At 37.8% G+C, this 144,179-nt stretch overlaps 1 protein-coding gene and 1 pseudogene across 6 annotated transcripts; one reads left to right on the top strand and one right to left on the bottom strand.

Moving 5' to 3' along the window:
* Nucleotides 1-8,472: 8,472 nt before the first annotated feature.
* LOC139363884 (S-adenosylmethionine decarboxylase proenzyme pseudogene) lies at nucleotides 8,473-15,188 on the bottom strand (annotated as a pseudogene).
* Nucleotides 15,189-38,546: 23,358 nt separating this feature from the next.
* Nucleotides 38,547-139,686, top strand: LOC105487487 (nicotinamide nucleotide transhydrogenase). Of its 6 annotated transcripts, none has more exons than XM_011750952.3 (22): nucleotides 38,547-38,644; nucleotides 44,699-44,902; nucleotides 48,675-48,904; nucleotides 51,248-51,465; nucleotides 54,330-54,417; nucleotides 59,056-59,144; nucleotides 63,029-63,216; nucleotides 79,130-79,263; nucleotides 79,555-79,746; nucleotides 80,305-80,458; nucleotides 84,184-84,345; nucleotides 85,521-85,631; nucleotides 86,775-86,920; nucleotides 90,587-90,782; nucleotides 93,401-93,634; nucleotides 94,973-95,133; nucleotides 97,445-97,624; nucleotides 105,152-105,311; nucleotides 107,348-107,429; nucleotides 134,569-134,687; nucleotides 137,062-137,177; nucleotides 138,700-139,686. In XM_011750952.3, the coding sequence occupies exons 2-22, from the start codon at nucleotides 44,752-44,754 to the stop codon at nucleotides 138,847-138,849; spliced, it is 3,261 nt and encodes a 1,086-aa protein (XP_011749254.2). In that variant the 5' UTR covers nucleotides 38,547-38,644; nucleotides 44,699-44,751; the 3' UTR covers nucleotides 138,850-139,686. The 6 variants fall into 6 exon arrangements, with proteins under 6 accessions (XP_011749254.2, XP_011749253.2, XP_011749252.2 ...); XM_011750951.3 differs by having other exon boundaries at nucleotides 38,558-38,648; XM_011750950.2 differs by lacking the exon at nucleotides 38,547-38,644 and adding an exon at nucleotides 38,663-38,785.
* The last annotated feature ends 4,493 nt before the right edge of the window (nucleotides 139,687-144,179 follow it).

Here is a 144,179-nt window from a genome sequence, read left to right as displayed (position 1 = left end):
GAAACAGCTAAACTCCACCCCAACTTTAGGTTATACTGTACATGATGGACTTAGGCAGATGACAGCTGTTCAAGTACTGGTATTAGGCAAAGGATCTCTATGTTTTGAAAGGTGCAATAATAGTCACCACCACACTGGAACACATGATATCGGATGGTTGCTGCCTCAACAATGTAATCAGACCCTTCTTTTAACAGACCATATTTGGTTGGGATGGCAACATAATTCACCAAAAATGGGTGCCTACCCTTCCCCTTGGGGATGGTTATGGGCTTGTGGAACCCATGGCTGGCCATACTTTTACCTTATAATTGGACTGGACAGTGTATGTGGGGTCATCCTTATCTCCCAGGACATATCCTCACCAAATTGAACTCTCTCTCATCTAACTGGGAAATTGTAAAGGCTCGGCATACATGACAAAAATGGGCATTTTTGTGATTCTACCTGTAGGCTATATTTTCCTCACAGGCGCCATGATGGATATCGAGCTGCAAGTCGAAGCCCTAGCCAAGCACATGGCTGCAACTTTCAATAATACTTACCATGCCTTACCTTCCTAACTTAGGAAACTTCTCAGATTAGGCAGGTGACCTTACAAAATTATATGAGTTTGGAATTTTAACAGCAGCCTGAGGGGAAACTTGTGCTTTGTTCAAAACCGAATGTTGTGTGTATGTTCTGGACAGTATACTTAATATTACCCAGTCTATGAAAGCTTTAGACACTCATATCTCTGTCATTGATGCGCTATCAGACGACCCTATATCAGCTTGGTTCCAAAAACTTCCCAGTTCTCGGCAAGCCTTCCTGTTTAGTTTACTTGGGATGATTTCACTATTTTGCCTTGCTGTTGTGAATATACTGCTGTTGTACTTTTTGTGTAGGAATGCAAGATAAGCTTACTCAACGCTTTCTTAAATTGAACACTTGTTAATCTTCCAGATATCCCTTTTGCTGGGACTCAGAGTTACAAATGGCCCTCACCATACTGATGCTTTCTGACTGAGCTCCTCCCTACCGTCCTTTCTACCTGAATATGAGACCCTAATAGGTAGGTAGGAATATCATTGCCCCTGTTCAGCATGAAGTTACAGAAGATGGATCTTCATTCTTCTGCAACCCCGATTACGGGTCCTCTTGTAAAAGGGATGGGGGAAATATGTCAGAAGCATTCGAACCAGAGTGATTCCATCTTGAATTGACTCCATCTAGAAGAATAAGGCTGGGACTTGCTGGGCTGCATTCCCATGGGGTTAGGTATTCCTAGCCTCTAGATATTTAAGGTTAAGGGAACAGATTAAAAATGTTTACTAAACAGACCCAGGCCCAGGAATGACCAATATCCTGACATCTTGAGAACAAAGACATTCCTAATTTTGCTTTAAACAGAATAATATCAATTCTTGCAAAATATAGTATTTGAGAAAATTAGTCCTTTATCACAAACCCTTGTAATAGAGCACATCTCCCTGTGATTTTTGTTGTTGTTGTTGTTGTTGTTGTTATCCTATATATAAACAAGCTCTGTACTTACGGTGGGTGCATTCCTCCTCTTACTTTTGGGAATGATCTACTCTGTCTATGGACTATTTCACTCCTTCACTTTCTTAACAACCTTACTTTCACTTTGCACTGTGGACTCATCTCGAACTTTTTCTTGCGCAAGATCCAAGAATCCTCTCTTGGGGTCTGGATCAGGACCCTTTTTTGGTTACAGAAACAGACAGACAAAGGAGTGGAAAAACAAAAGGGATAAGCAGAAAATAGCAAATTTGAATATATCATTTTATATCTTTTTTATCAGTCTCTTAGTCCCGAGAATAGATCAGTTCAGTTAAACAGCTATGTCCCATTCCAGGAGGTGGCATTACAGATGGGTTAGGACTCTATATATGAAGCAGGCAAACAGATTTTTAATAAAAGGTGTTTCTACGAAAACAGAAGAGAAACAAAGGTTAATATCTACTGTAGACTATACACTAGTTTTTTGAGAGTCTCTGTAGTTCTTCAGATTGTAGTGTTAATCTGACAGAGTCTCCTGGTTGTAGTTTAAATCAGGTCTTGCAGTGAACTTTCTGAGTATTCCATACATCAACAAACAAAAAGGCTGTTTATATATAAGTTGCTATAGTGATTTTTCCCATAGTTTATTTAAGTTGTCTTGCTGCAGTCTGCAGGGCTTCAAGAAAAGCATAGTTTTAACTTCTACTTATTCCAAGTCAGGAAAACAGGAGAAAAAAATTTAAATGTTAGCTTGGAGACTTGTAGCCAGGAAAGAATTCAAGATTTAGTTCAAATGTAGGCAAATAATTAAAACTTAAAAACAATGGACAAAGCTAGAATCTAACAACAGGTACGCTATCATTTTCTTCTGAAACATAATTTTCTCTCTCCAGTCCCCCTTTTCTACTAATGGCAAATCATAGTAGGACCAATTTATTTGCAAATAAGTTTTAGTTTTATTATATTTGGCCTGATTATTTGCATAAAGTACAGCAAAAATAGTGTTCACCACATAGAGACTCTTTTTAAGTTTGGCTTTGTTGGAACTTTTTCATAAGGAATTTCACATTCAACTTTTTAAAACTCTCAACACTAAGAAGCCAAGACAAGGATTCACCATCAGACTGTACTTGTAATTCCTGTGTAAGTTGGATACACTCCTCTCTTGTCAAGGTCCCCAAAATATCCTGAGGCTCCTGGGCCTGCCAGAGAGTGACATTCTTTACTACCGCAAGGTCAGGAACCTTGTAAGGAAACTGTGTAGACAAGGTACCAGGCTAATTTTTACAACAGGCTTTTTATAGGCTCTATAAAGTCAACTTGAAATCCTCAAAGCAGTCTGGTCATTAAAAAATTATGCCATTTCAATGAAAGCCTTGGCAAAATAATTAGTGTATCTAACTGTGTTCTGTTACAAAAGAAAACAGATCCTTATTGAATTTGTACAAATAACTATATTGCCAAAAGTGAAGAATACTCACAAATACTTTCCAAATTCTGGAGACATCAGGTAGACAGAAAGGTTAGTGTTTCAATTGTTCTCACAAAAGTGTAATTTATCCAATTACTGTAAGCTATGAACAGCTCAAAAGAAAAAAATAATTTTCTTGAATCTGGAAAACAAAACATAAAAACTATCAGCAATGTTTGAAACCAAAAAAAGGTTACGAAAATATTATTTTGGCATTGTATCAGTTCAGCCCCATGTAATTAACTTTTATTCTGCTTGATGTTGGATTAGCAATCTTCATTAATTTATTAGCTTTTACAAAATTATTTTAGAAGTTTTTAACTAGTCCAATGGTGTGAATTCCAAAGTTATCAGAAAACTGTGTTTAAGAGTACTTGCCAGGGCCCTTTCCATGTTTTTTTTTTTTTTTTTTTTTTTTGAACAAGTAAATTTTAGACTGTAGGCAATTACAAACCAGTTTTGAAAAGAATCCAAGTAAAACAATAATCATCTGTGAATGACAAAAGACTTAGAAGAGCCATGATTACTGATGCAACTGACAAGGAAATTTCATTATTTCTGTGGTATACAATAATTTAACAGGATAACAATTATTACTAATAACATATAACAAGATCTATCAACATTTTAGCAATATGATACAATTTTGGGATGCATATTAATAACAGATTTATACAAATATAACTCAGAGAAAATAAGCAACATTTTTTATTTGATCAGCTTCCTGTATGATTTTAATATACCAAATTAGCCTAATATGTTTCTCTTGGACTTCCAGGGGTCTTATTTGGACTTCCAAAGGTTTTAAGTCCCAAAAGTTAGCTTGAGGTCAAAAACATTTAATTTAGAATTTTAAATTTGATTTTGGAAAGTTTGTCAAATATCAGAGGTTTAAAACACTTGATCAAAATAAGATTACAGGTCACTGTAAGATAATAGTTATTCATTTAGCCAAAGTGATAATTCAAAAATTTCAAAAAGCAAAAACTTTACTCTTTGACAGAGAGGAGACTCAGTTTTCTAAACTTCAAAAGACATAATAAAAACAGCATTAGGGAAATTATCTCCTCTTATTAGTAGTATTTTTGCAGTTTACTCAAAAGGTAAACAAAAATCTTTTACTATGTCTTATTAATATATACAAAAATCTTGTTCAAAAGAGAAATACAAATTCTAAGTTTGTGCCAGTGTATTATAAATGCTAAAGCTAATTTTAATAAAGCCTTATAAACAGATCAATCCAACCGCAATTGTTTTCTTTTCCTTTTTTTGTTTTTGTTTTTTTGAGACAGGGTCTTACTTTGTCACCCAGGCTAGAGTGCAGTGGTGCAATCTTGGCTTACTGCAACCTTTGACCCCCGGGCTCAAGCGATTGTCCCATCTCAGCCCCCCAAGTAGCTGGGACTACAAGTGTGTACTACCATGCCAAGCTAATTCCTTTTGTATTTTTGGTAGTGAGAGAGTTTCACTATGTTGCCCAGGATGGTCTCAAACTCCTGAGCTCAAGTGATCTGCCCATCTCAGCCTCCCAAAGTGCTGGGATTACAGATGTTAGCCACTGCATCCAGCCTGCAATTGGTTTTGACTGCACAAGAAAAAACGTAAAAGGGTTCCATGAACCTTTTATAACCTCTTATAATTGTTACCGTTTTATTTCTTTCCTCAATTTTCTATGTCCATTCACTTTCAGGTCCTTAAAAAAAATAGCAGAGATAGTGTAAACCTGTCTGACAAACAGACCCAGAAAAAAATATCTAAATTAAATTCAGAAGATGTTTCCATTTTATTTTACCCCAAATTTTAAACTATCTTCATTTACCACAGATTACTAATGCTTTGTGAACTTGAAAAGCATTTGGGCTTATTTACTTAATTTATGAGTACTCATTTATTTATGTCAAGTTGCTACCATACAGGCAATATATAAACATAGACACATATCCATAAATTATAAATTCAAATACTTTATATTATTTTTTATTTTTTTGAGACAGAGTTTCACTCTTACTGCCCAGGCTGGAGTGCAATGGTGCAATCTCGGCTTACTGCAACCTCCGTCTCCTGGGTTCAAGCTATTCTCCCGCCTCAGCCTCCCGAGTAGCTGGGATTACAGGTGTGTGTCATCATGCCTGGCTAATTTTTGTATTTTTAGTAGAGATGCATTTTTAGTACAGACATTTTTAGTTTCCCCATGTTGGCCAGGCTGGTCTTGAACTCCTGACCTCAGGTGATCTGCCCCCCTTGGTCTCCAAAAGTGATAGGATTACAGGCATGAGCCACCGCACCTGGCCTATGTCTTTAAAATTTTAGCCACGAGACCAGTAAAACTTGTTAGTTCAAAAGGACAGTTGAATTCAAATGCAGCTTTGTAAATGGAAAGGTTACAGTTTGTCTGTCTTTCATGGCTGAAGATCTTACCAAGTTTTAAGAAAAACAGCATAGCAAATTTACATCTCAAAACAGAGAAAATTAATTTAAGCATTTTCAAGAAGAAGTTTGGGTGTGTTAGAGAAAGATTAAAAATGGACAAGTGATATAGTTTGAGTATTTGTCCCCTTCAAATCTCATGTTGAAATGTTATCCCCAGTGTTGGAGGTTGGGTCAAGAAGGAGGTTTTTGGGTCATGGTGGCAGGTCCCTCACGAATGGCTTGGTGCTGTCCTTGTGGTAATGAGTGAATTCTTGTTCCATTAGCTCATGTGAGAGCTGGTTTTAAAAAGAGTCTAGTGTCTTTCCCACCTTTCTCTTGCTCCTTTTTTGGCCATGTGATATGCCTGCTCCTCCTCTTCGCCTTTCACTGTGATTGTAAGCTTATTTTTATTTTCTTTCTTTCCATTTCTTTTCTTTTCTTTTCTTTTCTTTTGAGATGAAGTGTCACTCTATTGCCCAGGCTAGAGTACAGTGGTGTGATCTCAGCTCACTGCAACCTCTGCCTCCCAAGTTCAAACGATCCTCCTGCCTCAGCCTCCTGAGTGGCAGGGATTACAGACACATACCACCATGCCCAGCTAATTTTTGTATTTTTAGTAGAGTAGGGGTTTCACCATGTTGGCCAGGCTGGTCTCGAACTCCTGACCTCAAATGATCCATCCATCTCTGCCTCCCAAAGTGCTGTGATTACAGGCATGAGCCTCTGCACCCGGCCAATTGTAAACTTCTTGAGGTCGTCACCAGAAGTAGATGCTGGCATCATGCTTCTTGTACAGCCTGCAAAATAGTGAGTCAAATAAACTTCCTTCCTTTAAAAATTACCAAGCCTCAGGTATTCCTTGATAGCAACACAAAACAGACAAACACACCAATGTAACATAAAATTATAGAAATTCCCATAGGATGTTAAAAAGAAAGATACAAATGAGCATAGAGGAAATTCAGAAGCCTTTTAAAAATAACTAGCTAAGCCTGTGCAACATGGTATAAAACTTTGTCTCTACAAAAGCAACAAAATTAGCCAGCCTTGGTGGGTGTGCCTGTAATAGCAGCTACCTGAGAGACTGAGGTAGGAGGATGAGGACATTGCTTGAGCCCAGGAAGTTGAGGCTGCAGTGAGCTGTGATTGTGTGACTGCATTCCAGCCTGGACAACAGAGTAAGACCCAATCTGATATGGTCTGGATATTTGTCCCCACCCAAATCTCATGTTGAAATGTAATAACTGGTGGGAGGTATTTGGATCATGGGGGCAGGTCCCTCACGAATGGCTGGTGCCATCCCCTTGGTGCCAAGTGAGTTTTTGCAAGATCTGGTCATTTTAAAGTATGTGGCACCTCCCCACACACTCTCTTTCTCTTATTTCTGCTTTTGCCGTAAGATGTACCTTTGCCTTTCACCATGATTGTAAGCTTCCTAAGGACTCCTCAGAAGCAAATGCTGGCACTATGCTTCTTGTACAGCCTGCAGCACTGTGAACCAACTAAACCTCTTATAAATTACCCAGTCTCAGATATTTCTTTATAGCAACTGAAGAATGGCCTAATACACCGTCGGGGGGCGGAGGGAAACAAAAACCCAAACCAAAACCAAAAACAAACACCTAAATGTCAGAAAGTCATATTTTGGAGACCAATCTAGTCATATTGGTGGCTTCTAATTTAGTCTCTGTTTTCTACTTAGACCACTGGGCTCAGGGCAGAGGCCATTAAGGAACAGGGCAAACAAAGCATTTGCAGTTTTTAGGGCCTAATATTTGTATATGTAAAAAGTAGGCACAGCTGGAAGATAGAGCAGAGCATCTAGAGTTTTAAATATCAAGGATTCCACTTTTACACTGAACCCTGGGCCCCCCACAAAAGAGAGAAACACCAAAGGACTGGGCTGCACAGTGTTTCCAGAGTACACTTCACTACAAATATGTCACCCTGAGGCTGGTGTGTGTGTGTGAGGCATTAGTGAGAGTGACATATTGTGCGTGAGGCATTAGTGGGTGGGGGACCCATACCAATCAGCCCATTCTGTGATCAGCCCATCCACCATGGAAGAGTTATTCCTTGGTTGTGAGTATTCCCACAGTCTCCATGTGTTCAACTATGCCTTTTTTATAGAATAGAGCAAAGAAACAAGTAGCCTATATACAGTAGTAACTATTAATTACAACCACTGTCAGCTACCTCCAGAACTGCAGCCCTCACTAGTGACCCATCAGCCATTGCACACACAAGGTCAAATTCTCTAATAGGTCAAAGTAATTCCTTGAACCCCCAAAGCCAAAGAGACCAGGTAATGCAATGCAAAGGAGAGTGGAGCTTTAGACCTGATAAGAACTTGCCCGTGACTCTTCAAACTCTACAGGAAGACAGAAGACCATCTCCCCAAAGTGGGTGAGTGGCAGCTTTTTCTGTTTCTTTCAGGGTCTTTAGACATCCCCACAAGATCCTTTTATGTGATATTCAAGACAGCAAAGAGAAAGGAGGAACAAAAAGTCAATGAAGTTTTACACTTTTCTCAACAAAAATCATACCACAAGAAATGAAGCAAACAAAAATACCAAATATATAATGAAAAGGAATTTCAGTAAACTAGAAAAATCCTCAGAAACAGGATCCCAAAGAAAAAAGGCAGGAAGGCCTTTAAATATATTTATTTATATAAATATATTTTTGCAGATTTATATACATATATTTATCTAAATATATTTTGCATATTTATATATATTTATATATTATAATAATACATTTATATATTATACAATATAAAAATATTTAACTTATATATTTTATAATATTTATATATTATGTTACATATAAGCATATAATATGTTACATTAATAGAATATATAAAGAGAATGTAATATATAAATATAAAACTATATATTTATAATGTAATATAAATTAAATTAAATACAAATTAAATATATTTATGTAAATATATAGGTATGTAATATATTTATATAAATATATAAATATATATTAAATATATACCTATATATTTAATGTAATTATAATATAAATATATGTATATAACTATATATTCAACATATACGTTGAATATTAGCTTTTAATTAAGCTGACTTCTGATCATAGAGCTTTTTAAAAATATATTTTCAGATCTTTTATTATCAGATTTTAGCTGGGACAAATAGCTGATACTCCTGACTTTTAAACTTTTTTACCAAAGGTAACTTTGCAAGTGACTCAACAATTTAACTAAGGACACATGAGGTGTCTCCAAAGAGGTACAAAGCAGTCTTCACAAGATACAGATGCATTCAAAGACAGCTCAAAGAAAATAAAGTTTCAGTAGCCGCAAACGGGATTCAACCCACATCTGTCCAGCCATATTCTCTAGTGTCTCAACTTCTCAGCTGACTGTCCACACACGAAGGCCCAAAAGCCTCATACGCCCCCACAGATGGAAGGAGGCAGAAAATCAAAAGCTGTCCATGAAAGGGAAAAGGATCAACAACAAATGGGTACCCCAAAAAGCCAAAAGTCACACAAATATCAAACCAAAAGGTATTGGTTCCCTGACTGGTAATCAAACCCAGACCACAGTAGTGAAAGCACAGAATTTTAACTACTGGACTGAAAGGTGGAGCAGCTTTATTGTGAATCCTATAGACAGTTTGAGCATATATATTATGATTTTCACTTTGTGTTAGGTTAGATTTTCACTTTGTAATTTTGTCAAGAGAATTTCTAAGGTTAGCCATGACACTATTATATGTCTTTATTTTAATTTGTTCTGTCTATAAACACAAAGAAGGCAATTGTTTAGAACCAAGCAACAAGGGTTGAGATGACAAAAGCCCACAGAGATGGGACTTTTTAAGACAAACTCCCCTGACAGCTTGACACATTCATAACAAAAAGTATGCTAGTTAAAATCTTACATGTCTCACGTCCCAGCCATTTTCAGACTGGTCACCTTACATGACCTGAAAATCATGCCTCATAGATGGTGGAGACCAAGAGAGAGTGCTCTCACTTGGTCACCAGCCACACTTTCAAGGACATAAAACAAGATGAAAGGGGAATCTCATATGGTTTTTATTTTTGGGGCCCACAACAAAGTTTTTAAGCTGTTCTGGTCAGAACTATAATACTAACAAGTCCACAAGGCTGGCTGGAACAATGGGCTTATAAAGGTTTTAGGCCTATGTTCTATCTCATGCTTGGTACCCTTCTTTATGACATAACAACACAGAAAGACAAAGAAAGAAAAAGTTGATTTCTGGGACTAAAAGGATCAAATAATATGAATACTTAAACCAAAAATTACACCAGAGTCACAACACCCAAGACTAGTCACACAAATCCTTTTCTCCCATTAATCAAGATTTTGCAGAGAAAAAAGAGACAAACAGGGATTTTAACTGTCAACTTGATCAGATTCCACAGAAAGAGAGGCCAGAAGCTTGGCTGGTAAGAAATTCTTGTTCTTCTGGCAGCTAGTCAGGTCCTGGGTTCCCTTCACTGTGGCTTGTAGAAGAGCAGAACAGTTTTGGTATCCTGCTCACAGCACCAAAACCGTAGGAGCCAAGCAAAAACTTCCCCTTTGCCCTCTGAAGGTCCACTGAAAAATCAACTGATAAAAGGCAGCTTAATAGGAGAAATGGCACAGAAATTTATTAACATACCCACAAAGGAGAACCACAGAGTAATTATTCCTCATGTCATTTCTTCTTTTAATTAGTTTTTCTCAGCTGACGTTTCAACAAAATTTCAGAGGGCAAAGGGGAAGATTTTCCTTGGCCTCTACAATACGAATTCATTCATTTGCTTGTTCATTCAACAAATATTGATTTTGTGTCTACTTTGTGCCAGACACTGTTCCAGGTGCTGAGGATATGCAGGGGTGTGAGATTGGTAGGTTGGAGGAATATGAGACATGAAGCAGGAAAACAAGTTCAGTGGCTACTGTAGAAATTCTGGTGAGAAATGATGGTGTCTAGTAATGTAGTGGTAGTGGGGTTGGAGAGAAGGGCCACATTGAAGAAATATTTAGGAAGAAGTTGACAGATTGTGTGTGAGGCATTGGTGAGAGGCCAGAGATCAGGATGACTTCCAGGATTCTGGCTTTGGTGCCTCAGCCTGTAAGATTCGGAATACCAGAAGGAAGCAGATGAGGGGACTCTCATTTCTTCCATTTTGGATATTTCATTCGGTACCTGGAGCATCCAAGTGGAGTTCTTCAGAGGAGAGTTAAATTTATGGTGTTGGCACTCAGAGCAATGTTACTTGAGTTAGAGATTTGATAGCTGAAGCCACAGGAAGAAATGAGATTATTTAGGAAAAGTGAGACAGAAAAGAAGAGAAAATTATCAAATTTAATTGCTGGATTGAAGAAGAGAAATCTGTTTTCTTCATTTACATAGGAATAAAATGACAGAAGCCAGTGGAGAATAGAAGGTTAAAGAGGAAGAGCTTACGAGTGCCCAATGTTGGTTAGGGGCCATGGGAAATCTTTCCCTTTGCCTTCTGAAGTTTTGCTGAAAATCACTGACAAAAGGTAGATTACTAGGAGAAAAGGCATACACATTTATTTGGTTAGAGTTATACCTGACACAGGAGCCTTTAGAATGCGGACCCAAAGATATAGAGGAAACTGCCCATTTTTATCGTTAGGTTTAACAAAGTATGGGCAGCTATGTAGAAGTATGATTGGACAAAAAGGGTATGATCTAATGCTAAAGACTGAGTGGGGAAACACAGAAAGGCCTGTCTGTCTAGATTCTTCTTGGCATCTCTGAGAATGGATTTCTTCATTCTGGGTATGGGGCAGGATGCTCTCTGGAATGAGGGTGTTTAGACCTACAATCAAATAAGGTAGGTCAAATAATTTTTTTTATGACTGATTTTTACACAAAAACGTTGGAGGAACGTTAGGATAATACTTTCAGGTTTTATGGCTGGTGTTGGGGAAATGGGGTTCTGGTTTCTATGACCTGCCTTGAGGAAGAAAAATTCTAGTTTCTAAGGCTAGCCTTGGGAGAATGAGGGGCCAGAGGCAGGAGGATAGAGGGTCAGAGAGATTTGCTTCTGAAGCCTTTGTGTTGGAATATTGTTTTTCTGGGATCCTACAGTTGCAGAGATGTGAAATAATAGTAGGATTCTGAAGAGTCCATGAAAGTGCACCCTTTCCTGAGATTCAGCACTCTAGATGCTGCAGTGGGTGTATCCTGCCCGAGGCCATTAAACTAACGAATAAACAACCACTTCTGGGAATCCAGTGCTAAGCAATCATCTCGTTATAATTTTATTATCCATCTAAATTTGCATATTGGGAGGAAAATAATAATAATAATAATTGCTAATATTTAGCACTTACTATGCTCCAAATAAACACTTTACATGGATTATCTAATTTAATTATCTCATATTGAGGTAGATCAGCAGGACTTGTTTTCCAAACACTGGTCACAACCTTGCTAATCAAAACAGGAGGCATTAAAGAAATCAGCCAAATCAGCTAAAACCAAGAGGGCAATGAACGTGACCTCTAATTGCCATTGATCTTTGTTATACACTAATTATAATACATTAGCATGCTAAAATACTCACACTGGTGCCATAACAGTTTATAAATGCCATGGCAATGTCCAGAAGTTACCTTATATGGTTTAAAAGAGGAGGAACCCTTGGTTTTGAGAACTCCTCATCCTTTTCTAGAAAATTTATGAATAACCTGCCCCTTATTTAGCATATTAAGGAGTAGCTATAAATATAGTTAGTCAGCAATCCATGGGTCCTACTCTGCCTATGGGGTAGCCCTGCCCTATCTATGGAACAGCCATTTTCCTGTATTCTGTTGCACTTAATAAACTCGGTTTGCTTTCACTTTACTCTGTCGCCTCACCCTTGAATTCCTTCCTGCATGAAGCCAAGAACTCTCCTGGGCTGAGGCCCAGTTTTGGGATTCACCTGCATCATCTTTCCTGGAGGGAAAATTAATCCCATGTTGTTAATCCCATGAAGGGATTAACAAGCTGAGGGGACCTGCGGGAGACCTTCACTGGACCCCCACCCCCACCCCCACTAACATCAATCAGCACCATTTGCCCTCCATGGATAGGTGAGTGTCTTCTTCATTCCCCTTGCTATTTGGGCAATTGTTTCTATTTTATGTAAGGTAGGACAGTTTCATTGTTTGTTTTGCATTTTTTCTTTCTTTCCTTTTTTTCTCCCAAGATATAGTCTTGCTCTGTCACCCAGGCTGGAGTGTAATGGCGCGATCTTGGCTTACTGCAAACTCCGCCTCCCAGGTTCAAGTGATTCTCCTGCCTCAGCCTCTTGAGTAGCTGGGATTACAGGCGTACGCCACCATGCCCGGCTAATTTTTGTATTTTTAGTAGACACGGGGTTTCCCCATGTTGGCAAGCTGGTCTCAAACTTCTGACCTCATGATCCACCCGCCTCAGCCTCCCAAAGTGGTGGGATTACAGGCATGAGCCACCGTGCAGGCTGCATTTTTTCTTTTGTTATTATGAGTCATCCCCCATTGTGCTGACTTAGGGATGTTGGAGTCATGTTGTTCTGTGTCCCCAGTTGTGTTGGAATTGTCCCCATAGGATTGTGGTTGAGAATCCCACCACTGAGGACCTTGGGCTTGTACCTTTGGGGTTCATTGTTGTCTGCCTCTGGGTTGTTCTGGGATATGTAGCATTTGGTGTGGGGGACCCTCATTTGTTGATGCCTGGAGGCCCCAGGTTTTTCAACATTAACTGGTTTTGTCTCTCTAAGATTGTGGGTTAGAGTCCCACTCTAGAGGGATCTAGGTATCCCCTCTAGGATTGTGGGTTAGAGTCCCATCCTTGGGAGATCTTGGTCTCTGTCATCATTTTTTCTTGTTGTCTTTGTCATCCCACTTTTTCTCCAAACCAAAATGCTTTCTTCACTTTTTGTGGAATTCAGACTATAAGAATCCTGTTTCCTTATTTTAATCTCTCCTTCAATAATTTGCTTATTAAAACACCTCTTTTGTTGCATTCCATTTGCTAGTGGATGCAGTCATCACTCTACTGTCCACTCATATCTCATAATTCATTTTTGTCATGCCAAGCTAACTGTACTTATGCCTTCTTTGCAGAAATTGGTGGCGATTGCCCTACTGACCTTTCTTGAGGGAAAAGGGAGGTAGGCATTTGAAAGAAAAATTAACTAGGCTCTTGCTAGATTTAGAAAAACTTCTGTGTCTAGTGGAGATCCTTGTTAGACATGGGGATATGGCAAGCATCTCAAAAGACTTGCTGCTAGGGTGTCAAAAGCAATAGGGATCAAATTCAAATTAAATGGCTTAAAGAGAAAGAGACCCATTTTCTTTTTTTTTTTTTTCCTCATGGAAGAAAAACTTTAATTGCTGTTTCAAAAAACATCTGTATGAAGTAGAAATTGGTTTCAATAACATTAGTAAAGAATATGTTCTAGAAAGTGGAGGTAACTGGATGTAAAATTATGGCAGCAATTTAATAGAACGGTCCCAGACAGTTAGGCTGAGGCCAACACTTAATGAGGATGAAAGCTTTGTCTGTGGGGAATTTTGGATTATATTTGGAGAAATATTATATTGCGCATAAACCAAATTGAATTGCTCTCACAAGTGTTATAAAGTTTCATACAGTAAAAGGTTTTCTCTACATGCACTTCAATTTCACAGCAAGGGTGGCAGAGAATACCTAAACACGGAAGAGAGCATTTATGCGAGATATCTAATTCCTTGATATAATAATGCATACAATTCAAAATGATTACACTATCATTACATATAGGGCTTTCTGCAACTACTCAGTGGTGGTTATGGAAAGCACTGCCCCCAGCATCAACATCTAGAAAGCATCCACCACCTTCTTATGTGTGTTCTCTCTCTGCATTTTTTTCTTCATTTTTCTTAATCAACTATGCTGTTATTGCTGCTTCTTAGCAAAACTGGTAAAAACAAAATTGTAATCATTGAACATAGCACTCTGGCAATCAAGACGCTTTAAACCTTCAATCTTTGAGGTGAAGAAAACATGGTGTGACATTTAGAACTCTGATTAACAAAGTGGTCACAAATTTTCCTGGCTTGAAGACTTCCACAGCTTTCCTGATCAGGTCACCATAGGAGGTGACTTAAGTTTGTTTTAAAGCTAACATAAGAAGATTCTGGTTCTGGAGTGATGTGAATAATCCAATAAGTTCCATCTGATTTCATTCCATTCATCGAATACCCATAAGGATTGAACATTGTGGCATTAATGACAGAACCTGGTATCAGGTCACGAATTCCACTCTTACAAGTGACATCCTTTGCAGTAACGCCATCTTTCATGTAGAACTGGTCCATAACTGCAGGGTCAAGCTCACTCATCAGAATTTCCAGGGTTTCATCTGGCTGACTGATTACCTTTCTGGGAAATGCAGAGTACATAAGTACCAACAGTCAGAATTCATACATCCCATACAATATGCTGCTCCATTTGGGAAAATTGCATTAAGAAACTCTATTTCTTCCTGGAAATTCTGGTGTGGGTACCCTTAGGGAGAAGGCTTCATGAAATTCTCAAAAGAATAAAAGAAGCTTTGTATTGAGTCAAACCCACTGTAGTGCCTAGCAAGCTTCCACAGGTGAACCAGTGCTTTCAGCAAGAGAGTGGTATCACTTGTCTTCAAAATGAAATGTTTCTAGGAGACAAACATGCTACTCTCACTGAGTACATAAGCTTCCTGCTTGTCGGTTTTTGTCACACTTAACGATTGAATGTTGCACATCCCTCAAAAGTATGTCCCACTTGGCTGGGCGCGGTGGCTCAGGCCTGTAATCCTAGCACTTTGGGAGGCCGAGGCGGGCTGATCATGAGGTCAGGAGATCGAGACCATGCTGGGTAACACGGTGAAACCCCGTTTCTACTAAAAATACAAAAAATGAGCCGAGCTTGGTGGCGGGCGCCTGTAATGCCAGTTACTCGGGAGGTTGAGGCAGGAGAACGGTGTGAGCCTTGGAGGCGGAGCTTGCAGTGAGCCGAGATCGCGCCACTGCACTGCAGCCTGGGGGACACAGCGAGACTCCGTCTCAAAAACAAAACAAAACAAAACAAAAACAAAAACAAAATTATGTCCCAATCAGATCTTGGGATAGTGCGAAAATCTCCAGATCCTTGGTTTGCGTTGGGCTGCTGCCAGGAGAACCAAACCTCCAGCAGCTTGTCGGTCCCTTTGGAAAAATGTACAGCTTCCACCACCATGAGACTGGCGAACAATCAACCACCACAGAAAATCAACTAAATTAAACCTTTTCTTCCGCCTCTGCGGCTGCCGCTGCCGCTGTGAATTGTTCCAGCTGTGTTACAAAAGTTCAGGTTCCTTTTTTTTTTTTTTAAAAAAAAAAAGACTAATAAAACAGTCGGACGTGGTGGCTCAAGCCTGTAATCCCATCACTTTGGGAGGCCAAGGCGGGCGAATCACGTGGTCAGGAGATCCAGACCATCCTGACCAACATGGTGAAACCCCGTCTCTACTAAAAATACAAAAATTAGCTGGGCATGGTGGCAGGCGCCTGTAATCCCAGCTACTTGGGAGACTGAACCAGGAGAATCGCTTGAACCCGGGAGGCGGAGGTTGCAGTGAGCCAAGATCAGGCCACTGCACTCCAGCCTGGCGACAGAGCCAGACTTTGTCTTAAAAAAAAAAAAAAAAAAAAAAAAAGACTAGTAAAATTTTCCCGGCTTTGTGTGAGTGAAAGTTGAACATGAATCTTTTGGAAACAGAGGCAGATACAGTTCAGTCTCTTTTATATCGCTGCTTCCCTGTCAGAGAGACTAGAGCGAATGCTAGTGTCCCAGCCATACTGTATAAGGCGAGACTCATTTTCTACTGCAACACAGTTTGGGTCCAATACAAATTAAGAGAACAAGAAATTTGGCCTAAAAATGGTATGTTACATTATATTACTATTTTGCAATTCAACTTATTCTGTAAAAAGGAAGGAGAATGAAGAGAAATCCCTTATGTATAGGCTCTTATTGCTCTCTACTAGGATCCTGACTTAAGGGACACCTGTAGGATTTGCCTTGCTCGTGTTACATCCAGACACCAAAAAGCCATACTAGATACCCTAGATAATCTCCTCCTAGCTACTCCCCATAGAAGGCCCATGTGCCCCCCAGCCTGAAGTCTCTTCAGTGCCCCAGTTCTGAGGAGGGTAATCTCACCAGTTCCACAGCACAGGATTCCACCTCCCCTTCCCCTTGTTAAACTATCGCAAGCCTACATCTCACCCTGCCCAAGGAAGTAAGCCCAACCAGTATCATCAGGAGTGGGGTCTCATATCAGCCCCTAAAATTGAACCTGTGTTCATTGTGAGACGTAGCTGATAGAGATTAGTGGACAATCAGAATACATGTGTATGGTTTTTTTTTTCCTCTACATCTGATTTGGCTTTATGCGTGGAGAAATTTGGCTGGTTTTTAGAGGATGCAGGGAAGTTTGTAGAGAAGTTTGTGAAGTTGACCATGTCCTTTGACTTAACTTGGCATGATAGGCAAATATTGTCCACCTGCTCTATCATAGAGGATAAACAAATGATTCTGGGTACTGCCCATAAAAATGCAGGTAGAATGCTTATAACAAAGGCCATGCCATTTATCATATGGGGGGAGATGCAGTTCCAGATCTGGAGCCTCAAAGAGATTACCAGAGGAGTTGCCAAGATTTTGAATGAAGAAATCATATGGTAACTTGTTTAATAGAAGGCATGAAAAAGTGTGTGGTTAAGCCAGTTAATTATGACAAGGTTAGAGATGTAACTTTGAAAAGGATGGAAATCCTGCTTTATTTCAGAGCTGTTTGGTTGAGGCATTCAGGAATTATACTAATACAGACCCAGACTCCCTGGAAAGGTATGCTTTCCTGGATATGCATTTTATTACTCAGTCTTTCCTTGAGATTAGAAGGAAGCTACATAAGGCAGAAACAAAACCTCAAACCCGCATGGGCCAACTTTTTTTTTTGTTTTTGTGAGACAGAGTCTCACTCTGTTGCCCAGGCTGCAGTGCAGTGGCATGATCTTGGCTCACTGCAACCTCTGCTTCCTGGGTTCAAACGATTCTCCTGCCTCAGCCTCCTGAGTAGCTGGGACTATAGGCATACACCACCATGCCGGGCTAATTTTTTTGTATTTTTAGTAGAGATAGGGTTTCACCATATTGGCCGGGCTGGTCTCGAACTCCTGACCTCAAGTGATCCACCTGCTTCGGCCTCCCAAAGAGCTGAGATTACAGGTGTAAGCCACCACACCCAGCCAGGTCAACTCTTAAACATGGCCTTTGGAGTTTACAACAGTAGGATCTGGGCAGAGGAGGCAGAGAAAACCAAAATAAATACTCAAAACACACAGTTCCTGGTGGCTGTCTTGAGCTCCCTACCACCTCAGAGTTACACATCCTGAGGAAGTGCCATGAGATTGGCATCTGGGATGCATAAATGAGAGCCTGACTCAGTGGCCCCCTGAGCCAAAGTCAGTGTGCCCTCTGTAAGCAAGAAGACCACTGGAAAAGGGCTGCCCCAGGCTCTGAAGGGGTCAACCAAACCCATAATAGCCAAGAGAGCAGAGGACTCATGGGGCCTGAGGTCCCCCACAGCTCCCACTGGACATTTACTATCTCCACAGAGGAGCTTCCGGTAACCCTTGACATAGCAGGTAACAATACTGAGTCCTTGTTGGATATGAGTCAGCCTCTCAGTTCTGACCCATTTCTCAGGGGCATTATCTTCTTTTACATCTTGAGCACTTTACTGCTTAAAAATATGTCCCTTATATGGTTTAAAAGGGGGAGGAACCCTTGGTTCTAGGAACTCCCCATCCCTTTCATAGAAAATTTGTGAATAATCCACCCTTTATTTAGCATATAATTAAGGAGTAGCTATAAATATAGTTAGTCAGCAATCCATGAGTGCTACTCTGCCTATCGGGTAGCCCTGCTCTGTCTATGGAGCAGCAATTTTCTTGTTCTCTGTTGTTCTAATAAACTTGCTTTGCTTTTACTTTACTCTGTCACCACCCTTGAATTCTTTCCTTCCTACCTGAAGCCAAGAGCCCCAATTTTTGGGTTTGCCTGCATCAATTTCATCTTCAAAACAACCCTATAAACTAGGCATTATTGCTTACCTATTTTATACATATAAAAATACTGGGGCTCAGAAAGGTAAATTAACTTGCCTAAGATCACATAGTGAGCAACTCAGTTCTAAATACCTAGTCTACAAGCTTAAACAACATGCCACACTTTGTCTCCAGAATAAATGGATCATATTGATGCAAACATTCCATTCTCCTTGAATTATATTTCTCACTATAAATGAACAAATAGGCCTCCCAATCATACTTGCAATTGGAATAATATAAGTTTGTGAATGATTTGGAAACCAGCAACTGTCAGTACTAGGAAACATAGATAGTGAGTATAGATAGCTTTGTCTAAGCTTGATTGTGAAGTAAATGAAAGAGATATGGAACTAGTTTGCAATGCAAGTGTATTAAAGAAGTTTCTGTTGCTCTTAGAGTTTTTAAAAAAAATTATGTAAACATAAATATGTCAGCTAAAGACAATGAGGCAAAGGACTACATCAGGGAAAAGAGGGGAAATCAAGGGAGCAAAGGACTGGAGGAGGTGGCAGCTCGCAAATTCAAAGTACAGGCAGCAGGAATAACTTTGATGGGAGAAACCCTGTTTCACTAAGAAATGGAAACAGATGCAGATATTGCAGGAGAAGAGAATGCTGGAAAAAAGATGCTCTCCATGTTCTCAGTGAAAAAGAAGGAAATGTCTTTGCTGAGAGTGAAGGTGGGGATGTAAAAAAAGAGGACTTGAGGAAAGTGACAACAGTTGCAAAAGCTGCTCTGGGAGAGGAGTGTGATCCTAGGAAAACTTTTGGGTGGTACAGAGGCCCAGTTGAGGTTGGAAAGTAGAGATCTGCAGGGGCAACACTCTGGACCATTTTGTGATTTCTCTCCAGCAACTCTCCAATTTTTTTTTTTTTTTTTTGAGACAGAGTCTTGCTTGGTGGCCCAGGCTGGAGTGCAATGGCATGATGTCGGCTCACTGCAAACTCTGCCTGCTGGGTTCAAACAATTCTTTATCTTCCGCCTCCCAAGAGACTGCAATTATAGGCATGCACCACCATGCTTGGCTATTTTTTTTTTTTTTTTAGTAGAGAAGGGGTTTTGTCATATTGCCCAGGCTGCTCTCAAACTCCTGGCTGCAAGCAATCCACCCGCCTCGGCCTCCCAGTGTTGGTATTACAAGCATGAGCCACCGCACCTGGCTTCTCTCTAGCAACTCTTGACAACCTGATATAGGCATTGTTCCCAATGCCTGTTAGTGGCAATATAATTGTGTTATGTAGTTTAAGGCAGAAGGATAAAGACAGAAGGGGTTGAGAGGCTGTTCATGGCTTAGACTAGATAGAGAAAGGGTTGAAATGAAAGATTATAGATCGGAAGGAAAAAGGAATCAAGACACAGAAATAAGGGAGCTGAAAAGAAAGTCGTGGTCAGACCATGAGATGTAGGTGTTGAAAAGTTTGGAGGAAGTTGTGAATTAATAATTAGAATATGCAATATACTACTAATAGCATAATTCAACTAACTGAACTGAGTGCTTGCTGACCAGCAGCAAGGTAATGTAATATCTGGAAATGCTCATTAATCAGATGATGTATAGAGTCCAAGCAATGTACAGATTCCAAATTTGGCACTTAAAAAGACAGGAACATCAATGTTTAATGTATAAATGTCAGCAAGCAGGCTTTTGCCACTGGCACATTGTGTTTCCCTATTTCTCTCGCGCAGTCTATTAACTGCTCTTTTTGTTGGCATGTGGTCAAAACTCAGTATCTTTTTTCTATTTCAACTCCTACAGAATATTCACAATGCTTTCCTTCCATTTAACAAGTATATTCCGACTGCCTAAGAAAGCCAGACACTCTGTTAGGTGTGGATGACATACCAATGAATAAGATAAAATATCCATCTTCAAGCAGCTTGCACTTCAGTGCAGGAATTATACAAATAGGAAATAATATGGAATGCAGTGAACCCAATGTTTATGTCCCTGCAAAATTAATATATTAAAATCCTAACCCCAAGGTGATGGTATTAGGGGGTAATACCTATACCCAATACCTTGGGTATTGGGAGGTGATCATCAGGTCGTGAGGGGAGAGTCCTCATGAATGGGATTAGTATCCTTATAAAAGGAGACTCAGAGAGATACCTTGCTTCTTCCCCATGTGAGGTTTTAGCTGTCTTTGAGGACACAGTCCCTCACCAGATAACAAATCTGCTGCTACCTTGATCTTGGATTTCCCAGCCTCGAGAACTGTGAGACATAAATTTCTGTTGTTTATAGATGACCCAGTTTATAGCATTTTGGTATAGCAGCCCAAACAGACTAAGACACAGAGTGATAAACACTATAATAATGTTAAAACTTGAGTCTTATGGAAGGGCACTTAACCTTGGATGGTCTGGAAAGGCTTCTGTGAAAAGGTCTCATCTCAAATAAAATTAAGGATTAGTAGGATAATCCAGGAAAACGAATGGGGAGGGAAAAATGAGAGGGACTTGATGCTCACAGAGGACTCCCTCTTTGTCTCTATAAATGGGCTTCTGTTTTCCTTGCTTCTCTTGGTACCTTCATTCCCACAAGGAAGTCATTTTAGCATCCCCTCCCAGAGGATACTCTTTCCCACCAGAATCATTGAACTTAGAACCAAAAGACCTACAGTTAAGTCTCAGCTCTAATTCTTGTTGTTGTGACTTCAGATGTATCAGTTAACCCTAAGCCATTGTTTCTTCACCTTAAAACAGGAATAGGCCAGGTGCAGTGGCTCATGCCTGTAATCCCAGCACTTTGGGAGACCAAGGTGGGTGGATGATGAAGTCAGGAGTTCGAGACCAGCCTGGCCAATATGATGAAACCCCATATCTACTAAAAAATACAAAAATTAGCTGGGCGTGGTGGCGTGTGCCTGTGGTCCCAGCTACTCCGGAGGCTGAGGCAGGAGAATTGCTTGAACCTGGGAGGTGGAGGTTGCAGTGAGCCGGGATAGCACCAGTGCACTCCAGCCTGGGCAACAGAGTGAGACTCCATCTCATAAAACAAAGCAAACAAACAAACAAAACCCCAGGAATAACAGAACCTTCTTCTGAGTTATTAAAGTGATTAAATCAGGAAATACATGTCAAGGTGGTATATAAACTGAAATATTACACAGAAAGTAACTATTCTTACTGTCCTAAGGTGGCATGATTTATGCTTTTGGACTCTTGAGCCCATTGTGGAGATGAAGAAACAAAGAATCCATAACCATCAATATGAATTTATAGTTACTTTTCAGGTCTGACAAATGTAAACCCTGAAGTTAATTGTTCCCTGAGGCTTTCTAGAATTTTTGAGTTAATGCTATAAATTCCTACGATTTGTCCTCTACTCAAAAGCCACTACAGAGGGATGTAGTGCCTAAACTACCTAACAGTAGAGTGTGCCAGCAGTGCAATCCTAGAGTACCTTGGCCACTCTATCAGAAAAAAAGATCACTTGAAAGGGGAATTTGACAATTAGCATGCCAAATAAATGTTGAAAACACTGAAGAAAGATGAGGTGTGGGGTAAGGGAGATGAAAAACCTCTTTATCCCAAATTCAGGATGGCATCCTGAACCTTGAATGTTTGTTTCCACTAATAAAAAACTATTTCATGAAACTGCTTTCTTAATCTATGGGCAATTCACTTGACAAATTTATGCTACAGGAAAAGAGGCGCTAATGAATATTTTCAGTAAGCTGAATGTACCGAATGTACCTTACTTTTATTGTTTAGATTGTGTCAGTGTGGGACTTAGTCTCAGAATAATTACAATACTTAACATTTTTTTTTCTAATTTTACAAAGAAACATTTAAAAAAATAGCAAATTTGAAAGAATGTTATATACTTACCTGTGTATCTACCACCTAGATTCTACCATTACTATTTTACTACACCTGTCAGGCTTAGTTTTTTAATTAAACATTTTATTTTGAGATAATTGGAGATTCACATGCAGTTGTATGAAATAATACAGAGAGATCCCCTGTAGACTCTACCCAGTTTCCCCCAATGGTAATATTTTGCAAAACTATATACAATATCATAACCAGGGTATTGACATTGATGTAATCAAGATACAGAACATTTCTATCACCACAAGGATTTCTCGGGTTGGCCTTTTATAGCCACAGCTACATCTCTTTTACCTCGTCCCCTCCTCAAACTCTGGCAACCACCAATCTGTTCTTTATTTCGATAATTTCATTTTTTCAAGAATATTATATAGGGGGCCAGGTATGGTGGCTCATGCCTGTAGTCCCAGCACTTTGGGAGGCCGAGGCAGGTGGATCGCTTGAGGCCAGGAGTTGAAGACTACCCTGGCCAACATGGTGAAACCCTGTCTCTATTAAAAATACAAAAATTAGCTGGGCATGGTGGCATATGTCTATAGTCCCAGCTACTCGGGAGCCTGAAGTGGGAGAATTGCTTGAACCCAGGAGGTGGAGGTTGCTGTAAGCTGAGATTGAACCACTGCACTCCAGCCTGGGCGACATAGGGAGATTCGGTCTCAATATCAACAACTATATATATACACATTATAAATATATATACTAACATATATACACATTATATATTAAATATAATGTATATATAGATATATAATCTATAATTATAGATTATAGCACTTTGGGAGACTGAGGCAGGAGGATCACCAGAGGCCAGTAATTTGAGACCAGCCTGGACAACATAATGGGACCTTTATTTCTACAAATAAAAGAGAATGTTACGTAAATGGAATAGTAAGTATGTAATCTTTGAAGACTGGCTTTTCCCTCTCAGCATAATTCTCTGGGGAGAGATCCAAGTTGTTGAGTGTTTCAGTAGTTCACTCATTTTCATTGCTGAGTAGTCTTCCATGGTAAGCATGTATGACAGTCTGTTTAACCATTCACCTGTTGAAGGACCTATGGGCTGTTTCCAGTTTTTGGCTCTTATGAATAAAGCTACTATGAACAATTATGTACAGGTTTTTGTGTGAACATACATTTTTATTTCTCTGTGATAAATGCCTAGGAATATAAATGGTATAACCATATGGTAGTTACAGGTTTTTTAAAGAAACCATCAAACTGTTTTCCAGTGTGACTGTATCATTTTATACTCTCAGCAGCAATGTGTGAATAATACAGTTTCTCCCCACCCTTGCCAGATTTTGATATTATCGCTATTTTTCGTTTTAGGCATTTTTTTTTTTTGGACAAGATCTGGCTCTATCGCCCAGGCTGGAGTGTAGTGGTACAATCCTGGATCCTAGCTCACTACAACCTCTGCCTCTCAGTCTCAAGCCATCCTTCCACCTCAGCCTCCCGAGTAGCTGAAACTACACGCACATGCCACCATGCCCAGCTAATTTTTGCATTTTTTGTAGAGATGGGGTTTCGCCATATTGCCCACGCTGGTCTCGAACTTGTGAGCTCAAGCAATCTGCCCGCCTCGGCCTCCTAAAGTGCTGGGATTACAGGCATGAGCTACTGTGCTTAGCCCTGTTTAAGCATTCTTATAGATATGTAGTGTTGTCTCATTGCAGTTTTAATTTCCCTTCCTTAATGGTGAATGATGATGATCATCTTTTCATGTGCTTATATTCCTCTTCTGTGAAATGTCTCTTTATACCTTTTGCCCATTTTCTATTTGAATTTTGTTTTACTGTTAGGTTTTAAGAGTTTTTAAGAAATATATATATCTATTTCTTTAAAGCATATATATATATTTCTTAAATATGTATATTTACATATTTCTTAAATATATATATAAATTTATATATATATATATAAAAAACTGACTCTTCTGCAGAGCTAAAATTTTTTTTGCTTTTGTTTTGTTTTGTTTCTTGTTTTGAGACAGAGTCTCATTCTTTCGCCCAGGCTGGAGTGCAGTGGCCCAATCTTGGCTCACTGCAACCTCTGCCTCCCGGGTTCAAGTGATTCTCCTGCCTCAGCCTCTCAAGTAGCTGAGATTATAGGCGCCTGCCACCATGCCCAGCTAATTTTTGTATTTTTAGTAGAGACGGGGTTTCACCATGTTGGCCAGGATGGTCTCAAACTCCTGACTTCAAGTGATCCACACATCTTGGCCTCCCAAAGTGCTGGGATTACAGGAGTGAGCCACAGCACCAGCCTTTTTTTTCTTTTCTTGACAAGGTTTAATTTTTTAGTTTTCCCTTTATAAATATTGCTTTTGTAGTCCTTCAACATAAACAAGGTAAAAAAATAACGCTTTTAGTGTTAAGACTAGTCCTAGATCCTGGAGAGTTTATCCTATTTTTTTCCTGAAAGTTTTATGGTTTCACGTGTAACTGTGCACTCCATCCTGACTTTACTGTAAAAATCTGTGAGACTTAGGTTGAGGTTCATTTTTGTTTGACTACAGATGTCCAACTGCATTAGTACCATTTGTTGAAAAGACTATCTTTCCTTCATTGAATTGCTTTTGCACCCTTGCCAAAAGTCAGACATATTTTTTAAAACCTATGATGGGCTAGACTCTGGGCTATATTCTTTACATAGATTCTCTTCTCCTCTTCACAATAGCCTGTGAAATAGTTATTGTCTCCATATTGTTTATAGTTGAACTTTCCCAAGGGTACTCAGCCAGACTCAGGATTCAATCCAATCTTCTTCCATAGTGGTTGCTTCTTATTGATCTAGCTAACTTTTATTTAGCGTTTGTTATGTGCCAACACTGTGCTAAGCTTGAGGAAATAAGAGTCGAACAAGGCTTCCTAGAATACTTCACAGAGGAAGAGACAAAAGCTACACCTTAAAGGATGAGCACAAGCTTGCAAAGAAAAGGTAGAGTAGGGAGAGCATTCTAGACTGAAGGAAAAGCATGCGAAAGTCAAGGAAGTGTGGAATTGCTCCATTCATTCAAGAAACATCAAGTGTTTTGCTATAGCTAAAAGGAGGGGAGTAGGGAATTTTCTCATGTTTGGCTGGAAATATTTGTGGATATCTCAATGGTAATGACCAGCAGGCAGTTGGCTGCAAGAGTCTGGAGCTTAGGAAAGAGGTCTGGGCTAGAGACTGAGCTTTGGGAGTGGTCCTAGCACAAGTAACATTGTACACAGAGAAAGTATTAGAGTTAATAGGACAGAGGGCCAAGGGAACATTAGAAACATGTATACAATTTAAGTGGTAAAATAATTGAGAATGAGCTGGGCATGGTGGCGCACACTTGTAATCCCAGCTACTTTGGGAGTCTGAGGTGGGCAGATCACTTGAGGCCAGGAGTTCAAGACCAGCTTGGCCACCATGGTGAAATCCCATCTATCAAAAATACAAAGTTAGCCAGGCGTGGTGGTGGTCGCCTGTAATCCCAGCTACTTGGGAGGCTGAGGTAGGAGAATCACTTGAACCCACGAGGCAGAGGTTGCAGTGAGCTGAAGTCACCCCACTGCACTGCAGCCTGGGCTACAGAGTGAGAGTGTTTCAAAAAAAAAAAAAAAAAAAAAGAAAGAGAAAGAAAAGAATTGATAACAAATGGTAGGAGGAGAGGAGATAGGAGACTATAACAAAAACCAGTGGAGGTGAGATATTCTGGTTTTTATTTTTCTGTTATGGGTAACATGTAGCATAAAAAAGATCTTCAAAGAGATGATGCTTTGTAAAACTTATATTAAAATTAGAATTTTTAATCAAATGCAGTATTTACAAAGTGAAATATTATAAAAATGTTGAGCGTGTTAAAACAAACTAAATATGGCCTGAGAAAGACTCCGTACTTCTATATTTGAGTCTTTGTGGAGGAACTGTAATCTAACTTAATAGGCAAAATTGAAAACCTAACTTAATAAGTATGTACTTGTAACAATAGCTGAGTGGTGGCCAATCCCAGCGGCTGTACTTCAACCACTCATAGACTACTGAATGTTCAAACTGCATTCAAATAAGGCAAACACTGAGCTGTAACCAATGTCACTGTTTCTGTACCTCATTTCCAATTCCTGTACATCACTTTACCTTTTTTGTCTATAAATTTGTTCTGACAACAAGGCAGCCCTGGAGTCTGTGAATCTGCTGTGATTCTGGGGGCTGCCCAATTCATGAATGGTTCATTGCTCAATTAAACTCTTTTAAATTTAATTTGGCTGAAGTTCTTTTATCAAACACTATTATGGAGTTTTATAATCAAGTAGTTTGATAATGGTGATAAATATATGATATGGTGATAAATATATGATATATAAAAATTGCAGGAAAGTTTCAATTAGGTTGAGTGTTTATTAAACCAGTAAACCAGGTATATAACTAAGGAAAATTTTCCCCAATTATTAATATAAAATGACTTTCAACTGAATTTCCCTCAAATAATTTGGATTTTCACTTTAAATTCAAGAACTGGCAAATCCATCCCTCTTCAAAAAACAAACTCCCCCCCTCAAAAAAAACCCCAAAACCCTCTTTACAGTGTGTTACCCTTAAACACACAGAATGCCCATGTAGTAGGCTGCAGGGGCCTTTGAAAACAGTATGCTGAGAATTGATAGGGCTCAAGGACAGTATCTCCAATTGAACTTTTAATGAACTCCCGTAGGCACCAAGAAGGCGGGCAGATAAGGAAGAGCATAGAAACAAAGAACTGACTAGAAGGTTACATCTGGGAAAAGAAAGTTTGTTTTGCATTGCATTCTTTCTGCTGACGTGGGGTTTATGGAGTATAAATAAAGTGAGGCGGAGGCTCTGAGTGCGGCCGCCATGTTCTCTGTGTGTCTTTGTCTTTTGTGTGTTCTTTCATTCTCCACCACCCCCGGCACGGACCCCAACAAGTGGTGCAGCGAGCGGGGTCAGCACTGGTGAGTAGGGGAGAACAAGAAGGGGAACCCCCTAGGAGCGGGTAAGGCTCGGATATTGTTAAGGGGAACCTCCTTTTTTTTTTTTTTTTTTTTTTGAGACGGAGTCTCGCTCTGTCGCCCAGGCTGGAGTGCAGTGGCCGGATCTCAGCTCACTGCAAGCTCCGCCTCCCGGGTTCCCACCATTCTCCTGCCTCAGCCTCCCAAGTAGCTGGGACTACAGGCGCCCGCCACCGCGCCCGGCTAATTTTTTTTTTGTGTGTGTGTTTTTATTAGAGACAGGGTTTCGCCGTGTTAGCCAGGATGGTCTCGATCTCCTGACCTTGTGATTCGCCCGTCTTGGCCTCCCAAAGTGCTGGGATTACAGGCTTGAGCCACCGCGCCTGGCCAAGGGGAACCTTCTTAAGCTTTCATTATGGGAATTCCATCTCTCTGGCCTCAGAATATTTATGGCTGTTTCAAGGACTGTTGCTGTCTATGGGAGTAGAAGTGAAAGAAAAAGACTTTGAAGCGATTGTTTGCCCATGTTGAACAACATTGTTACTGGTTCCAGTATCAGACTAAAGTGCAGCTGAATCGGAAAAAATGGTTACAGGTAGTAAAAGCTCTGCTTAGAGCTCTCCAGTTAGGGGATATTATGCCTCTAAAATTGTGGACCTTGTGTAACTCTATCACTCAGACATTAGAGTTACTTGAGACTGATCCAGAGTGTGGTAATGTAGCCACAGGAGGAAAGGTATCTGAGGATTTGGAAAAATAAAATAAAATAAAATAAATCTGAAATGGAGCCCATTTGTGCCAGGGTAGCAAAAGGGGGAGAAGAGAAAAAGCCAGCTCTTCCTTCTTCTAAGGGAAATTCTGACATGCAGTGTATTATGGAAATGCTTCAACAAATATTACAGATACATTCTTCTAATTCACCTTTGTGAGCTTTCCCTGTTTCTTTTCCTTCTGCCCTGTTAAAAGAGGATTTTCCAGTGCCTCCAACCCCCTGGCTTCCTTATCTTTACCTTTGTTTGGCAAAGTTTTCTCAGTGCCTTGCCTGCCATTGGGGGAGGGAGAAAAGGAAAGATTAAAAAAAAAAAAAAAATTTAAGGAGCTGGATCTGTTTCCAATTATTTGTGCTTCTTTTGCTCCTAATGCTCAGTTTTCAAATGGTGGCAATAATGTCCAATTTAATGCCTTACAAATTAAATTTTTAAAAGAAATGAAAGCTGCCATTTCTAACTATGAACCCCTATCCTTGGTCTTCTTGATATTTTTTCATCAGAAAATTTGATAATTCCTATAGACTGGAAGACTTTGGGGAAGGCTTTTCTTGACCGTTCTCAGTGGTTACAATTGCACAGCTGGTAAATGAACAAGGCGCATGTACAGGCTAGAAAAAATGTTATGTGTGATCCCCCAGGAGCCACTGAGGAACAAGTCACAGGCACGGGCCAATATGCTACTCTTAATGCTCAGGCTGGTCTAGATGATGTTGCCCTTACTCAAATCAAGACTTTGTTTTTAAGGGCCTAAAATAAGGTAGAGATAACAGGAAAATCTTCCCTTTCCTCTGTGAAGATTTTACAGGGCACAAATGAACAATATTCAGATTTCGTAGCCCGTCTTCAGGATGCTGTCTTGAAAATTGTGGGTGCTGACCTTGCTTCAAAAATTTTGTTACAAACGTTGTCTTTTAAAAATGCTTATGCTGACTGTCAAAAATTGTTAAAATCGTTAAAGGCCAATGGGGCCAATTTAGATAAATATATTAAAACTTGTGTTAGTGTTGGAGGGGCTATTTATAATGCTCAATTATTTGCTGGAGCTTTGTCTAAAGCCTTAAAAGGAAATAACAAACAAGGTGTTTGCTTTCAGTGTGGTAAACCTAGACATTTCAAAAAAGAATGTCATAAAAATTGAACACTTTTATCCCTCAAGGCAGAAAGCTGCCTTCAGAGGTGTACAAATGTGGTAAAGGTCAACATTGGACAAATAAATGTTGTTTCAAAACTGATAAAAGTGGAAATTTACTGTCTCCTCTCCTGGGAAATGGGAGCCGGGGCCCACAGGCTTGGGGCCCCAACAATTTATGTCACCAGGTCTGAAAGTGTAGTTGGTTTATCAGTCTTTACAAATGAGAAATATAAGAAAGGAAAAGAATGCACAAACTAACTAGGTTTCTTGTAATAAATCACTAAACTAGTCAGAGGACCAAAAAATACAAGATCAGCGTGACTCTGAAGGATGTGAGATTATGGTTCTGCACTTGTTACATTAAACAGCTAAAATAAATAGACGTAATATTAACAATAATAACAGTAATAATAGCCATAGTATACTGAGTACTTACTATGTGTCCACTACTGTGAAAAAATCTTCACTTGCATTTAGTTCTTCCAACATCCCTTTAAGACTGACAAATTTTATAATTATTACCATTTTGTAGACAGGAAAACAGAGTTAAGACAGTTTTATAAATGTATCCAAGGTCATATAGCTATTATATTTTGAAAATATGACTTTCTGTCCCCAGAGCTTACATGCTTAACCCTTTCCTCTAGACTGCTCTATAAAGTACAAAAATGGTAGTCACCCTCCTTGGAATAATCGGAGGAAAGAAAAATCAATAACTAAGTAAAAGTTGTATCTCAGCACCAGATCCAATCCCAATTTCAAGTATCCATTTAGCCTTGGATAGCATCACTGTGTTTTGAAAACCAAAATCCGTTGAGTATTTTGTGGTCCACCATCTTTTACAAAGCAGATACTCTATTGAATAGTAAGCTACGAACTGAATTTCTGTACCTGTAATCACCTTATTTGTTTACAAATATTTGTTATTGACTGAATCTGCATACAATACCCAGTGAGCAATGGCCTACAACATCAAGGAATAAATTCAAGTCCTCCTTAAGGATCCCACACCTTACCCCAGTTTCTCAGCCTTATGCGGCAACTAAGCAGAGCGCCGCTGCTGACTTAGCTATTACTCAGCCTTATACTTTGTCTCCTAATAGAGGAGTATATAAATTGGCTATTAGAGTGTGTGGCCCTTTGCCAAAAGGACATGATGTTACTAATAAAATTCTTATTATGGTTCAAGTCTCACAATTTATATGCATAGAGGCAGGGGAACGTATTCTCAATAGGGAGGGTTTGGTAGCACAGAAAAAACTGTTTTTTGGGAAACTTTAGTTTCTAATCAAAAGCCCTTATGTTCATTGCACATTAATGAAATAGTTTTTAAAGGGTTAATTGATACGGGGGTGAATATGTCTATTATTTGTTTAAATTAGTGGCCTATACAATAGGAAAAAAGACAAGTTTCAGTTATACTCACTGGCTTGGGTGCTGCGTCTGTGGTTTATCAAGACGTAGAACCTTTAACCTGGTCGGTCCTAAAGGTCAACAAGGTCAAGGGTTTTTTTTAAATTTTTATATTGTTCCTATCAATATTAATTTTTGGGAACAAGATCTTTCACAACAATTTGCTGCTTTTTTAAACATTCCTCATATTTCCTCAGCTGCCAAAAATATGATGTTCAAAATGGGCTACAATCCTTTAAACTCATAGCCACCACTCCTATTTAGGTGAAACAGTGACCACTATTTAAAGAAATACTTAGGACTCTAAAAGAGTAAGTCAAAAAACAAATGGCCGAGAGGAATATAAAGCCACGTATTTCTGCATGGAATTCCCGTCTTTGTCTTGTCTTAAAACTATAAATGTTTACATTAAACCTAGGGAAAGTTTACAGCCTGGTCTTCTTAATCCTGCCCTTATCCCACAAAGTTAAAAATTAATGGTCATAGATCTCAAAAATTGTTTTTTCTCTATTCAGTTACAACCTCAAGATTGTAAAAAGTTTGTCTTTATTATTCCTAAATATAATAATGGACAACCCATTCAAAAATATCAGCAGAAGCTTCTTCCTCAGGGTATACTTAATAGCCCTACTATATGTCAAAAATTCGTACATAGGACTTTAAATCCTGTAAAAAATCAGTTTCCAACTGTGTTACTTTATCATTGTATGGATCTTCTCTGTCCCTGTTTTTAATAATTCTCAGCCACTTTCTCGATATCAATGGAAAGTTTTACCTCAAGGTATGTTAAACAGCCCTGCCTTGTGTCAAGAACTTGTCCTTTTGCATCATTACAAACTCAGCTTTCTTTCTATTCACTTAATATTGCCCCAGAAAAAATTCAACTGGATTTTCCTATTCAATATTTAGGTTATACCTTAGGAGCACAAAATATTCGACCCCAGAAAATTCAAAGTCAACGTGATCATTTCAAAATATTAAGTGACTTTCAAACGATGCGTCCTGTTTTAGGAATATAACATCTTTTTTCTATTCTAGAAGGAGACAGTCACTTGGACAACTCACGCCATTTAACTACTTTGGCTTTACAGGAACTCCAGCTTGTAGAAGAGCAACTTTAAAAGGCCCCTTCCTGATGTTCCCCTTTCCTTTTGTTTATTTCATACTTTACATTCTCCTACAGGAATGATTCATCAGACCAATCGGCCACTAGAATGGATCTTTTTGTCCAATAAAACATCTAAACTCTTGGCTACTTATATCGATCGTTTAGCTGAACTGATCATCAAAGGACGGCATCACTGTCGACAACTTTGGGGAGGAGATCCTTCCTTAATTATCTCTCAATTCACTCATAGTCAGATCACTTATCTTCTTGCAACTTCTGATTCTTGGCAAGAAGCTTCATCAATCTTGAGTTACAGTTTATCCTTATCCCTCGGTGCAACAGGGAGAATTGTTTGCTATTCTCATGGTCTTACTTGATTTCCCTACTACTGGTTGTAACATTGTTAGTGATTCTCAATACGCCGTTTATGTTACTACTTATATTTCTCAGGCCACTTTACCTCTTTGTGCTACTTCTTCTCTTCAGAAATTCTTTTCTTTGTTATCCTTTACTTTGAGCCAACGTCGAGCTCCTTTATTCATCACTCATCTTCGTTCTCATTCTCAACTTTCTGGACCATTAGTTCATGGTAATACTCAGATTGATTTGCTTTTAATCAGCCACCTACATGCTGCAGAACAAAAATATACTCTACATCACACTAATAGTTCTGGCCTTCAACGACGGTTTCATTTAACTCATAAACAAGCTCGTTCTCTTATTCAAGCTTGTCCTTCTTGTGCTCCTTTGAGCATTCCATCCTTCCATCCTGGGGTTAATCCACGAGATGTCCCTTCTTTTGGACGATTAAAATGTTCATCATACCATTGATACCTTTTCTCATTTCTGTTATTACTCATCTCTTAGTTTCTTTCACCATCATGGGCATTCCTCTTATACTTAAAACTGATAATGCCCCTGCTTATGTCTCTCATAAATTACAAGTTTTCTTACAGCAATACAATATTCAACATATCACCGGTATCCCGGGCAACAGTCAAGGTCAAGCCATCATTAAGTGCGCAAATTTAACCTTAAAAACTCAACTGCTAAAACAAAAAGGGGGAAATAAGCCCCCCAAAAAACCAGATTTTTCTGAAGGTTAACCTTTCTACCTTAATTTTTTTGATTTTGAAGGTTCTTTTTACCTTAATTATTTTTTGAATCAATGGAGACAATTGCAAGACTCTGCTGTCGTAACCCATCTTTCCTCACCTCCCTCGGTGATAGTCCCCGCTGACAATTTAAAGATTTGGTATCCTAATGAAGAAGGTAAGTATGTTCAAGGGCAAGTTCTAAAACAGGGACGGGGCTATGCTCTTGTCCTTACAGGGAGCGGACCTGAGTGGTTTCCTACAAGATGATTGAAACCCTATTGAAAAGAAAACTGGATTCAGCATGCATTTCTTCCTTTGTTGGATGTGCCTCGGTGGGGGACTTATTTCCTTTAGTGAGGCTTTGTATGAATATTGCACTTATATTCCCTTTCCACCCTTGTATCAGGGAGTCGCCTGGGGAGAGGCGGAAATTAAGGTTTTCACCAATGACACTAGTTGGATGCCATCCCCCTATATAGACAAGGACAATATAGAACGGGAAACGGGAATTATAAACAACACATACCAATTTGGAGTGGAAGAACTTCCAATATGCATGGGAAATAGTTCTCATTGTCTCCGAAAATCTCATGAAGCCTGGGTTGTTCGCTATAATCATAGTCATGTGGCTGCTAATACTGTTATTATAATCATACTGTATATAGTAATGAAACTATTCCTAGTTTTTTACCTTTTTGTCCTATTCCAGAAGTTTCTCCTAATATTGAGGTGCTGGAGTGGCAACAATGTCGGGGAAATAAACCCCGGATTTTATTAGAATACAATGGGATGCAAATAACTGATTGAAGTGTGCACGGTGATTTTCAAACAAAATTTAGTCACATACCTTTGAAATGGCACCAGGTAAATAAAAGTATTGCTGCTAACAATAATGAAACCTTAGTATGGCGTGAAGGAGGCCTAAGTACAGAGTCATCTTTGGAAGTTGTTAGCTGCAGGCGATGCCATTAGCATTTTTGTGGGGAATATGCCCCTTAATCTTTCTAACCCGAATAACTCCTTTCATATTCAGTTATATCGAAATACCTCCTGATATATTATTGCTTGTGTCTGTAAGCCCTACCTGTTATTAGCAGGGAATTTGACATGGGATAATGATATGGGGATTGTTAATTGTACAGATACGTGTACATTTTTGTCTTGCCTCAATCATTCCTGGTGGCTCAACTTTACTGAGGATATTTATATCCTCAGGGCTCGTAAGGAAATTTGGCTACCTGTTAACCTTACGCAACCATGGGGGGCATCACCTCTTGAGACTTATATTTGGACTTCTCTCCAGCGAGCCCTCCGTGCCCTTGGACTTATAATTGCCTCGGTGATGAGCCTTGTCGCCATCGTCTCCACTGCGGCCGTAGCAGGGCTCGCTCTTCATCAAAGCATACAAAATGCTGAATTTGTGCAGCAATGGCACGAACAATCTCACCGGTTATAGCTTCAACAACGAAACATTGATTCTCAACTTGCTGAAAGATTGGACAACATGGAACAAGCCTTGACATGGCTTGGAGATCAGCTCACTGTCCTCAGTACTCGGATAACATTACAATGTGATTGGAACTCCACTCAATTTTGTGTAACGCCTGTGCTTTTTAACATCTCTCAAAATTGGTCCGTAATCCGAAAATTATTAATAGGCCATAAAAATATTAGTTTGGACATCCAAGAGCTCACTCAGAACATTTCTGAAGCATTTCGACAACAATTACATGTGTTGTCCGGAACTGTAACCCTTCAGGAGCTGGGTCAGCGCCTTGCTGCCTTTAACCCATGGACCCAGATGAAGACATGGATTTCTACAATCTCTGGAAGTATATTGCTTTGGACACTTGGATTGGGTCTACTTCTTTTGGTGATTTGATGCTCCCTCCATCGCCTCCAAAAACAAAAGAAAACACAAGAACAAATATGGGCTACCTTTTTAGGATTGAGGCAAAACAAAAAAAAAAGGGGGGAAATGCAGGGGCCTTTGAAAACAGTATGCTGAGAATAGATAGGGCTCAAGGACAGTATCTCCAATTGAACTTTTAATGAACTCTCGTAGGCGCCAAGAAGGCGGGCAGATAAGGAAGAGCATAGAAACAAAGAACTGAGTAGAAGGTTACATCTGGGAAAAGAAAGTTTGTTTTGCATTGCATTCTTTCTGCTGACGTGGGGTTTATGGAGTATAAATAAAGTGAGGCAGAGGCTCTGAGCGCGGCCGCCATGTTCTCTGTGTGTCTTTGTCTTTTGTGTGTTCTTTCATTCTCCACCACCCCCGGCATGGACCCCAACAGTAGGCTGAATACTGTCCCCCATCAAACTATTTGTATCCACCTTTATTTGGAAATACAGGTTTTGTAGATGTAATTAGTTAAGGATCTCAAGACAGAAACCATTCTGGATTTAGGGTGGTCCTCAAGACCACTGACTGGTATCTTTATAAGAGAGAGGAGAGGGAGGTTTGGACACAGGCACGTAGAGAAGAAGGCAATGTGAAGATGGAGGCAGAGACTGGCTGCATTTATAAGCCAAGGAACACCAAGGACTGCTGACAACCAACAGAAGCTCTGGCAGAGGCATGGGATGGTTTCTCCCTCAATACTTCCAGAAGGAATCCTCCCTGCCAACCCCTTCATTTTGGGCTTCTGACCTCCAGAACTGTGATAGAAAAGATTTCTGTTGTTTTCAGCCATCCAGTTTGTGGTAATTTCTCACAGCAGCCCTAGGAAACTAACATAGTTTCTACTCCTCACCAGCTTCCCAGACCCCCTACACTATGATTACACAGATAATTTTCTATTTTTTTTTCTTTTTTTTTTGAGATGGAGTTGTGCTCTTGTCACTCAGGCTAGAGTGCAATGGCATGATCTTGGCTCACTTGCAACCTCCGCCTCCCGGATTCAAGCAATTCTCCTGCTTCAGGTTCCCAAGTAGCTGGGGTTACAGGTGCCTGCCACCATGCTCAGCTAATTTCTGTATTTGTAGTAGATATGGGGTTTCACCATATTGGCCAGGCTGGTCTTGAACTCCTGACCTCAGGCAATCTGCCTGCCTCAGCCACCCAAAGTCCTGGGATTATGGGTGTGAGCCACGGTGCCTGGCCAATTTTTTATATTGATTTAAAACTCCATAGGTTTCCTGTAATCCCAGCACTTTGGGAGGCCGAGACGGGTGGATCACGAGGTCAGGAGATCAAGACCATCCTGGCTAACATGGTGAAACCCCGTCTCTACTAAAATATACAAAAACTAGCCGGGCGAGGTGGCGGGTGCCTGTAGTCCCAGGTACTTGGGAGGCTGAGGCAGGAGAATGGCGTGAACCTGGGAGGCGGAGCTTGCAGTGAGCTGAGATCCAGCCACTGCACTCCAGCCTGGGCGACAGAGTAAGACTCCGTCTCAAAAAAAAAAAAAAAAATTCCATAGGTTTTTGTAATTCGTACTTATTATATGCAAAGGACAATATTCACAGTAGTATGCTATGAGCTAGTTTTTTAGATGCTCACAAAAATTTCAAATGCAAACTGGTTTTACTTATGTAGCTTAAACAAATGCCAATTATTGAACTTTGTGCTGGCTCTTTAATATTGGTTCTCTTTTTTCTTCCAGTTAATGTTGATTAACATCAGCTCATTTAGTCAGTTAACATTTGTTTCCTAAAATCAAACACTCTTGATTGGTCAGCCTGGGAGAAGAGGGCTAAGATTAAGGTTAGTGACGGTTCCTTTAAAACCTGTTGAGTGTCTGCATTGTTAGACACACTGAAATTAAAGAGTCCTATCTCTCTGGGGTTGTTCACTTTACTAATAATTATTTATAAAAGGGAAGCTGAGACAATAAATTGTCAATAACCATTTAACATAATAACCACAACGAGAAGACATTAAAGCTACCTTTTCTTTAGCCTGATTTTACCTAGATGCTGGGTTTTCGTAACAAGCCATCACTAGAGGTCAGTTTTTGATTACATGTCTTCTCAGGTTCAGCCTATGTTTTGATTTTTGGCTATTGGGCACCTCTCTGGTTTTTAGGCTTTAAAGCAGATCCAAATGGTATATTATAGTATTGTAAATATTTCATTCTTTTGGCTTCTGGTAGATTAGAACTCTAATTATTAAAAACTATTCTTAAGCATTTGTGACTACAAAAACTCCTAAACTACAAAGGGTTTAAATTTTGATGTTAATCCTAATTTTAAAATATTTTAAAAATTATTCAATAATAGAACAATCTGTAATGAAAACTTACACATATGTGAGAGGTAATATTTTAAAATAAGAGTTTGCAGGTCAAGGTAGTCAGGGAGGAAAGAGTAGATGTCAGAGTGGGAAAGGCCCTTACAACTTAATAGGGAATATCAAATCTCTACAAAAATTTTATTCAAGACAGTGTCTAAGACTTAGAAGCAACTAACTTAAAAGCAAACTTTTGTAACTTAATCCTATTTTCACTGGGGACTCCCTTTATGAATAACATGCTGTAATTACATGTAGAAGCTTAAGGACTGAAACAGAGCATTTCAAATGACAAATGTTTTCACCCGAAGGAATAGCACCCAAATTATGTTGTACAAGTAAGCAGAATAAAATAATCACATGCTTGTTATTGAAAGTATCATATGCCTACCATTCACTGTTTTCAAAAGTGAAAAAATAGTATGTTATCTTTGAGTTTGTTTTCATGTGGTATAGACTTATAAGCAAGTTAAATTAAATAATGTACTGAGCATTAATTTAAGCCAGGATTTTCCAGCCTCGGCACTATTGACATTTGGGGCTGGATAATGCTTTGTTGTGAGGGGCTGTGCAGTGAGAGGTGTTCAGTAATATCCCTGGCCCCAACCCATTAGATATGTCCCCTCTCCAGTTGTGACAACCGAAATGTCTCTAGACATTGCCAAATATCCCTTGGAAGTAAATTGTGCCCAGTTGGGAACCACGAATTATTAATCCCTAAAAGACAAAGCAGCAACTTCAGACCCCTACAAAAAGTTTTAAATCAATAGTTGAAAATCCTTATCCATTACTAATCCCACTTCATTGTACCTTTAGTATCTGGTAACCCTCCCTATGGTCACACTTAACTCGGCTCATTATTATTTTAAAACATGGGGCTGTGTCATTTCCTGTCTGTGAGTTTGGACTGCAGTGGGAATCCATTAGTTGAATGACCTTCTGTGTAGGTTAATCACAAGACAAGTTTTCAAACTAAGGGTTTCCCTGCGGCTCCTTTCTTTTTAAAGATATGGAATACCTGTTCTGCTTATGCCTTTTAGAGTCATAATTATTTTACTTGTATCAAAATTTCAATTAATAGAAAGAAATGACGTTACTGACACTTCATGATGATTAAGTTGTGGGCAAGTGAACCATTTTACACTCTGTTTTTTTATTCCTCCCACTTTTAGTCAGAATACACCTGCAGAATAAGTAACAGAACTGTGTGAAAAGAACGACTAGGTCATTACGGTTAATAGTTTTACAAAAACAGCCAAGGCCTGGACTGGAAAGCTCACAACATCCACCCGGGGTGCTTTCCAGCCTCGGGGATATTCGTACTAGCAGTGACACTAGCCAGCTTCCTCTAGGCTGGCTCTGGTGCTGGAAGACAAGCACGCAGATGTGTGTTACTTTTCAAGCCTGGACATTGTTTCTTAGGAATTTAACTCCACCTCTCCTGCCAGAATGGAAAATCAACGCCCCCATTCCCGCCCTTCACCAACCCTTCTCCGCCTGCCCCTTTCCCTTGCGTCCTCTCCTGTTACAGAAGTTCTGATTTTTCCTAGAGAGCTGGAGGAAAGGCAGGTACCCAGAGTGGAGTTATATTACCTGTTTCTTTGTTCTGATGGGACCCCAGAGAGGAATTCACGCTTTGTAACTGGTTCTTCAGGGGGAGAAGCAAATGTGTCCCTGAGAACTTCAGCTGCCGCGTTTGGTTCCAGGTTTGATTGACAAGGACTGGCGGAGGGAAAGAGCGGAGGGGGGGCGGGGGGCCGCGGGCCGAGGCAGAGACAAAGAGGTTTTGGCTGTCCCCGAGAGTGGAAGGGCCCCTGGGGGCACCTAGCCTTTGAACTCAAAGGGGGCATTTGGTGAGGTCGCCTTTTGGTCCGGAGAGCGCGCGGCGATCGGGTGGAGGGGGCCTGGCGGGAAGAAAGCCGGGACCGGGAAGGGGCGCGGGCCGAGGTGGGAGCAGAGCTGCCGTCACGTGGCCGCCGGCAGCCGCGGAGTTGGGGCTGTTCTTCCGGGTTGGAGGCTCAGCGCCGCGGGGCCCAAGCCCGGGTCTGCCAGCGCAACGTCCCCTCGCGGCCCGCAGGGCACAGCCCAAGGCTGTCAGCCTCCCGGCCCAGGTGAGCGCGGCGGCACTGGCGGGTGCGGGCAGCTGGGGCGCGCGCCTAGGGCGCAGCTGGGAAAGGGGCTCCGGCCTTCCCTGAAGACCACAGCCCTCGCCTGGAGAGAGACCTGTCAAAGAGCAAAGGGGGAGCGGGGTCGGCGGTGTACTGGGCACAGGGTGCACTGGGGTGTCCGCAGGCCGCAGGCTTAAATAGGGAAGAAGAACCGTGCCTCTTGGGGTCCCTTTCTCGTCTCCTGCTAGGGAGATGTCGCAGGGAGTGGGCGGGTGGATTTGGGAACTGGGCCCCCGCAGAGGGGCAGGGAATGAGGCGGCAGCTGTGCAGGTGCAGATATTTGTAGCTTTGGGGGACAGCGAGAGTCGTACGGCGTCATTTCGGCCTGCAAGATGGGGGCTGGTGGAGAGGGAGGTCATAGAGGACTTTCGATGGGCGGTTCACCCAGAGAGGTGGCAGCTGGATGCACCTGAGGTATCCTTGACCCTTGAGGGAGTTCGGAGAGGGTGTCCAGCTGGGGACATAGGAGATTGCGAGCACAAATTGTGAGTGTAAGTCGGGGCGGTCTGGCGGTGGTGGTTGCAAGTTTCTGGGGCCTAGGCTGGTGAGGAGGAAGAGACAGCGGAGAGGGCGACCTGGGCAGAGCTAGTTCAAACTCAACAGCCGGAATGACTATTTGCAGCCCTGGCCAATCGGCTTCCTAGGGAGGTTATAAATAGCGGTCTCGTGCAGATGCCGGTGGGTGGCAGTTAGTTGCTGAGCAAGGGGCGGCACCGGTGGCAGTAGCCGTGACACCGGTGGCTTTGGGTAAGGTCACGGCGCCTGCTAGCCGAAGCTGGCTCAGTAGGGTATTGTGTCCTTGCTGGTATGTCTCGCTTTTAAAAGCGTGACTTGTTTATGGTTGCCGGTGTCCTTTATTCACCCTGCGGTGCTGGCCAGTCCTTAGGTGGTCTGTTTGTCAGGAGTCTTGTAGGACAGACTTATTCGGAACAGCGCGTGGGGCTTAGGTGCCTACCTACTCTTCTTATTTAAAGTGTGCCCCTCATCTCCATTGTACCCCTTTTATTTGCAAACCTTGACTTTTTATTAACAGACAGTTTAGGATCACCTTCTTTCCAGCAGGTGCGCTCAGGCTGCTTACCTTTGCTGATAGAATCAGTTTTCCACAAGGCTACACAAACATTTCCTTTTGAAAGGAAATTTTCTGAAAATCTTTGGAAAATGTGCTCAATAGGTACTTAGGCTTAAGGTTACCTAGCCCTATTCATTCATTCAGTCAAAGATACTGACTTCCTCTGTGTTGTGCAAAGCACTGGGGGAGAAGTAATACCAAAGTGAATATAACAGCTCATAAGGATATTCTCAATCCTGGCAACAATCCTGAGAGGTAGGTGCTGTTATTTTATTTTTTCAAGTCTTGCTCTTTTGTCCAAGCTGGAGTACAGTGGCACAATCATGGCTCACTAGAGCCTGGAACTCCTGGGCTCAAGCGATTCTCCCACCTCAGATTCCCAAGTAGCTGGGACTTCAGGCTTGTACCACGATGCCCTGCTAATTAATTTTTTTTTTTCAGCAATGGGGGTCTCACTATGTTGCCCAGGCTAGTCTTGAACTCTTGGCCTCAAGCAGTCCTCCCCACTAGCCTCCCAAAGAGATGGCATTATAGGCAAGCCACCTTCCTGGCTGGGTGCTGTTATTCCCCATTTTAAAGATAAGGAAATTAAGTACAGAGAAGTTAAGTGACTTCCCAAGGTCACACAGCCAATAAGTTGTAGAGTGGGGGTTTCCAATCAACAGATCCGGAGCTGACTCTCTTAAATATCTGTAGTATCCTCCCTCTGTAGGTTGGGTGCTTGCCCTCAAGGATTTTAATATCTAATAGGGGAAATAGCCCATATAAGTTACATTAAACATACATATGAAAGCAATGCTAAAAAAGTTGTGTTTTCTTTCCCCCCTAATTTTGACTTATAAAGTTTTTTTCTTATTGCTTCAAAGCCACAGGAGCACATGGATAAATGAGAGCTTTACAGTGAAGATGGAGGAAAATGTGATGATTAAGATGGAGTATTATCTTTCATATAAACCTGTACAGGCCAATGATAAGATAGCTTAAATATTCTCTATCTTTCAGGGCCATTTGTATTTGGTTTAGACTTAGTGATATGTACTGCTCTTGCCAAGAAATGACCTCCTGATCTCTGCCATGTATGTTCATAGTTGAATCAAGTGGAATTTTTCACAGAAATTGGCCTATGAAGGCTTTTCAGCCAGGGATCTGCTGAACATCAAATTACCATTTTCCAAGTCATAGGAACACATTTTCCAGATTTCAGGCCATGAAATAGGACTTCAGTTTTATAACATTACAAAGTCTCATCTAATCGTAAAATTTCTAGAGCCTAAAATGGCCTTTGAAACCTGTGCTCTTTTTATAGTTGAGCTAACTGAGGCACGGGGAGGTTCAGGTTGAACAGTAAGTGAGTGGCAGATTCGGGCAATACAGGACTCTATAAAGCTCACTTCACTCTTTTGCTGATGAGGTCTGGGAACTCTTGGTCAGCCCTATAAAAATGGTGGTTGTTGGGGAGTTGGGATGATCCAAGAAGAGAAACTTGGGTAAGCAGGGAGGTTGGGATAGGAGTAGGTCACTCAGTAACGGTAGGGGGAAAAAATCTCACTCAAGACAAGAATAATCTTTTACACATCTTTGCATCTCCCTTAGTTCTTGGTGTAGATTCGGTAGAGGTTTTGAATATGTAGCTGAATTTTGAACTAATTTTCTCTTTATTCTCAGCCATGATAACTCTATATGTGACCCATGAATGAATGAGTAGGGTATTTTTGGGACTTGAGAATACTTTAGGACTGAAATAAAATGACATGATGTGTGGAAACACTTTGAATATGTAAAACTGTCTGTCCAAATGCAAAGAATTATTCATACATATTTTTAATTGCATGCCAAAACACATCTTGCATTCTTTCTTCCTTAGCTATTTTTCATTTGATTCTCTTCATCTCAAATGGCTTTCCCTTCCTTTTCTGAGCTCTCAAAGAGGACACAATCTCATTCTTTGATCCTTCAAAGGACTCTGAGCTTGTGTTACTCTACTTTGTAGTATTATTATTTGTTGACTTCTTATCTCTAGGAAAATTTCAGTTTGATTCTACAAGTGCTTCTTAATGGCAAAACTCCATCCTTGGTATATATTTGTTGAATTAAGGGGCATCTTATGAATAAATACTCTCTGGATTAAAAATTTCCATTACCAATGATGCTTTCTGGTATTTTAAAGATGTTTCTTCAGGGAGTTGTGGCAGCAGGTTTTTTTTTTTTTTTTCTTTTGAGACAGAGTCTTGCTCTGTTGCCCAGGCTGGCAGGCTGGAGTGTAGTGGCATGTTCTCGGCTCACTGCAACCTTTGCCTGGCAAGTTCAAGGGATTCTCGTGCCTCAGCCTCGTGAGTAGCTGTGACTACAGGTGTACACCATCACTTCTGTCAGGCCTCTGAGCCCAAACTAAGCCATCATAACCCCTGTGACCTGCACGTATTTATCCAGATGGCCTGAAGCAACTGAAGAACCACAAAAGAAGTGAAAATGGCCAGTTCCTGCCTTAACTGATGACATTCCACCATTGTGATTTGTTCGTGCCCCACCCTAACTGATCAATTGACCTTGTGACATTCCTTCTTCTGGGCAATGAGTCTCAGGAGCTCTCCACTGAGCACCTTGTGACCCCCACCACTGCCTACAAGAGAAAACCTCCTTTAACTGTAACTTTCCACCACCTACCCAAATTCTATAAAACTGCCTCACCCCTGTCTCCCTTTGTTGACTCTCTTTTTGGACTCAGCCCACTTGCACCCAAGTGAAAATAAACAACCTTTTTGCTCACCCAAAGCCTGTTTGGTGGTCTCTTCACATGGATGGATGCGCGTTACAATGTCCGGCTAATTCTTTGTATTTTTAGTAGAGATGAGGTTTTGCCATGTTGACCAGGCTGGTCTTGAACTGCTGAGCTCAGGCAATCCACCTGCCAACACCTCTCAAAGTGCTAAGATTACAGGCATGAGCCACCATGCTTGGCCAGTGGCAGCAGTTCTGAAATTAAAAATGAGCTAAGTCTTTCTCCCTCTGGAGTCTGGAAGAAGGTTTACGGAGCCTACTAGGATCAGGTGCTCAGTCCCGTGAGGGTCCACATGATGCAGCAGAACTTACAGGCAGAGTTAGCAGTGTTAGCTGAGTTAGCTGATAAAGTTCTAAGTCCTTGGCTTCTTTCCATTCCTTTTTGTTTTTTTTTTGAGACGGAGTCTCGCTCTGTCACCCAGGCTGGAGTGCAGTGGCGCAATCTCGGCTCACTGCAACCTCTACCTCCTGGGTTCAACCGATTCTCCTGCCTCAGCCTCCCGAGTAGCCAGGATTACAGGTGCCAGCCACTATGGCTGGCTAATTTTTGTATTTTTAGAAGAAACGGGGTTTCACCATGTTGGTCAGGCTGGTCTTGAACTCCTGACCTCGTGATCTGCCCACCTTGGCCTCTCAAAGTGCTGGGATTACAGGCATAAGCCACGGTGCCTGGCTTCTTTCCATTCTTGAAAGAAAGAAGAGAAAGGTATGGAGGACCGTTGGGAATTATGGGGACAGCGGGAGTGCCTTTCATGCATCCCTGGGGATCTACTGAGGAATGTGGTGGAGGTGGAGGTAGTTCCTGAAGCCTTAGTAACAACAAAATCCAGTGACACTTCACCCAGCCTGGTTAGAACTGGCAAAAAGTGGCCATTTGTGAGAACCACTGACAAAAGTGTTCATAGTTACGGCCACATCTGCAAGCACAAGCCTATTTGATAAAGATACTATGGAATTTTTCTTTCTTTCTTCTTTTCTTAGAGTCATATGTCATGCGTGTTTAATTTTCTTGAGAGGTACACTTGGCAAACATGAATCTTGTGTTCACTCACTCAGTCAGCCTCAGTTCAGAGGTCTCAGTGGATAAGCATCCTGCTGCACTGAATAGGATGTCAGAGTATTCGGTATGACCTGGTGGCTAAATATAAGTCACCATTGTACTGTACAGTATTTTAGGTAATTTAAGGGAAATTCAAAGGTAACTGAAGTACATGCACTTTTTGCTGGACATGCTGACTTAGAAGATAACTTTCATGTAAAATATGACTTGATTCTGTAGCAATATGTGTGTGTATTTAAGCTTTCCAGCTACATTAAGGATCACATAGATTATATGACCTAGGTTTGGAATTGAATAGTGAGTTTAGAACTCCAATTTTAGTGGGAAAATGGATTCCAAGTTTTAAATGCCTGAACTGGAAAACGAATTTTGAGCATCTTCTGTAAATAACAAACTTGGCAAATAAAATTCTTTGTACATGTCTACATACAACTGTTATATTTCAAACTCTTTAGATTAGCATTTTAAAAATGTTTTTCATGTTTAAAAGACAGATAGTTTTTTTCTTGGCATATAAACATCCTATTTTCTTTTTTCTTAGTGATTTGCCTTGAAGGAAACTGGGGAGTCAGAAAATTGGGAACTCATATCAGCATGGCAAGCCTACTGAAAACACTGGTGACTGGCTGCTCGTGTCCTTTACTTAGCAATTTGGGGTCCTGTAAGGGTCTACATGTGAAGAAAGATTTTTTACGAACATTTCATACTCACCAAGAACTGTGGTGTAAAGCGCCTGTAAAACCAGGTAAAGTCTCACTTCAGTGATTGTAAATGAAACCTTCAAGTCATAGGAACTAATAGATCTGATGATCGATAAAAGGAAAAGCCATGTAGTGTTTTTTTGTTTTTTGTTTTTTTTTCTGAGACAGAGTTTCGCTCTGTCTCCCAGGCTGGAGTGCAGTGGCGCGATCTCGGCTCACTGCAGACTCCACTTCCCAGGTTCACATCATTCTCCTGCCTCACTCTCCCAAGTGGCTGGGACTACAGGTGCCCGCCACCACACCCGGCTAATTTTTTGTATTTTTAGTAGAGATGGGGTTTCACCATGTTAGCCAAGATGGTCTCGATCTCCTGACCTCGTGATCCGCCCGTCTTGGCCTCCCAAAGTGCTGCGATTACAGGCGTGGGCCACCGCATCCAGCCAAAGCCATGTAATTTTATGGCCTGGTGCTTGTGAGTGATCATTTTAAACAAAAAATAAGTAAGTGCTATCTTGTGTTTTCCATATACTGTAGACGTTCCTGATTTCCAGCGCTAACAGAGAAGAAAAGGTAATAGAAAAAACAAACGAAAAGGATAAACCAGTTGACTTGTCCCTGGAGCCTATTGCTCATAGTAACCATTTCTCCTAGAAGCCCTTTCTAATTCCTTGTTGGTATTTGAGAATTGTACCATATACAGGTCAACTTTGCTCAGGAATTAGGAATTAAGTATGTTAATTGGTCTACATTAATGCTTTCCAATTTAGTAAGTAGCAATTTGATTGCAGTTGCTCAGGTCAGAAACCCTGGAGTCATTCTACATTCTCCTAGTAGGTATGGGTCAGCTCTATCTCATATCTACAATCTGTCCTCTTCTTGCCATTGCTACTTTTATCATCTTGGTCCAAGCCATCATCATCTGTCACCTGTACTGATGCACCAGTCTTCTACACGGTCTGCTTTTTACCTCTGCCCCCTACAGTCTGTTCTGCACAGGACAGTGAGAATAATCTTTTAAAAATGTACAGTCAGGTCACTCCTTAACTCAAAATTTGCCACTTGCTTCCTAACTCTTACAGAGGAAGATCTGAAGTCTTCCAGTGGCCTACAAGGCCTTCCCTGATAGGATGTCTACTTGCTTCTGTTCTGGGGTACAGGCCAGAAGGAGGAGAGGCTAAAAGGGGCCCTTCTAAACCAAGTCAACTCTTTTTCATCAGTCTTGCCCAAAGACCATCCCAGTACTTCTGTCACTTCACTTCACTGTCCAGAACTCAGACGTGTAGCTATTTATAGCTGTAAGGGAGACTTGGACATTTTGTCTTTTATTCTAGATGGCAGTGTACCCAGCTAAAAATGGCATTTTCTTATTAAGGTGGAGGAACAGGATGGATATTTGGGGGGCAACCTTTGTCACATAGAATAATGCCCTCTTTTGTTTTTTAAGTTTGTAGGACCGTTTGTTTATTCATTAAGGACCCCTAAACTGCTAGGTGTTTTGAGATCTTATGTCTGCCTTGAATAGATTTTATAGCCTCTTTTCTTGTTCTCAGATGACAAGTCACAATTGGCAGGGTATCTGTCTCTATAAGCCTCCAACTTTATCTTCAGATGCTTTCTTTTAAACTGCTCTGGAAAGCCAGATTATCCTGTGTGATAAAATTGTGTATAAAATAAAGGTAAATAACTGTGTTGAAGACATGAATACTGTCCTTGTGAGTAAATCCATGGACATCAAGATCTCTGTATTGATTATGTATAAGACACTTTTGTTTAATTTCTGGTTCCTCACTATTTCCCAATTATTTTTATCTCTGAAAGATAAGGAGTCTATTTTTTCCTTAATATAACCATAAGTTCATTACCATACTGAAAAGTGTAGTAAGTAATTCCATCTATAGTCAGTATTCATATTTTTTCAATTGCTTTTTCCTCCCTCCCTTCCTTCCTTCCTTCCTTCCTTCCTTCCTTCCTTCCTTCCTTCCTTCCTTCCTTCCTTCCTTCCTTCCTTCCTTCCTTCCTTCCTTCCTTCCTTCTTTCCTCTTTTTCTTTACAGTTGGCTTGCTCAAAGAGTGATCCACACAGGGTCCACACACATTTGATATGTCTCTTTTGTCTATAAGTTCCTCTCTTCTTTTTTCCTTTTAATATACTGAAGAATTTCATTGTTGCTGTGTAGAATTTACAACATTCTAGGTTTGGCTGATTGAATTATCTTGGTATTGTTTAGCCAGTTTCTATGTCCCTTGTATGTGCTCAAATTATCTCTTATTTGGTCAGTGGAAGCCCTTTCACATTGGCTTCTAAATCCTTTTGACATGGCTTCAGTCATCTTTGGTAGCTTCCTTGCTTTTGCCATGTAGAGCCTGACAATTTGAAGTTGTCAGATAAGTGAACTTGAGATAAGTGTATGTGATTGAGCTTTGTGTGTCAATCCAAATATTTGCCAGCTTTCTATTATTTTCCTCCCTCTCCTTCAAGTAAGGAGTAGGATTCAGCATTATTTGCCTTTTGTGTACTGTAAATTATTACTGTATAGGTAGTGTGGAATCTAAGACAGTGTTCAAATTCAGGTCTAGGTTGACTTAATTTCTCTAAGGTCTTAATAAGTTACTCTGTAGGGATAATTTCAATCATTTTGAAATTGTACATATTCAGATCTTAGGTTGCAAGAATGGGTTTCCTAAGCTTTAATAAACCTTAGATAGAAACAGATACTCTTCATTAAAAAACGTTTATGCTGCATATTAAGTAAAACATCAGGAGAAACTGATATCCTATAGCTAAAGATGGTCTGAACCATATCTAAATATTAGATTGTACTACATAGGCTTTTTTGGGTTGCAAGAAACGGAATCACATCAAATTATATTTTGTGATGAGGGTTTGCTATGTGGATTCTTGGCAAGTGTGAGGGCCCAGAAACCCCCCATCTACTCCTTGGATAAGCAGAATGTTATTTGTGGAATTCATGGCTGTGACCCATCTTCTCTCTTTAAATATCTACTACTGATGTTTCTGCCACTGTTACTGCTGACCTCCCTTTGATTACCTCATAGCTGTGCTTACAAATAACATTTGCACTGATCTACTCTCCTTGTCCCTTTCTCTGGGTCTCCCATTCAAACTCCTTGAGAGAGAACCCAGTGGGTTGAGTAGTCACTGGCCAACATATAGTGTCCTTGGACAGAGTTCCTGTCTAAGTCATCTCATAAGGTGCAGCTGCTAGTTTTCCTCATCTGCCCTGTAGGTGATTGTCCTTGACACAGTTGCTGATCCCTCGTCTAAGTGGCTGAGTGTGTAAAATCTTAAAATACAACACTTAGAAATTTATGAGGCATTGTCTGTGGCCAAATTGCCTGGAAGGGAACTTTGAGTGTGGCAGGCCATCAAAATGTCTAGGATACAGTTGTTCTTCAAAATAGCTAGTTACTTCCATTTTTGTTAAAAGTAAGGACAAGGAGACCATAACCAGAGGGGCTTAGTTTGAAGAGTGGAATCAGCATGTGGAGGGATCTCTAAACCCACTTTTTTCTGCCTACAAATCAGCTAAGTTTGTTATATTCCTTGAAGAAAGCCGATTGATTAAATAAAATATTCAGAAGTTTCAGAAGACTAGGCATAAAAGTTTCTTATCCTCTATCAAAAAAGTCAAAGAATTATAAGTATGAATCAGGAACATCATTCTGAACAGCAGGTTGCATGTGTGGTGTATTTTGAAGAAAAGATTGCCCCTTTCAGTTTTCTGAAAACTGTTTTTAAACATTTTTTGTTTGTTTTTTACCAAATGTTTTTTTTTTTCCCTTTGCTTGTTTGTAGGAATTCCATATAAGCAACTGACTGTTGGAGTCCCCAAAGAGATATTCCAAAATGAAAAGCGAGTGGCATTGTCTCCTGCTGGCGTTCAGACCTTGGTCAAGCAGGGTTTTAATGTTGTCGTGGAATCTGGTGCGGGCGAAGCTTCCAAGTTCTCAGATGATCACTATAGAGCGGCAGGTGCCCAAATCCAAGGGGCAAAGGAAGCGCTGGCTTCTGATTTGGTGGTCAAAGTAATTATTCCTTTTTCCTCTCCCATTTATAGCATGCTAACTTTTTAAAATCTTTTCGTAGAAAAATTAAATTACTTTCTCCGGAGTTATACCTTTTCCTATTTTCAAATAGTGTATTTTTCTCAAAGAAATGATTGCATGTTGTCATATTCTTCATACTCCAGTAAAACTTTTATCAGACAATATGATCTATGTTTAACCATGAGGAAAGAAAAAGTGATCTTCATTTTTACATTTGCTATATGAAAATTTGCTATAAGAAAATTCTTTTAATTGGCTAGGAAAAATTTGTTCTACATGGTCCATATATATCCAGAATACCCACACGTGAACATTTACTGCTAGAATGGAAAGAAAGTGTGGAACTTAGTCTGGGACTGAATGTTCAGTGATCTTCTGACACCTGAAGGCACAATGATTTACACTGACATAAGTGCTATTTCTAGAGAGGGCATGACTATTTTGGAGAAAGCAGCTTTGGGCTGAGTGGCAAGTAGCTTTACCTACTTTAAAATAAGTTCTTAAGGTAATATATAACAGAAATCTATATACTAAAGGACTTGAGAATTAAAATATGAAATAAAAAATCCTTTAGAGTAAGGGGAAGAGACTGTATCAAGGGTTTAGCACAGATGATAACTAGAGTTGAGCATTAAATTAAATGCTAAGCCTCCTGCAGCCAAGGGAAACAGGAAAGTAACTCACTTTTTTCACGAAATACAAGCTTTTTTTCTACATTAGTTTCTATGAGGTATCAATCACATAGTTTTTTTATTTCCTTAAAATCCTAACACTTGACAGGTGGTTTTTGCTAATGTTACAAAACCAATTTTTGATATTGAAAGTTAATAGTAAAATTTGTGGTATGGGGATTAACTGCAACTCAGCTAAAGCTTTTTAAAGGTTTAAGTTTACAAATACTTGGTAATATAACTAGATATATAGTAAAATTACTTAGAGAAAAGAGAAGTATAATTCATTCTCATATATATTCTAGAGATCATCTTTTGAGATGTCTTGAAAAAGCCCTATAAGGGTGTGTTTACATTTTGGAAATGCTATGTGTTCCTTTTAGGGATTCACAATGTATATAAGCAGTTAATGGTGTGCTCAGAAATACTGTAACATAGAATACTATATGACCTTGTACAGTACTAGCATTAATGAACTTCTTGATCTTGGGGGCCTCTCGTTTGAGCCAAGTCTGTTAATATCCTGAGGAGCGCATTCAGGAAAACATTCTATTGGCTTGAGTTACTCAGATGACAACGGTCTCAGCTGAGCATTTGATAGGGGCCAGTAGAATCAATTCAGAGTTGTTTTCTAACTTTTACTAAATCTATGTTATAGATTTTCTTGGAGGAAAAGTAGACCTTGTCAGAGAGCCTTAATTAAAGTCCAGAACCTAGAAACATATGCATCACCAGATCAACAACTGAAATGGGAATAGCAGACAAAGGTGTCTCATAGGTAAATTGAGGTGAAATGCTGTGAGATAAACTTATTGACCCAATGTTTGTGTTTGTATTTAAAACATAAGTCCCAGAGGCTGTGTTTTCTGTGTTTACTTGCCTAAAAGCACTATTGCTAACTGGGAACTAATGAAATGGGATATTTTATTTGAAGGTTGATTTTAAACTTGGATATAAAACATATTTTAAAATATATTTAAAATGCAATTTAAAAAATTTGGCTTTAAAAAGTGGATATTGGAAACTTTCAAGCATATGGAGTGTGTATTCATTGACTTAGTTGATACTTCTTAACGTAACAAAATATATTGTAGCTTTTGACTTAAACCCAATTCAGCAAGGTTACTAGTGTGAGTTGTGTTCATCTATAAATAGTCACCTGGAATTTTAAAGTGACATAAATCTATACTTAGTTTACAATGTTCTTAATGTCTCATCACTCCAAATATTTATGCTTACCAAAATTAGAAAGGATTTAATCTTGCTTGAAGGATTGAACACACAACGAAACTTCCTGTCTGTTTATTCTAATATCTGTTAATATTACCAGGGTAATAAGTTTTGGGGAATGCAGGTTTGCTGGAGAGCTTCCATATATTTTTTCACCTCTCTGCAGTTAATTGTCAAACCAGTCTCAGTATTTTGTATTTCCCAGGTGTGTGTACCCTTTACTCAGACCAGTCCACAGGTCATTAGGGAGGGGATAGATGGTATATGTCTGTGTGTGCTTTTTCAGTCAGAAATTTATTGATGGCAGATTTATTTCTGGAGTATTATTTAAGTCATAGCATATTATCTAAGTTTTCCTGTTTAGTTAAAAATATGATTAAGGTATTTATATTTTTAATCTGTGACTTGATTTTTTTCCCAGGTGCGAGCCCCTATGGTTAATCCAACATTAGGTGTTCATGAAGCTGACCTTTTAAAGACATCGGGAACACTGATTAGTTTTATTTACCCAGCCCAAAATCCAGAGTTGCTAAATAAACTTTCCCAAAGAAAAACTACAGTTCTGGCAATGGACCAGGTTCCAAGAGTTACAATTGCTCAGGGATATGATGCACTAAGCTCCATGGCCAACATTGCAGGGTAGGTTCTTTTCCATTTCAAATGAGCAAAAGCACAATGGTGCTACAGAAACCTTCACACTGTAGCTTTTCTTTTACGATGATTTTACTTGTAATTATTGTTGTAGATTGCAGCCTTTTGAGAGTACATTTAAATTATATTTGACTCTTTTTACGGTTTTACAGTAATTAGATAGGAAATGAACTCTATTATATATTCCTTTTTAATCTTAGTGAGTAGAAGAGTAGTAATGTTTCCATCCACCAAAGCAAATAGCTGTCAGATTATTTGTATGAGGAACATACTATATTTCATATGTGTGTGTATACATGTATATATTAGGTTGAAGTTACTGTTTTTATGGGTCAAAAATGGTTGAATAGTGACAATTTCATGTGGTTAAATTAATATGCATATATTAGTGGATTTGCCATCTTAATTAGGTTTTGCTTAGGTAAATTTATAAAATATTTAAAGAATAGGAAAAAGGTCTGGACTAGAGGAAGTTTCATCTGATGTCAAAACCCATATTGATAACTGAGGGCTATGTCTTCTACCTTTAAGGTCAAGATGGTAATACGCTTCATTTGCCCAATAGCACCAATACATTCTCTGTTGATTGCCTGGAGTACTATGTTGAGAAGGATTCTAAGGCCCATTCTGCTTGGAGGAATGTGGCTATGATTGAGTAATCATGCCTGCCATGGGTGAGGGACAGGAATAGCTGCATGAACGCAGTGTACTGCTGACTTTGCCTTAAAGGGTGGGAACAATCTGGAAATGGGATAATGCTTATGAAGCAACTTCTCTAAGAAACTAATTAAATAAGATTTTAAGCATGAAAACTATTAGTAGTTGACAATTTGCTAATATTAATGAGTCACAAAGAACATCTTTTTAAAAAAACAGTGCATAAAAGACACTAACATGACTAACACGAATAAAGCCTTTTATAGCCTGACACATAAGCAAAAGTTTTCTTAGGTTTTATATTTTAGCATAGGAAATATGTCATAGATTCTACTTTGTGTTTTTAGCTGCACGCTTTTAAATTTATTTAGCCTAATGTGACTTAAAATTTTATCTAGAAAATGTATAATGTTAAGTTTTAAGGGTGCCGTTGATTCTGAAATGCACATATGTGAAAGAATATCAAAACCAGTCACTCTAGATCAAGTGGTTTTAGCTGTTGAATCTTTTGAGCAAATGAAATATTATGAGACAATATAAATAAATCCAATAAGAGCTGAGTAGTTTTGGGTACACTGAGTATGGCAAGATTGTGTAGAAACATTCCTACTCTCCATCTCATCCACTATGGCCCCAGATTTGTCTGAAGTTTAAACCTGCAGGGACCCAGGGATCACAATTTGAGGAATCACTGTTTTATGTCCTGAGCTGATATGTGCAGAGAGCATAGTGTAAAAGGAATCATCTAGTATACATATCCATACAATGTATGATAAATCATTATCTGTCTCATTCATACACACAGCCATATTACAGTGAAGATGTGCTGCTTCCACTTCATTACTGTTCAGTCTGAACTTTTTTGCTGTCATGAAGAAAAAGTCCAATTTATTAACTTTTTTCACTATAAATGTTTTCTTGTACATTTCCTGTGTAATCAACCTCCTTTTGTGATTTATTTTTCAGAATAGCAACTGAATCTTTTAGAGCATTAATTCTACAATTAATTTCTTACAGTGGCCTTTGAATCTTTGTCATATTTGCCCATTAAAAAATGCTGTCACTTGAATTCAGAAGAGCAACAGATAATATAATCTCTAAAGTATTATTTTTTGCTCCAGTATGATTAAGTTAATAGTGACTTTATATGTTTTTGCATCACTTATTGTATCAAATATTATTATGTAAAAATATGATCAGGGAGAAGATTTTCTTGTCACCTAGCAGGGGAGTTTTAATAGTTGCTTTATAATATTGAGCCAGTGTATATATTACCAAGTAAGAATGCAAAAGTGCCTTTTACATATAAAATAGTATGAAAATTATTTGATTTATTAAATAGTTTGTTTCTTTGGCTAAAACACTTAATATTCACTGAGCATTTTCTATGTGACAGGCTTTATGCCAAGTGTTTCACCTGCATTATCTCATTTAGTCCTCACGACCCTAAAAGATAGATGCTTTTTGTCCTCACTTTATAGATGAGGAAACCAAGGTTTAGAAAATTTTAAAAATTTGCCCAAGATCACAAAGGTAATCAGTCAGTATGTCTGAAAATCCCATACTTTGAAACATTAGAGATCAAGGGAAGTGTTTCTTCTGTTCTCCGAGGTTGGAATCTTATTATGTACAAGCCTATGGATGACCTAATTTTTTTATTTTAAAGATTTTCCCCCCATTACCTAAGCACTACCTAGTCATCAAAGAAGATTTGGACAATATAGTAAAGTAAGTGTGAAGGATGTATAGTCCTAGCACCCAAAGAAAACCATTGTTAGTATTTTCCTATCTTTCGTTCATTACATTTTCTATTATGTTCTACAGTACTTGTTATGAAGAGGGTGGGTGCATAATGGATAAGAGAGTGCTTCTGTAGGCAGGCTACCTATGTTAGACTTCTGGCTCTACAATTTCCTAGCTGAGTGACCTTGGGCAAGTCTCTCAATCTGTATCTCAGTTTTCTCACCTATGGGATGAAGATACTATTGTACCTATCCATAGGCTTGTTGTGAAAATTAAAGGAGCAAGTATATATACAACACTTAGAACTGTTTTTGACATATAGTACACACTATATAAATATTAGTGATTATTCTTTGACAAAACTTCATTGATTACTTATGATGATATATGAGTCTGAGATCTCTCCTTTTATGGAATTGTTTATTTATTTATTTATTTATTTATTTTTAAAGTTATAAGGCTGTTGTCCTAGCAGCAAATCATTTTGGACGTTTTTTTACTGGTCAAATCACAGCTGCTGGAAAAGTTCCTCCAGCTAAGGTAGGTACAACTTTTAATGTTTCTTTATAATATGCATTGATTAAAGGAAAGGGGATGTATAGTCTCAAAATATAGTTATATAAAAATTTTTATATGTTAACCTCACATTGATGACTTTTTGGTGTGTATAAATATTTCATGAAGCCTCAAAGCTTAACATTTAAGATTGCTATAAAAAAATGAACTTTGACTTTCTGAAAGTTCTAGTCTTTTCTGTTTTTTAACTTACTAATTTGAATTTTTAAAAGAATTTTGGATAACTTGTCCTCTGTAGCCTATATATTATTAATTTTTTAAAACAAATCTTCAAGATACCATTCTGAAGATTCTGGGTTTCTTAATTTTTGCAACATTTTGGCACATATACAAGGTATTTTTGGTTTCTTTACTTCTTGTCAATTTTTGGATCAAGAAGACAGGAAATGGGAGGTGGTGTAATCAGGGTATTTGGCAGAGAGAAAGGGTGCCAGTTTCTTTAATCCACACTGAGAGCAGAAAGGAGCAGTTAACGATGAGAGGTGACAATGGCTTGCTGAAAGAATAGGAGGTCATATTGTGATCCTTCAATCCTATGTACACTCAGTAACAATGGAAATCCTGAGGCTAGGTGTCTTAGTCCATTTTGTGTAACTAAAAGAGAATACCTGAGACTGGGTAATTTATTTAAAAAAAGAGGTTTATTTGGCTCATAATTCTGGTAGCTGGAAAGTTCAAGATTTGGCAGCTGCATCTGGTGAGGGCCTCAAGGCTGCTTCAACTCATGGTGGACAGTGTAAAGGGAGCAGCCATGTGCAGAAAAGATCACATGGTGAGAGAGGAATCAAGAGAGAGAAACCGAGGGAACTTGGCCCTTCTATCAACCCACAGAATGAGAACTCTGCCCCCCACTCCCAGGGAGGGCATTAATCTGTTCATGAGAGATCCACTCCCGTGACCCAAACACCTCCCACTAGGTCCCACCTCCTAATATTGCCACATTTGGGATCAAATGTCAACATGAGTTTTCACTTGAACAAAGCACATCCAAACCATAGCATTAGGTACAGGAAACTTGACTTTAAACGTGGTCATTTACCTACCTGTAGGGTACAGGTTTACTGGTGCTTCCTGCTCTTAAGTACTTTGTTATATAAGCCCAGAGTTCTCACACAAAATAAATCTGGAAAACAATTAAAACAAAAGCTGATAGCAGCTTTGAGAAATTATATTGTTTTGAAAAACAGGCCAGGTGAAAAAAATGCGGTTTAAGTGGAGGCCAGAATACTTAGCAAGAAAGTGTGAGCAAACAACGCAGATGTGAGATGTACAATGATTAAATTTTGACTTCTTTCTCAGGATCATAAAAAAATATCTGGCACGCATAGTGGCCAGAAGTTCGATGCTGTTCTTAAATTGACTGAATGCTTTGATGCACGAGTCTACTTTGGTTATAATCTTTCTAGATATATGTGGAAGTTGAGAGAAAAGCTGTGAATAAAAGATATTAAAAAGTGAAACAAAAGACAAGACGCTTAAAGAAAAGAGAATCAGCCTTTAAAAGGTGGAAAAGTGACTATCTTTACTGAAAATTTAAATTGCAGCTTAAGGGACTTTGGCTACATGACAGAAATAATTTTCTGAAATTGAAGGCACTGGTACAGCTCATTAAGGTGGATTGCATAATACAGTCTTTTATTTGGATTTCCTTTAAACATGAAGGGTTCTTACCTGCTAAAACAAGTTTGTTCAAGCCACAGCCTGTGGGCCACATGTGGCCCAGGATGGTTTTGAGTGCGGCCCAAAACAAATTTGTAAACTTTCTTAAAACATTATGTGATTTTTGTTGCCATTTTATTTTTTTGGCTCATCAGCAATTGTTGGTGTTAGCTAGTGTATTTTATATGTGGCCCAAGACAATGATATGTGAGGCATTGTTCTAGGAGCTGGGGATATGGCGTGAACAAGACAAAATCCCTGCTGCACAAAACTTACACTCCAGTGGGGGTCACAGTGAGGAGACAAAAGATCAAATAAATACCTGAGGGAATTTTATTTTATTATTATTATTATTTTTGACTTGGTTTTTTTTTTGGAGGCAGGTTCTCACTCTGCATGGAGTTTTCACTCCAGGCTGATCTGGAACTCCTGAGCTCAAACAATCTTCCTGTCTTGGCCTCCCAAAATTTTGGGATTACAGGCATGAGCCACTGCACCTGGCCATGAGATAATTTCACACAGGAAAAAATGAACCGTATGATATGACAGTAATGGGCACAGGTCACTTTAGCAGAGGTATGGGGAAGCTTCGTCTGACCTTTGAGCTGAGATTTGAAGCATGGAAGAAGGAAACAAGAGTTTAAGGATTCCAAGCATTTAGGATTCCAGTATTTAGGTTCTGGAAAAATAAAGAAGACCGTTGGTCTTGGAGTGTGGTGAACAAGATGAGTGATCTGAGATGATGTCGGAAAGGAAGGTCTAGGCTGGATCATGTGGGGCCTCTCTTCTAGGTCATGTTATAGACTTTGGGTTCTCCTGCAGATGAGGGAAATGTTTGGTTTAGTATTTAAAAAAAATCATGTGGCTGTTCTGTGGGGGAATGGATAGTAGGGTGAAGGCAAGATCTGTCAGCAATTGGTTGTACCTGGGAAGATGACAGCACCAGAAATGTAGAGAAAGGTGAAGGATTTTATCTGGATTAGGGGAGATCTTTGGGAGTTAAAACCAGTAGTACTTGTTGATGAATTGGAAATGGAAATATGTGCAAAGGGAGGAGTTGACAAATTCCCCATTTTGGCTTAAACTATTGTGCATAGTTACTGCCTTTACTCAGATGGGGAAGGCCAGAGGAGGAGCAAGTTATATGAGTGAACACAAACAGTGTTCCTAAAGTTATTTCCTTTCTCCTGCCCTTTCCCATACTATTTCTTTTTTTTCTTTTTAGGTTTTTATTTCTTGTTTTTTAATAGAGACAGGATTCACTATGTTGCTCAGGCTGGTCTTGAACTCCAAAGCTCAAGGGATCCTCCTGTCTCGGCCTCCCAAAGCGCTGGGATCACAGGCCTGAGCCACCTGCCTGGCCCCGTACTATTTCTTGAGCATATGCCTACAGTGTAACAGTTAGCAGTAAGTGCTTTGGTTAGATTCCATTGTTTAATGTAACAACAGTCTGAGAAGGCACTTTGATTGCTGTATTGCAGATGATAAGCAGCTTGCCCAAGATCACCCAGAACAAGTTAGTAACAGAGTTAGGATTTTGACCTAAGCTTTCTGACCCTTATTTTCTGTGTCTTTTTCTTTACTCCATGCTTTAGAAAGAAAAAGTAAATTTCTATAGTAAGATCTGCTCTTTTTGTGTAATTCTGTTTTTTAAAGTATGGGTTTTTGTTGTTGTTGTTGTTGTTGTTGTTGTTATGTCTTGATTCAGGATAACTTGGCCAAGTCATGTGACTTTTACTTATTTTTATTTACTCTTTCTTTCTTGCTTTCTCGCTTTCTTGCTTTCTCTCTTACTCTTTCTTTCTCTTTCTCTCTCTCCTGTCTTTCTCTCTTTCTCTTTCTCTCTTCTCTCTTTCTCTCTTCTCTCTTTCTCTCTTTCTCTCTTTCTTTCAGTGGTGATGGAGCTCCTGTGTGGAAGAGGTTGGTGCTTTGGAGCCTAGAGCCTGCTTATTCCCTCTGGTCACTTTTTGCCCCCTTTCCTATAGACTTCCCCTTGTCCCCAAACACAGCATCATTATCAAGATCAATTCATGTGACCTTTGAGACACTGCCCAGAGCTCACTGGCGCACAGTCTGACTAGCCTTGTCTTTGTAAAGGCAGAAGGACATGTGGGCATGATGGGTGGGTGTCAATTTATAAGCTTCACTGATTCTGTGGGTGGCATTTTTTCTACAGGAACAAAGTGTTGCTTTCAATTGACTGTTTATGGGATATATAACAGGACTTTACTCTGGAAGGCCCATTCCAGACTGGAGACAATATTGTTCTTACTTTGTTTCTTAGAAGGCGGGGGAGACTCTTGTTTCTGAGGAATTCTTTTGTTCTCTTGTTGCTGATCCTTCATGATTAGGGACATTAGTTTCATTGCTTCAGACTTAGGGAGAGTTGCTCAAAATGGTTCAGAATTGTGGTTGCTCATCAGCTGTTCCTTTCAGAAGCATTTTGGCTCAAAATAGAGGTTGGGGTAGATGTTTCACCAATGTTGTACCCATCTTTGAAATATATTTTGATGTTTGATGAACAAAGAAAAACCTTATAATTTGGTAGGGTAAAGGTAGTTAGATTGCCACACTGGGACTTTTAGTAGAAGGAACTTTTAGATAGTGGAAAAGAATCTGTTAATCTTCAACATATGTAATGCTGATCATGCTTAGGTCGCTTTTACATGGATATGCTGAGTATTAGGCTATTTTTAGTGAATTGTTGTTGGCCTTTGCTAGCAGTTGTTTCTTTCATAAAATTTTAAGATCAGTGGTGGTTCAGTTAAAGAATAGTCTATGTGCTCCATACAGTTACTAAGGGCTGATCATCATCATCACCATCAGCACCGCCATTTATTGATGCTAAACTTATACTAGGCACCAATAATTGTTAGCTGATGATTTTTCATTATTAGTTGATAATGAGCCTTAATACATAACTGGGTCTATCTTCTTTTCTAGATTCTGATAGTTGGTGGTGGTGTTGCTGGGCTTGCTTCTGCAGGCGCAGCAAAGTCGATGGGTGCAATCGTTCGAGGGTTTGACACAAGGTGAGTGCTTTACTAGTGACTGATGTTAAGGTAAAAACGTTTTGTTTCAGGGGCATGTTACACTTTCCTTAAAACTTATAAACTGAAGTAGCACATTGCAACTGGTCTATAAGCTCTTTCCATTTAAAAACGTTTCCACTTTTTAAAAGTTAATGCAAAGTGAAAATGTATTCCTTAAATTAACAACTCACAACTCTGTTTTCTTTGGTGGATTGACAGTGGGACCAGAATTCTTTCTATCCTGAGTTTCTAACATGTTGCTTTACCTATTTCTGTTCAGAATGCTTTTAGGCACTAGTTAGGGCATGAACAAAGATGCCCTGGCTGAGTGGGGGCATGCCCTACCTTGAATGGATAGAAGCAAATAAAGCTGATTGGCACTTCACTTGACTAGCACCATGTGAATTATTATTACTGCATTATTTATGCTTCCTGCGTTTTATGTTAAGATAGAGCTGCATATATTTTTCTGATAATTTTTGAGCCCCTGGGTGAAAGTACTTGATTTATAAAGAAATATACTCTATTTCTTTAACGCAGACATATACACATTTTCCTAGATTGTTTTTAAAGAGAAGTTTGATTAAAATTCTTCTTCATTTCAGAAGACACTAGACACTGGATTTTATTAAATGTCAGTTGAGTACTGTTAATATGTGTTTTAATAATTTTTGAGGTTGAAAAATGTAGTTATTTATTATCAGCTGAGGGTACTGGAGGAATAATACTACTGTTAATCCTGAATATAGAATGATCAAAAAAGAAAAGAAAGCAACCATTCAAAGTTGGAAGAATGTCACTTTTCAGAGTAAACAATGTTCCATAGAATATGGTTAATAGTCTTTATCTAGAGTTAAAGTGATATACTGATAAAAAGCTGTCCTGCTGAAATGAGAAAATAAGTCATTTCCAAAGTAACCAGGACACAAACCAAGCACAGCTAGAGTTAAACATGCCATTGATCCTGTCATTTTATTTTTACTGTTTGTTGATGTGAAGTTTTCTCAAGACCTCCAAGCCAGTAGAAAGCAGGTTAAGTTTTCATTGTAGTGGACAGTAGTATTAAAATAGAAATGTATGTATTTGACCTAAAGATGATTTGAAACTTGGTGGTGGGTGAACTACTGAGAATTTAGTATATTGATGTCATTTTTTAGATTGTGTACAGAATCAACGGCTAGAATATGGCTGTTGCTTATATTATAAAAATACAAAAACTCAATCTTTCTTTATAATTTATTAAGTTCATTATACAGGTATCTCAAGTATACAATGAAGAAAGATGTGACTGAACTGATTGAATACTTTTCTAAGAATTATAGCTCATTAGTTACTCTAGTCACTATTTTGAGATGGGGTTGGTTTCATATTATAAATATGAAATCCAAAGCATACTTGATTTTAAATTCTTGTTGGAAGATTGAGTGGTATGTATTTTCAGTTAAATATCCTAAAAACTTACAGACAGCTCATTGCCCAATGGTATTTAAATGGTCTGACTTTTGAATTCTTTCAAACAATAATTAGAAGATACTCCTCTTAGCAATAGTGATTATCTTGCCTAATGCCTTTATCACAAAGTTTAAATATATAAAAACCTTGCTTTCTTTCCTGTCATAAAATAGTACATGATTATTCTTCCAATTCAGAAAAATATGAAAAAGCACAAGAACAGAAAATAAAATACCGTAAAGTCTCACTGCCTAGTGGTAATTTTTTTCATGTGTTCCCTCTTCTACACATTAATTAAAAATGTAATTTTACTGTTCCATTTACCTTTTTTCAATTAACAGTAGATCATGAAGATCTTTCCTTACATATTAATGTTTTTAATGACTGCAGAAGATTCCATTGTATAGAAGTACAGCAATTTATTTAACTAGGCCTCTATAAATGGACATTTTTTGCTATATTTACACAGTACTCTGTAGTTCAATATACACTTACATGTACATACAGTAAGCCCTGTATCCATGTTCTATTATCTGTGGGTTCAACCAGATCAAAAATATTCAGAAAACATGTTTGTGTTTGTACTGAGCTAGTACCAATTTCATTTTTCTTGTCATTATTCTCTAAATAATATGATATAACAACTATTTATATAACATTTACATTTATTAGGCATTATAAATAATCTAGAGATGATTTAAGCTATTTGGGAAGATGTATGTAGGCTATGGGAAGATGTATGTAGGCTATGTGCAAATACTACACTGTCTTTTATAAGGGGCTTGATCATCCGTGGATTTTGATATCTGAGTGGGGTCATGGAACCAATTCCCCAGATAAATTCCTTAGATAAATTCTAAGGAAATATTGGAGTCAAAAGATATACACATTTTAAATGCTAATATGTTATAATATTTTTGAATGATGAGATTATTTTATGGGCAAAGGTATAACAACAAAGATTTAAAAATAACATATTTCTAATGATGTGAATTCATTATTGAAAAATACAGAGAAATATAAGGATGAATGTGAAAATACTTTTTATAGTTCTATCAGCCAGATATAATTGCTAGTGATATTTTGGTATAATTTCTGATAGAGTTATATATATATATATATATATATATATATATATGACTTTTGAACAAAATTTGGATTATTTTATATACATATATATGTGTGCATATATATATAGATGTGTATATATATGTGTGTGTACATACACACATATTGGCTTAAAACATAAGAAAATGTATTATTTCTTCTAACTGAGAATCCAGGGGAATGACTTCCTTTTCACATTAGAGTGAGATGCTCCTTGGTGCTATCAAGGACCAGTTTCTGTCACTCCTCTCTGCTGTCCTTGGCTTTGGCTTCCTCCTAAGGCTGATTCCACTTGTGGTTGCAACTTTACCTCCAGGGGAAAATCTGGGCTACCAGATTCCTTGCTCAAGCCAGCAGAGGGAGAACCTCTAGTGCTCAACTGTGGACTGTATGTCCTACCCTTTATGCATACTCTTGAACATGATGGTTGCTAGGGATTTATTGGCTCAGATCATGGTTTCCCAAACTTCCGCGATGACAAGGATGAACTGCAGCTCTTGCTAAAAATAATATAGCGTCTGGCCTGCTTGCTGGAGATTATAATTCAGTGGGTCTGGGAAGGGACCTGGGAATTTGAACTTTTAACAAGTACCCTGATTGATTATTGTCATTAGGTGGGTTTGGGATTTACCACAGTGGAATGGATATTGACGAGTTACACGTATGTCCACCACAGAGCTGAGGTCTTTGTTGGCTCTGGTTTTCCAACCAGGAGACAGTACTTGGTTAGCATTTATTTATTTATTTAAAACTGAATTTATTTTTATAAAATTTAAATGTGTTGGCTTTTCACATTTTACCCTTTACTACTATTTATAGGTTATTTTTTGCAAATACAATTTAATGAGGACAGGGTGGGGGGCAAAAAAGTCACTTTATTAGAATAATTTTACATGTAAGAGTTATTTTTGTGGGAAAAGTCTCTAATAAGAACAAATTCAGAATATTTTCAAGTGAAAAAACCTCATCTTGAATGATATGAATGATATCAAATCCTGATATATATCAGATATCACATCATCATCCACACCGGGGTCATAAGGAACACAATTGATTACTGGAGTTGGCAATTGTGTAATTGCTTTTGCAACTTAACTAAGTAGAAGTTGGAATTCTCAGTAGTTTTTTTTCTTTCAGAAAAGAATATTCTCTTAAATATGTTACTTGCCTTTAGAAAAATATTTGAAACAAGTATGACATCAAAGGGACTGTTGATTTTTGAATATATAGTTTGTTGTTCTTAAAAAGGTAGATGTAAATGATGATCTTGACTTCTTTATTAGGGCCTGAAATAACTACTGTTTCCACTTTAACAATCACCCTAGAGCTGCAGCTTTGGAACAGTTCAAGTCTCTTGGTGCTGAGCCCTTGGAGGTGGACTTGAAGGAATCTGGTGAGGGACAAGGAGGATATGCAAAAGAGATGTCCAAAGAGTTCATTGAAGCTGAAATGAAACTCTTTGCTCAACAATGCAAGGAGGTAGACATCCTTATCAGCACAGCACTTATTCCAGGTATGCCATTAAGTAAATGGTTATTTTAAAAGCACTTTTACTTTTTTTTTTTTTAATAGCAAGAGTGAATGATTGCTTAACATTTGAATTTCTTTAAGGAAGGATCTAGTGCTTTCTATTATAAAAGTACTAGAAAATGAGAAAACATATGACAAAATTCATAGTCATTAATAATTTTCTTCAAGTATTTTTTCTGTGAAAAATTTTTTTTTTTTTTTTTGAAATGGAGTCTCGTTCTTATTGCCCAGGCTGGAGTGCAGTGGCATGGTCTCGGCTCACTGCAACCTCCGTCTCCTGGGTTCAAGCGATTCTCTTACCTCAGCCTCCCAAGTAGCTGGGATTACAGGCATCCACCACCACGTCTGGTTAATTTTTGTGTTTTTAGTAGAGTTGGGGTTTTGCCATGTTGGCCAGGCTGGTCTCGAGCTCTTGACCTCAGGTGATCCGCCTGCCTTGGTCTTCGAAAGTGCTGTGATTACAGGCGTGAACCACCGCGCCTAGCCCTTTTGTGAGTTTTTGTGTAAGTTCATAGATTATACTGTATGTACAATTTTTTTTTTTCCGGAGAATAAAACACTATTTATTTAGAAAAGATTATTATTACTATTATTTTCTCTGCAACTTAAAAAACTTCAATAGCTTTTGGGGAGCAAGTGGTGTTTGGTTGCATGGAAAAGTTCTTTAGTGGTGATTTCTGAGATTTTGGTGCACCTGTCGCCTAAGCGGTGTACACTGTACACAATGTTTAGTCTTTTATCCCTCAACCCCCTCCCACTCTTAACCCCTGAGTCCCCAAAGCCCATTATATCATTCTTATGTCTTTGTGTCCTCATAACTTAGCTTCCACTTTTAACAGTATTTAGTTTTTAATTCCTGAGTTACTTCACTTAGAATAATGGTCTCCACCTCCATCCAAGTTGCTGTGAATGCCATTATTTTGTTCCTTTTTATGGCTGAGTGCTATTCCATGGTGTGTGTATATATGTATATGTATGTTTATCTACTCGTTGGTTGATGGGCATTTAGGCGAGTTTCATATTTTTGCAACTGCGAATTGTGCTGCTATAAACATGAGTATGCAAGTGTCTTTTCTATATAATGACTTCTTTTCCTTTGGGTAGATACCCAGTAGTGAGACTGCTGAATCAAATGGTAGTTCTACTTTAGTTCTTTAAGGAATCTCCATGCTGCTTTCCACAGTGGTTGTACTAGTTTACATTCCCGCCAGCAGTGTAAAAGTGTTCCCTTTTCACTACATCCATGACAATATCTGTTATTTTTTGATTTTTAAATTATGGCCATTTTTGCAGGAGTAAGGTGGTATCTCGTAGTTTTGATTTGCATTTCCATGATCATTAGTGATGTTGAGCATTTTTTTCATATGTTTGTTGGCCATTTGTATATCTTCTTTTGAGAATTGTCTATTCATGTCCTTTGTCCACTTTTTGATGGGATTATTTATTTTTTTTATTGCTGATTTGTTTGAGTTCCTTTTAGATTCAGGATATTAGTGATTTGTCAGATAAATAGTTTGTGAAAATTTTCTCCCATCATGGGTTGTATGTTTACTCTGACTATTTCTTTTGCGGTGCAGAAGCTTTTTAGTTAAACTAAGTGCCATGTATTTATCTTGGTTTTTGTTACATTTGCTTTTGGGGTCTCGTTCATGAACTCTTTACCCAAGTCAGTGTCTAGAAGAGTTTTTCCGATGTTATGTTCTAGAATTTTTATGGTTTCAGGTCTTAGATTTAAGTCTTTGATCCATCTTTGAGTTGATTTTTGTATAAGATGAGGGATGAGGATCCAGCCTCATTCTTCTGCATGTGGCTTGCCAATTATCCCAGCACCATTTGTTGATGTATGTACAGTATTATATTCATAAGCAGGTTCCTCTGCTCAAACCCTTGATAAATTGATTGTTAATTTATTTACATTTTCTTTGGTAAGATACTACCTTCTCCTTGTAGGAAATTCAAACAGTAGTGATAAATAAGAAAAAAAATCCAGATCATTTGAAATTCTACCAGAGAGATAACTGTTATGAATATTTTGATCTTTTTTTTTCCATATATGTGTGAGAGAGAGATAGGGGACTTTGTATGTATATGTATTTATGGAATTTTCAGTGTATATTTTTACTTATGGAAATGACCCTATGTCAGTTTTAAATTATTTCATTTGACATGTTTTCAGCCAAATTGTGAGCTTTTTGATTGAAGGAATTACTTTCTAGTCCCTTTACAAATCTCCTTCTAAAGAGTATTTTGTACTCAGTACATGACTGATGTCAAACCAATAAGTGTTTATTAATCAGTAAGCAGTAGCTTGATCTAGCAAGATTTGGGCATGAGCAAACTGTCCACATTTTATAGTCTCACCTCTTCTCTTCACCTATCCTTTCCTTTTGTTATTGAATAATGAATACCATGCTGATTCTAATTTTTTCCTTTCTGAAAGAAAGTGGACCACATAATGAGAGCTTAAAGGGTTCCTGGTTGCTTATGTTAGATCCTAGTGAAGGAGCCTCACTTTCTCTGAGGTACTGTGGATTATTAGAATTTGCTTTGTCATTAGGCTATGAAAGAGGAGAAACTCTCCTCCAGTACCTTCCCCTACAACAAAAAACCTGGTTAATATAAACCTAAGGACAAAGAATTGATTGGCATCAGATCTGTGAGCTTGTGGGGGAAAACAAGCCTCCCAAATGTGTTTTTCTTTCTGTCCTCTGTTAACCCAGGTGATAGGTGAGCTGGTCTCTCCAGATACCCGCGTCCCCGCAGAGCGGCTAGATGAAGCAGACAGGCAGGGGGCTGATATGGGGTCTCGGCAGGGCTCAGGCAAGGGGAGCATCTGTAATTGTAGAAATGAGGCCTGTGGTTGGTTCCGGGAGGTGCATGCAGATCGAACCCTGGACCCAGGGTAGTTGTGAAATCTGTCAGTGAAGACATAACTCATGCACAAGCAGTGTCAGGAGAGCACTTCAGGATTCATCCTTTTCGTGTGTGGCAGTGGCTCCTGGCTCAGCTGTTTCACAGGTGGTTCTGAGGAAGGAATGGGGTGACATGCTGCAGCCACCATCTGCCCTCTGAGAAGCAGCTGCGCATTGTGGGGGAAGTTATGAGAGGATTAGATGTAACAAGCGGCCAGTAGAGGGTGCTAAAACATTTGCTCATGGAGTAAGCCATGTGGCTAGGAAGCTAGTTTTATTTAGTCAACTCATACTTTAAAGAACTAGGGATAATTCAAATAGAGTATTTAGATTTATTATTGATTACAGAGCTAGATGTCAGTGATAGTACTGAAGATTTATTTTATAAACACATACTGACTTTCAGGGCCTTCCCCACTCCCCATAATATTTTATTTTTTATAAGTAGCTTATAGTTAGTATACTTTAGTAAAAGGTCAGACTGTATGACAATCTTACAGTCTAGTTGAAGAAGTTTTATTAATCTGTTCCACTAAGCCTTTCTTGTTCTCTGAAGCCACGATCTTCACATTAAACTTGCAGAAAGTCCTTGATCAGTACCTCAGTTCAGAGCTCACCCTCAAAAGGCCGGCTGAAAAGGGCCTTTACTTTCTTTTGAAAAAAAAAAAAGAAGAAAGAAAAAAGTGAATTGGAATATTATATGGGAAAAGGTGATTTTTCTAAAGATCTTTCCTATCTGTGGGACACTGAAAACAGAAAACATGAGCATTTAACAAAAATGACTGAAAGAGTACATGAAGGTACAAATGCCCTTTGGAAAACAGTGTCCTTGGCATTATACCTTTACTGCTTTATGTCCTGAGCCTTTGCCTGGGTGCCCTGATGGTGTAGCTGACTCTTGAATGACCCTCAGAGCAGAAATTGTTCTGAAGTTTTCCTTGAGTGGATTCAAAGGGGATTAAGTCAAATGTCAGAAATTCTCTAAGCTAAGATTTATAGATTGAGATCCCTGGAAGGCTGGACCGAAGACCTGGCATGGATAAGAATGTTGAGAGGCAGACACAGGTAAGTAACTAGTTTCAGGGAGCAACTTTACGGAGTTAGTACATTTTTATTGTCCTAGGTATATGTCACTTGGTGGTCTTGAAAAAACAATGAACTTGTACTTACATAGATTGTGTGTGGAATGAGATAGTTCTGTAGCTAGCTAGTTGTTATGCTGCCTGATATCTTATACCATCATCTCACCCCCCTATTGGGTTGAGTGATGGATTAAAGGTGAGAATTTCACTTAATGCAGGTAGCTTGAGGATGGGGCCAAGCTGACAGCCCCACTTTGTGGTGCTGTGCACATAAAGAAAAGCTCTCTACTTTCCTGTACAGCTCATTGACCTTTGGGGCAGCCCAAAGTAAGGCAGCCCTGCTCTCTGGTAATGTTCAGGCTGTGCTCATAATCTTTTCTGCTAAGCCTTTTGAGACACAAGATTTTTTAGCATCCCTAATGATCTGAAACCCTTTTAGAGAGACTTGTCGTAGACATAGAAGAGTTAATCAGGAAGGGACTGAATCAGGTTGAAAATCCGATAAGTACGTTGGGGAGGGGAGTATGGTATGGCGTGAGAAGGAATCATGGTGATTTTGCACTAACTGTGTCTTGGGCAAATTTCACCTAAGTTCCAATGAGAATGAAGAGAACTATGGAGCACATGCTAAGTTTAACCTGACAGAAACCAACTTTTCCATTTAAAATCTTTCTGATGACCACTTAATTAAAAAATCATGAGCATCTTAAAGTCCTATAGCTTCCCAGCTATAGGTCTAGTCCTTATTAATTTAGGGGAACCATAGCTATTCTAAGGCCTGGATTTTTAGCAATGATGACAGTAGCTTGGGCGACTTGGGTTCCCAGCATCATTATATGAAGCAAACCATCTAAACTGAACAGAGTTGGATCATAGTCTCCCACTCCCCGATTACCTGTGGTATAAAGTTTGCATTCCTTGAAGGTATTTCTTGACTTTCATTATCTGGTCCTGATTTAGCTTTTGGGTCTCGTGTTAAACTAATATCTTATTCTCTGGGCCTGATTTCAGCCATATTGACTGCTATTATCTCCTCAAATGGGCCAAGATACTTTTTTGCCTTTGCACATATTGCTGCTTCTCTTTGGAATACTATCCTTGCCCTTGCCTGCTTTTTGAAATCCTACTCAACTCAATTACGACATCCTCCACAGTTTCTATTGCCTCCTGCTCAGCAGTAGTGTTGTTTTTTCCTTTTCCTGCACTCAAAGCACTTTGCTTGTTCTTCCTATTACAGCAGTGCTTAGTCCCATCATTCCTTAGTTATCTTGTCTCCCTTTGAGTGCAGCAGGAGTCTTTGATTTATGCCAGTGCTTGGCATAGTGCTTTGTACACAATGGTGGCTTAGCAAAGGTTGCTGAACTAATAATTCTGGATACCTTCTTTAGGTCTTGGTTGGTACAGTTCCTTTCATTTTTTTCAGTGGTATCTACAAATTCTGATAGAACACTCTGTTGGTTCACTTTTGGACAGGAATATTGCAGAAGCTAATTTAAGCCTGGGAACTTAACTTCCTTAAATTATTCAAAACTGGGACACATGCCCATTCTGCAGTTTGAGGTGGTTGGCTAGCTAGACCTCTCAGGAGATAGAATTAGGAAGTAGTGGAAGAGCTGTTTGGGAATTAGAAAGTGTCCTGTCAGAGAGGAAGGAACATATTCATTGCTCGATTGTTGATTAAAATACTTTACGCCATATGTACTTGTGTCTCTTTTTAGGCACAATCCAGATTAGAGTGGCCATACTTTTTGTTTTTATCTATACTTGTTAGGATCTATAAAATATACCCCTCAAAGGGTGTGGACTTTTGTGGTAATTTTCCATGTCTCTGGAGAATTGGGTGGGAGGTGTTTTCCTCTAATATACAAGTTCCTTACATGTATGAACCTGAGATGTTGCAGTCTCCTGGAAAATCAACATTTGTTTTCCATCTGTCTTGTTGAATTTATCTTTCATATGGAGTGGAAATATAGTGCAAAAGAATGACTTTCCATGGTAATTGTTGAAACTTGTGCTTTCAGGCAAGAGAATCATTGATACAAGAATAACTGATACTCTCTAGTTGTGTAATTCTACAAAGAAATATTGTTTTTGATGACTAAAGTTTTTGCCAAAAGTAAGGATTTATTATTCATTCTCTTATTAAACTGTATGCATTGTGATCACAAAGGACAAAACTATAAGATCGGTGATTCCCAACTCTTTTGGAATTATATTACTTTTTTTATTATCTGATTCATGTTCTGTAATTCCCTCCCTTCAATGTATTTTATGATTATATAGACTTTTGTAATATTGTTATATAAAGTTTCATTTGTTTTGAGGATATTGAAGACATTTTGAAGAACAGAGAGAAACTTAAGTATTGCAACATCAAGGGTTGGTAACCACAGGCTGTCTACACACCTCTTCATAGCTTTCAATGCAGATAGAGCAACTTGTCCTCAAGTGGAGGATGCCAAAACTGTGGCTTTTCCATTGCTATTTATCAGTCTTGTTCTTAGGGTGTATTTGAGCACATTTTGTGAGTGACTGGGCTACATTTAGCAAATGTTCTGTTAGGAATAATTTATGGCATAGTTATACTTTGGTTTGGTTTGTTATTTCTCCCAAAGCATGTTGCAATATTGGTATGCATTATGCTTCCTTCCTGGCTTTCCCTGGTTTGTAAAGGATTGGGAGGCTGAGGCTGTCTTTGGCAAAGCAACACAAATAGCATTACTGCTAATGTATTAGTACTTCCCTACCATGTGCGTTTCTGTATCTCCTTCCTTACATTTTCCCTATACTTTCTTGTGCTTCAGTATTAGTTAGGGTGGTCTAGCCCTAAATCTATGAGTTTTGCTGTAACAGATTAATCCAACAATGCATAATGGCGCCGATGTTACAGAAATTTACATCTTGCTTAGTAATAGGTAGGTTCACACATTGGTGGGCAGCTCTTTTTCATATGGTCATTTGGGGATTCAGGTTATGACAGTGTTGCCATCATCATTATGAGGCTATGAAGGTTGCTCTGGGACTGTCTCTATTTCAGCCAGCCAGAGGGAAAGTGGGATGGAGGAGTGTGCATGGAAGGCCAGGAAATGGCACACATCACTCCTGCTTTGCATTCTTTTGCTAAGACTTAGTTGCGTGGCCAAACCTAACTGTGAAGGAAGCTGGGAATTGTCTAGCTCTGTGCCCAGGAATAAGAGAACATTGTATTTGTGTGCTAGGGCTGCCATGACAAAATACCACAGACTTAGTGGCTTAACCAACAGAAATTTATTTTCCCAGAGTTCCGGAGGATGGATATATAAGGTCAATGTGTCAGTGGGATTAGTTTCTTCTGAGCCTGTCTCCTTGGCTTGTGAATGGCTGCCCTCTTGCTGTGTCCTCACATGGTCTTTCCTCTGTGTGTGTGCATTCCTGGTTTCTCTTTTTATGCTTCAATTTCCTCTTCTTTTAAGGACACCAGTCAGGTTGTCCTAGGGCCCACCCTAATAGACTCATTTTAATGTAATCACCTCTTTAAAAGCCCTGTCTTTAAATACAGCCATATTCTGAGGTACTGGGGGTTAGGGTGTCAACATAAGAATTTTGCAGTGGCCACAATTCAGCCCATAACAAATGTAGATTTTTGTGCACAGCTAACAGCCTCTTTCCTCTTCCCTGCTTTGTAATTTAATGTGTTAGTGTTTGATCTGTTCATTGGAAATCAGGGGAAGGGTCATAGATTTAGAGCCAGATAGAGTAGATTCAAATTCTAGTTCTACTACTTAACAGCTGATTTGTCTCTCTGAATATCAGATTCCTTATCTCTGAAATGTGAATAAAAATTTCTACCTTGCAAAGTTGTTTTGAGGAATGAAGAAAAAACCCTGTGTAGGGCTGGGCATAGAGAACATTATTGTAATTCTTTCTTCCATTGGTGATGCCTCGTCTTCTGGATGGGACTCAGGATTACAAATCTTACTGACTTTTGCAATAAAAATCCAGACATTCTCAAGGATTATGTGGAACGTTGAAGATGGTCCCTCATGAATCCACCCATGAAGTTACATAACCAGTATTTATTAGATGGCAATGTGGCATGGGTTTCCCTGCGGAGAAACATGACTTAATTGTTTTTTATCTGAATTTGCTGAAGATATCCATTTTATTAAGGCTGTTTTCCCAGTTAACCTCATTCTGACCTAAGTTGAAAGACATAAGAAAGAAAATAAGCAGCACTGTTTCTATTTTTAAAAACACTTTTAAATTCTTTCATGTTAACAAAATAATAAAATCAGAATGTGTAATACCATTTTATTGCTTCAATTTTTAAAGGATTTTGGTAGCTAATGTACATCTATACTTATGTTGGAGGGAATTCAAAGAATGCTATAGTTTCTATGAGAATATATATTTCCTTATTTGTGCTACCATTTAAGTTTGGAGAATTTTTGTAACCCATGAAACCATGGTAAAATCTTGACTAATTTTGCTTTTTATTTATACAAAATTTTGCAGCTCTGAGAGGTGAATTATTCAGTTAATCCTTTCAAAATTTTTATAAACATGTTCTTTAATTATGAGGTAAAAGCTTGTTTTTAGGTTTCTTCTTTAAATAGATCTTTAGGGATTTTTCTAATCTGCTAAAATATGCTGTTGACTAATCATATTTCATAAGTATTACATTTAGAAAAATTCAAGGGATCCAATTTGTAAAAGCCAATTATTTGCCAGCCTGACTTTCTGTCTGGTTCTTTATACAAATAATTATGCAGGCAAAGTTTTCCTGTAGTTCCAGGGATAAAGCTCACATATAAAGTACTCTGCTTGACTATTTAAACTTGGGCCAGAATCTCTTTAGGCTCATGAACACAGCTTTCATATCTATGATAAACAGAGTAGAGGGGTTGCTCTATGTACTGTGGGGCTGGCTAAATCAGAGACTCATTAGAAAATGGATTAGTGAATTAGATGTTCAGTACTTTCTTGCCATATTCTATATTTTACATAATCTATTATTTTTTATTCTCATATGCATACATATATGTATAAAAACCCTTTTGTTATCATTGGTAACATTTTAAAAGCTTAAGACTCAGTACTTTAACCCCATCAGTGATTTTGAAATGCTAAAAGAGCTTTTGGTATGGATCCGTTAGGATGCCTTTAGCTGCCAGAAACAGAAATTCTAACACAACCTGCCTTAAAGTAGGCGATTTCTTGGGTTCTGTTAACAGAACGAAGTCCAGTTATAGCTGTGGATAAGTGTGGGCTGGGACACCCTGACTGTGCTCCTTCATGCTCTCGTCTCTGAGTTGGCTTCATCCTCAGTGCTGTGCAAAAGGCAGCAACAATTTCAGGCTCCAGTATGTACAACACAATATTTAGAGGAGGAGGTAGTCCTGTGCTGATGGCACCCTCTTGAAGAGCAAAAAGAAGGAAACTTCTTTTTCAGAAATCCTTAGCAAATTTTCCCTCATTTATGCTAACCTCGATTGGTTTATGACCATTTCTGAACCAATCCTTGTAGGTAGGGCAATGAGATGTACCTCAACTTACACCTGGATATCTGAACCAGTCACTAATAAGGTGATAAGATTACCCTTAGACCTTCCAGGCCTGCCTCTGGAGTGGTGATATGATTTGGTTGTGCCCCCACCCAAATCTCATCTTGAATTGTTGTTCCCATAATCCCCGCATATCACGGGAAGTACCAGGTGGAGAGAATTGAACCAAGGGGGCAGTTTCCTCCATCCTGTTCTCATGATAGTGAGCTAGTTCTCATGAGAGCTGATGGTTTTGTAAGGGGCTTCCCCCTTCACTGGGCACTCATTTCTTTCTCCTTCCACCATGTGAAGAAGAACATGTTTGCTTCCTTTTCTGCCATGATTGTAAGTTTCCTGAAGTCTCCCCAGCCTTGCGGAACTGTGAGTCAATTAAACCCCTTTCATTTATAAATTACCCAGTCTCGGGCAGCTCTCTCTCTCTCCCTCTCTCTGTCTCTCTCTCTCTCTCTCTATATATATATATATATGTATATATAAAAGAATATATGAGATCAGACTAATACAAGTGGTTTCTGAGGTCATGTCTCGTGGGCTGGTTGGAAAAATGAAAATCAGCATAGTGACAAAAGGAGAAAATGGATACTGAGTAGATACTAGCAATACTCAGTGCAACATTGTGTTGTTATAATGAAGCTTCTTACCATGTAAATGATAAAGTTCAGCCTATCTTTCTTTACCTGCTCTATTTTACATTTAGTCAATGTAGAGACTACATTACATTAAAAATTGTCCTTGTCTGCCTAGTACTTGTTCATGAGAAATCTATTTTGGTTTGGATTAATAGATTCTATGATTCGTATTATTTATTTGCTACTGTGGAGCTAAATATCTCATGTACTTGTTAAAGCAGAAAGTTTTGTTTTTTTTTTAGACCCTCTAATTTGATGCCTTACAGACCAGGAAGTTAGGAATTTCCCCATCTGATTACATGCTGTTGAATAATTCCAGTAAATAATGCTGAATGCTCCTTGGAATCATTATAAAATGTTGTGGTAAACCCATTTCATCTTCATGGCTTGTTGTTTTTAATATTTTTAGTGGTTTCTTCTTAATTAATTAATTTATTTTTTCTTTTTGGTATGATTAAAGTGTGGGGGTTTGGTTCTTTTCCTGTTAAGATAGAATCTGTGAATTTATTGATTTCAGATTATCATGTTAGGCCTGATTCATTCAAAAAGATATAATATCTTACAGAATTTTCTGGTAAATCTTTAGCCTTTGGTGTTTAGTTTAAGCTGTGTGACTCTTTTTGAATTTAGTGCTGTAAAGAAGCTAATGATATATTCTTTTGCTACATAGCAATGAGTTGTTAAAGCTATTTTTAGAAATTAGTAATTTTTCTCAAGTCACAGATGAGAAAAAACAAAAAACAAAGCAGAAGTTAGTTTTTCTAGCAGTTTCTCATTTTACTACTTTTAAAACTGCATCTTAGTATTCATTTATTGAGAAAATACATGGTTGAGAAAAGATGCTATGAATTCAATAACATTTAAAAATGATTTTACGTGAATCACAGCCATATGTGCATATATCAAGAAATAGTACACTTGTGTGAGGCAGTTTTTCAGTCTACAGTCAATTCATGGTGCACATGGAGATTCAAGGATGACTTACACTAACCTGTGGTACCTTTATTCACTCCAAATAACTACCAACCAATTGGGAAACTATAATTCAAATTTTTACATGAGTGCTTTAAATACCCAACTCTTCTAGTAATAAAATTGTTAACCAACCTTTGAATGCAGCCACTTTTATTTGTAAAATATTAGACCCTAGAGCCTAAGTAAAATTTTTCTTCCTCCATCCACCCTGCACATGGGAGGCACTAAGTAAGTATTAGTTATGTCAATGAATGAATGAATATTTGAATGATGACTGTGAGAGCTTGACGTCCTACAGTTTTCTTGGCAAAAGTATGGAAATAAGTCCCTCTGAGAGGGAACTGAGAAACCCTTCCAGGGGAACTTAACGTCCACAAACCAGAAGGGAGCAAGAAATATTTCATAAAGTTGGATATCATGCCAAATCCTTCACCCACAGTTGGTATTGTGTCAGAAAATATTTCTTAAAATTTTCTCTCTTTGTTAATTTTATTCTGTCACAGTGATTGATTTTTTTTTAAGGGGGCTGGTTTAGGAAATATAATGATCTTTTTGTGTATCTCATCTTTTGCAGATAAATGATAAAATTAATAGAAATGAACTTCAAAAGGGGGAAAAGCCCAACTGGGCTTTAAAAATGCCTCTCATCTGCCTTCTTTTATTAATTTTCCTGTTTCTTTTGCAGTTCTGTCTCAAAATACCTGATGTGTTTATTATTATTTTCTTTTTTATAAGCCTTTGTCAGAATGATGTGCTTATTTTGTCTTTTATATCTAGGTCTTTCACCAAGCTGTCTCTGGGGTGTAGAGGGCATCTCTTTATATTTGAAGAATTTGTAAACATTGGATATATTCATTTCCATGTTATACATGTAAAAAACTTGACACATCTTCCTGTTTGTATTCCATGTATAGTTATGCCCGTGTCTCCCTTTATTGTGTTTTGGTACAGTCCTTGAAAGACTGCCCTAACTGCATAGCGTCATTTGTTGTAGAAGGGAGGGAGGGCAGGTGATTTTGAGTCAGGCTTTTCAATTGGTAAGTAAGTAGGTTGGGGTTTTTCTAAGTTCTTCTAGTTCTCATAGTACCAACTCTTAAACCGCCACTTCTCCTTGACTTAAAGGAGAAACTGGTTGTGATTATCCAGGAGTACTTTATTTTATTTTTAAAATAAAAATGATATGTGGCTTTTATTGGAGATGCTGTAAAGTACAAAGTAGAAAATAAAGATCACCTGTGATCTCTCCATATCATACTGAGTGAACTTTTATTTGTTTTTACTGTTTTTATTGAATTTGCCATTTGTATTTATTGTTCACCTGTCTATAGGATTATAGTGTTTTGTTTTTATTGAAATTTCTGTGGGCTTTTCATCAATTGTTGTCTGTTTCTTGAGAATTGTAATATATACATTTTTCATATTTAAATCTATTGATGTTTTCTTTTGTAATTTTCTTCATTGCTTTAAATTTAGGAAGTGCTTTTTTTAGCCACAGACTGGAGAGATATTCACCAAGGTTTCCTTTTTCCTCTTTTCTTTCACTTCATGAATTGATTCTCTTCTTTTACAATTAATTCTTATATTTCTAGAGTTTAATGTATGGTATTAGGTTTGGGTAGATATTTTTTACCCAGATACCTAACTAATCATCATATTACTTTTGTTCTTCATTGTGTAATGCTGCATTTATTATGCATTAAACTTTATTATATTAGGCTACCAGGGTAAGATAGTATTTTGAAATTGTCTTCTCAGTGTTTCTGTCTCTGGACCTATTCTTTTGAGGTTTTGCTCATCTGGAGCTTTTATTTACTATTTTGCTTCTTTTTTGGATTTATTTTTTTCCCTTCTGTTTTCAATTTTTATTTCTGCACTTTCCAGAATTTTCAAAAAATTAGTCCACATGTGAGTGCCTGAAGGCAGCTGCACTGTTACATTCATGATTGTATTCCCTGTAGCCCTTATTAAAGATATTTTAATTTTAAAATTAAAACATTTGGGAGATAAGGAAAAACACAGCGAAGAAAATAGCCTCACCACTCAAATATACCCTGGTTTTGTTAAATGTTATATGATATAGAATTTATTACAAACTGTATAATATGTGTAATGTATTGTATTATATAATATTTATGTATATATAAATAGAAACATTCATGTATATAAATATATATCTAAACTTACATACTATTTGGTTATGTGCTTTTTATTTATAATAATTCCATGTCTTTAAATTTTCTTGTGTGACTTAAGTAACATTTTAAACTTGTTATAGTGATACCCTTCAGTCTGTGCACCAAATAAGTTAACCTATGTGAAATAATATGCTATTGTTTTAAAAGTGATTGAATTTCTGAGCAATAATAGGGACAAAACACCCAACTTATCATTATTAAGATGCAAACATGTACGTGTGTTTTTCAAAGTTGTGTTAGCCACTGTACAGTTGTTTTGTGGGGTTGAATGAGTAAAATCAGAGGAGATAAATGGGTTGTATATTTTGATGTTTCTAGGGAGACTAAAATGGTTTTGGCCACTTGATGTCTCGCAAAGTGGTAGCATACAGTCCAAGGACTGATCCTTAGCTATGGATGTCTCAGGAGAAAGAAGGAATCACAAATATCTAGGGCAGAGGAAATTAGTTAGATGCCAAATCAAATATGTGCAATCATTGGCCAAAGCTGGGTACAAATAAGGTGGGAGGAAAAGCTGTGGTAAACAATGGCTGGTAGATAGAGAAGAGGCTCTGGCCCCAGGGGGTGGGGATGGTGATGACAGTAAATACCTAGAAAGTACAGGTAGCCCTTTAAATGTGCCCCTGTATGTAGAGGTAGCCATATGATCCATAACTTTAAATCACTGGAGAGCCAAGCAGCATGACCTTTATTTTGGGAAGAGTCCTCAGATAGATGTGGTTTGCTTCCTCAAATTCTCATGGTCGAGTAAAGTTTAGTTAAATATTCAAGGTGCCTTTGTTAGATTATAGTGTGGAGGGTAGAGGAAAGGAATACTTTTGGAGAATTTTGAGAAGTGGTGAAACTACCAGAACTTCAGGGTATTGTCTCTGGGCAAAATGTCTCTTGATTCTTGCTCTTTCTTGGAAACTCAAAAGAAAGGACAAGAGATCTTCTAACAAATCATGTGGCAGTGAGCCCAGTGTGGCTGGAATAGAAGAAGATCCAATGGTGCAGTTTTGAGAGGGCATGTTAGAAAAAGCACTTCACCCAGGGTGAGAGGCATTCAGTCCCAGGAGCCTTAGGATTTGTACTTTATCTCGAAACTATACAGTTTGTAGCAAAAGAAGGAAGTACTACATAAACACCTCACTTGTATCTTCACAACCTTTTAATTCCACATGTACTACAAACGTTATTTTTCCTTTTCGAATCAAATTCTGTAAATACAGAATTGAAAGCTTTCAAAAGAAGAGCTAAAGATAATCAGGCTACTAATGCTCTGCTTTCTTTTTATAAAAGATATGTATATTTTTAAGAGATGGGGTCTCACTGTGTTGTCCAGGCTGGAGTGCAGTGGTGCAAAAATAGCTCACTGCATCCTCGAGTTCCTGGGCTCAAGTGATCCTCCTTTCTCAGCCTCCTGGGTGGTTAGGACTATAGGCATATGCCACCACGTCCAGCTAAGTTTTTTATTTTTGTAGAGATGAGGTCTTGCTATGTGACCCCAGCTGGTTTGGAACTCCTAGGGTCAAGTGATCCTCCCCACCTCAGCCTCCCAAATTGTTACAGTCATGAGCCACTGCACCCGGCTATGCTCTACTTCCATACTACTAATCTCACAAGTTTATTTCCTTTATCTTTTGATTTAGGTATTTCTATTGTTTTATGGAAATGCGAACACGATAGTATGCTGACAGTATAAGCCCCTGTTGAACATACTGATGTATATTAGCTCGAAAAGTCCTAAGGTCTGGGTTTTCATCTTTTATTTAAGAATTAGTGAACGTCTTAAAAACACATTGCAAATTTAAAAGGTGAACTATTAAATAAGGAAAATGTACACCATGAGAACAAGGACTTTTTTTTTTGTTTGTTTATTTACCACTGTATTCCCAGCACCAGGCATAGATAGGGCTTGACTCACTATAGACACCAATACATAATTGTTGAGTGGGAATAAAAGTGTATGAGGGAACTCCTAAACCTTTTGGAGTTGTAGGATTCCACTGTTTTGATCTCTTGGCATTTTCCTGTCTCTTCTCAGAATTTTCTGTGTTAAATTAAGGTAGGTTAATATGATGTGTCAGAAAATCTGGTGACATATGTTAAGATAATTGGCAATATTCTGTTTTGTAATTCATAAATTAGCATTAACTGTACTCTTGACATTGGTGACCTTTACGAATTGTTCAATTTGGGTGCATATAGTTTCCATAGTGGTTTATTATTATGCATTTTTTAAAAAACAGTCAAACTGTTGATCTCTTCGTGAATGCTGTGGTGTATAAACCAGGTGGGGAGAGCAGTGCTGAGATTCTCATGCTGAGCAGATGGCAGGGCCTGCTTGCCAGTCACATGGCTCCCTCCTGCACACTGCCTTTGCAGCTCACACTCATCGTATTTTTTTCCTTAAGAGAATTCCCAGTCTCACCCATGCTATGGTCTTTAGGGGTCTCTTGGAAAGAGTTAAAATTTCAGATGTTAAATTCCTGAATGGCCAGAGACTATTGTAATAATTAGACGTTAAGGCATTAGAAAATGATAATATAACTTGTGCTGTTTTCTTTGATTTTATTAGGTAAAAAAGCTCCAGTTTTATTTAATAAAGAAATGATTGAGTCAATGAAGGAAGGTTCAGTTGTTGTGGATTTAGCTGCTGAGGCTGGTGGAAACTTTGAAACCACTAAGCCAGGAGAACTCTACATTCATAAGGTATAGCAAGATGCATTTTCTATCTGCGATCACTTCTCATATCTTAAGTGAGTTATGAGGGGGTGTTTATTTCTTTAAATATTTAGAGACATTGAGGCCTGAAATTTTAAAATTAAAAATAGGCATATTTAAAGCTCCTGTTGAAATATGTATTTATGTTTATGGGTAGGTACGTATATTTATAAAGATACATAATTTCAAAACTTAGCATTGAATATGAATGAGAATTGTTCTAGAATGAATGTGAATGTAGGGCGATAGACTTTTTTGACTGTAATTTTGTTCATTTAGGGAATTACTCACATAGGCTACACAGACCTGCCCAGCCGAATGGCCACTCAGGCCAGCACCCTATATTCCAACAACATCACCAAACTCCTGAAGGCCATCAGCCCGGACAAAGATAATTTTTATTTTGATGTGAAAGATGACTTTGACTTTGGTACGATGGGTCATGTCATCAGAGGAACTGCAGTGATGAAAGTAAGTAAAGAGATCTATTCCTTCCTGTGCTTTTAGTGTAAATTTGTTTTAGAATTTCTGTTTATGGAAGAAATCTATTTCGGAATTGAGACATATTTTAATAAGGTATTGGTATGCCAGGTTTATGCTGATAAAAATTATTTGTAAATGCAGAATGATTTAAAGAAAAATATTTCAAAGACTTAAAAGTACATGACTTACCAAAAATATACACTGCTTTTGAAAAGCAGAATGAACAAACAAATTGAATAAAGTAAAAATTAAACATTCCCCCCACTTATCTGCTTTTAAGGGTTTGATTTTCATTCTTACATATATGTCCTGTACGCGTACAAATTACATATATATGTATGTATATGTAACATGGATATTAGTATTTGTATACACATGTGACATATTTATGTAAAATGATGTTACCAATTGTATGAATTTATATATTTAAAAGAATTTATATATTTAAAAGAACAGGGTTTTAAAAAATAGTAAAGTATATTCTTTAAGCAATTTTGAAATGCTGGATTGACTTTTTAATATGTACTATTTTCTAATATCTATTAGGATGGTAAAGTGATTTTCCCACCTCCCACACCGAAAAATATTCCTCAAGGTGCCCCAGTAAAACAGAAGACAGTGGCTGAGCTGGAAGCTGAAAAAGCGGCTACCATTACACCCTTCAGGAAGACAATGACAACGGCTTCTGCATATACAGCAGGTGAGGATACCATTTACCAGGGTTTAGTCTTGATTGTTTGATTTTGCAAGTTATATATATATGTATGTGTATGTATATAAACGTGTGTGTGTATATATCTACGTGTGTGTGTATATCTATATGTGTATATATGTGTATATATACACACACACGTAGATATATACACACACATAGATATGTATACACATGTAGATATATATACATATGTAGGTATATACATATATAGATAGATATACATATGTAGATATATACATATATAGATATATATACACACATATATACACATATATCTATAGATATATAGATATATGTATTTTTTCTTTTTTTTTTTGAGATGGAGTCTCTCTCTGTCACAGGCTGGAGTGCAGTGGCGCGATCTTGGCTCACTGCAAGCTCTGCCTCCCGGGTTCATGCCATTCTCCCGCCTTAGCCTCCTGAGCAGCTGGGACTACAGGTGCCTACCACCACGCCCAGCTAATTTTTGTATTTTTAGTAGAGATGGGGTTTCACCATGTTAACCAGGACGATCTCAATCTCCTGACCTCGTGATCTGCCTGGCTTGGCCTCCCAAAGTGCTGAGATTACAGGCGTGAGCCACCGCACCCGGCCTGCAAGCAATATATTAATTGTCAAAATTAGTAAATGAAATGCTGTTGTCTTTTTTGGACTCCATTAGTAATCAGGCCTGAAAGACTTGGTTTTTCAGCAACATACTACTTGTCTCACCTCTACAGAAATGGAGATTACATTTATTGATGCAATAAATAGAGTCAGTGTGCTAAATACTGGAATGAAAGCATGTGAAATAATATGCAGGCAATAAACATTTTTCCTTTTACAGAAAACATTTTAAAAACAGTTATTTTTATATATTAAAAATATACGTACTATATATATGTTTGAAACAGAGTCTTTTTCTGTTGCTCAGGTAGGAGTGTAGCGGTGTGATTATGTCTCACCACAGCCTCAACTTCCTGTGGTTGAGGAAGGAAGCTTCCCACTTCAGCCTCCTGAGTGGCTGGGACTACAGGCACATGCCACCATGCCCAGCTAATTTTTGTGTGTTTTTTTTTGTAGAGATGGGGCTTCACCATGTTGCCCAGGCTGGTCTTGAACTCCTGAGCTCAAGTGATCCTCCTGCCGTGGCCTGCCAGTGTGCTGAGATTACTTTTATCTACATCAAATGTATTGAGAAGTGATGTATGCCATATTGTGCTGGTGTTAAGTGCATATAAATATAATTATGTTTTTTCTGTTTTTTTGTGAAATATCAGTTGTGATTATCTGCACACATGGGTAAGACAAGGGAACCAAATGTTTGCCTTAAAGAATAAGTACTACAATATAGGCTTTAGTCCTTAAACATGTGACTAACATTTTGAGTTACTCAACTTGTAAAAAAATTCAATATTTTCATTTAGATCTCTTTCTTTATGATTTAACATAACTTCTTTGTTTTAAAATTCATTCTTCACGAAAACACTAAATAATTTATTGTAAAGTGGTGTAATATTCATTTTGGCTAAGCATTGTTAGAGGCTGAAATACGGATATTTGATTTTAAATTGGTTTCTCTCTCAAAGAATGAATTAAAAATGTTTAGATCTATTCAGAGCCAAAACAAAAACAAAACAAAAGCAAACTATAAAGAATTAAGGACCAGCACCAAGCACATAGAATTCTTGTAGACTCAGCATCCTCCAAATTCCCATGTGAGTCCAGATGTTTTAAAGCTAAACATGTAACTCTCCTTGAATAAAGAGCAAGTCTCAGCAAAATGACTGAAAAAGCCTCTAGTGGTGAACACTGTGAGTAGATGAAGCAGTGTCCCTACTTGCACTTATTTGTTAAAAAAACAAAATAAATGAGGTTATTGTGTTGTACATGGAACATATTATGAGTAGGATTGTAAATTTCCATTTCTCTTTCAGATTCATAAGGAAATGTAGCAAGGCACATATAATGATTTATTTTTCTTGGTTTCTCTTATATTTCTTGAATCAGGGCATATTGCTTCTTAATATATATGACAGTGGCATATTCCAGTGAATGAAAGGATGAACTTATATGTGTTTTTCTTTATCTTGAACTCCCTCTTTTATATTAAAAATAAGCATTTTTCTTTTATATGTATTAAAAATGTATTTGAACAGCATTCTTCAAAGAATGTGATTTGCTTTCTCTTCTTTCATCAGCCTTTCTCTTCCTCTGTTATACAGATATAGAAATATAGTCTGACATATGTTACTAAATATATGATAGAAAAGACATTAGTTTATTAAATAGTTGATAAGAAAACCTTCAGGTATATGACGTAGTTTTTGTCACAGATGGCTAACACAAAGGACCGTGGATTATGAGAAGGTAGTGCTTCCTGACTAATGTGGTCATAATAATAGCTAGCATTTAGTGACTGCTAGGCACCGTGCTAAATACTTTACATACCTTAGCTCATTTATTTTTTACAAGAATTCAGCAAAGTGGGTATATTATTATTTTCTTTTCCAGATGAAGACAGAGAGGGTTGATAATTTTACATATGAAGACCTGAAGCACAGAGAGATTAAGTAACTTGCCTGAGATGACACAGCTAGGGAGCAGCAGAACCAGGATTCAAACCAGACTGACTTAAGAAAACATATTCTTATTCACAACCCTATACAACTTCTCTAATTTTTAACTGGAAAACAGTGTTGTATCTAACTCTCTAATCAGATGGTTAATGGGCTATGCACTGGAACCTTGGATACATGATATGTGGGTAGGAAAATAAATTAAAACTACAGTCATATTGAATGATTTAATGTAAAATTAATGTCAATCCCTAGATATTTCAGTGGTGCCACTTCCAAAGTAATAGTTTACATCAAGGAAAAAGGTACCTTATTCAGGAAAGTTAACTTCTAGTTCCCTGGTCACCCACTGTCATTTTCTTTTTACTGACCACTAGGTAACCCTTTCTTCTGTTGCAGAACAACTGTCCACATGTTTGCTATCAAGGAAGGCGATAATTAAAGATGTATGTTCAGAGCTGTTTGTATTCTGCACATTCTTAATTTAATTTGTATTTTTTTTCCTTTTCTTTGTAAAATCCTGTTTGCTGACTTGGTGTTGAGGCTGGACCTGACTGCCCTGGCCAACAGTCCAGTCCAGATTCAGGAGCAATTGCAAAACTTGTGTCCCGGGTGGGTGGAAGCCATATGTTTTGGGGAGGTGCTGGAGTGAATGAAATTCTTCCTACTCTTTTAAAACCCCTATTCCTCAGCCAAATCTGAGAGTGACATAAAATTGGCCTCATAAAAGTCTTGTCTTATAAAGGTTGTGTCTTGCCCCAGTAGAAAATGCTTTGGTAGATCCTCTATAGGCCTGTAATTGGGAATAAAAATGCTTGTATAAACATATGTGGCATTGTCAATAAAAGTTAAAACAGGGAAGAGGACAAACTACACAGAGGAAAATGTGCAAATTGTTATTAAGGTGACTCGTAAATATTACTAGATCTTTATAGCTTATTTTGGGGTGGCGGTCAGAAAGTTGGGTTTTGTCCACAGTATTCCTCCATCCCCCTACTTCTTAATTGTCAAACGTCTAAAAAATCTGCTCATTACTGGCAAGGGAGTGGAATTTAAAAGCATTGACTATTTCACATATTTATGGGTGTGCTTTTAATCTTACTGAGACAACTGGATGTCAGCTCACACACACTCTTTACTTTCTTTCTCTAGGTCTCACAGGGATACTGGGTTTGGGCATTGCAGCTCCCAATCTAGCCTTTTCTCAGATGGTGACCACTTTTGGCTTGGCCGGCATTGTGGGCTATCATACCGTCTGGGGAGTGACCCCTGCTCTCCACTCACCACTAATGTCTGTGACGAATGCAATCTCAGGTTTGTTCCTCTCTTGTTTTTCCTCATTTCAGGTTTTCATAGGCTTACTCAGCTCTAGGAGGACTATCAATGACGTTTATAAAGTGTGTTTTCAAGTTGTTTTGCTTGGCATCTGAGGCATCTGCTTTGGTGATCTAAGGGCTCCCAGACTCCGAGAGGGTGTGGAATATGGGCCTGCAAAGTAAGAGGCCATGGAAGTGTGTCAGCTCTTTGGGCTGCTCCCATTTCAAGCAGGACAGAGCCACTGTTACTTCTTCCAAGTTTGATTCTTTTTTTTTTTTTTTTTAAAGGAAGGATTCCACTGATAAAATTTGAAAACCAGCATTCCACAGAATCATAGTTGCAACATCCTATAGGGTTCTCCTTGAATTCAACTCAACATTCAGCCTAGCATGGCTACAATAGGCCCTGTGTGGCATCAGGTTCACCATGAAGCTATGGGACAGGAAAACATCGCTTTCCAGTGAGATGGCATGAGGCATTTCTCTTTGGTGCCAGTCTTTTCAGCAGTTCATGCAGCAGCAGCAGTCCACGTGGCTGCCCAGGATCTATTTTCTTTGTCCCCTAGCAATGGTTCAGATATGAGGGAATGAATCCTACATTGGACAAGCATGGGAGCCGTCCTGGCTTAAAAGCCTCAGGGCCAATAGTCATCTTTTATAACGTTGCCATAGGCATAGCTTCGAGGATCTCTGCAGGGAACATGTCTAGCTCCAAGAGGTGCTGTAGTCAGGAAAACCCAAAGCTAGGCATCCCCAGCAGACATTTACAGTTCATTAATAGTTTCTTCCAGTTTACATGCAAATTATCTACCAGGGTCACTTTTTAACCATAAGCAATGTTGTCTATAACATTGGTGGATTTATATCGGTATTGGAGGAACATAGCTAGAAAGTTAAAGGAAAGTCCAAATCCAATGCAGAAGGAGAAAAAGTTTTGTTAACCCTTTTCCCACAGTAGTAATTTCAGTGAGAATGATGTGAAGCTGTGTTGTCCACAGTCTGCATAAGGAAAATTGTTTATTTCATTTTAATGAGGGTATAAGAAAGCTGCCTTGTTTTTTGATATTGAGAACTTTACCCTCTATGAATCTATGTGTGTGAGGTACTTCAGCTATGATACTTGATTTGGTGGTGTCACTATCACTATTCACCATGTTGATGCTTTCTTTCTAGGCCTGACTGCAGTTGGTGGGTTGGCACTGATGGGAGGACATTTGTATCCTTCCACAACTTCTCAGGGCCTTGCTACTCTTGCCACATTCATATCCTCTGTCAACATTGCAGGTATGATGTCAGTGAAAGGTCTCAGAGGACTATTTTCAATGGAGACATACAAAGCAAATATAAATCAGTATAAAATAGACATAATTGTGCCTTTAAAAAAGGTTTCACTCAGACCGTAAATGCTTTTTGTGCAGGAATTTTAGTTATTTTGCCCATCTGTAATTTTTAGAAACTCTTGGTGAGAGAACAACCCCCAGTTCCCCAAAACAAACAAACAAAATGATGTCTTGCTACAAGTTAACTGGAAAGTTACTGAATGCATAGTTTTGAAGTAAGTTGGGTTAGAGCTGTCACCATAACATCTATAAATGAGTATAATTTTAGATCAAATTTTAGTCTTTTGCCTTATCCCAGCCAGCGTTTGTTCCTGGACACTGAAAGCCTCGCACATCACTCATATGTGAGACTCGTTTGATGCTATTTTGTAGCTAAAAATTCTTTATTGTGTCCAAGAAACCTGGTGCCTGTTGATATGGTATTTTTCTCTTTCATAATTTTTTATAGGGTTTTACAAATGTAACAACCTACTAGAAAAAGATGCCAATCTTTGATCTTTCACATTCTCAAGCTTTTTGAATGGCTTTTTTCTTTTAGTTTTGCATTCTGATAGCATTTTCTTCCTGAATATATTTAGTGTTTTTTCCCCCACCTCTCTAATGGAACTGACTTTAGTAATACAATGACCTTAAATTTTGGCTGGGTGTGGTGGTTAACACCTGTGATCCCAGCACTTTGGGAGGTCAAGGCGGGCAGATCACCTAAGGTCAGGAGTTCGAGACCAGCCTGGCCAACACGATGAAACCCGCTCTCTACTAAAAATACAAAAGTTAGCCCAGCATAGTGGCGTGAGCCTGTAATCCCAGCTACTCGGGAGGCTGAGACAGGAGAATAGCTTGAACCTGGGAGGCGGAGATTGCAGTGAGTCAAGATCGTGTCATTGCACCCTAGCCTGGGCAACAGAGTGAGACTCCATCTCAAAAAAAAAAAAAAAAATTTGAGGTTGCAAAATGTTACTTTAAATTATATTTATTCCTAGGTGATAAAGATGTGCTTAAAATAGAAAAAATGTAGCACTTTAAAAAATCATATTGCTCAGTGAGCTCAAAGAGGTACTATGTTTTTTATTTCCTTTGCTTTGCTAAGGTGGCTTTCTGGTAACTCAGAGAATGCTGGACATGTTCAAGCGTCCCACTGACCCCCCAGAATACAACTACCTGTATCTGCTCCCTGCTGGTACCTTTGTTGGTGGATATTTAGCTGCCCTCTACAGTGGTTATAACATTGAACAGGTAAGAGGCTCTTTGTAAGTTTTTATATTTACCACAATATTTTCTTCTCTATTAGATTTAACATTGCTAGTTATCCTAATTCAAATTATCAAGCAAATACAACTCTGTCAAGCAAATACAACAATAACCCTAGAAACATCTTGGTCAAACCGAGCATTCTCTTCCCCTAAGGATCAGGACCCTGGATTCTAGAGACAGATTTTTCTGGTAACTGAGTTTAAATATGGGTTTATGTCTTTGTTTTGTTACATTTTTCCACATGTAAAAGGAGTTAGGAAGGTTATCAGTATCTTCATTATGTATCTAGCTAGATTGTTGTGGATTTATAATGAAACAATTCTGAACTCCGTATTTTCTATTTCTTTTCAATGACTGTCTTTTAGTTTCTTCTGTGTTTCCAACATGCAGTATTTATTGAATGAACAATTTTTTTTTTGAGAAGAGTTGGAGCAGTGAGTCAGAAAGACCTTAGTCTGAATTCCAGATTTCCAATTTACTGATCATTTGCCTTGAAGAAAGTATGTAACTTCTTTAAGCTTTGATTCTCTCTTTTTTTTTTAAAATTTATTTATTATTATTATACTTTAAGTTATAGGGTACATGTGCATAATGTACAGGTTTGTTACATATGTATACTTGTGCCATGTTGGTGTGCTGCACCCATCAACTCGTCATTTACATCAGGTATAACTCCCAGTGCAATCCCTCCCCTCTCCCCCCTCCCCGTGATAGGCCCCGGTGTGTGATGTTCCCCTTCCCGAGTCCAAGCAATCTCATTGTTCAGTTCCCACCTATGAGTGAGAACATGCGGTGTTTGGTTTTCTGTTCTTGTGATAGTTTGCTAAGAATGATGGTTTCCAGCTGCATCCATGTCCCTACAAAGGACACAAACTCATCCTTTTTGATGGCTGCATAGTATTCCATGGTGTATATGTGCCACATTTTCTTAATCCAATCTGTCACGGATGGACATTTGGGTTGATTCCAAGTCTTTGCTATTGTGAATAGTGCTGCAATAAACATATGTGTGCATGTGTCTTTATAGCAGCATAATTTATAATCCTTTGGGTATATACCCAGTAATGGGATGGCTGGGTCATATGGTACATCTAGTTCTAGATCCTTGAGGAATCGCCATACTGTTTTCCATAATGGTTGAACTAGTTTACAATCCCACCAACAGTGTAAAAGTGTTCCTATTTCTCCACATCCTCTCTAGCACCTGTTGTTTCCTGACTTTTTAATGATCGCCATTCTAACTGGTGTGAGATGGTATCTCATTGTGGTTTTGATTTGCATTTCTCTGATGGCCAGTGATGATGAGCATTTTTTCATGTGTCTGTTGGCTGTATGAATGTCTTCTTTTGAGAAATGTCTGTTCATATCCTTTGCCCACTTTTTGATGGGGTTGTTTGTTTTTTTCTTGTAAATTTGTTTGAGTTCTTTGTAGGTTCTGGATATTAGCCCTTTGTCAGATGAGTAGATTGCAACAATTTTCTCCCATTCTGTAGGTTGCCTGTTCACTCTGATGGTAGTTTCTTTTGCTGTGCAGAAGCTCTTTAGTTTAATGAGATCCCATTTGTCAATTTTGGCTTTTGCTGCCGTTGCTTTTGGCGTTTTAGACATGAAGTCTTTGCCCATGCCTATGTCCTGAATGGTACTACCTAGGTTTTCCTCTAGGATTTTTATGGTATTAGGTCTAACATTTAAGTCTCTAATCCATCTTGAATTAATTTTCGTATAAGGAGTAAGGAAAGGATCCAGTTTCAGCTTTCTACTTATGGCTAGCCAATTTTCCCAGCACCATTTATTAAATAGGGAATCCTTTCCCCATTTCTTGTTTCTCTCAGGTTTGTCAAAGATCAGATGGCTGTAGATGTGTGGTATTATTTCTGAGGACTCTGTTCTGTTCCATTGGTCTATATCTCTGTTTTGGTACCAGTACCATGCTGTTTTGGTTACTGTAGCCTTGTAGTATAGTTTGAAGTCAGGTAGCATGATGCCTCCAGCTTTGTTCTTTTGACTTAGGATTGTCTTGGAGATGCGGGCTCTTTTTTGGTTCCATATGAACTTTAAAGCAGTTTTTTCCAATTCTGTGAAGAAACTCATTGGTAGCTTGATGGGGATGGCATTGAATCTATAAATAACCTTGGGCAGTATGGCCATTTTCACGATATTGATTCTTCCTATCCATGAGCATGGTATGTTCTTCCATTTGTTTGTGTCCTCTTTGATTTCACTGAGCAGTGGTTTGTAGTTCTCCTTGAAGAGGTCCTTTACATCCCTTGTAAGTTGGATTCCTAGGTATTTTATTCTCTTGGAAGCAATTGTGAATGGAAGTTCATTCCTGATTTGGCTCTCTGTTTGTCTGTTACTGGTGTATAAGAATGCTTGTGATTTTTGCACATTAATTTTGTATCCTGAGACTTTGCTGAAGTTGCTTATCAGCTTAAGGAGATTTTGGGCTGAGACAATGGGGTTTTCTAAATATACAATCATGTCATCTGTTGAATCCCTGAATAGACCAATAGCAGGCTCTGAAATTGAGGCAATAATTAATAGCCTACCAACCAAAAAAAGTCCAGGAACAGATGGATTCACAGCTGAATTCTACCAGAGGTACAAGGAGGAGTTGGTACCATTCCTTCTGAAACTATTCCAATCAATAGAAAAAGAGGGAATCCTCCCTAACTCATTTTATGAGGCCAACATCATCCTGATACCAAAGCCTGGCAGAGACACACCAAAAAAAGAGAATTTTAGACCAATATCCCTGATGAACATCGATGCAAAAATCCTCAATAAAATACTGGCAAACCGGATTCAGCAACACATCAAAAAGCTTATCCATCATGATCAAGTGGGCTTCATCCCTGGGATGCAAGGCTGGTTCAACATTCGCAAATCAATAAACATAATCCAGCATATAAACAGAACCAAAGACAAGAACCACATGATTATCTCAATAGATGCAGAAAAGGCTTTTTACAAAATTCAACAGCCCTTCATGCTAAAAACGCTCAATAAATTCGGTATTGATGGAACGTACCTCAAAATAATAAGAGCTATTTATGACAAACCCACAGCCAATATCATACTGAATGGGCAAAAACTGGAAAAATTCCCTTTGAAAACTGGCACAAGACAGGGATGCCCTCTCTCACCACTCCTATTCAACATAGTGTTGGAAGTTCTGGCTAGGGCAATTAGGCAAGAGAAAGAAATCAAGGGTATTCAGTTAGGAAAAGAAGAAGTCAAATTGTCCCTGTTTGCAGATGACATGATTGTATATTTATATTCTCTCTTTTGGAAAATGAGGATAATGATTTTTCCCTCTTGTGGATCTTATGAGACTGTGACAACACAGATAAAACATATGGCACAGCCCCTGGCACTTACGTCAGGGGTTGGCTCTTTTACAGCATTTGGTCAAGTTTAGTATTTTTAGATCCAATAATGACCCCATTTAAACTTAGGTACTTTCATTTGTATTTGTGCATGATAGCAAATCCAGAAGAAACCAATTTATATAAATGGTATAAGTGCAAATACAATATAAGTATTTTGTATGTTAATATTCCTAATGGGTAGGAAATATATTGAAGTCTCTAAGTTAATAGACTAAAGGTTTTAATAATCTCTCTCTCTCCCTTTTCCTTTGAAAAGATCATGTACCTAGGCTCGGGTTTGTGCTGTGTTGGTGCCTTGGCTGGCCTCTCCACCCAGGGAACAGCGCGTCTTGGCAATGCATTGGGCATGATTGGGGTTGCTGGAGGGCTGGCAGCCACCCTCGGAGTCCTAAAACCGGGCCCAGAATTACTAGCTCAGATGTCTGGAGCGATGGCTTTGGGTGGTACCATTGGTAAGCACTTGTGGGCTTCTGCCTTTATGTGAACTCCAGTTTCTCAATATATATTTCTAAGGTCCATATTGATGAAATAATTAAATTGTGTTCATGGAAGTTGCTTCAGTTAATATTATTTTGGTGAAAATTCATCCCAGTTGGTGTAATTCTCATTCAAATACATTTTAAAACACTGAGTAAATGCATCAACTGAGTCAAAATATCCTATACTCAATTCTTATTTTCCTTTACTGACTGTGTCCCGTTAGCTGATAATGGAATGGGGGATTGGAATCCTTATGTATGTACTATACATAAGCTAACTTTTGTTCTGCTGGGCATACATAACAGCCAAAGATTCTGCTTCATAGACCTGTTAAAAATGAAAAAAAAATGTGCCAGCAGAAAAAACACTGTTTTAATTTTATTCAGTTGTGTGCTGGATTGTTAAATTTTCAGGAATTTTTAGGCCGGGCTTGGTGGCTCACACCTGTAATCCCAGCACTTTGGGAGGCTGATGTGGGTGGATCACATGAGGCCAGGAGTTTGAAACCAGCCTGGCCAATATGGTGAACCCCCGTAGCTATTAAACATACAAAAATTAGTTGGGCATGGTGGCGTACAACTGCAATCCCAGCTTTTTGGGTGGCTGAAGCATGAGAATCGCTTGAAACTGGGATGTAGAGGTTGCAGTGAGCTGTGATCATGCTGCTGCACTCCAGCCTGGATGACAGAGCGAGATTCTGTCTCAAAAAAAAAAAAATTTTTTTTCCAGGAATTTTTAAAGTTGATTGTTAAACACAGTCATTATTAAATACTAAATTACATAAACTTAAATAAATCAGAAACAAAGGTAATAATATTAAAAACTCATAACTTTCTAATTAATTTACTAGGTTTTATTATCTATGCTCTTGAGGTTACTTATATCTATTGTATGTGTATAGAAGAAATGTTATGTATCAGTGGGCTGTGGTACATCTCTTTCCAATTCTACATTCAATGACATCACATTGGTAGATTGAAATTTTACTTGGTAGGAGTATTGCAGTGTGGAAATAGGCAAATGCTACAATCTGGGCTTGATTTATTGTTTATTGTCCAGACGTGAGAAAGTGATGGAGAAAATGTTAATGATGCAGCTTAAACTTCAAATGTTTTGACTGTAGCTGTGACATTGTGAATAGCACAAATAATTGAGCAAATACTCTTCCAGTATTTGAAAACTATTATCACATTCAGCAATAAAGTCACTCATGGTTGATAAATGAGTGAAGTTCTCACATACATTCTGTTGTTTTTTTTTCATCTTAGTTATTAAAGTAAATAAAAATAAATATCAAACAATGTTCCTGTTGGAAGTATGCTTATTCATCAGTTGCAAACACTAGGTTGGCTACAGATATAAGAGTTTAGCAAAGATCCATAAAAACATTCTATGAAAGTCAATTTGTCTACATGGAATTTTCAATAAAGAACACTGTATTTCTTATTATTTGAAAATTGTGTGCTAGCCACCTTTATATCAGTTAAAGCTCATATATTTGTATGTGTATGTATTTCTTTCCTGTGGAACTGGTTATTAAATGTTTCCCAGTGCAACACTGGCTTTAGGCCTCCTTTTATACTTCCTCAGGAAAGCTTTGACTCTTTTCTTGATAATCTCTGGAAAGGGACTTGAAGGAAAATGTTTGCGCTATAGGTTCATGGCAGGAAAACCTTTAGACGTGATCTTAGCAAATATTCTGAGCCCCACTCCTTCTGTATCACCTACCTATAGCCATGCAGTTCCTTCAGAGGCTCCCAATTTGGGTATTTACTGCCCAGATTTTTGCATTTCTTTACCTTGGGACTTTGCTCCCACCTACCCACCTGAAAACCAAGGTCTTCTTCATGTTCCAGGTGTTTCTTATGTGCTCAGGAGCAAACACTGGTTATAGAGAAGAGGGCCTGGTTGTAATGGGGAGAATATAAGGGAATTTGATTAGAGATTTAGGTAGTCTGAAGAAGTGTTGGCTAGGGGAAGATTGGGAGTTTGTGATGGGAAGAGGCATGCATTGATGCTGCGTGTTGGGGTTCATTGGAGTTGGGTCGTGCTTAGGTGTGTGGAGAAAAACTGTTGTTTTGAAAGGGTATACAAGTTGAGCATCTTTAATCCGAAAATCCAAAATGCTTCAAAATCCAAAACTTTTTGAGTGGTGACATGACACCACAAGTGGTGAATTCCACACATAAATACTTAACACAAACTTTGTTTCAAGCACAAAATAATTTGAAATGTTTAAAATTCCTTTCAGGCTGTATGTATATGAAACATAAATGAATTTTGTGTTTAGACCTGGGTCCCATTCCCAAGATATCTTATTATGTATATGAAAATATTCCAAAATTTAAAAAGAAATTAAAATCTGAAACACTTCTGGTCCCAAGCATATCAGATAAGGGATACTCAACCTGTATACAACTAGTGCCCTTACCTTCTGTACAGCCCCTGTAGAGAATATTTAGCCCGTACTAGGAACTAGATAATATTTATTTGTGACAATGGTGGAAATTCTTAAGGGTGATCTTTGTTGTGGTTACTTCTCAAAAGTTTGTCAAGTTTTAATTTATTTTTGACCTTCATTTCATAACAGGATTGACAATTGCCAAACGCATCCAGATTTCTGATTTACCTCAATTAGTTGCTGCTTTTCACAGTTTAGTGGGTTTGGCAGCTGTACTTACTTGCATAGCTGAGTACATTGTAGAATATCCACATTTTGCTACGGATGCAGCAGCAAATCTCACCAAGATTGTGGCCTACCTCGGCACTTACATTGGTGGCGTCACCTTTAGTGGGTCTCTCATTGCCTATGGAAAATTGCAGGGTAAGTGATTCAGCATAACATAGAAGTAAATACCTATGTTTAGGGCATTTAGGGATCCATTTTAATTTCAGAAAATACATTAACATGGTTGGGCGCAATGGCTCATGCCTGCAATCCAGGACTTTGGGTGGCTGAGGTGGGAGGCTCTCGAGCCCTGGGCAATGTAGCGAGACCCTATCTCTACTTTTTATTAAAAAATCAAATATTAATACTAATAAAAAAGAGTAAAACAAGAAAATACCTTAACAGTAAAACTGTTAGGTGAAGAGTATTCATATAGCACTCAGAAATTGTAAAAGTTTTTTTCCCCCTATCCTTCCCCTTTATTGATACTTAACAAGTCTCATAAAGCTTTGAAGCTGTTTCATTTGCAGACAGCTAATGGAGGAAATTAGTGCACAGGAATTTGCATAGAGGGACTAGTTGACTTTTGATAATACATGTGAACGAAACAGCATCCTCATAATCCTTGGTTAGAGATGACTATGTAGAATTCACAGAAATGAACTTTATACATTTTCCAAAATAGGAACTTATTAAATAAGTTTGTGTGAGTAGTAAACAGTACTTATTTTGAAAACAAATACACACTTTAGGACTCTAGCATGACAACTTTTGCTGCTGGTAAAGTCAATCATGAAAATGGAAGTGGAGAAAAAAACCCTACCGAGGCTGCTGTCAGTGTTTTTACAAAAAAGTCTCTAGATAAACTAGTTTGTGATTTAAAAACATGGTCTTGCCTCTCAGTAATAAAGTCATGAAAATTAAGTGGGGAGCTTCCACGAAACTTGAAAATCATAAAAGAACTTCAAGTTTCAAACATTTTTATCTCATGCTTTGCCTTTAGGAACAAATAACAAACAAGGTTTCTTCCTTGGGCTCAGTTAATAGAATCTGAAATACTAGTGTGCAAGGATTCCTTATTGAAGTTCTACTTGTTTATTTTTACTTTATTATGCTTTATTTTTGTCAGAAGACTGGCATGCATGAAGTTTTAAATAAATAAACCCACACTTAACAACTTCCATGTTGGTCCTACGTAAGAAAATAACTTCTTAAGATTTCATGACAAAAAGGAAAGAAATTGTTTTGTGATCAAAATAGGGAAAAGAATAGTGAAGTCGAACCATAGTTTTTCTGTCTCTGTTCATGTTTATTATGTGTAATAATTCTAATTTGCTTTTGTTTCATACCTAGTAATATAAAGTAATATTTTAAATACCATGTTATGCTAATGTTAAATTTTGGTAGTTTAGGATTAAAAGACACACTTGGGTGTGTGTGAGGGGGTTTCTTACAACACATTCTGAATTCTAACTACTATGTGCTTGGCTCTAGGTCTCCTGAAATCTGCCCCTCTCCTACTGCCTGGAAGGCACTTACTCAATGCAGGCTTACTGGCTGCTAGTGTGGGCGGGATAATCCCATTCATGGTAGACCCAAGCTTTACCACTGGCATCGCCTGTCTGGGTTCTGTGTCTGCTCTCTCTGCTGTCATGGTAAGAAGTCAGAGATTGAAAAGTACATCTTTGGTGAAAAACTGGTAATATTTTGTTAGATTAAAGTGTAATCAGATTTTTATCTCATCAAAAACCTTGATGGAATAAAAATGTTTTAAAATTATGTCACATGTTCATCTTTTTAGAATCTGGAAAACACAGAAGAGTGTAGGAAGAACATTATTCTTTCTTGCAACTTAATTGTTCATTTTAAAGTTGTCACATGAGATGCCTTTATTGCTCTGGAGTCTTTTCACTGGATCAATGTGTTGGTGAACAGGAGCTTAAAAAGGCCAAGGGTTTCAATGTATTAGGTGCCTACTATATGACAAGCCATACAAAATAGTGCTTCGGGGTTTATACAATACAAGTAAGATAGTCTCTGCCCACTAGTTGCTCTCACATCATTGGAAGATATGACATGAAATCAAATAAGTATAAAATGAAATGCAGTTAAAAAACCCTGTATGCTCAGTGAGAGTGTTCAGTTAAGCCTTTTATGATAGGTTCAGCCTTCCTCTTTCTCTGTAATTTTTACATTTAGTATATTGAAACAGTAGTTTTTAGTTGTCTATATGGCAGTCTGGCATCTTATATCAATGTATGATGTTTCATGCAGTGCTATTATTTGCTGTTATTCACTGTTACTCATGTTCTTTCCGTGTATAATCTGTAGATAAGGTTTATATTTAAGTTAAAAAAATTATCTACAGTGCCTAACACAAAGTTAGACACATAGCAATTGCTTATGAAATACTTACTGGCTCCTTGATTCAGAAACACCTAATTTATAGTGTAAAAATGTTACTTATTTTTGTGTGATTATGAGAGTTAAGTCATGATTTCAACACAGAAACTTGAGATCACTGAAAAGTAAATTAAAATCTCATCTTTATATTAATGCTCATAGTCTAATTTTATTCTGGCTTGTTGCACTGATTTTTGTTTTAAACAAAAGAAAAATAATTTTGATATTTTTAATCTAATAAGGCAGAATAGGTTAATGAAGTCTCAAAATAAAAGATATACAAATGTGACTGGGCGTGGTGGCTCATGACTGTAATCCCAGCACTTCGGGAGGCCGAGATGGGTGGACTACCTGAAGTCAGGAGTTTGTGACTAGCCTGGCCAACATGGTGAAACCCTGTCTCTACTAAAAATACAAAAATATGCCAGGCATGGTGGTGTGCGCCTGTATTCCTAGCTACTTGGGAGGCTGAGGCAGGAGAATTGCTTGAACCTGGGAGGCAGAGGTTGCAGTGAGCCAAGATCATGCCATTGCACTCTAGCTTGGGCGACAAAGCAAGACTCTGTCTCAAAACAAAACAAAACTTTAAGAATTGTTGTTTCAGGGAAGCAGTGAATATGATATTTAAAGGATTTATTGGTTCTATGAGAATGTCTTAGACAAAGTATTTTTTGAATTTATTTTATTGTTTTTGGCTTAAATGAGTAGTACATGAATATGCTCTCATTGTAACAAGCAAAAAAAGGTAAAAATATGTGAAATAAGCAAAAAGCTTTTTCCTTTCCTGTGTTTAGTAATTTTGAGTTGTATCACAGACATTGTTAATGATACATTATAGACATTTTGGATTATGTTATATTCCTTCAAAGGGTATTATTATTTTTTATTTATGCATTTTTGTAGCCAGCTAACTTGGCTAAACTCAAATTCCAAATTTTGACTCCCTTATGGTGGGGAGGGGCAGCTGAAATCTGTTGTTATTTTATCCTTAACAGGATTGCTTGGAGTCTGTCTCACATATGTATAGTTCAAGAGTCATCCAGAGATTTGAGTAGAATTTATACACAGAAACTAGGACTCCCTCTCTCTAGCCTGCTCCTTTGTGGGATTTCCCTTATTACTTTCCAGCTGCCTTAGTCATCTCAAGTGCTATCTTCAGGATCTTCAAGCCAGTAAGACTGTGGGCTTATATTTTATAATTTCTTTAATTGGTACCAACAGGGGATTGCCCTCAGTCTAAAGCCACAAAAATTGGGAAATTCACTTGGTGTCGTTATGTTTTTCCAAATGTAGATACTTCTCCAGTTTCTGCCTGTTTTTCATCACTGAAAAGTGTTTTTTTAAAATGTAGGGATTTTTTTCAGGGGGGTGGGTGGCTCGGTGTTTATAGTTGTTACACCTGTGGAAGTGTTGGTCAGATGGGAGACACTTATTGCTAGAAGTGGAACTTATATGTAAATATATTAATGGGAAAGCTAGAATAATTAAGGAGCAAAATGTTAAATGCCAGAGGTTTTATTTTTATGTTATTAATTTTGAGTTGTACTTTGATTGTTGTTCTAGGGTGTGACTTTGACAGCTGCTATTGGGGGTGCCGACATGCCCGTCGTCATCACTGTGCTGAACAGCTACTCAGGCTGGGCCCTATGTGCAGAGGGCTTCCTGCTCAACAACAATCTGCTGACCATTGTGGGTGCACTCATAGGCTCGTCTGGTGCTATCCTGTCATACATCATGTGTGTGGTAAGAAACAACACATACATGAAAGAAAAGGAAATGACTTTCTGAAAACATGGATGTGCTTGTCATTTCTTTTATTAGCCATAAAAATGAGTATTGTAGGCTGGGTACTGTAGCTCACGCCTGTAATCCCAGCACTTTAGGAGGCCAAGGCGGGTGGATCACCAGGTCAGGAGTTCAAGACCAGCCTGGCCAAGATGGTGAAACCCCGTCTCTACTAAAAATACAAAAATTACCTGGGCGTGGTGGTAGGTGCCTGTAATCCTAGCTATTTGGTAGGCTGAGGCAAAGAATTGCTTGAACCCAGGAGGCGGAGGTTGCAGTGACCAAGATCATGCCACTGCACTCCAGCCTGGGTGACATAGTGAGACTCCATCTCAAAAGAAAAAAAAAAAAAAAAGAGTATGGTAGCTTTGAATTCTCTTCAGCAGAAATAGCAGAGTGTTTCATTTGCATAAATTTCCAAGACTGCCTTTAAGGTACCCAACTGTAAAGAATTAGGAAAATTAAATAGAAAGATGAAAATCTTCTAGTGCCTCTCTCCATCTGGAGATAAACAGGTAAGATTTTGGTTTATTTCCTTATGTATGGCATATCTGTGTATTTACTTGTCTGACCATGTTGTATATTGTCCTACATTTAAAAAAACTTACATACTACATTGTTGACTTTTTGTCATTAAAAATTCTATTTTAAGAGACTTTACCCTAATCCATAATATGGATATACAAAATTTATTTAATTTCCCCTTAATGCTATACATATGAAGTTGTTTGATTTTGATTTCTCTTTGTACATATCTTTGACATTTCAGATTTTTGTCTTAAGATAGAGTCCTAGAATTTATAGCCTCATTATACTTATAGCCATGTTTCTGGAAAGGTCGTTCTAATTTACACTTCTGTTGGTCATCTGTGAGAGTTTCTACCTTAGAAGTTTTGCGGTCAGCATGATTTTTTTTTTTTTTTTTTAATTATACTTTAAGTTCTAGGATACATGTGCACAACGTGCAGGTTTGTTACCTATGTATACATGTGCCATGTTGGTGTGCTGCACCCATTAAGTTGTCATTTACGTTAGGTATATCACCTAATGCTATCTGTCCCCCCTACCCACTCCCCACAATAGGACCCAGTGTGTGATGATGTTTTTTTTTAAAAAAAGAACAGAAAAATGTAACAACACTAATACTTCCTAGCTTTTCTGTTTGTTTCAAGTTCTCTTCTTGAGGGCAAGAACATGCTGTGCAAATATTATAATTAAAGGTTTGAGTAGAACATTTTTTCAAATTATAGGTGTTATTTTCTAAATAATACTTTTGAATAACTGTTACAGTACAAGTATGAAGCTAAGTGAAACCAGAATGTGATTTTACACTGATAAATAATTTAGACAAGAAAGGGATCTGTATTAGTCCATTCTCACACTGCTGTGAAGAACTACCTCAGACTGGGTAATTTATGAAGTAAAGAGGTTTAATTGACTCACAGTTCCACAGGCTTAACAGGAAGCATGACTGGGAAGCCACAGGAAACTTACAATCATGGCGGAAGGTGAATGGGAAGCAAACACATCTTACGGTAGTGGAGCAGGAGAGAGAGTGAAGGGGGATGTGCCACACACTTTTAAACCACCAGATCTCGTGAGAACTCACTAGCATAAGAGCAGCAAGGCGGACGTCAACCCCCATAATCCATCACCTTCCACCAGGCCCCCCCAACCCATGAAATGTGGGGATTACAATTTGACATGAGATTTGGATAGGGACTCAGCCAAACCATATCAGATACTTACTCTACCTTCATTCGTTTATTACAGTATTTAAAAAAACTGCCTTATTTTACAACTCAGGATTTTTCTTACGATTTAATTGAAAATCTCATTGTAATTTGGAAGGCTGAAGTATCTTTTCATAGTAAAAAATATTTTGGTTTCTTAGGCTGTATTGCCAAACAAAGGGTTTGATAGCCAAAATTCAAAACAAGCTAAGGGGTTTTAAAATTAAATTACCTAAATTGCTTGGGGAATTTGGAAAGGTGAAGGTTTATGTATCCTATTTGAAAAGTGTCAGCTTTGTGACAGAAAGGAGAAACATTTGTGAAGAAAAAATGTTTATGAAGTTGTACTAGAAACAGTTTTCTGTAAAAGTGCTTTTAACCCTTAGTTTGATTTTGCTTCAGTTGATGAATTTGAATGACCAGCAGGGGGCAGCAGATTTTCATTATTACTTAAACTTGAGGTTTGTCAGTGGCTTTTAAAGTTAAATGGGAGGATTTGAAGGATTTGAATGTTAACAAAGCCTGTGGCATATTGATATGGGGAGAGGAGGGAAGAAGACTTGTATCTAGTTCTTGAAATGTCAGCATGGTTAATTTCTTGTTTTATCCTTTTTAAAAAACGGTTTTCTTTAGGTTTTTAAATTTATGAAGAGTATTCCCCACATTTTTGTCTGTGTCTCTTTTATTACTCTCCTTTTCCTTCTTCACTTAGTGTCTTTTATTATTATTAGTTATAGCAACCATAGTAAGTCTTACAGTAACTCTTCTGCAACACTAGAATAAGGTAGCAAGAGGTACTTGTTGAAAGTACTCTCTTCTATGTGTTCTGCAATTATATCACCTTTCTCTTATTTTTCCTATTCTTTTATATTTTTTTATTTGTTTTCTCTAGGTCTTCTATTTCTTTTCTTTCCATTTCACTGCCACAGGCGTGCCATTTACCATCAGCATTCCATAGATATTTTGTATTCCTATTCTGTATATAGAGCTACCAAATTATTCCAATAGCTGCCAGAGGCCATAAATATCACATTGGGTCAGATTGATAATTTGGATTCAAGAACAGTTGAAGTTTTTAATTTAAAAAAAAATTCTGGCTGGGTACCGTGGCTCATACCTGTAATTCTAGCACTTTGGGAGGCCAAGACAGGTGGATCAGTTGAGCCCAGGAGTTCAAGACCAGCCTGGGCAAAATGACAAAACCCTGTCTCTACAAAAAATATAAAAGTTAGCTGGGCATGGTGGCACATGCCTGTAGTCCCAGTTACTTGGGGGGCTGAGGCAGCAGGATCACCTGGGGAGGTTGCAGCTGCAGGGAACTGTGATTGTACCACTGGACTGCAGCCTAGGTGACAGAGTGATACCCTGTCTCAAAAAAACAAAAAACAAAAAACCCAATTAATCAAAGATGTTTAATGTAGGAAATTTGGAAGAAACAGAAAAGGATAAATAAAAAAATAAAATTACCTAAACTTCTATTACCACTTAACAGTTAACATTCTAGTCTTTTTTATATGAATATGTTTAAATATATTCTACTGAATATATTATGTAATTGTCTAACCTTAATTTTAATGAAGGTTTAATTAATGTTTAATTTTCTAATAATTTTTAGCTCCTACTATTATAGCACACAGATATACCAGAATCTGTTTATTCAAATTCATAATAGTTGTTTTTAACTTTCTTTTTTTTTTTTTTTTGGTTGCAGTTTTCCTTCTTATACATCTTTGATTATTTCCTTAGGTCTAGTTTTTGTAAGTGCAATTAACGTGGTCAAAGGGAGTAAGAACTTTTTGTTGGCTTTTGATATTGCTAAATTGATCTCCACAAAGCGTTCACCAGTCAAAGCTCTTACTTGTGATGTTCAATGTGTTTGTCTTACTGTATGATCTCTACTCCTAGGCATTGTTACAAAACAAGTCAGAAACCAGCAAATACAAGCCTGTCATATTTTTCGATTTTGAAGATAGAAATTATCTTTTCTTCTAAAATTTTCGATTTCTCACTTTTTACATTAACTTTCATTGATAAACCTTCTTTATGCTTCTTTATTATAGGAAATTATAGATTTATTCAGTCTCTTATGGCTGTGCTTAGCAGCTCTAGGTAGATCAGTATAATCATAAAAATAAAATAGCTACTCAAAATTAGGCATTAGTGCAGGATAACAGTCATTATGCTGGATGCTTTACAAAATATAGCCCATTTAATCCCCACACAAATTCTGAAGGTAGGAAATATTATTCTCATTTTACTGAGAAAATATTGTAAGGCACCATTTATTATTCACCTTTGTGTTTGTGGAGTCTGGCCAAGTACCTGGCACATTCACACAAATTGGTTTGTTAAGTGAACATTAGATAAATATTTTGTTAGCTTATTTCATGTTTTAGAGTCTTCTCCAGATATATTATGATAGCAGATATAGTAGAGTTAACATGGTACCAGTATGTTGACCTTCACTGTCATTTATTGAAGGAAACATGCAAGTCCAAACTAGAACAGGGTGGTTTTATTATGTGTGAGGGAATGGAATGCACCCCAAGTGGCTAACCAGCAATCCCCAAAATTGAATTTTTGTTCTGACAAAGAATTCTTTTGGGTGTCCTCTGAGCTCAGTGCTATGGTTGCACAATATCCAAGATTATAAAAACTGAAAAATGTTGACAGTGTCCAAACAACCAACTCAAATCAATGATACCCAAATATCATATAGACATTAATCTCTTTATGATTTTACAGTTTCTTTGTTTGTGATAGTATCCAGATTGCCTCAGAAATAGAGGTCTCACAAAAATTGAACAGCATTTTGAGATCAAATTTTCTGATTTTTGCACTTTGCTGCTTGGTTCCAAATGAAAATAGAACAGAATGAAATGGATCAAAAGCCAAATCAAAAATATTTTTTTTCCTTTGTGATTAATTAATACCTACAAAGCACTGAAATGAGAGATGCTAGTAAATGGTATATGTTATTATTGCTTTGACTCTGTCAGTTTTATGACCTGTCCTTTGCTTTCAGATTGATTTCTTACAGTGTATTCAGAATTATGTGAATTAGGGTTCTTTTTAATGTAGAATGCAATTTTAATTATTGGCTTAATAGCTTAAAAGGAACAGCCTTAAACAGTGTTGCAAATTCTTTGTCTTGGAAGCTGGGAACTGTTCAATCTCTGAAACAGCGATCATAGGATAGTCTCATTAATCATTTAAGCAGGCAAAAAAAAAAAAAAAAAAAAAAAAGAGAGAGAGAGAGAGAAACAAAACAGAACCATAAACGCTAAACATTTGTTGAGACTATGATGTTGCAATGGTAAATTTAGAGATGAAAATAATTTCATTTTTAAGAGACCACATGGAATTATTATAGCTTAATGGTGATGTAATTGTGGATACGTGTTTAACAAGTTGACTATGATTGTTAAACTACTGTGTGGTTCCTTTTTTTTTGTCCCTAAGATGCCATCAGAAGTGGATACACATTAATTAAATGTCCTCAGAGATTCTTTCCTTCTTCTTCATTCAGTTTTATAAGAGGGAATAATGGTTCCTTTTAAGCCGAGTTAGAATAAAATGGTTTATTTATCCCTCTCCTCTGTCCCTCCACCTCTGTACAGCAGTACATCTACTACTGTGATCTTCTGCAGGACTGTATGATACAGGTGATGGAGGCTCTTTGTTCACCGGACTTTTTTTTAAAAAAAGTTATCTATGACAGAAATATCTTAATGTCCGAAATAGTCCTTTAAATCAATTTTTAAGGGCAACAATTTGGTAGAACATTTATTTTGATAACAGTTTCAGAATTGTATAATTCAAAACTAGAAAGGATTAATCTAGATCAATGAGTTGAATGTTTGGGAAGTCTCAGATGTGGCTATATGGATTTTCATTAAATGTTGGATTTAAATATGGGAGGAATGTGTTAGGAATTTAAAACATCATGTCAGCTTGGGATTGTGAACTTAATTAAAAGCATTACTTTAGCCGGGCATGGTGGCTCATTCCTGTAATCCCAGCACTTTGGGAGGCCAAGGCAGGCAGATCACTTGTGGTCAGGAGTTTGAGACCAGCCTGGCCAACATGGTGAAACCCCATTTCTACCAAATATATAAAAAGTTAGCCAGGGGTGGTGGTGTGCACCTGTAATCCTAGCCACTCTGGAGGCTGAGGCAGGAAAATCTCTTGAACCCAGGGGGTGGATGTTACAGTGAGCCGAGATCATGCCACTACACTCTAACCTGTGTGACAGAGCGAGACTCCATCTCAAAAAAAAAAAAAAAAAAAAAAGGCATTACTTTAATTCTTTCACCTTCTTATCCATTAATAATACATGTAAAGACATTTCAGGTTTTATTTTGTATGTAATAATCTTAGACAAATTTGTCAGACTTTGGGCTCTGTAAAATGTCAATGTTGTATCTGATAAGTAGAGTTTAGGTTGAAAGAGCAATTACAATTCTGGCAACATTTTGATTCATCATCTTTGAAATTTATGTTATTTAGGCTTTATTAAAGTATGGCTTCTTGCTCATCTTCTGTGTACCTTTTCCTCCCTGCCTTTGCCTGGGCCCTACTCAGCATAATGGAAATGTCTCCACCAAGCTAGTAGCAGGCTGAGCCATCATTGTGTGGGGCGGCTATAGTTTTCTCCATGTGGTATTTATCATTGAAGATCTTGGTGCTTTTTTACTTTTTTAATACTAAAGTGTTGTATTTTAGAAACAAGCAATAGATTGACACTTACATAGCTTTTAAGTGGTATAATGAATCGATAATATATTTATTACAGCTCTTAAAATAGAGTTTAATAAGTTTTTGGAAATTTTTTCTGAAGTGATAAAGTCAGTTATGATCATGTAGAATGACTATTTTGATCACATGTAGTGACTTGAAATCTTAAAATGCATTTGATTACTCAGAACTACCCCACATCTAGAGGTCTATAAATGAACTGTTTTCAAAACCACATCAGTTATTGTCACATATTTTAGCAGTGGCATTCCTATGGTACATTCTTGAGTGATTATAAATGAGCATGAGAAGTTCATTTCTCTTATTTTTCTTTTATGATTATTTTTCTAGTTAAAAGAGTGAGTATAAATTTTAAAGAGTATATAACCTTATTCTTCTACCTATTTGGAAGTGAAATATTTTAGAGTCCTAATGATGAACCCAGTTACTTCTATTAAAACTTAGGTATGGGGCTTTATGGAGCTATAATTGATTTGGAAAATTAGACAGTATCACCCCCATATTTCTATTTTCTTGATGACAGAGAGCAGCAATATTCTAGATGAAATGGATCTTTACTCTTTTGATTCTTACCAGTTGCTTCGTCACAGCTGGTATCTGTGAAGATGGAATCTGTAGCAGAATTCAGCTGAGAGATAAAATTGCTCAATCAGCATTCAGACAGTAATAAGTAGATATGATTTTTTTCATTACTTTATGAATTTTACTGATAATTTTTTATTAAGTTCTTTGTTTCTATTGACTGTTTTACTGAAAATATATCAGTTTGCAATTGATTTGATAGGGAAAAATATAATGTGGTTCTCAGATATCTTCTGTCATTTAAATTTTTGAAGTGATTTTCAGAAACCAGCTGAAATTTATCTGAGTAGAATGTTGTAAATGATCAAATAAACCTTTTAAAATGATTCCAGATATCATATAGACAACATTTGTACCATTCTCAAAAAGTTATGTGGATTAAACTCTCACAGCTGATAATTTGGCTCTCCAGGCAATGAATCGCTCCCTGGCTAATGTGATTCTTGGAGGCTATGGTACTACTTCAACAGCTGGTGGAAAACCCATGGAAATTTCCGGCACACATACGGAAATCAACCTTGACAATGCAATTGATATGATTCGAGAAGCTAATAGCATTATTATTACACCAGGTAAAGAAAAAAAGCAAAAGCAAATAACCTATAAAGCTGTTATAATTGATGACGTTAAAATTTCTTATAATAGGAAAGTAGAATTGAGACTTCTTTAGTTTTGAAAATATGATGGAAACTTAATAGCACTTCTATGATTACTAAGTGAAAAATACTGAGAATTCCCAGTTTAAGTTAATAATCTGGAGATCGCATGGTAATTCTATAAATTCTTACAGTGGGTTCTAGCCATGTCTTTCTGTGATTATGTGTACATGTTTACATCGTTTTCGAGTCTTTTTTTTTTCTCATTGGTAATTTTTGGGCCCATTGTCAAGACTGAATTAGATATAGTATATGAAAATCTTTAGCCCACTCATTAGAGTTGCTCAATAAATGTTATTCTTTTTTCAAAAATGATTATTTAAAAAATCATCAAGAATCATGTGGTTTTCAACAAAATGAGGCAATGTGGCCTGGTAGAAAGTGCTTGGTTTGGAGTCACGATACCTCACTTTTGTTCTTAATTAAGAATTCTTAATCTACGTGACATTACCCAAGTCGTTTAATCTCTCCAGGCCTCAATTTTCTAGTTATCTGAGTTTTAGCTCTTCACTGTTACCACAGAATACTGTGGTATTACGGGTAATACATTGGTTTCAGATTAAGATTTTAACACTATCATGTTATCAAATGAGTTTTCTGTAAAGAAAATCTACTGATTTGACATGTGAGTAGTTTACTAGTTAGTTATGTACTGAAATAAAAATAGGAGACATTAGCTGAGTGGAATGTTACAGTGTAAACTTTCTCAACTTGGGACAATATCACTTTTTAGGGGCATTTGAAATAGGTGTATTTGGGTTTTTGGTGTCCAAAGATGGGACTGCTACTGTCAGTTAGTGGATGGAAGCAGATAAACGAAATGTACTGTAATGTGTGGGGCACTGCTGCATAATGAATCATCACACCCCAAGTGTCATTGGTCTTACCTGTTGAGCAATGCTGTTCTGGAGTGTAAAGGTGAAAAGATGTAGAGGACACAATCTATTTCCTCTAGGCATTTTCCATCTAATGAGGAAGTCAGATAGGTAGATCAGTAATGCAAGGTGGGTTATGATAAGGGCTAAACTGAACTATGTGCACAATTTTTTGATCACAAGAAACCTATGAAGGTTTGTAGGGAGATGAGGATTTGTTTTTAGGCCTTAGAGGATAGATGGTGTTGGGATGGGAGAAGCCAGTGGGAATAGCTTGAGCAGAGACTTGGCATTTGAAAAAATGGGGATAGAAAAGTGGGGACAGATGTGAGATTCATTGTGCAGGTAGAATGGACAGAAAAGGCGGTGAAGATGACTGAAGTTCTTCATTATACCTGTAATAACATCAGAAATATGGAAACAGTTTTTGGAGTGTGGGGAGGAAATTTTGAGTTCTTTTTTTGAGATACTAAATTTGAGGTGGAGATGGGACAAGAGGCATGTTATACTGGGGCTCAAATGACAGGTCAAGCTTGCAGACAGATTGGGAATCACCAGATGGTTGTTGAAGTCATGAGATAAGCTGAGATTTTCAAGGAGATTGTGTGGGGCAAAGTTAAAGCCCTTTGGAAGCTTTGTCATATAAGCGGAGAAAAGAAGGAGATAAACTATTGAAGGAACTAGAGGAAGAATAATAACAAAATTAGGCTGGGACAGGGGACTTCAGTGTCATCAAAGCCAAGTATGAAGAGAGTTTAAAAACACAAGAGAGAGAGATGGAGAGAGACAGAGAAAGAGATGAGAGGGAACACCCAAGGGGTATGTGCAGTGTCGGGGTCGGGGGTGCACAGTGGTATTAGACACTACAGAAGATTGAGGAGCAATCATTACACTTTCAGTTTCAAATATAGGGCAATATTTTTAAAAGCCAAGCTGATAAGTTTGCTTTCATTTCTAGTCCTGTTAAATGATTGCTTCTCTTGGCATAAACATGTGTTTTGATCAAGAGAGAAGTTGTACTTCATGTAATTTCAAAATAAAAAACACATTCTTCTGTGTTCTTAATGTTCCTTGCAGGCTATGGTCTCTGTGCAGCCAAAGCTCAATACCCCATTGCTGATTTGGTAAAGATGCTCACTGAGCAAGGCAAAAAAGTCAGGTAAGCGTTTGCAGTGGAGAGGCTTGCAGTGTGTGTAAAGATGTGTGTGTGGAGAAAAGGAAATAGAGTGGACCCTTGAACAATGTAGGGGTTAGGGCACTGACCCGCCCATACAATTAAAGATCCATATGTAACTTTTGAATCTCCAAAAACGTGCCTACTAATGGCCTACTGATGATCAGAATGCTTACTGATAACATAAACAAAATGTGTATCCATTAACAAATTTTATGTTATATGTATTAAATAGTAGAGAAAGGAAAATGTTACTAAGAAAATCATAAGGAAGAGAAAATATATTTGCTATTCCTTAAGTGGAAGTGGATCATCATAAAGGTTTTAATCCTTGTCTTTATGTTGAATGAGATGAGAAGAAGGAGGAAGAGGAGGAGTTGGTCTTGCTCTCATGAGTGGCAGCGGCAAAAGAAAATCTGTGGATAAGTGGACCCTCGCAGCTCAAACCCATGTTGTTCAAGGGTCAGCTGTAGATGGCTTCTGAAAAAGATGACTATTTCTTAAAGTGGTGTTTTACATATGTAATCCTAGGTAAAGAAGTTAAGTTGTTAACGAACAAGCCATATTATGGTCTTAGTCTTACTATTTAGATTTTGCTGTCTCTGGATTAGCATCAACTCAAATATTATTGACTCATTTTAGAAAAGGAAAATTTGTTATTCCAAATTCTTGAATATTTATTAATGGGGAAATCAGAAGTCTTGTTTCTCTGTGGTCTGATTTGAGGAAAGAGGTCAAACGAAGCATTTTAAGTACATCAAGTTGTATCTTTTTGGTTTCTGGTCACACTGAATAAAGACAAAAGGTCTTAAAAGAGAGGCCTTGAAGAGCAAGATCAAGTAATAAACCTGTGTGCTGGTTACTGTTTTGCTGAGTTAGCTCTCATATACTCAGGGTGGAAAAGGCTGCTGAAAGTGTTCTTTTCATAAAGCTATTCATGTTTTGAAATATGAATCAGAGCAGCAGCTGTTCCTGCCACTTGCCATTTGGGCATTGGTCTGCTCTTGGGAGGATATTAAGCAGAATGGCAAAGTTGAGGGACTCTGTTTTACTAGCTTATTCTCCATGATGTTGGATAAAGGGTTTGAGGAACGTACAAATAGGGCCACTGGGTGATGAATGTGGTGACCCTCAGGGTACTTTGCATCTGTCCTGCTCACCTTTGGGTCCCCATTCTGGAACTCTGATATTACTTAGGAGTCAGAGAAGAGATCCTATGGAGTTATCCCTGGTAGGACAACTGCTGCCTGTTTTGTGGGGAGGCTGGTTCACCAGCAGTTGCATTGATGTGACACTGTAAGTCAGAGAGACAAGGTAACTCATTAAATAGAATTAGTTTGTTTACCAGGATGGTAATGTTTGTGGACAAAACTGTTAATTTCTGTTCATAAAAGTTTTAGACATCAACCTTATGCTTTTGTCTAGAGACAAAAGCATCATCTGATGAGAAAATAAGCCAAACAATGTTCCTAGAGCCAGCCAGAGTACTTGTGCTGGACTGGATGCAGAATCCTAATCTCTGGCTGGAATGTCCCAGCTACTAGTAGTGGTGAAAGAAACTTAGATGATGAAATCAGGGGGCTACCTTAATTGTATTAGTGTCAGCAGTTATGTCAGCCGCACTTTTATTTCTTCCTTCCTTTCTTTCCTATGCTTCTTTACTTCTCTCACTCCTTCTCCACTCCTTCCTCCAATCTATAGTTTGTGTTTCTCAAATATATAGAATCAAAATACTATTTTGTGGTGGGACCAGCATTTCTGTGATGTGATTTTCATGTTTATTGAGAATCTTAGATGAATTGAAGATAGACGATGAGAAAAGTCATTGACTTTATTTTTAAATTTTTACATAAGAAGTCTACTTTTTAGTTACTTATTCCAATTTTTACATAGGATATTAAGCTGTGCTTTTTAAAGCCATCATTTTGCTACTGAGAACATTTGTAGGCCTGCAAGTGGAAAGGATGTGTTAAACAACGTTTTATGATTTTCCTAAAAACAAACTTCTTTCTCTATTCAGTCCACATGTGAAAAAATCTAATGTATTCGTAATGCCCTCTTTCACCACATAAATGTTTAGGAGATGAGTGGCAATCATAATAGAGAAAGAAAAATGCCTTTCATGTCTTAGTTATCCTTAGGGAAGGGAAGGATTAATTTGACATACCTCTCTTGTAACCCGTTGATCAGCCTAGGTTAAACAGACATCTTGGAAAATCAGTCCAGTGTTAAATAGGTGGATGTGGAGTGAAGAGCATCATGACTGTAGTGCATCTTGAAGGAAGACAGGACCTTAAGGGAAATGTCAAAGGAAATAAGAGAGATGGGAAAAATGATCTGAAAGGAAAAAGGATAAGACAAATGAATTTTTTGTTTCTGATCTGATTAAAATTAGAATTTTATCTATGAGGACATGATATAAACTACTGTTGTAGGATGATTTCTGTGACACTGCTTGGGAAAAGTAATTATTTGATGAAAGGTTTATGAGAAATATTTAATTATACATATATGAATACTTTTTCAGTTCTACATTTTTTATTGAAGTAATTGTGTAAATAGGACCAAAGACTTTTCATGAGAGAGCTTTTCATTGCTTCACATAATTGTTAACATAGTTCAAATACTTCTATAAATTTATTCATAATTTATTATGTAGGATCAGAGTAAGATTATTAATTCAGTCTAGTTTCTCTATTTGTAAGTTATTTATAGTCATCTTTCTTTCATATTAAAGGTGAAATATATTAACATATTATAGTTTTTTTACTATAGTATGTTGAATTTTCAACATAAACTTTGTAACAAATTATGTAAATCTTCCATTTGAATTAAATGGAAAAGGACTATTCTTGCTAAAATGATGACAGTAGATCATCATATTTTTCTGTGTGAATTTTTTTTATTGAAAGAGATTTGTAGAAACTTTGTGATTTTCTTGCGTGTGTTATCTTTTCACAGGAGAAATGCAAATTTTCTTTATGAAGTTAGGAATATATATATATATATATATATATATACATAGATGCTAGCTTTTTTCCTTTTTTTTTTTTAAGGGGCAAATGTCTGTTTGAACAAGAGATGGCTGTAGCAGTTACCTCGTATTTTAATGAAATAAATCTGTATTTACAGTTTGCAGTAATTTAGTCCTTTCATCACTCTGTGGAGCTCCCACGGTGTTCATTGAGTACAGCTGCTGGGCCTCTGGAGTTAGTAGGTCTTTGTGCCTCAGGACCCCAGCATGCCTAGCATCCAGATGTGGTGACATATTCACACACATCCCCTGTGGAAATGTGCCAGTGTGGACATATGATTGTCATCAATTAGTTACGCCCAAGTGGTGCCAAGAAAAATTGCATCTGTCATACAGTCTGTCTGGCTTCAAGGCCCATGATTCATTTAGAGACACTCCTGTTTTCCTTTACTTTGGCCATAGTCATAACATGCTCACGAACTAAGATTATATAATGAAGCACATCACATTGCATGACAAGAAATCATTTTAGAATGTCATGAAAGTTCACTGGCTTAGACTTTCTTTAGTGGCCAAGATATCATTTGCTTCCCAGTAGCCCAGAATGCCTGTATAGCTTACCTAACTTCTACTTGATGTCTAAAAGGATTTTATGACAACAATCTTATGACGTAAGAGCCACAGATATTTTTTATTTTTCCTTCCCAATTTTTGGATTGATTATATGATAGGCTTTTCATTGTAAGGCAGAGATAGTGTTCCCATTGAGTAATTAGAAAGGGGTAGAATATGCCTGTAATCCCAGCACTTTGGGAGGCTGAGGCAGGGGGATCAGGAGGTCAGGAGATCAAGATCATCCTGGCTAACATGGTGAAACACCGTCTCTACTGAAAACACAAAAAATTAGCCGGGTGTGGTGGTGGGCACCTGTAGTCCCAGCTACTCGGGAGACTGAGGCAGGAGAATGGCGTGAACCTGGGGGCAGAGCTTGTAGTGAGCCGAGATCGTGCCACTGCACTCCAGCCTGGGTGACAGAGTGAGACTCCATCTCAAAAAAAACAAAAAAACAAAAAAACAATAAGGGGTAGAATTTTTTTCTTTTTTATAATTAATTACTTCTTGATTTTCTTTCTATAAATCGTTATTGCTTGAATTATCACAGAAGTCATTTGAATTTATTAAATACCTTTCAACTTTTTTTAAAAAATTATTTTTGTTTTTGAGATGGAGTTTCACTGTTGTCACCCAGGCTGGAGGGCAGTGGCATGATTTCAGCTCACTGCAGACTCTGCCTTCTGGGTTCAAAGCAATTCTCTTGCCTCAGCCTGCCAAGTAGCTGGGGCTATAGGTGCACACCACCACACCTGGCTGATTTTTGTATTTTTGGTAGAGACGGGGTTTTGCCATGTTGGCCAGGCTGGTCTTGAACTCCTGACCTCAAGTGATCCGCCTGCCTCAGCCTCCCAAAGTGCTGGGATTACAGGCGTGAGCCACTGCATCTGGCTTCAACTTCTTTGAGTGACTAACTGATGTTATGTATTGCTTTCATGTTAATGTTCTACCACATCCTTCTATTAATAACTTACTGAGAAATTTATTGCTAGGTACTGAGCATACAAGGATGAATAAGTCCAATTCTCAAAAGTTTATAGTTATGAAGAAATCACTATTAACAGATCAACCAATGAATGAATTCCATTTAATGTGATAGCATGCTAAGACAAGTAGAGTATTAGTAAGAATACAAGGAGTAGTAAGCTGTCCAGGAGATATTTTAAACTTTTTACAAGCTGAAATATCTTGCATGTTTTTAAAAATAAATATTTTAATTTATTTTTTATGTACTATCTAAACACATCTAGCTGCCTGTGGTATTTGCAGTCTAATAATATTTTACAGTCTTGTGTAATATGGCTATAGGTTTAAATACATGTTATTTTTACTTAGAAATTGATTCTTTGAAGATACTTGAAAATATAAAATATTTTGTCCATCTAACTAACTGGATTTTGTTGTTGTTGTTGTTGGAATTTCACTCTGTCACCCAGCTTGGAGTGCAGTGGCGTGATCTTGGCTCACGGCAACCTCTGCCTCCTAGGTTGAAGTGATTCTCCCACCTCAGCCTCCCAAGTAGCTGGGATTACAGGCATCACGCTCGACTAATTTTTGTGTTTTTAGTGGAAACGGGGTTTCATCATGTTGACCAGGCTGGTCTCAAACTCCTGACCTCAGGTGATCCACCCACCTTGGCTTCCCAGAGTGCTGGGATTACAGGCATGAGCCACCACATTAGGCCAGGATTTTCCTGATTTTCATGGATAAATATGATTCAGATAAACAAAGTTCAGCCTTCTTGGATTTGTTATGTTTTTGGGTGGAGGAAGAGTCAAGGCTTGCAAATTGGTAAAGCAATAAAGTTACATACTTCTGACGAGAATAGAAACTAGGCCAGTTGAAATTATCTCGTATAGTATTTGAGTAATGAGATAGACATTATTTAGCAGTTTCATGTCAGCTTTGTAATACTTTTATAAAATACAGATCCCACTATTCATATCCATAACCATTCATTGAACAAATAATTATAATATATAGCACTCTTTCCCAGGCTACTGTTGTAGGTCCAGGGGATACCGCAGTGAAGACAACAGCTGAAAATTCCTGGTCTTATGGAATTTACATTAATTAAATAATTAATTGATTAATTAATAGACTTCAAGATAATCTGAATTGGCGATTATAACCCCATTTGTCTCCAATTTCAATGCTACTTGAAAAACCAGAGAACAGCTGTAGCATAGGTTATTGTGTCAGAGTTTCAAGATTATAGCTGCCACTATTTGGCCTTGAATTAGCCAGCACTTTTGGTTTTCTCAAAGAATGTGGTGTGTTTCTTTGCACTTTGCACTGCGGCTGCCTTCTCGAAAAACATGGTGGCAGGATAGTGAGTATGAGTTATTTGTATAACTGGTCAAATGAATGAAACTTTGATGGAAGAGAGGAAAACCAAAGAAAGTATGTGCATTCACTCACATCTATGTTCAACCTATTGTGTGGAGTTGCTAGTAATCTCCCAGATCAAAGATGTCTGTTATGCTCCTAGAAAGTGGCCACCTTCATCCCAGATTGGCTTTATCTTGTCCACAGCATATATTGGTATGGTGGAAAGAACAGAATACTGTGTTAAAGCCTGTGCTTTAGGTGCTTTGTAAAGCCTCTTTCGGTCATACCACTCTAGGACGCATTCCTTATAAACTCTTGTCAGAGGCATTCCTGTGGTCTGAGGAAAAAACTCTTAACTATTGATGAACTCATTGTCACTGACCATCAGGGTGATTTTTGGCTTCTGGTTCTGGTATTAGTTACAGGAAATTCTTTGAGCTTAGTTTTTACAATGAAGTTCATGTGAACAACTAAATAAGGATCTTGCTTATAAATAATTTTCATTTTATTGAGCTCATTAGCCATTACATTCCAAGAGCCATTCAATAGCATCATAAAAATTATTCAGACAGAAAGGTGAAATTATGTATAATTTTAACTAAATCTCTCATATTATAATATGCCAGAATGTAATATTCGAGAGTTAGTTGCAAATTGAATTCTTTCTGATATCATTCTTCATAATCTTGTTGACTATTTAAAAATCAAAACAGTGTCAGTAGTCATGCGGTTTCTATTCTGGGCCTGGTATTTGGATTTGGTTAAGCGATGGAAAAACCAGATTTGGGCACAATCTATAATTACTCTCCTCAGAATGGAAAAGGTAGTTTTGGGACATGGTTTTATAGAGGACTGCATTGATGTTTGCACGAGACCATCTGAGCTGATCCTTCTTACTCACTTCTTTGGGTGGCCTCATGGTCACAGGCCACATGTACGATGGAAAATGTGACTGTAGCCTGTCAAATATTTCCTCATTCACATTCATAAGACAAAGTCTATTATTCAGCATTAGAAAAATTGTTCCCCTGAGATGTTTTCTTAAGCTCTCTTTCATATATATATATTTTTTTCCGAAGAAGGGAAGGCCGTGATGAACAGCAGAATTCAGAAACAGAGTAGCAGTTCAGCCCTTATTTGCCTTCAAAAAAAGAAAAGTACAAAGTGTTCTTTAATTCTGGCTTTTGGAAAGTTCTAGGAAATTAAATGACCACTTTTTTTTCACTAGGAATTGTATGAGTGAATTCATGAGAACTGCTGCTTCTAAGAAGGACTCTGATAGTTTTAGAAATCTAGGTGTTTATTCCTTTGCCTGGAAAGCCTCACCAGAGATGTTGATTCTACAGCATATCTCATTCATTAGTTTTTGTGGACAGCAAGTGCCTCATCAGGATTTTTTTTTTTTTTTTCACTTCTTACCATATTTTCCTTCAGATGGATAGACTAGCCCCACCCAATTGGTCCAGGCCTTTTCGCCACTAAAGATTATTTATCTAACAGAAACAATTACCCTGCTGACACCATGATTTGGAAATTTTTATTCAGAACTGACTTACTAAAATGATTCCTTAATAAGAAAAACCCTTTTCCTTGTACTTTTAATAAGCGTGATTTAAAACTGTCACCAGAAGTTCTGATCAGCATGTGATAAACCAAAGAAACCTGCCTTTTCAGTGAGTCTATCGTATTTTTCACAAGTGAAATGCATAATTAAATGTAAAAAAATACTGAATATAGTAACAAATCATTTGATTACCTCCAGAGACCCTCCTCAGAATGTAACACTGCCACATACAAACAGAATTCCACAGGTCCTTGAGGTATAGCTCATACTAGGGACTCTTTATTGTATCCACAGTAGAATTTCCAACCTGTTTTTGGGACAGAACACTGTGCAAACATTTTTGGTATAATTTCTAAATGAAGAATTCCTACCTTAAGAAGCAGTTGGAAGATTGGAAGATCTTTAAGTTCTGTTTAAACCATTAACGTTTTATGGATGTTTAAATATTTATAGTTTTAAAACAGGAGAAGTTAGTAGATGTTTAACAAATGAGCCTTCTTTTTTATTTTCTGTTTATGTATTTTGCTTACTTTGTCAGCCTCCTAGAAGGTTATCATAACGTATTTAGGAAAATTGTGGGATGATAGTATTGGGAAGGCAGAATTCCAAAATGCTATCAATGTACCTTGTCCTATATCCAGCTTGATTTTAAAATGTAAAACAGAGTAAAATAAGGGAAAGTAACTCTGAACATCTGGAGTATGGACATAAATTTTGCATAGTGACTCACAAAACATGTAAGCAAATTGTTGAAGGTTGTAAAGAGCTTTTTTCAAAAAAATCTGTTAATCCTTGTCACTATTTATAATAGCAAGAAGCTGCAAAATGGAAAAAGTACTCTAAATAGTTTAGAAAGGGGCCCAGTTGTACTTACAGTTTCTTTGTGTAACTGTTGAATTGGGATGCTCGATTTAATTAAACATTCTTAATAGTTTATTGCTGAACTGGGTCTGGATATTTCCATAATACAAGAAGCAAAACATTGTTTGAACAGTTTTGGTAGGATGCATGTGGTGAATGTTTTATATTCTTTAATGGCCTCACATACCCAAGAAAACTTCTGTTAAGTACCCTGGTCAGGACATATTGTCTCCATGGTCTGTGATCATGGAAATTTCTGTTGTTGTGTCCCCTTTAAAACATGTGGTATCTGAAATCTAATGTGAAGTTGAGAAAAACTCTAAAGAATGAAGTTTATGTCATCATATATTATAAAAGAGGCTTTTAAAAAATAGTACTTTTTGAATTGCTTCTTTTTCATATTTTACCAAGTATACTCAGTATTCATGAATAGTTCTTGTATATACTCGTATTTGTTTTTATTCTTCTTTGGTTAATTTAAACGGTTCTGAAGATCAGGTTGTTTCATTTGAGTAGATTTTTCTACTTTTTTTGAACTGTGCCTGGGTCTGTTCTTAATTGATGACTGAAGCCTGAGCTTTTTTATTATCTAATATTCCATGAAAGGCTTTATCGTTTTCATATTTGAGAGAGGAAAACAGCAAATAGTGTTGAATTTTTTTTGCTTCGAGGTAGTGAAGAGATTATCCTAACTTGATCACATTTGTTGTATCTATCAACCAAAGAAACAATACATTTTTTGCCTAATCATATCAGTTAAATGGTTAAAAATGATCTTTTGAAATTTGACTCTATCAAAGTATTTGAATGTTAGTTTTGACCAAGTTCCCAGGGAGCTCAACATTGATAATTATTGGCCTCAATCTAGATTGACTGTATAGTTTTTTAATACTTTTGATGTAGCTGCAAATACAAATAATTTCTGGCTTTTATTGGACTCTATTGATTTTTACTTGCTTTACAAGATAAAAATTGGAAAAGCAACCCAGTAAGTGTTGACTTTAAATCAACATTTGTTTTAATGTGAAAATGTGTGCTTCTTTATATTACGTGATTATTAAAAATATGCATTTATTTGAAAAACACAGATGAACATTTATATTATATGAAAATGTATGTGAACAGGATAATTGCTGTGTACATTTATTGAACACTTATTTCTGCCAGGTGTTGGTCTAAAGCACCTTGTATGAAAAGCTTTTTACACAAACTATATCACTTAAATCCCTCAATAGTCCTCTGAGGAGATTTTATTATCAATCCCATGGTACATGTGAGGGAATGGAGGTGCACAGAAGTAAATTGTTCAAATGCTTTGAACCTGGCAGTGGCAAGCTAGAACTCTGAACTGCTACCCTATACTGCTTTTCTAAATCCTTTCTCTAAAAAGAGACATAGAAAGTATGTAAATCAGTATACTTTATTGGGCACATTGTGTTGTTTAAAACCCCTTCTCTCCTTCTCTCTCTTTAATTGAGTCCCTGCAATAGAGTGGCAGGAACTGATAAATAAGACATGGTTTGTTCCTATTCTCAAGGAACTCTTAGTTAGGAGAGCACAGTCATGTCAACCAGTTATGTTATTGTATAGTAAGAAGTAGATGCATAAAGGAAGAATTCTGAAAGCCCGCAAGATCTTTCTATGTCCTCATTTTAGTTATTTTCCTCTGTAGGATCTTATCATGGTGATGGATAGCTGATTCTTTTTTTAAGCATTTGCATAATAAAAGATAATTTTCAGAGTTGAAAGAGAAGAACTAAAAGGTTGGTAGGCTTTGCATGTTGAAATTCTGGATATTCTTCATGTGATGACGGAACATTGATGAGCTTTGGCCATCAGTTCCGGGAAATTGCTCATCATGGCCAACCAGTGTCTGATACAATTAATTTTAATACATACTTTGGGGATTAGCCAGTTACATGTGCCAGAATTTTTTATAAACTCGCATTGACTCACCAGCATGCATATATATCTCTATGCATTTGACTGTATTCTGTTATTTTTCTCAAAACATTGGCATTCTCTTGTAATAATCTTGCATATGTTTTTTTTTCTGACTTTAGAGTCATAAAGTTTAGTGTAATAAATTACTGTGCAAGTAGATATAAAATGATCGGTCCTTTGGGATATTAGGCATAACATGATGGTTATGTTGGTAATTACTTACCCTTTACAACTAGCTCAAAATTATTTACCCTTTACAACTAGCTCAACAAAAATGTTGTCTTTATGCAGTCTGCAGCTAATCAAGGCATCACAAAAAGAACTAATATTTTTAGAGGTCCTTAATTTCTAATTTGGTCCAAGATACCTCAGTTAAAGCCTCAAGATGGTAGCCAGATGGATTAATTTAAAGGTGACAAAAGCAATATTAAAAACAAATAAAATTAAACAAAATAAGCTGGAATCAAGGAGGGATATAAAATTGAAATCCAACAGTAATCACAAAGTATATATTGGGTTATGTAGCTAAAATAGACGTCCTTGTTCACTGATTTTCAGGACTGGAGAGCTTTGTGGTAGGCAGAATAGTGGTCTCCCAAAGTGTCCACATCTGAATCCCCAAAACCTACGACTATGTTACCTTACACGGCAAAAGGGACTTTGTAGATTTGATGAAGGTGAGGATTTTGAGATGGGGAGAATTTCTCGGATTATTGGGTGGGCTCAGTGTAATCACTAGGGTCATTATAAGAGGGAGGCAGGAGGATCAGAGTTAGAGAAGGAGATGTGACAGTGGAAGCAGAAGTTGGGGTGATGTAGCCCCCTACCAAGGAAAGAGGGAAGACTGCAGAAGTTGGAAAAGGCATGGAATGGAGTTTGCCCTAGAATCTCCAGAAGGAATTTAATTTTTTTTTTTTTAATTTCAATAGATTTTTGGGGAATAGGTGTTTGGTTGCATGGAAAAGTTCTTTAGTGGTGATTTCTGAGATTTTGGTGCACCCATCACCCAAGGAGTGTACACTATACCCAATGTGTACTCTTTTATCCCTTGCCACCCCCATCCTTTCCCCTGAGTCCCTAAAGCTCAATTACCGTTCTTATGCATTTGTGCCCTGAAAGCTTAACTCCCACTTATGAGTGAAAAAATATAATTTTCCATTTGGTTTTCCATTCCTGAGTTACTTCACTTAGAATACTAGTCTCTAGTTCCATTCAGGTTGCTGTGAATGCCATTGTTTCATTCCTTTTTATGGCTGAGATACTACATTTTATTTATCTGCTTACTGATTGATGGGCATTTGGGCTGGTTCCATATTTTTGCAATCAGAAATTGTGCTGCTATAAACATGTGTGCAAGTATCTTTTTTGTATAATGACTTCTTTTCCTCTGGGTAGATACCTAGTAGTGGGATTGCTGACTCAGATGGTAGATCTACTTTCAGTTCTTTAAAGAATCTCCACACTGTTTACCATACTGTATTGTACTAGTTTACATTTCCACCAGCAGTGTAAAAATGTTTCCTTTTCACTACATCCATACTAACCTTTATTATTTTTTGATTATGGCCATTCTTGCAGGATTGAGGTGGTATTGCATTGTGGTTTGGTTTTCATTTCCTTGATAATTAGTGATGTTGAGCATTTTTCCATGTGCTTGTTGGACATTTGTATATCTTCTTTTAAGAGTTGTCTATTCATGTCCTTAGGCCACTTTTAGATGGGATCGTTTGTTTTATTCTTGCTGATTTGTTTGACTTCTTTGTAGATTCTGGACATTAGTATTTTGTCAGATGTATAGATTTTGAAGATTTTCTCCCATTCTGTGGGTTGTCTGTGAACTCTGTTTATTATTATTTTTGCTGTGCAGAAGCTTTTTAGCTTAATTAAGTCCCATCTATTTATCTTTGTTTTTATTGCATTTACCTTTGAGTTTTTGGTCATGAAATCTTCACCTAAGCCAATATCTAGAAGGGTTTTTCTGATGTTATCTTATAGAATCTTTATGGTTTCGGGTCTTAGATTTAAGTCTTTAATCCATCTTGAGTTGATTTTTGTATAAGGTGAGAGATGAGGATTCAGTTTCATTATTTCACATGTGGCTTACAATTGTCCCAACACCATTTGTTGAACAGGGTGACTTTTCCAGACAAAATCTCTGAATTGCCAGAAAAAGAATTCAGAAGGCCAATTATTAAGCTAATCAGGGAGGCACCACAGAAAGGTGAAGTCCAAGTTAAAGAAATCAAAAACATGATACAGGATATGAAAGGAAACATCTTTTGTGAAATAGAAAGCATAAATAAAAAGCAATCACAGAGAAATGTGAAATGCATTGAGTGTCTCAGCAATAGAATAGAACAAACAGAAGAAACAACTTCAGAGATCAAAGGTAAGGCTTTTGAATTAACCCAATCTGTCAAAGACAAAGAAAAAAGAATTTAAAAAAAAATGAACAAAGCCTCCAAGAAGTTTCGGACTATGTTTAACATCTAAAACTAAGAATAATTGGTGTTCCTGAGGAAGAAGAGAAATCTAGAAATTTGGAAAACATATTTGAGGGAAAAATTGAGGAAAACCTCCCTGGCCTTGGTAGAGATCGAGACATCCAAATAACACCCGGAAAAGCTCAAAGAACACCTGGGGAATTCATCACAAAACAATCCAGAAGGAATTAAGGCCTCTCGATATCTTGATTTTTTTTTTTTTTTTTTTTGTCCAGGGAAACTGATTTTGGACTTCTGACCTTCAGAACTCTTAAGTGATAACAAATTTGATTATTTCAAGGCACTACATTTGTGGTAGTTTGTTACAGCAGCAATATGAAACTAACACAGACTTTAAATGTCATGTGGAACAGCGATTCTTAGTCTTACATTCTCATCAGTTAGGTTTTGGGAAGAGCAGTGGGCCTGGTGGGCCTGGGAGAAGCAGGAGATACTTATTGGTGATCTGGATTGGGAAATTAGGAAACATTTTTGGTGTCCAAGATTACTTTTAACACCTGAAAAGAGCACAAATGATTAATTTGAGAGGCAGTTAGTACTGTAGGATTGGGCAACATCATGTAGTTACTCTGCAAATCCTGGACTCCCTCTAAGTTGCTTCTTGCTCTTACTAGTGGTAAGACCATGTATTGAAATCCCTCCCCCACCTTCAATAAATAAAATGCTGTCCCAGCTTCCATAACGGTCTTGATCATGCCCACTGGCAACCATCCTTTGAGTTATATGTAAAATACTCTTGGATTCATTTTGGATTGAACTGGGAGTTACGCATGAAGGCAGATTAGTGAGTCTCTCTCCCTCTGGCCCACAAAAAAGAAGCCTGAAATTTTCCTAGATAAAGATTTGTTTTAAATTGTTAACAAAAAGCTTTTTTTAATAAAAAAAAAATTTAATTCTTTCTTTTACATTTGAATATTTTCTTTTCTTCTATGCAAATAAGAAATATTTGGTCATCTTCTGTGGTTTATTTGAAAATCACAGTTTTGCCTTTTTTTCTGGCCAGTTGATCCAGAATTTTTTTTAAGGGTGTGTGTGTGTGTTGGAGTGCAGTGGTGCAAACTTGGCTCACTGCAACCTCCGCCTCTGGGTTCAAGCGATTCTCCCACCTCTGCCTCCTGAGTTAGCTGGGACTATAGGTGTGTGCCACCATGCCCAGCTAATTTTTGTATTTTTTAAAAATAGAGATGAGGTTTCACCATGTTGGCCAGGCTGGTCTTGAATTCCTGACCTCAGGTGATCCGCCCACCTTGGCCTCTCAAAGTGCTGGGATTACAGGTGTGAGCCACGGTGCCTGGCCAGAGTGTGCTATTTTTAAAGTTTTTAGGTACTTCGTGTTTCTCTTGAACCTCATCCATGTGCCCTCTGATCTTTCAGATCTGTAGTTCTATGAGCTAAATCTAGTTATTTAGCTTCATCATTGGGTTTAGTCAGTGATAGAAGAGTACCTTTAATAACTGGGCGCAAAAGTCTCTGAGTTAATTTGAAATGTTGATTTGAAATTGATACAGTTGAAATACAACTTGGCATTAACTTTGAAAGAAAATCAGTTGATTAATAATGCAATGCGATACTTTAGATGTGTTACTAAGAATCTCTGTTAAAGTGAAATGACTTTTTCAATCTAAAACTTTTTATTTTAGGGTACATTCTTTTGGAAATGATTTTGTTCTATTATTCAAAAATAATCAAATGCTAGGGCCCTAAAATTTAATTATAGGATCTCTGCCTTTGTTGGGGCACAATCTCTGTGCCTTTCTTTGGTTCACGAAATCGTCAGAACATTGACTTAAGGTATTGTCAGTACCTGTGTCCACCAAACAGTGCGGTAAAATACATATTAATAAACTACAGTTTCAATGTAAGTTCTTCTTGGCAGAGATTTGGATGTTAAACTTGGTAAAATCTATTTTGTTAGGTATTTACAAGGAATTGTTATCTGGGGAGAAAACAAAAATATGGACTCTGTCCACATAATTAAATGCCCATTCAGCAAAGTGTACAGGTGGTTAATATTTCTTTTTTTTTTTTTTTTAATTTATTTATTATTATTATACTTTAAGTTGTAGGGTACATGTGCATAACGTGCAGGTTTGTTACATATGTATACTTGTGCCTTGTTGGTGTGCTGCACCCATCAACTCGTCATTTACATCAGGTATAACTCCCAATGCAATCCCTCCCCCCTCCCCCCTCCCCCCTCCCCCCTCACCATGATAGGCCCCGGTGTGTGATGTTCCTCTTCCTGAGTCCGAGTGATCTCATTGTTCAGTTCCCACCTATGAGTGAGAACATGCGGTGTTTGGTTTTCTGTTCTTGTGATAGTTTGCTAAGAATGATGGTTTCCAGCTGCATCCATGTCCCTACAAAGGACACAAACTCATCCTTTTTGATGGCTGCATAGTATTCCATGGTGTATATGTGCCACATTTTCTTAATCCAATCTGTCACTGATGGACATTTGGGTTGATTCCAAGTCTTTGCTATTGTGAATAGTGCCGCAATAAACATACGTGTGCATGTGTCTTTATAGCAGCATAATTTATAATCCTTTGGGTATATACCCAGTAATGGGATGGCTGGGTCATATGGTACATCTAGTTCTAGATCCTTGGGGAATCGCCATACTGTTTTCCATAATGGTTGAACTAGTTTACAATCCCACCAACAGTGTAAAAGTGTTCCTATTTCTCCACATCCTCTCCAGCACCTGTTGTTTCCTGACTTTTTAATGATCGCCATTCTAACTGGTGTGAGATGGTATCTCATTGTGGTTTTGATTTGCATTTCTCTGATGGCCAGTGATGATGAGCATTTTTTCATGTGTCTGTTGGCTGTATGAATGTCTTCTTTTGAGAAATGTCTGTTCATATCCTTTGCCCACTTTTTGATGGGGTTGTTTGTTTTTTTCTTGTAAATTTGTTTGAGTTCTTTGTAGGTTCTGGATATTAGCCCTTTGTCAGATGAGTAGATTGCAACAATTTTCTCCCATTCTGTAGGTTGCCTGTTCACTCTGATGGTAGTTTCTTTTGCTGTGCAGAAGCTCTTTAGTTTAATGAGATCCCATTTGTCAATTTTGGCTTTTGCTGCCGTTGCTTTTGGTGTTTTAGACATGAAGTCTTTGCCCATGCCTATGTCCTGAATGGTACTACCTAGGTTTTCCTCTAGGATTTTTATGGTATTAGGTCTAACATTTAAGTCTCTAATCCATCTTGAATTAATTTTCGTATAAGGAGTAAGGAAAGGATCCAGTTTCAGCTTTTTACTTATGTCTAGCCAATTTTCCCAGCACCATTTATTAAATAGGGAATCCTTTCCCCATTTCTTGTTTCTCTCAGGTTTGTCAAAGATCAGATGGCTGTAGATGTGTGGTATTATTTCTGAGGACTCTGTTCTGTTCCATTGGTCTATATCTCTGTTTTGGTACCAGTACCATGCTGTTTTGGTTACTGTAGCTTTGTAGTATAGTTTGAAGTCAGGTAGCGTGATGCCTCCAGCTTTGTTCTTTTGACTTAGGATTGTCTTGGAGATGCGGGCTCTTTTTTGGTTCCATATGAACTTTAAAGCAGTTTTTTCCAATTCTGTGAAGAAACTCATTGGTAGCTTGATGGGGATGGCATTGAATCTATAAATAACCTTGGGCAGTATGGCCATTTTCACGATATTGATTCTTCCTATCCATGAGCATGGTATGTTCTTCCATTTGTTTGTGTCCTCTTTGATTTCACTGAGCAGTGGTTTGTAGTTCTCCTTGAAGAGGTCCTTTACATCCCTTGTAAGTTGGATTCCTAGGTATTTTATTCTCTTTGAAGCAATTGTGAATGGAAGTTCATTCCTGATCAGGTGGTTAATATTTCTAACAACTACTCTCTGATTATAGATCAGTTTTCATTGACGTAGCTATCAGAGAAAGCACTAAAAGTTTTAATTTTTTTTCTTTCTCAGTTGAGGTAAGAGTAAGGGAACAGGGGCAAACTGCTTTGAGCTGTCTTTAAGACCATGCAAATATCTTGCTCTTCATCAAACATAACTCCCTAGACTGAACATGTGCTGATTTTTTTTTTTTTTAGATGGAGTTTTGCTTTTTTGCCCAGGCTGGAATGCAGTGGCGCCATCCCAGCTCACTGCCATCTCCACTTCCTGGGTTCAAGCAATTCTCCTGTCTCAGCCTCCCGAGTTGCTGGGGTTACAGGCACCCACCACCATGCCCAGCTAATTTTTGTATTTTTAGTAGAGACGGGGTTTCTACTAAACCAGGCTGGTCTCGAACTCCTGACCTCAGGTGATCCATCCGCCTCGGCCTCCCAAAGTGCTAGGATTACAGGCGTGAGCCACCATGCCCAGCCATGCTAATGATTTTTACAGTACCAATCTTTATTATGATGATTGCAAAATGGTCATGTAAAAACCCCATCACATTTATCAGTTCATGGTCTACCACTGTAAGGGAGAGTGCTTCTTTCTTTCTGTGTTTATTTCTTACTGACTTATGAATCTGTTATCAGTATTGATTCCTGGTTTCCCACTTTCTGCACGGGGTTATAATCTATTACTATCCTTTCTATTTTGATATTCAAATAACTTTCTTATTTTTAAACACTTTGTGTCATACGTGCCTTTAAAGCCATATATATGTGTCACTTTTGTGCATTTTGCTTTGTGTGCATCCTTCTTTCTCACATATGCAAAGATTACACAAATTCAGCCCTTTCCTCTTTTTAAAAAAAATTGAATTGTTATTATACTTAAGTAAGCTTTATTTTTTTTTTTCTGGATGTGTTATCTTTTTCTTAGTGCTTTTTTTATTGTTCCTGAACTTGAGGGATTATTCAGCTATCTCCACCATAGAAGACAAAAGTCTGGAACTTGATGAAAACAGTGATGGTTATTTGTAAACTCAGGCACCTTGGAAACTTCCATTCATCATGTCTTTTCTCAAATTCCGGGCCATCAGTAGGCTTGGGAGTATATTTTGGTTATTTCAATATAATGCATTTTCTTTCTAAATCTGTTTTTAATTTTCATGTTTAAACCTGCATATAAAAAGATATTTATGTTTAGATTTGAGGTTTAGAAAAATGCCTCTTATTTGATGAGCATGCACTTTGATTGCTGGAGAAAATTTTTTCCAAATATTTTCTTATTGCCACTGTAAAATATTAAATTTTTTAAGTAGAGATCTCAGCAGAAGAATCCATGTAACATTTTGGAAATGTTTTCTCTGGAGCAGTTTGAAAACAGCTGTGGTAGTACTGAATATAGCTTGTATTACTACATGAAGAGTATGAACATAAATTGTCAGTATTTTGCCTCATTTCATTTGTTGTCAGGAGTGATTGAAACTCTGGTTTGGCACAGATGATGACATTAGAATAGCAATGTTTGGTTAAAAAAATAAACAATCTTGTTTCTAGAGAATTAAAAAAAATTCACTTACGTGTTGAACTGTCTTTAATGTTGCCAAAAATTATAGAATAATTCATGATTGAAGAACCTAAAACCTGCATTAAGATGGTGAGATTGGATAACCACCTAAAACTAATGAATGTCTTTAATTTATTCTCACTTAAGTAAAACTGTCAACAACCCACTGAAGGAAGAGATGCTGGATTCCTTTTAAAATAATCTTGGAGTATTAATAGTTCATTCTGTGCAGTTCATTTTTACTTGCTATCAGTGCTAATAAAAAATACCTATTTAGTCTTTGTCTCCCATTCCTGACATAAAAAAGCTTATAAAGCCCTTGGAATTTCCTGTTGGGGACGTCTTTTGTTATTCACAACAAACCCTGTCAACTATACCTGAGTTTATGCTATTAAAGTGAATTTGGCTAGTTAGGGCTAGCCCCATAGCTTCAGGAAGGGGCTAGTTGCCAGAGGTAAAGAACATGTGACTAGAGGGTTGAATCTTTCAGCCCTACCTAGATGGAAAATTATATAAACAGGACTTCTTTTTTTAACTTTTATTTTAGGTTCAGGGGTACATGTGCAGGTTTGTTATATAGGTAAACTCATCTCAAAGGGTTTGTTGTATAGATTATTTCATCACCCAGGTTTTAAACCTAGTACCCAATAGTTATTTTTGTTGGATCCCTTCCCTCCTCCCTTCTTCTACCCTCAAGTAGGCCCCAGTGTGTTCTTCCCCTCTTTTGTCCATGAGTTCTCATCATTTAGCTCCCACTTATAAATGAGAACATCTGGCATTTGGTTTACTGTTCCTGTGTTAGTTGGCTAAGGATAGTGGCCTCTAGCTCTATCCGTGTTCCCATAAAATACATTATCTTATTCTTTTTTGTGGCTGTATGTGTACCAACATTTTCTTTATCCAATCTCTCATTGATGGGCATTTAGGTTAATTTCATGTCTTTGCTATTGTGAATAGTGCTGCAGTGAACATTTGCATGCATGTGTTTTTTATAGTAGAATGGTTTATATTCCTTTGGGTATATACCCAGTAATGAGATTGCTGGGTCAAATGGTTGTTCTGTGTATAGTTCTTCGAGGAGTTGCTATACTGTTTTCCACAATTGTTGAACTAACCTACAATCCCACCAACAGTGTATAAGCATTCCCTTTTCTCTGCGATCTTGCCAGGATCTGTTGTTTTTTGACTTTTTAGTAATAGCCGTTCTGATTGATGTGAGATGGTATCTCATTGTGGTTTTGACTTGAATTTCTCTAATGGTCAGTGATGTTGAGTTTTTTTTCATATGATTATTGGCCATATGTATGTCTTCTTTCGAAAAGTGTCTGTTCATGTCCTTTGCCCACTTTTAATGTGGTTGTTTGTTTTTTTTTGTTTGTAAATTTGTTTAAGTTCCTTATAGATGCTGGGTATTAGGCTTTTATTAGATGCGTAGTTTGTAAACATTTTCTCCCATTCTGTAAGCTGTCTCTTTGTTGATAGTTTCTTTTGCTGTGCAGAAACTCTTTAGTTTAATTATATCCTATTTATCAATTTCTGCTTTTGTTGAATTGCTTTTTGTGTCTTCATTATGAAATATTTGCCTGCTCCTATCTCTAGAATGGTATTGGCTAGGTTGTCTTCCAGGATTTTTATAGTTTGGGATTTTACATTTAAGTCTTTAATCCATCTTGAGTTAATTTTTGGATATGGCACAAGGAAGGGGTCCAGCTTCAATCTTCTGTGTATGGTTAGTTATCCCAGCACCATTTTTTGAATAGGGAGTCCTTTCCCCGTGGCTTGATTTTGTCAGCTTTGTTGAAGATCAGATGGTCATAGTTATGTGACCTTATTTCTGGGGTCTCTATTCTGTTTCATTGGTCTATGTGTCTGTTTTTGTACCAGTTTTTGTACCAGTACCATGCTACCCGACTTCAAACTATATTACAGGGCTGTAGTATATAGTTTTAGAATATAGTTTTAGAATATAGTTTTACTACTACTATATAGTTTTAGAATATAGTTTTACTACTACAGCCCTGTAGTTTTACTACAGCCCTGTAATATAGTTTGAAGTCAGGTAGCATGGTACTGGTACAACTTTGCTCTTTTTGCTTAAGATTGCCTTGGCTATTGGGGCTCTTTCTGGTTCCATATGAATTTTAAAATAGTTTTTTCTATTAGTTTTATAATAATTTCTAATAGTTTTCCAGTTCATTCTGTAAAGAATGTCATTGGTAGTTTGATAGGAATAGCACTGAATCTGTAAATCACTTTGGGCAGTATGACCACTTTAGTGATATTGATTCTTCCTAACCATGAGCATGGAATGTTTTTCCTTTTTTTTGTGTCATCTCTGATTTCGTTGAACACTGTTTTGTAATTCTCATTGTAGAGATCTTTCGCTTCCCTGATTAGCTGTATTCCTAGCTATTTTATTATTTTTGTGACACTTGTGAATGGGGTTATGTTCCTGATTTGGCCAGGGTTGGCTGTTGTTTGTATATAGGAATGCTAGTGATTTTTATACATTTATTTTGTATCCTAAAAGTTTGCTGAAGTTGTTTATCAGCTGAAGGTGCTTTGGGGCCAAGACTGTGGGGTTTGCTAGGTATAAAATCATGTCATCTCCAAACAAGGATAGTTTGACTTCCTCTTTTCCTATTTGGATGCTCTTTATTTCTTTCTCTTGCCTGATTGCTCTGGCAAAGACTCTTATTACTATGTTGAATAGGAGTGGTGAGAAGAGGGCACCCTTGTATTATGCTGGTTTTCAAAGAGAATGCTTCCTGCTTCTGCACATTCAGTATAATGTTGGCCATGGGTTGGTCATAGATGGCTCTTATTATTTTGAGGTATGTTCCTTTAATACCTAGTTTAGTGAGAGTTTTTAACATGAAAGGTTATTGAGTTTTATTGAAAGCATTTTCTGCATCTATTGAGATAATCATGTGGTTTCTGTCTTTAGTTCTGTTTGTGTGATGAATCACACTTACTGATTTGCATATGTTGAACTGGCCTTGCATCCCTGGGATGAAGCCTACTTGATTGTGGTGTATTAGCTTTTTGATGTGCTGCTGGATTCAGTTTGCAGGTATTTTGTTGAGGATTTTTGCATCAATGTTCATCAACGATAAAGTCTGTGTGTGTGTGTGTGTATGTTTATGTGTGTGTGTGTGTGTGTCTGACAGATTTTGGTGTCAGAATGATGCTGGCCTTATAGAATGAGTTGGGGAGGGGTCTCTCCTCCTCGGTTTTTTCGAATCATTTCTGTAGGAATGGTACCAGCTCTTCTTTGTACATCTGGTAGATTTGAGCTGCCAATTCATCAGATCCTGGGCTTTATTTTGTTTGGTAGACTATTTATTACTGATTCAATTTCTTTATTGGCCTGTTCAGGGAATCAGTTTCTTCCTGGTTCAGTGGGAGGGTGTATGTGTCCAGGAATGTATTCAACTCTTTTAGATTTTCTAGTTTGTGTGTATAGAGATATTTGATAAGAAAGAATATCTGCACATGCACACGTATGTTTATTGCAGCACTATTCACAATAGCAAAGACTTAGAACCAACCCAAATGTCCATCAGTGACAGATTGGATTAAGAAAATGTGGCACATATACACCATGGAATACTATGCAGCCATAAAAAAGGATGAGTTTGTGTCCTTTGTAGGGACATGGATGCAGCTGGAAACCATCATTCTCAGCAAACTATCGCAAGAACAGAAAACCAAATACTGCATGTTCTCACTCATAGGTGGGAATATAACAATGAGATCACTTTGACACAGGAAGGGGAATATCACACACTCGGTCCTATTGTGGGGAGCAGGGAGAGGGGAGGGATAGCATTAGGAGGAATACCTAATGTAAATGGCGAGTTAATGAGTGCAGCACACCAACATGGCACATGTATACATATGTAACAAACCTGCACATTGTGCACATGTACCCTAGAACTTAAAGTATAATAATAAAAAAAAGAATATCTGTCATTTGATATATTTTTCCTCCAATTAAAAGACCTCTAATAGTAGTTTAGGGTCTTCATTATTAGTTTTAAAGATGTAGAAAACTATTTCTCACTTACCTGGGCAAAATAAATGGCCATCTATAGCTCTTTTCAGGTCTTCTTTTCAGGAAAGGGTCAAGTCTTGTGCTCTTTAACCTCTTCCCTGATGTGCCTATATGAAGAGTGGGGAGACCTGGCTTGGCAGCAGTTCATGTGAAAAATAACAACGCACCTTAAATGATCATAATTTTTGTGTGAGGCGGCATTGTGTTGTGGTGGCCATAAATGCTAATACAGACTTAGGCTTTATCAATGAAAGATGTGAGGATATGGTTTTCTTACTGCACCTTATGCATCTAGATCATGTCTAGCACACTGTATTCACTTTGAGGGACTGAGACTGAAGCTGGGCATTGACAATATAGGATACAGATGACTAGGACAGCAGTAGGTCAGGAAGTCTGTCATTCATTAAATATTTGAAAGGACTGAGGGTGTTTTGCTTAGGAGGAATCCAAGGTACATTAGTCCATTTTTGTGCTGCTGATAAAGACATACATGAGATTGGGCAATTCACAAAAGAAGGAGGTTTAATGGACTTGCAGTTCCACATGGGTGGGAAGGCCTCACAATCATGGCAGAAGGCAAGGAGGAGCAAGTCACATCTTACATGGATGGTAGCAAGCCAGAACAAGAGAGCTTGTGCAGGGAAACTCCTTCTAATAAAACCATCAGGTCTCGTGAGACTTATTCACTGTTATGAGAACAGCACAGAAAAGACCTGCCCCCATGATTCAGTTACCTCCCACTGGGGCCCTCCCACAACACGTGGGAATTCAAGGTGAGATTTCGGTAGAGACACAGCCAAACTGTATCATTCCACCTCTGGCCCCTCCCAAATCTCATATCCTCACATTTCAAAACCAATCATGCCTTCCCTATCATCCCCCAAAGTATTAACTCATTTCAACATTAACTCAAAAGTCCACAGTCCAAAGTCTCATAGGAGACAAGGCAAGTCCTTTCTGCCTATGAGCCTGTAAAATCAAAAGCAAGTTAGTTACTTAGATACAATTGGGTAAATACACCCATTTCAAATGGGAGAAATTGGCCAAAACAAAGGGACTACAGGCCCCATGCAAATTTGAAATCCAGTGGGGCAGTCAAATCTTAAAGCTCAAAAAATGATCTCCTTTGACTCCATGCCTCACATCCAGCTTACAGTGATACAAAAGATGGGTTCCCATGGTCTTGGGCAGCTCTGCCCCTGTGGCTTTACAGGGTACAGCCTCCCTCCTGGCTGCTTTCATGGACTGGCATTGAGTTTCTGCAGATTTTCCAGGTGCGTGGTGCAAGCTGTTGGTGGATCTACCGTTCTAGGGTCTGGAGGATGGTGACCCTCTTCTCACAGCTCCACTAGGTGATGCCCGAGTAGAGACTTTATGTGGGTGATCCAACCCCATATTTTCCTTCTGCACTGCCCTAGCGGAGGTTCTCTATGAGGGCCCCACCCCCACAGCAAACTTCTGCCTGGGCACCCAGGTGTTTCTATGCATCTTCTGAAATCTAGGCGAGGGTACCAAACCTCGATTCTTGACTTCTGTGCACACATAGGCTCAACATCACGTGGAATCTACCAAGGCTTGGGGCTTCCACCCTCTGAAGCAACAGCCCAAGCTATACCTTGGCCCCTTTTAGTCATGACTCAAGCGACTGGGACACAGGGCACCAAGTCCCTACACTGCACACAGCAGAGGGACCCTGGGCCTGGCACATGAAACCATTTTTTCCTCCTAAACCTCTGGGCCTTTGATGGGAGGGGCTGCTGCAAAGGTCTCTGACATGCCCTGGAGACATTTTCCCCATGGCCTTGGGGATTAACATTAGGCTCCTCATTACTTATGTAAGTTTCTATAGTTGGCTTGAATTTCTCCTCAGAAAATGGGATTTTTCTTTTCTATCACATTGTCAGGCTGCAAATTTTCCAAACTTTTATGCTGTGTTTGCTTTCTAAAACTGAATGCCTTTAACAGCACCCAAGTCAGCTCTTGAATGATATGCTGCTCAGAAATTTCTTCTGTGAGATATTCTAAATTATCTTGCTCAAGTTCAAAGTTCTGCACACCTCTAGGGCAGGGGTAAAATGCCATCATTCTCTTTGCTAAAACATAACAAGAGTCACCTTTGCCCTAATTCCCAACAAGTTCCTCATCTCCATCTGAGACCACCTCAGCCTGGATTTCATTGTCCATAACATTATCAGCATTTTGATCAAAGCTGTTCAACAAGTCTCTGGGGAGTTCCAAACTTTCCCACATTCTCCTGCCTTCTTCTGAGCCCTCTAAACTGTTCCAACCTCTGCCAGTTACCCAGTTCCAAAGTTGCTTCCACATTTTTGGGTATCTTTTCAACAGTACCCTACTCCCGGTACCAGTTTACTATATTAGTCCATTTTCATGCTGCTGATAAAGACATACCTGAGACTGGGCAATTTATATAAGAAGGAGGTTTAATGGACTTACAGTTTCACATGGCTGGGAAGGTCTCACATTCATGGTGGAAGGCAAGGAGGAGCAAGTCACATCTTACGTGGATGGTGGCAGGCAAAAAAAGGAGAGCTTGTGCAGGAAAACTCCTTCTTATAAAATCATCAGGTCTTGTGAAACTTATTCACTATCATGAGACCAGCATGGGAAAAGATCTGCCCCCATGATTCAATTACCTTCCACCAGGTCCCTTCTACAACACATGGGAATCAAGATGAGATTTGAGTGGGAACACAGCCAAACCATATCACTAGGATAGCTGGCAGGAATCTGCAAATGAAAGAGGTTGTAGATTCATTATGGTTCCAGATGGCACAACTACAGACCTTGGAAAACAATGAGATGGAGTTTCTCTTTGGGTATATATATACCCAAGAGATTATATATATATACACACACACATAATTTATTTATCTTTGGCTTAATATGTATACATTATATATTACATAATATATATTAAGACTGAATATATTAATATATGAATATATATATGGCAAATCCTCAAATAATGTCATTTTTTTCAGTATCATTTTGTTACCACTTTGATGAGAAAAAAAAAATCAATTCCCAGCTGGGGCTATTGTCACTGTGGGGTCTGCACATTCTCACCATGCCTGCATGGGTTTTCTCTGGATTCTCTGCTTTCCTCTCATATCTCAAAGACGTTCATGTTAAGTGAATTGGTGTGTCTACGTGGTCCCAGTCTGAGTGAGTGTGGGTGTCTGGGAGTGCACACTGCAATGAGATGGTGTCCTGTCCGGATCTGATTCCTGCCTTGGGTAAATAATTATCGTATTTGATCTTATTAACTTTCCTAACTGTATGTATAGCTCACATTTATTTCAATGTTTACTATTAGAAATGTTTTGGTTTTTATTTAGAAGTTTGGGGATACTTTTGTGGCCAGAAATATGCTGTAGGAACCTAACTCTTGTTTATATCAATTAGCCTAGAGTAAAATTGGTTTCATTATATCTTGTTTCACTTAAAGTTGCACTTTCTAAAAATTTGCACTTTCTAAGAACTTATGGATAAGTGAGGACTTACTGTATATGAATGAATATATTACTATATGAATATATATGCATACATACACAATATACACATACTTGCACACACACATATGTGTGTGTGTCTGTGTATATATATATGTAGTCTAGTAATGGATTAGACCTTAGAAGGGTCACTGAAGGTATTTAAGCTGAGGCTGGATGGATCTCTTCCAAGAGATAGTATAAACTGCATTTCTTTTTGGACTCATTCATTCATTAATTCATTCACTTCTTATGGAGCCTTTTCTATGTGCCACACACTGCTCCTAGTACTGTGGAGACAGATAAATACTGGGCAAGAAGTTGGATTAAAAAACTTTAAAGACCTTATTATATCTGTGGTCAAAAGAAGTTGCTTGATGCTTTGGTGTCCTTTACCCTAAGTGTAGAGCTCTGCTTGTGTATTACCCACTCTGTGTTTTAGATGCTCCTGTGTGTTCCCATCACATGTCTTCTGTGATGTAGAGTAGTACTTTATATCATTCTCTGAGTGGCTGTAGGCTTTAACATCGTGTGTATGACAATATTTTACCTCCCTACCTTTTTTGTTTTGCTTGCGACGAAGTCTTGCTCTGTCACCCAGGCTGGAGTGCAGTGGCACGATCTTAGCTCATGGCAATCTCCTCCTCCTGGGTTCAAGCGATTCTCCTGCCTCAGCCTCCTGAGTAGCTGGGATTACAGGCACCTGCCATTGTGCCTGGCTAATTTTTGTATTTTTAGTAGAAATGGGGTTTTGCTATGTTGGCTAGGCTGGTCTTGAACTCCTGACCTCAAGTGATCTGCCCATCTTGGCCTTCCAAAGTGCTGGGATTACAGGCATGAGCCACCGTGCCCAGTCATCTCCCTACCTTTGAACAAAGAGGTTAAAGTTGAATGTGAAGTCAGCTTTTGATAGAATAATGTTGATTTTTCATGGGAAACATTTAATTCCAGGCTAGGTGAATAGGTTTTTAAAGATTCAATATTTACCAGAAAGTATGAGAGAACACAATGCTTTTTAAATGTAAGGTGATATTATTTATTAACATTATTGGAAGTTCACTGCACTACAAGCGTATATGGAAGAGTCTGGCTCCAAAGTTATGCTTTTATTTTTCTGAGGAAAGTTATAGTTTCTCCACACTAAGATACCGAATCTTCAACTTCAGTATTTGTAAATTGACTATATATCTGGACTACTTCTGTTTCATTCTGTAGAGATCAGATAGTATCAGAAAAAAGCAGAGGTGCAAAGAACAAAGTGTGCAGATTTAGAGGTGATATTGGGGTCTCTGTACTATGTCCTGTCAAGTAAAGCCAGCTGTTCATTTGTTTCATGTCTAGGTTTGGAATTCACCCAGTTGCAGGCCGCATGCCTGGTCAGCTTAATGTGCTGCTGGCTGAGGCTGGAGTGCCATATGATATTGTGTTGGAAATGGATGAGATCAACCATGATTTTCCAGGTAAGTGATGGGGGCAATGGTGAAGTTTAAATATTCTTACTATGAATAAAGCAGTGCAGATTTGGGATATAAATTGTAGATTAAGTGAAGACTGACTAGTCAGATGAAAAAGAACTTATACCTGGTAGATATTCAGTTGAAATTAAATAAGTGAAAGATAGTGTTGAATAAGATACAAAAGATTCATAAACAGCACAGGTAAATTTTTCTCCCCTGTGAAGAACTGAAGGATGGTGAAAACCTTGGGGTGTAGTGTAGAAATACTGAAGACTGGGGATCTGGGCAGACCTGGCTTTTGAATCCAGATCCTGATTCTCAGCAGCTTGTTACTCAACCTCAGGCTCTTCATTCATGAGTGCTTCTGTTGACAATTTAGTGTCTGATTCTTGCCAGTCTCTGAGATTTTACTGGTTTCCGATTGTACTAATGTATGACTGGTGAAGTAGTTTTCTCTTTCTTTTCTTTTTAAAAAGTACTAGAATTTCCCTAGATAAAGTGCTGTACTTTATAGCTGTCTTAGGGTAGATGTTGAATGGTGATGACATTTGGCCCAAGCCTATGCTTGTTAAAATTAAACCATTTCCCCCTGGCAAATATCCACTGTAAACTTAAAAAATGCTGTTTATTAGAAAAAGTAATGAAATTATGTGTATGTCTAGATTCACATGGCATTTTTTGGCAACATTCTAAGGTAGTTTATATTGCAGTTCTTAAAGAGAAAACTTAGGCCATTTTAATTTTATGTCCCTTTCAGATACCATTGTTGTTAAATTATGTGTAACACCAGCCAGTTCCAGGAATTATGGACATGACTTTAATGCAGATTTTGAGACCATTGTCTATTAGACATCAGACTGTATCTCAAGGGGTTATCTTATTTTATTTTTATGTATCTTTTTTTAACTTTTATTGTAGATTCAGGGGTACATGTGCAGGTTTGTTACATGGTTATATTGTGGGATGCTGAGGGTTAGATGTAGTGAGCATAGTACCCCACAATTTTTCAACCCTTGCCCATGTCCCTCCCACCCCATTCTGGTAGTCTCCAGGTTCTATTGTCGCCATATTTATGTCCCTGAGTACCCAGTGTTTCGCTGTCACTTATAAGTGAGAATGTGCGGTATTTGGTTTTCTGTTCCTGTGTTAATTTGCTTAGGATAATGACCTCCAGCTGTTTCCATGTTGCTGGAAAGGACATGATTTCCATCTTTTTTATGGCTGTGTAGTGTTCCACGGTGTATATGTACCACATTTTCTTTATCCAGTGCACTGTTGATTGACACCTAGGTTGATTCTATGTCTTTGCTATTGTGAATAGTGCTGCAATGAACATGCTAGTGAATGTGTCTTTTGGTAGAAAGATTTGTTTTCTTTTGGATATGTACGCAGTAGTGGGATTGCTGGGTCATGTAGGAGTTCTGAGTTCTTTGAGAATTCTCCAAATTGCTTTCCACAGTGGCTGAACTAATTTACATTTCCACAAACAGTGTGTAAATGTTCCTTTTTCTCCACAGCCTTGCCAGCATCTGTTATTTTTTTGACTTTTGTTAATAGCCGTTCTCACTGGTGTGAGATAGTAATTTCACTGTGGTTTTGCTTTGCATTTCTCTTATGTTTAGTGATGTTCAACATTTCTTCATGTTTGTTGACCACTTGTATGTCTTCTTTTGAGAAATGTCTGTTCATGTCTTTTGCCCGTTTTTAAAATGTGTTTTTTTTGCTTGTTGAGTTAAGTTCCTTATAGATTCTGGATATTAGACCTCTGTCCAATGAATGCATAATTTGTGAATATTTTCTCTCATTCTGTAGCTTGTCTGTTTACTCTCTTGTTAGTTTCTTTTGCTAGGCAGAAGCTCTTTAGTTTAATTAGGTCTCACTTGTCAATTATTGCATTGTTGCAATTGCTTCTGAGGACTTAGTCATACATTTTTCCCGAGGCTGATGTTCAGAATGGTGTTTCCTAGGTTTTCTTCTTCGATTCTTATAGTTTGAGGTTTAAGTGGTCATTTTAAAGGTTGAAAGTGGAATGCAAATTTCATAAAATCATGTGACACTATAGCAAGATCATTTTGAGATCAAAAAAGGGTTATAAAGTCAGATTAGTTAGATTTATTGAGAGGGGAGAAGCATAATAATGCAGGCTGTAGTCAAGAGAGTCAAGTTCAAATGCAAAACCTACTGCTTTTTAGCTGTGTGACATTGGCTGAGTTGCTTCACCTCTCTGATAAAGTTCCTTGTAAAGTGCCTGGCACAAGTGTGAATCCTATATTTTTGTTATTGTTATTATAAAGTAAAGATCACTATAATTTGTCTGAAAATATGTAAAAGTGACCCTTTGAGTTTTGTATTCTTTCTTTTTTCTTTTATTATATAGATACTGATTTGGTCCTTGTAATTGGAGCTAATGACACTGTTAATTCAGCAGCTCAAGAAGATCCCAACTCTATTATTGCAGGCATGCCAGTCCTTGAGGTCTGGAAATCAAAGCAGGTAAAGTTTCAGTCTTGTATTTCATTCTGATAATCAAAGGTTACTTAAAATATACACGCAGAACTTTCTTTGATCATTTGATAAGAAATGATGATGCCTTCTAGGAGGTCCAGGAGTAAGAGCGTGTTTAGGGCCCAGTTTCCTATGTCCAGCTTCTGTCTGTTCTCTGGCCACCAGAGAAACTGAGTGAATGCCCTAATCACAAGTAGAACCAGATGAGATTATGTGGGTGGATTAACAAAATCTGTAACCACAGCTGAAAAAAGAGCTGTGAGCTTTTGTAATGAGTCTGGCTAAATTCCAGATTGAGTCCTGTGAAGCAGATGGCTTCCCTCTGGGACAGTGAGTCAGTATCAATTGCCATCATATACCAAGATGAGCATATTTTTTTCATTTAACTTTCTGAAAGGGAATTTATAAGTTGTTATAGAGTGTCTAGCAGGAAGGTGATTTAGAAATCCAAACAATAACGTGGCATAAGGAAGCAAGCTTCATTCATGTATATTACTTCTGAAAAAGCTAATTGCTAGATTTTAGATAACTCAAAGGCTGGTAAATTTTCCTCTACGTCAGCAGTAGGCACATTTTACCACTACTGAGGCTCCTCTGCATTTAAAAAATCATAATAATGTACATTTCCATTTAATTTTGTTTCTTTTTATTGTAAATATGGGAGTTTAAAACTTAGTATTTGTGATGAGTGAGTAGACATAAAATATACTTGTTCATGGGTGTATGAAAAATTGTATCAGTAGTCAATATTTGAGAATTTGTGAAGTGCATTACTATACTAATGCTATAAGAAAAAGAATACATTTGCACTGCTTCTATTTTTTGATAGATTGCATGTCCTAGTAGACTACAGAAAAGCTTTTCATTTCATTAAGAACTGACTTGATATTCAGCAGGACAGCAACATCCATAACTCATGTCATTGTAAATGTCTATAACTTGTCAATATTATACATTGACTTACATCCTCCATTTTGATTTCTAAGAACATTCTGTTAGTTAGTAGCTCTGTTATTGTGAGAAGCTGGATTGCTCTTTGGGCTTTTATCCTAGAACTTTCTGATATACTTTAAAGTCATAGAAAAGAATAACATAGTTTTCCCACTCAACCTCATCTGTTTTAGAATTTGTAGTGGAAACTTATGCACTAAACTTGTTTTCTTTAGCACATTCATAGAAAAATGCTTATTTTGCTGACTAGAAAATGGTGTACATGGTCTTTCTAGAGAAAAAAGCACTAGGAAGAAAATAATTGTCATCTTGTCACTCAGAGATAAATTATTGACATGACTTTTTCTCTAATGGATATAAGAATAAGGGCACACTTAAGTATTAAAGTTAATACAATGTAAACATATGTTAAAAATACTTCTTGTGTAAAGTCCCTGCACTAAATAATTAGTAGTGGTACATGCCTTGTTCAAAGGTAGTGAAGAACAATGTTTGTGTGCCTAACATGTCCTAGACAGGTCTGTTAAATACACTATGTCATTTTATCTCTGGTTCTCAGGTGATTGTTATGAAGAGGTCTTTGGGCGTTGGCTATGCTGCAGTGGACAATCCAATCTTCTACAAACCTAACACGGCCATGCTTCTAGGTGATGCTAAGAAAACATGTGATGCGCTCCAGGCGAAAGTTAGAGAATCCTATCAGAAGTAAATATTAAGGATCAAGCTGTTGGCTAATAAAGCCACCTCTGCAGTTGTGGGAACAGGAAAATAAAGTATCAGTATACATGGTGATGTACATCTGTAGCAAAGCTCTTGGAAGAAAAGGAAGACTGAAGAAAGCAAAGCAAATACTGTATAGAGAGATTTTTCAAAAGCAGTGATCCCTCAATTTTAAAAAAGGATTGAAAATTCTAAATGTCTTTCTGTGCATATTTTTTGTGTTAGGAATCAAAAATATTTTATAAAAGGAGAAAGAACAGCCTCATTTTAGATGTAATCCTGTTGGATTTTTTATGCCTCCTCAGTAACGAGAAATGTTTTAAGAAACTAAGTGTTTAGGATTTCAGGACTTAACATTATACATGGCTCTGAAATATCTGACACAATGTAAACATTGCAGGCACCTGCATTTTGTGTTTTTTTTTTTCAACAAATGTGACTAATTTGAAACTTTTATGAACTTCTGAGCTGTCCCCTTGCAATTTAACCACAGTTTGAATTAACCATATCAAATCTGTTTTAATTTTTTAAACTGTACCTCAGAGTCTATATTTCAAGGGCATATTTTCTCACTACTATTTTAATACATTAAAGGACTAAATAATCTTTCAGAGATGCTGGAAACAAATCATTTGCTTTATATGTTTCATTAGAACACCAATGAAACATACAACTTGAAAATTAGTAATAGTTGTATTTTAGAAAATCCCATTTCTAATTGGAGATCTCTTCAATTTCAATCAACTTATAATATGTAGTACTGTATTAAGTGCACTTGAGTGGAATTCAACATTTGACTAATAAAATGAGTTCATCGTGTTGGCAAGTGATGTAGCAATTATCTCTGGTGACAAAAGAGTAAAATCAAATATTTCTGCCTGTTAAAAATATCAAAGGAAGACCCGCTACTATGAAATAGATGACATTAATCTGTCTTCACTGTTTATAATAGGGATGGATTTTCTTTCAAATCAGTGTATGTTTTGAGGTCTTATGTAATTGAGAGAAATGGTGGCTTTTTTTTGCTACCTCTTTGTTCATCTAAGCACCAGTAAAGATCATGTCTTTTTATACAAGTCTAGATTTTCTTTGTGACTTTGCTACTGTGCCTAAAGCTCTAAATATAGGTGAATGTGTGATGAATACTCAGATTATTTGTCTCTCTATGTAATTAATTTGATACTAAGTTTCTCATAAAATTATTAACACATGAAAGACAATCTCTAAACCAGAAAAAGAAGTAGTACAAATTTTGTTACTGTAATGCTCGTGTTTAGTGAGTTTAAAACACACAGTATCTTTTGGTTTTACAATCAGTTTCTATTTGGCTGTGCCTGAGATAAAGATCTGTGGGTGTGTGTGTGTGGGGGGGGTGTGTGTGTGTGGTAAAGCAGAAAAGACTTTTTTAAAAGTTTTAAGTGATAAATGCAATTTGTTAATTGATCTTAGGTCACTAGTAAACTCAGGGCTTAATTATATCATGAATATTCCATTAGAAGAAAGTAAACACCATCTTTATTCCTGCCCTTTTCCTTCTCTCAAAGTAGTCATAGCTATATCTAGAAAGAAGCAATTTTGATTTCTTGAAAAGGTAGTTCCTACACTCAGTTTAAACTAAAAATAATCATACTTGGATTTATTAATTTATTTTTGTCATAGTAACATTTTTAATTTATATATATTTTTACTTAGTATGATCTTACTCTTTGCTATTTGCCAATCCTTTGTCATCAATTGTGTTAAGTGAATTGAAAATTCATGCTCTGTTCATTTTATTTTACTTTATTGGTTAGGATATTTAAAGGATTTTTGTATATGTAATTTCTTTTTTTTAAAAATTTATTTATTATTATTATACTTTAAGTTCTAGGGTACATGTGCATAACGTGCAAGTTTGTTACATATGTATTCTTGTGCCATGTTGGTGTGCTGCACCCATCAACTCGTCAGCACCCATCAACTCGTCATTTACATCAGGTATAACTCCCAATGCAATCCCTCCCCCTTCCCCCCTCCCCATGATAGGCCCCGGTGTGTGATGTTCCCCTTCCCGAGTCCAAGTGATCTCATTGTTCAGTTCCCACCTATGAGTGAGAACATGCGGTGTTTGGTTTTCTGTTCTTGTGATAGTTTGCTAAGAATGATGGTTTCCAGCTGCATCCATGTCCCTACAAAGGACACAAACTCATCCTTTTTGATGGCTGTATAGTATTCCATGGTGTATATGTGCCACATTTTCTTAATCCAATCTGTCACGGATGGACATTTGGGTTGATTCCAAGTCTTTGCTATTGTGAATAGTGCTGCCATAAACATACGTGTGCATGTGTCTTTATAGCAGCATGATTTATAATCCTTTGGGTATATACCCAGTAATGGGATGGCTGGGTCATATGGTACATCTAGTTCTAGATCCTTGAGGAATCGCCATACTGTTTTCCATAATGGTTGAACTAGTTTACAATCCCACCAACAGTGTAAAAGTGTTCCTATTTCTCCACATCCTCTCCAGCACCTGTTGTTTCCTGACTTTTTAATGATCGCCATTCTAACTGGTGTGAGATGGTATCTCATTGTGGTTTTGATTTGCATTTCTCTGATGGCCAGTGATGATGAGCATTTTTTCATGTGTCTGTTGGCTGCATAAATGTCTTCTTTTGAGAAATGTCTGTTCATATCCTTTGCCCACTTTTTGATGGGGTTGTTTGTTTTTTTCTTGTAAATTTGTTTGAGTTCTTTGTAGGTTCTGGATATTAGCCCTTTGTCAGATGAGTAGATTGCAACAATTTTCTCCCATTCTGTAGGTTGCCTGTTCACTCTGATGGTAGTTTCTTTTGCTGTGCAGAAGCTCTTTAGTTTAATGAGATCCCATTTGTCAATTTTGGCTTTTGCTGCCATTGCTTTTGGTGTTTTAGACATGAAGTCTTTGCCCATGCCTATGTCCTGAATGGTACTACCTAGGTTTTCCTCTAGGTTTTCCTCTAGACCTAATTTTTTGTATTAGGTCTAACATTTAAGTCTCTAATCCATCTTGAATTAATTTTCGTATAAGGAGTAAGGAAAGGATCCAGTTTCAGCTTTCTACTTATGGCTAGCCAATTTTCCCAGCACCATTTATTAAATAGGGAATCCTTTCCCCATTTCTTGTTTCTCTCAGGTTTGTCAATGATCAGATGGCTATAGATGTGTGGTATTATTTCTGAGGACTCTGTTCTGTTCCATTGGTCTATATCTCTGTTTTGGTACCAGTACCATGCTGTTTTGGTTACTGTAGCCTTGTAGTATAGTTTGAAGTCAGGTAGCGTGATGCCTCCAGCTTTGTTCTTTTGACTTAGGATTGTCTTGGAGATGCGGGCTCTTTTTTGGTTCCATAGGAACCTTAAAGCAGTTTTTTCCAATTCTGTGAAGAAACTCATTGGTAGCTTGATGGGGATGGCATTGAATCTATAAATAACCTTGGGCAGTATGGCCATTTTCACGATATTGATTCTTGCTATCCATGAGCATGGTATGTTCTTCCATTTGTCTGTGTCCTCTTTGATTTCACTGAGCAGTGGTTTGTAGTTCTCCTTGAAGAGGTCCTTTACATCCCTTGTAAGTTGGATTCCTAGGTATTTTATTCTCTTGGAAGCAATTGTGAATGGAAGTTCATTCCTGATTTGGCTCTCTGTTTGTCTGTTACTGGTGTATAAGAATGCTTGTGATTTTTGCACATTAATTTTGTATCCTGAGACTTTGCTGAAGTTGCTTATCAGCTTAAGGAGATTTTGGGCTGAGACAATGGGGTTTTCTAAATATACAATCATGTCATCTGCAAAGAGGGACAATTTGACTTCTTCTTTTCCTAACTGAATACCCTTTGATTTCTTTCTCTTGCCTAATTGCCCTAGCCAGAACGTCCAACACTATGTTGAATAGGAGTGGTGAGAGAGGGCATCCCTGTCTTGTGCCAGTTTTCAAAGGGAATTTTTCCAGTTTTTGCCCATTCAGTATGATATTGGCTGTGGGTTTGTCATAAATAGCTCTTATTATTTTGAGGTACGTTCCATCAATACCGAATTTATTGAGCGTTTTTAGCATGAAGGGCTGTTGAATTTTGTAAAAAGCCTTTTCTGCATCTATTAAGATAATCATGTGGTTCTTGTCTTTGGTTCTGTTTCTATGCTGGATTATGTTTATTGATTTGCAAATGTTGAACCAGCCTTGCATCCCAGGGATGAAGCCCACTTGATCATGGTGGATAAGCTTTTTGATGTGTTGCTGAATCCGGTTTGCCAGTATTTTATTGAGGATTTTTGCATCGATGTTCATCAGGGATATTGGTCTAAAATTCTCTTTTTTTGTTGTGTCTCTGCCAGGCTTTGGTATCAGGATGATGTTGGCCTCATAAAATGAGTTAGGGAGGATTCCCTCTTTTTCTATTGATTGGAATAGTTTCAGAAGGAATGGTACCAGCTCCTCCTTGTACCTCTGGCAGAATTCAGCTGTGAATCCATCTGGTCCTGGACTTTTTTTTGGTTGGTAGGCTATTAATTATTGCCTCAATTTCAGAGCCTGCTAAAGGTCTATTCAGGGATTCAACTTCTTCCTGGTTTAGTCTTGGAAGAGTGTAAGTGTCCAGGAAATTATCCATTTCTTCTAGATTTTCCAGTTTATTTGCGTAGAGATGTTTATAGTATTCTCTGATGGTAGTTTGTATTTATGTGGGGTCGGTGGTGATATCCCCTTTATCATTTTTTATTGCGTCGATTTGATTCTTCTCTCTTTTCTTCTTTATTAGTCTTGCTAGTGGTCTGTCAATTTTGTTGATCTTTTCAAAAAACCAACTCCTGGATTCATTGATTTTTTGGAGGGCTTTTTGTGTCTCTATCTCCTTCAGTTCTGCTCTGATCTTAGTTATTTCTTGCCTTCTGCTAGCTTTCGAATGTGTTTGCTCTTGCTTCTCTAGTTCTGTTAATTGCGATGTTAGAGTGTCAATTTTAGATCTTTTCTGCTTTCTCTTGTGGGCATTTAGTGCTATAAATTTCCCTCTACACACTGCTTTAAATGTGTCCCAGAGATTCTGGTATGTTGTATCTTTGTTCTCATTGGTTTCAAAGAACATCTTTATTTCTGCCTTCATTTCGTGATGTACCCAGTAGTCATTCAGGAGCAGGTTGTTCAGTTTCCATGTAGTTGAGTGGTTTTGATTGAGTTTCTTAGTCCTGAGTTCTAGTTTGATTGCACTGTGGTCTGAGAGACAGTTTGTTATAATTTCTGTTCTTGTACATTTGCTGAGGAGTGCTTTACTTCCAATTATGTGGTCAATTTTGGAGTAAG

This window comes from Macaca nemestrina, chromosome 6 (assembly GCF_043159975.1).
Source record: "Macaca nemestrina isolate mMacNem1 chromosome 6, mMacNem.hap1, whole genome shotgun sequence".
Taxonomy (NCBI): Eukaryota; Metazoa; Chordata; class Mammalia; order Primates; family Cercopithecidae; genus Macaca; species Macaca nemestrina.
Note: the sequence above shows the minus strand (reverse complement) of the source record. Positions and strands in the feature narration are given on the sequence as shown.

Excerpts from the sequence above, each read along its gene's own strand:
- LOC105487487 (XM_011750952.3), top strand. The coding sequence starts at position 44,752 with ATGGCAAGCCTACTGAAAACACTGGTGACTGGCTGCTCGTGTCCTTTA. Across the intron at positions 79,747-80,304 it reads GAGGAACTGCAGTGATGAAA|GATGGTAAAGTGATTTTCCC; the intron begins GTAAGTAAAGAG and ends AATATCTATTAG. Across the intron at positions 134,688-137,061 it reads GATCAACCATGATTTTCCAG|ATACTGATTTGGTCCTTGTA; the intron begins GTAAGTGATGGG and ends TTTATTATATAG.